Source organism: Moschus berezovskii, chromosome 1 (genome assembly GCF_049115385.1).
Source record: "Moschus berezovskii isolate FMDL1 chromosome 1, NW_MosBer_1.0, whole genome shotgun sequence".
NCBI lineage: Eukaryota > Metazoa > Chordata > Mammalia > Artiodactyla > Moschidae > Moschus > Moschus berezovskii.
The window spans coordinates 150649260-150755066 of record NC_142460.1 but is presented as its reverse complement, the minus strand read 5'-3'; the positions used below and the strand labels follow the sequence as shown (position 1 = coordinate 150755066).

The window sequence follows — 105807 nt, the reverse complement described above, 5'->3', positions numbered from 1 at the left end:
ACTTACAACTCAAAATTGGTGTTTGTTCATCTCCATTTGGTGAAGCAAGACTTGGCCAGACTTGGTGTAAGATGCCTAGTGGCATCCCCCCCAGGAAAGGAGGGGTGAGGCTGGTCTTGAGCTTTGAGAAGCATTCCTTTGCACTCAACGTTCAGACTTTCTAAGAGTGAAGATCCCTAGAGCTGATGGGGCAAAAGAGTTGGTTAAATATTATGCAAGGAGAGAAAGTGGCACAAAAGGAACTTCCTGGGGCTTCTTATTGTCTCCCAGGTTGATGGATTCTAACATGATTGGTCTGGGGTAGGGTCCCAGGTATGGGCATTCTTTTGACCCTCCAGCTGATTCTAACGTGTAGATGACATTGAGAGGCACTGATATAGCCCACATTGAAGACTTAGTTTCTCTAATCATTTTCCTGTTCACCTTCAAAAACTATTTGAAGCCTCCATGGAGTCTGTCATTGGAAAATATTCCTTGACCCTTTTAGTTACAATCTTCATTTGGGATGTTTTTTCTGATCAGATCATGTTTCAGAAACACCTGCAAACAACTGCAAGTCCAGTGCTCAGTGAACCTTCTATATCTAAAGCTGATGAACGTCAGGCCTGCCCAACCCCAGGAAAACCTCCTCTTCCTAAGAAACTCCCAGCTTCCCTGCCTGGTGCAAGGACCTCACCATTTCTCCCCTGAACATTTTGCCTTTTTTTCCACATGGACCCAGTCAGGACAGCCTGATGAGAACAAACAGGAGAGGGGAGCTTCCCAAGAACTCTGGAGGGCAACGAGGGATGGGGAAGGTGGTGGTGGCTGTCTCTGCTCTTTTTCTTATGCCTCCAGTCAGTGCTGGGAGAACACACAGGTGTGGAGACAAAGTTACAACAGCTCCAGTCCCGAGGATCCTGCCGGGAGCTCTTGGCAGCCATTCCTGAACCTCTCTTTGGACCACTAGAGGGTGTGTGTGTGTGTGTTTGTGTGTGTGTGCGCTCAATCCCTCAGTCATGTCTGACTCTTTGCAACCCCATGGACTGTGGCCCACCATGCTCCTCTGTCCACAGGATTTTTTGGGCAAGAATACTAGAGTGGGTTGCCATTTCCTCCTCCAGGGGATCTTCCTGACCCAGGGATCTAACCTGCATCTCCTGCACTTCCTGCATTGATAGGCGGATTCTTTACACTGAGCCACCTGGGAAGCCCTACTAGAGGTGGTAGGGGCTTATAACTTTGGCTTTCAGGCATTCTATTAAAGTCAGCTGACCGAAGATTACCAGGTGCTCACCTGCAGTCAAAGATAAAGATAGTGGATTTACTGGGCTTGCAGGAGAGGATGGGCCCAGAGGCTCAGGAGAGGGAGCTGGGAGGGACTTCTCACGGGACCACACAGTGCTGAGTGATTCTCAGATGGCATGAGGAAGGTGGGGGGCAGTCCCAGCCAGATACTATCAAGAACAGAGCATTTTGGTAATTGGACATCTAATGTTACCTAGAAAACAGGCGGCACTAGACTTGGTTGTAACTGATGAAGAGGTAGCAGTCAGATTTATCAGAGGGGCGGGGGAGGGGCGGTCAGTCACTCTTGTGTTTAGAGAATGGCCTTGCTCAGTCTCCCTCCAAACGTTCTGGAGGGGCTTGCCTGAACATCGCTGCCATGCAGGTGGGAAAACCAACGGTCTGGCTGCCAGCAGGACTGGCTTGGCTTTCACGTTTTTGGTTTAAAACCGCATGTTCTTCTTGAGAACTCAAAGAGATTATGTCATCATTTCTTGCCTCTGCAATCCCTGTTCTCTTCACAACAGTGACTGTGCTTTCAGAGAGGGGTCAACAATAAAACTTCTACATAAAACGATCCCAATCAAAACTGTGAAACCCGCTCACTGCACCCTTTTCTTATCATGTAATTGAATGTCTTCACATTCTCTGAAGATGCATCAATCAAGGAGTTCCTGGTTCCAGAAATCCCCATTCTGCTTGGGGGTAACAGAAATCTGATCAGCTTTGATTAACTAAACCGCAGGTCCCTTTCCTTATGTAATGAGAACCCAGAGGTGGTCAACCTGAATGGGTTCAGTGGCTCCATGATGCTATCAGAGACCTGACTCTTTCCATCCATCTTCTCAGCCATCCAGGCTGCGGTTGATGTCTGGGGGTGATGTACAACAGCAGCTCCACAGTGTATGACTGTATTCTGAGTGAGAAGAAATGGAAGAACAAAAGACAAACACTCATACAACTTGGGTCTGCCTGTTTGAAGAGCTTTCTGGGAAGCCTCATCTATTAACTTCTGTTTCTGTCTTATCCAGCATTGCAATGTCACATGGTTACCCTATATGCAAGTAACACCAGGGATGTTGTTTTCCTAGCCTGGCTTACTAGTTCAGTTCAGTTCAGTCGCTCAGTTGTGTCTGACTCTTTGTGACCCCATGGACTGCAGCACGCCAGGCTTCACTGTCCATCACCAACTCCTAGAGCTTGCTCAAACTCATGTCCATTGAGTCGGTGATGTCATCCAATCATCTCATCCTCTGTCATCCCCTTCTCCTCCTGCCTTCAATCTTTCTGATCTAGAAAGCATCAGGGTCTTTTCCAGTGAAGTCAGTTCTTTGCATCAGGTGACCAAAGTATTGGAGTTTCAGCTTCAGCATCAGTCCTTCCAATGAATATTCAGGACTGATTTCCTTTAGGATGGACTGGTTGGATCTCCTTGCCGTCCAGTGACTCTCAAGAGTCTTCTCCAACACCACAGTTCAAAAGCATCAATTCTTCGGCGATCAGCTTTCTTCACAGTCCAACTCTCACATCCATACATGACCACTGGAAAAACCATAGCCTTGACTAGATGGACCTTTGTTGGTAAAGTAATGTCTCCGCTTTTTAATATGCTGTCTAGGTGTGTCATAGCTTCTCTTCCAAGGAGCAAGTGTGTTTTAAATTCATGGCTACAGTCACCATCTGCAGTGATTTTGGAGTCCAAGAAAATAAAGTCTGTCACTGTTTCCACTGTGTCCCCATCTATTTACTATGAAGTGATGGGACCAGATGCCATAATCTTAGTTTTCTGAATGTTGAGTTTTAAGCCAACTTTTTGACTCTCCTCTTTCACTTTCTTCAAGAGGCTCTTTAGTTTCTCTTCACTTTCTACCATAAGGTTGGTGTCATTTGCATATCTGAGGTTATTGATATATCTCTGGCCAATCTTGACTCCAGCTTATGCTTCATCCAGCCTGGCATTTCACATGATGTACTCTGCATATAAATTAAATAAGCAGGGTGACAATATACAGCCTTTATTACCCCTACCATAGTTTGGCCTCAAGCCAAACAACAGGGAGGGAACACAGCCCCTCCCATCAACAGAAAATTGAATTAAAAATTTACTGAGCATAGCCCCACCCATCAGAACAAGACCCAGTTTCCCCCAAAGTCAGTCTCTCTCATCAGGAAGCTTCCATAAGCCTCTTATCCTTATCCATCAGAGGGCAGATAGAATGAAAACCACAATCACAGAAAACTAACCAAACTGATCACATGGATCACAGCCTTGTCTAACTCAATGAAACTATGAGCCATGGTGTGTTAGGGCCACCCAAGACAGATGAGTCATGGTGGAGAGTTCTGACAAAATGTGGTCCACTGGAGAAGGGAATGGCAAACCACTTCAGTCTTCTTGCCTTGAGAACCCCATGAACAGTATGGAAAGGAAAAAAGACATGACACTGAGAAATGAACTCTCCAGGTTGGTAGGTGCCCAACATGCTACTGGAGAAGCGTGGAGAAATAACTCCAGAAAGAATGACGAGACGGAGCAGTCCAGTTATGGATGTGACTGGTGATGGAAGTAAAGTCCAACACTGTAGAGAACAACATTGCATGGGAACCTGGAATGCTAGGTCCATGAGTCAAGGTAAATTAGAAGTGGTCAAACAGGACATAGCAAGAGTAAACATCAACATTTCAGGAATCAGTGAACTAAAATGGACTGGAATCTGCGAATTTAACTCAGATGACCGTTATATCTACTACTGTGGGCAAGAATCCCTTAGAAAAAATGGAGTAGCCATCATAGTCAACAAGAGTCCAAAATGCAGTTCAGTTCAGTTCAGTTCAGTTGCTTAGTCGTGTCCGACTCTTTGCAACCCCATGAATCACAGCACACCAGGCCTCCCTGTCCATCACCAACTCCCGGAGTTCACTCAAACTCATGTCCATCGAGTTGGCGATGCCATCCAGCCATCTCATTCTCTGCTGTCCCTGTCTCCTCCTACCCCCAATACCTCCTAGCATCAGACTCTTTTCCAGTGAGTCAACTCGTCGCATGAGGTGGCCAAAGTATTGGAGTTTCAGCTTTAGCATCAGTCCCTCCAATGAACACCCAGGATTGATCTCTTTTAGAATGGACTGGTTGGATTTCTTTGCAGTCCAAGGGACTCTCAAGAGTCTTCTCCAGCACCACAGTTCAAAAGCATCAATTCTTCAGCGATCAGCTTTCTTCACAGTCCAACTCTCACATCCATACATGACCACAGGAAAAACCATAGCCTTGACTAGATGGACCTTGGTTGGCAAAGTAATGTCTTTGCTTTTTAATATGCTATCTAGGCTGGTCATAACTTTTCTTCCAAGGAGTAAGCATCTTTTAATTTCATGGCTGCAATCAGCATCCGAAGTGATTTTGGAGCCCAAAAAAATAAAGTCTGACACTGTTTCCACTGTTTCCCCATCTATTTCCCATGAAGCGATGGGACCAGATGCCATGATCTTAGTTTTCTGAATGTTGAGCTTCAAGCCAACCTTTTCACTCTCCTCTTTCACTTTCATCAAAAGGCCTTTGAGTTCCTCTTCACTTTCTGCCATAAGGGTGGTGTCATCTGCATATCTGAGGTTATTGATATTTCTCCCGGCAATCTTGATTCCAGCTTGTGCTTCTTCCAGCCCAGCGTTCCTCATGATGTACTCTGCATATAAGTTAAATAAGCAGGGTGACAATATACAACCTTGACGTATTCCTTTTCCTATTTGGAACCAGTCTGTTGTTCCATGTCCAGTTCTAACTGTTGCTTCCTGACCTGCATACAGGTTTCTCAAGAGGCAGGTCAGGTGATCTGGGATTCCATCTCTTTCAAAATGTTCCACAGTTTATTGTGATCCACACAGTCAAAGGGTTTGGCATAGTCAATGAAGCAGAAATAGATGTTCTTCTGGAACTCTCTTGCTTTCTCCAAAATGCAGTACTTGGGTGCAAATGACAGAATGACCTCTGTTCGTTTCCAAGGCAGACCATTCACTATTACAGTAATCCAAGTCTATGCCCCAACCAAGAATGCTGAAGAAGCTAAAGTTGAATGGTTCTATGATGACCTACAAGACCTTCTAGAACTAACACCAAAAAAAGATGTCCTTTTCACCTGAGGAGACTGGAATGCAAAAGTAGGAAGTCAAGATATACCTGGAATAACAGGCAAATTTGGCCTTGGAGTACAAAATGAAGCAAGTCAAAGGCTAATAGAGTTTTGCCAAGAGAACTCACTGGTCATGGCAAGCACCCTCCTCCAGCAACACAAGAGATGACTCTACACATGGACATCAACAGATGGTCAATACTGAAATCAGATTGTTTATATTCTTTGCAGCCAAAGATGGAGAAGCTCTATACAGTCAGCAAAAATAAGACTGGGAGCTAACTGTGGCTCAGATCATTAACTCCTTATTGCAAAATTCAGACTTAAATTGAAGAAAGTAGGGAAAACCACTAGACCATTCAGATATGACCTAAATCAAGTCCCTTACGATTATACAGTGGAAGTGACAAACAGATTCAAGGGATTAGATCTGATAGAGTGCCTGAAGACATATGGATGGAGATTCATGACATTGTACAGCAGACAGGGATCAAGACCATCCCCAAGAAAAAGAAATGCAAAAAGGCAAAATGGTTGTCTGAGGAGGACTTACAAACAGCTGAGAAAAGAAGAGATGCCTGGCTTACTAACCCCTAGGCCAAAATCGAGTCCATTCAGCAAGGTGGAAGTAGAGAGTGGATGTTCCCCACTCACCAGTGGCTGAGTCACGCACCCTGTAAACCGTCCTTTATTGAGAAGTCCTTAGGTGTGTTAGTTATATATTGGAGGTGGAGGAAATTACTCCAAAATGTAATGGCTTAATACAACAAATGTTTATGATTACATACAGTTTCTGAGAGTTGAGATTCTGGGAGCAGCTTAGCTGGATAGTTCTGGCTCAGAGTTGCTCAAAAGGCTACAGGACTTGAAGGCTTAAATGGGCTTGAAGGATCCACTTTCAGGATATCTCATTCACACAGCCCTAGGTTGGGGGCCTCAATCCCTCACCCCGGGGGCCTTTCCCAGGGCTGCTTGGGTGACCTTCAGTTCAGTTCAGTTCATTTCAGTCACTCAGTCGTGTCCGACTCTTTGCGACCCCATGAATCACAGCACGCCAGGCCTCCCTGTCCATCACCAACTCCCGGAGTGCCCTCAAACTCATGTCCATTGAGTCGGTGATGGCATCCAGCCATCTCATCCTCTGTCGTCCCCTTCTCCTCCTGCCCTCAATCCCTCCCAGCATCAGAGTCTTTTCCAGTGGCCATCCTCTTCGTATGAGGTGGCCAAAGTATTGGAGTTTCAGCTTTAGCATCAGTCCTTCCAATGAACACCCAGGACTGATCTCCTTTAGAGTGGACTGGTTGGATCTCCTTGCAGTCCAAGGGACTCTCAAGAGTCTTCTCCAGCACCACAGTTCAAAAGCATCAGTTCTTTGGTGATCAGCTTTCTTCACAGTCCAACTCTCACATCCATACATGACCATGGGAAAAACCATAGCCTTGACTAGATGGACCTTGGTTGGCAAAGCAATGTCTCTGCTTTTTAATATGCTGTCTAGGTTGGTCATAAATTTCCTTCCAAGGAGTAAGCGTCTTTTAATTTCATGGCTGCAATCACCATCTGCAGTGATTTTGGAGCCCCAAAAGATAAAGTCTGACACTGTTTCCACTGTTTCCCCATCTATTTCCCATGAAGTGATGGGACCAGATGCCATGATCTTCGTTTTCTGAATGTTGAGCTTCAAGCCAACTTTTTCACTGTCCTCTTTCACTTTCATCAAGAGGCTTTTTAGTTCCTCTTCACTTTCTGCCATAAGGGTGGTGTCTTTACCAAGTGGTAACTGGTTTCTCCCAGAGAAGACAAGGAAGAGACAAAGAGGGTGTCATGATGCCTTTTATGACCTGGTCGCACACCATCGCTTCCATCATATTTTATTTGTTAGAAGCCGAGTCACTAACTCGAACTCACACTCAAGGAAAGAGTGATTAGGTTCTACTTTTTGAAGGGAGGAGTAGATATAGTTGTGGAGACATTTATAAACCACTTCCTCTGGGGTGGACTGCCCTGAGCTGCTCTGCCCCCTCTCACCTCACACCGTCCTTTGCGTCTCTCCCTTCCTCTGCTCACTCTCCCGCTTTCTTTCTCCTTTTTCTTTCTTTTTCCATCATCAGGTCGCCTGGGTTTCCTCCTCTATGGCAGAACAGCCTCTCTCCCCAAAAAGCCAAATTCATCTCAAAGCCCTTCTTTGAGCAATCAATGGGGAGCAAAACATGATTATGGGGTGATTATTTTTTGTAGTTTTGGGGAGTTTTAGTATTTATTTTCATTTATTTATTTGGCTGCAGGATCTTTTTTTAGTTGCGGCACATGTGGTCTTTAGTTACAGCATATGGGATCAGTTCCTTGACCAGGGATCGAACCAGGGTCCCCTGCCTTAGGACCACAGAGTCTTAGCTCTTGGGCCACCAGGAAAGTCCCTCAGTGTTGATTCTTAACGTCTGACCAGGGCTCTGAGAATCAAAAAGATCATGAACATCTATGCTCTTCCTATGCATAAATAGAAAACCAAAACATTACACTGCACATGACAGATTAAAAAGTTCAACAAAGTTCTGACTTTTCCCAAAACTATTTTGCTAGGGTTTTTCTTAAAACATGAAATATCAAATTCTGTCCTTGCATTTTCTGTTGTTGTCTCCCAGCTTTGCAGGAGCTCAAAACACATGTTTAGCATGTCCTGTAATTCAGCCCTGGTGAGTCACACCCTAAAATGTTAACAACTGTGAAATGAGCTCTGGGCTGCCCTGACTCACAGATGCTGGATGTACGAGGAATCCATATAATATTCTCAAACTGGTGCCCATCGCACCCACTGCCCCAGCCATCCTTGTGATCCTGGCAGCTAATAGCTGCTGTGACTCAGGTTGCTAGTTATCTCCCAATATCCGTCTTTCCCTTCTTCTGTAAATAACAAAAGTTCTCATTTTTCACTGGGCTCATGTCTGCCTGGAACAAAGACCATCTTTCCCAGCCTCCTTTGCCCTAGGTATGAGCCTGGTGGGCTATGGTCCATAGGGTCGCAAAGAGTCGGACACGACTGAAGCGACTGAACACACCACGGCACATGATCATGTCCATAGGTCTGGCTAGAGGAATAGAAGCAAAGGTATTACACTCAATCTCTGGGAAATGTCCTTAAAGGGAGAGAAAGTGCCCTTCTTTGTCCAGTTTTCCTTCCTTTTATCTGAAATGGGAACAAAATTGGCTGGAGCTCAGCATCCATTTGGGGCCATGTGGTGAAAGTCACACTGAAGATGGCAGAGTAATAAAGTAGAAGGAGCCTGGATTCTTTATGATCTTGGGCCTTCAATAGCAGCTCTGGACTGTTTACCCAATGAGTTTCATTAACATGAAAGGGAAATTAACTTCTATATTTTTCCAACCAGTGTTAATGGGTTTCTGACACTTGCAGGTGATCCTAATCCTAGTGTTACATTTCCCTTACAAACCTGCCCACTGTGCATAGAGACTCCCCATCTCCTCTCTGATGGTCTGTCTAGTTTCTGACTTTGCTCTGTCCTTGTCCTCATGGGCTCTGACCTTCCTGATTATTCTCTGTTTCCTAAGCATCTGCTTTTGAGTCCTGGTGTGTAAAATGTAAGTGCACTCTCTCACCCCACTCCAGACTCCTCCTCTCTCACTGTCCTTCTGGTTACATTGTAGGAAGCCTGGACTAGGGCCAAGTAGGGGAAAGGAAGAGGCTGCACAAAGCAGAAATGACCTAGGGGTGACAACTTTTAGGGGGCAGCTCACTGGACAGTCCAATCTGTCCAAACAGGATCCCTTCCTGCCCTTCTTGACCTTCCCCACAGCTTCAGTTTACTTTGCGCCTACTTAGATCCATTTGGGCTTAAAATATACACTTAAAAAACTATAGTCAGTGTGGAGGAGTTGTGAGACTATTTTCCATTTGCAGTTTACTGTGAATTTGCTTGACCCAATTTATTTTATTATTCATTGTTTCATTAAACACTGAGGGACTGATGCTAAAGCTGAAACTGCAATACTTTGGCCACCTCATGCGACGAGTTGACTCACTGGAAAAGACTGTGATGCTGGGAAAGGTTGGGGGCGGGAGGAGAAGGGGACGACGGAGAATGAGATGGCTGGATGGCATCACCGACTCTGTGGACATGAGTTTGAGTGTACTCCGGGAGTTGGTGATGGACAGGGAGGCCTGGCGTGCTGTGATTCATGGGGTTGCGGAGAGTCGGACACGACTGAGCGACTGAACTGAACTGAACTGAAGAGCCTATGAGACAGTTGGACTGTGAAGAAAGCTGAGCGCCGAAGAACTGATGAACTCGGACTGTGAGGAAATCCAACCAGTCCATTCTAAAGGAGATCAGTCCTGGGTGTTCATTGGAAGGACTGATGCTAAAGCTGAAACTCCAATACTTTGGCCACCTCATGCGATGAGTTGACTCACTGGAAAAGACTCTGATGCTGGGAGGGATTGGGGGCGGGAGGAGAAGGGGACGACAGAGAATGAGATGGCTGGATGGCATCACCGACTCTGTGGACATGAGTTTGAGTGAACTCTGGGAGTTGGTGATGGACAGGGAGGCTTGGCGTGCTGTGATTCATGGGGTTGCAAAGAGTCGGACATGACTGAGTGGCTGAACTGAACTGAACTGAACTGAAGAGCCTATTCTATACCCTACGTGAGAGACACAGATAAACAGAGAGATACAGATAACTTATTATCTGATAGTTCTGGAGTTCAAAGTTCTGGGGGGGTGTCACTGGACTAGAAGTGAGGTGTCAGGACGGTTGAGTTCTTTTATTCGGGTTTGAGATCATCCATTTCCACTTCTGAGCCCCTAGAAACTGCCCACATTCCTTGCCACTCCTTTGCCATCTTTAAAGTCAGCAACAGCCAGTTGAGTGCTTCTCATTACATCTCTCTGGCCTTTCTTTTCATCACTCATCTCTAGCACAGCAGCAAAAGTTTCCCTACTTCAAGTTCTCAGACTTAGATTGGCCCCACCCAGGGAATCAAGGATAGCAGTCCCATCGCAAGGTCTATAACTTTAATCACATCTACAAAGTCCCTTTTGCCATGTAAGGTGCCATATTCATAGGTTTCCAGGATTGGGGCATAGATATCTTTGGGGGCCTTAAATTTGTAAGCCCCAAAGCCACTGCCCACAGCAAGATTTAAAAATCTCTTTTCAGGGACTTTCCTGGCAGTCCAGTGGTTAGGATTCCATGCTTCTACTGCAGAAAGCATGAGATCAATCCCTGGTAGGGGAGGATATCGCAAGTCATACAGCACGACCAAAAAGAAAAAAATAGTAAAAAAAAAAAAAAATCCCTTTTCCTCCCCCAACCACTTTTTCCCAAAGCTCCAGCTGCTTTGCACCTCTGTCCTCCATTTTCCCCAGAAAAACTCCCAGGCCCAGCCCCTGTGAGGCCCCTTTCCTCTTGGGGGTGAGGAGACAAAAAGTCGCAAAAGGAAACTTCTAGTGCGCAGGCGAGTCCTCTCACCTTGGTTTCTGCTTATTGCTGTGGGCTGTAACCACCATTTATAACTCAGTTTCTTTGAAAAACCCAGTTAGGGGCTCCGGTGCGGTCCACAGCTGACATCGCGTGGGCGGGAAACAGGCCGAGGCATCTACTCTTTGGAGACCTCTGCTCCTCGCCCCCAGTGCCCCACTGATAACCGGGGACACGGGTCCCCAGCTCTGTCCCCTCCTAGATCTCGTCCCTTGCAGCGCCATCAGCTGCGAGGACCCAGATCCGCAGCAAGGGCACCTGGAGTTCTCCCGGTCCCGGGCAGAGCCCCCGCGAACCCTGGAACGCAATTTCCTGCTGCTCCTCTTGCCCTCCTCCTGCTGTGCCTCCTCTCCTCTGGCCCCGCGGGTCACCGACTTCCTCGGGCCTCCGCGCCCAGCATCTACCGCCCCCTGGCAGCCGTCTCCATGGATGCGCCCGGGACGCGGGAAGCCACCCGGCGGCGGTGGAGGGAGGCAGGCACCCGGCGCCTGAGTGAGTGCGGGGCGCGGGCCGGGGGCCAGGAGCGTGCGGGGCGAGGGCGAGGTTGCTCCGGCACTCCGAACCGTGATTAGGTGCTCCAGACACGCTGGGACCTGGGCTCTCCGGAGGTCGTGCTTGGTTTGCGCCTCCCCTGCCCCAGGGACACAGGCCTTCCCACACAGACATCCCCAGGGCAGGGATTTCCGGCATCGGTGGGTAGTGGGAATTCTTTCCGGGATCTTTCGAAACTGTTGTATGCATCAGGGGTTTTGAAGAAGGCAGCAAAAGGCAGCCCCTCCAGGCTTCCCATGTAGTCGCCCGTCTGGGAACCAGCCGCTGTTAGACTGGGCGGGCAGGGCACTCAGAACTCAGGGCTCTTCTCCCCTCACCGCTTCTCCAGACAGCAGGACCCTCAGGCCCCTACTCTCACACCCCCATCCCCGCCTTCCATTTCCAAGAGAATCACAACCAGACAAGGTAAGAAAATCTAGTATCCATGGGGTATCCATTCCGGAAACCTCCAAAAAATATTCATTAACTTACCAGTCAATCACCTAGGTAGTTGCTAACCTAAGCCACACACTTATAGAAATGACAGAAGGAAATACTCATGCTAAAATAGTAAGTGAAAAACTCAAGATTTAATAGGGTCTAAATAGAGTGGAAAAGTTGGCTTAAAGCTCAACATTCAGAAAACTAAGATCATGGCATCTGGTCCCATCACTTCACAGGAAATAGATGGGGAAACAGTGAAAACAGTGTCAGATTTTATTTTTTGGGCTCCAAAATCACTGCTGATGGTGATTGCAGCCATGAAATTAAAAAACGCTTACTCCTTGGAAGGAATGTTATGAACAACCTAGATAGCATATTAAAAAGCAGAGATATTACTTTGCCAACAAAGGTCTGTCTAGTCAAGGCTATGGTTTTTCCAGTGGTCATGTATAGATGTGAGAGTTGGACTGTGAAGAAAGCTGATCGCCAAAGAATTGATGCTTTTGAACTGTGGTGCTGGAGAAGACTCTTGAGAGTCCCTCGGACTGCAAGGAGATCCAACCAGTCCATCCCAAAGGAGATCAGTCCTGGCTGTTCATTGGAAGGACTGATGCTGAGGCTGAAATTCCAATACTTTGGCCACCTCATGCGAAGAGTTGACTCATTGGAGAAGACCCTGATGCTGGGAGGGATTGGGGGCAGGAGGAGAAAGGGACGACAGAGGGTGAGATGGCTGGATGGCATCACCAACTTGATGGACATGGGTTTGGGTAAACTCCGGGAGTTGGTGATGGACAGGGAGGCCTGGAGTGCTGCAATTCATGGGGTCGCAAAGAGTCAGACACAACTGAGCGACTGAACTGAACTGAAGTAGAATATTTATAGATATATGTGTATATACCCAGAAGAGGCTCATGAGAAATACTTGATATTGTGAACAGTAATACTGTATAGTGGGGTTCTCATGATAAGTATACTGGAGTGGTTTGCCATTCCCTCCCCTAGTTACAAGCTTGAATCAAGATTGCCTAGAGAAATAAATACAACCTTAGGTAAGAGATGAAACCACTCTAATAGCAGAAGAGAAACTAAAGAGCCTCTTGATGAGGGTGAAAGAGTAGAGTGAAAAAATCAGCTTAAAACTTGATATTAAAAAAAAACTAAGATCATGGCACCCAGTCTCATCACTTCATGACAAATAGAAGGGGAAAAGGTAGAAGCAGTGACAGATTTCCTCATCTTAGGCTCTGAAATCACCGCAGATGGTGACCACAGCCATGAAATTAGAAGATGATTGCTTCTTGGCAGGAAAGCTATAACAAACCTAGACAGTGTGTTAAAAAGCAGACATTACTTTGCCAACAAAATCCGAATAGTCAAGGTTAGTCATGTACAGATGTGAGAGTTGGACCATAAAGACGGCTGAATGCCGAAGAATTGATGCTTTCAAACTGTGGTGCCAGAGAAGACTTTTGAGAGTCCCTTGGCCATCAGGCAGATCAAACCAGTCAATCTTACTGCTGCTGCTGAGTTGCTTCAGTCGTGTCGGACTCTGTGCGACCCCATAGATTGCAGCCCACCAGGCTCCCCTATCCCTGTGATTCTCCAGGTAAAAACACTGGAATGGGTTGCCATTTCTTTCTCCAATGCGTGAAAGTGAAGTCGCTTAGTCACGTCCGACTCGTAGCGACCCCATGGACTGCAGCCTACCAGTCCATGGGATTTTCCAGGCAAGAGTACTGGAGTGGATTGCCACACAGTCAATCTTAAAGGAAATCGATTCTGAATACTCATTGGAAAGACTGATGCTGAAGCTGAAGCTCCAATACTTTGGCCACCTGATGCAAAGAGTGGACTCATTAGAAAAAACCCTGATGCTGAGAAAGATTGAAGACAGAAAGAGAAGAGGGTGACAGAGGATGAGATGGTTGGATGGCATCATCAATTAAATGGACATGAACTTGGCCAAACTCTGGAAATGGTAAGGGCCAGGCAAGCCTGGTGTGCTGCAGTCCATGGGGTCGCAAAGAGTCAGACATGACTTGGCAACTGGACAAACAATATTGTATAGTACCAGCTTAGTCATCTTGGGCTGCCATAATAGAATACCAGCAACAATAGAAATCTGCTTTTCACAGTTCTAGAGGCTGGGAAATCCAAAGTGAAAATACTAGTAAGATAGATTTCATTTTTAAGCCTTTTCTCTTGGTTGTAAGGGAAAGAGAGTTTTAGTTGCTCAATTGTGTCTGACTCTTTGTGACCCCATGGTCACAAGGCTCCTCTGTCCATGGAATTCTCTAGGCAAGAATACTGGAGTGAATAGCCATTCCCTTCTCCAGGGGATCTTCCCAACTGAGGGATCGAACCCAGGTCTTCAGAACTGCAGGAAGATTCTTAACTATCTGAGCCACCAGGGCAGCCCCCCTTGGTTTGTAGGTGATGGCTGATTCAACAGCTTGGGGGTGGATGGGTTGGAGGTGAGCTCTGGTGTCTCTTCTTAATCCCATCATTAGGGTCCCACTGTCATGACCTTCAGTTCAGTTCAGTTCAGTCGCTCAGTCCTGTCCAACTCTTGCGACCCCATGAATCGCAGCACGCCAGGCCTCCCTGTCCATCACCAACTCCCGGAGTTCACTCAAACTCATGTCCATCGAGTCAGTGATGCCATCCAGCCATCTCATTCTCTGTCATCCCCTTCTTCTCCTTCCCCCAATCCCTCCCAGCATCAGAGTCTTTTCCAGTGAGTCAACTCATCGCATGAGGTGGCCAAAGTATTGGAGCTTCAGCTTTAGCATCAGTCCTTCCAATGAACACCCAGGATTGATCTCCTTTAGAATGGACTGGTTGGATCTTCTTGCAGTCCAAGGGACTCTCAAGAGTCTTCTCCAGCACCACAGTTCAAAAGCATCAATTCTTCAGTGATCATCTTTCTTCACAGTCCAACTCTCACATCCATACATGACCACGGGAAAAATCATAGCCTTGACTAGACGGACCTTTGTTGGCAAAGTATTGTCTCTGCTTTTTAATATGCTATCTAGGTTGGTCATAACTTTCCTTCCAGGGAGTAAGCGTCTTTTAATTTCATGGCTGCAAACAGCATCCGCAGTGATTTTGGAGCCCAAAAAAATAAAGTCTGACACTGTTTCCACTGTTTCCCCATCTATTTCCTGTGAAGTGATGGGACCAGATGCCATGATCTTCGTTTTCTGAATGTTGAGCTTCAAGCCAACGTTTTCACTCTCCTCTTTCACTTTCATCAAGAGGCTTTTGAGTTCCTCTTCACTTTCTGCCATAAGGGTGGTGTCATCTGCATATCTGAGGTTATTGATATTTCTTCCTCGGCAATCTTGATTCCAGCTTGTTCTTCTTCCAACCCAGCGTTCCTCATGATGTACTCTGCATATAAGTTAAATAAGCAGGGTGACAATGTACAACCTTGATGTACTCCTTTTCCTATTTGGAACTAGTCTGTTGTCCCATGTCCAGTTCTAACTGTTGCTTCCTGACCTGCATACAGGTTTCTCAAGAGGCAGGTCAGGTGGTCTGGGATTCCCATCTCTTTCAGAATGTTCCACAGTTTATTGTGATCCACACAGTCAAAGGCTTTGGCATAGTCAATGAAGCAGAAATAGATGTTTTTCTGGAACTCTCTTGCTTTCTCCATGATCCAGCGGATGTTGGCAATTTGATCTCTGGTTCCTCTGCCTTTTCTAAAACCTGCTTGAACATCTGGAAGTTCACGGTTCACATATTGCTGAAGCCTGGCTTGGAGAATTTTGAGCATGACTTTACTAGCATGTGAGATGAGTGCAATTGTGCGGTAGTTGAGCATTCTTTGGCATTGCCTTCCTTTGGGATTGGAATGAAGACTGACCTTATCTAACCATAATTACTTTCCAAAGGACCCGTATCATCACTCCAGGGACTCAATATTTGAATTTGGTGGGGAGGGGAGGTGCAAACATTCAATTCATAGCAGTTTCTAACAAATGGTACCTTAGAGTGGTTACAAATTGGGACTGTGGATCTAGATTGTCTAAATTTGAATCCCAACTACACCACTTACCAGTGTCTGCCCTTAGGCAAATCACATAAACTCAGCATGCCTCCAGTTCGCTCCTTAGCATCTACTATGTGTCAGGTTCTGTTCTCGGCATTTGTCATGTACTAACTCATTATTCCTCATAACACTACTTTGTCACCTTCATCTCCATCTTACTGATGGAAAAACTTTCCATTTGTTATCTCATATAATCCTCACAAATGTCAAAGAGTAAATATTCCCACCATGTTTACAGATGAAGAAAATGAGGTTCAAGGAAGTGAAGTTGATTACCCATGATCACCCTGCTAATAATGGACAGAAACAGGATTCAAACCTGTTCTGCTTGACTCAAAACCTGGGCCGCCCCCTCCCCACCCACAGTCTCCCATGGTGCTATGCAGTGTTTGCCAATTGCCTGATGATAAGCAGCACTCGAGATGCTCTCAAAAATGGTCTTAGCAAGGATGGACCTAGAGACTGTCATCCAAAGTGAAGTAAGTCAGAAAGAGAAAAACAAATACCATCTATTTATGTGTGGGGAATTAGAAAAAATTGTTGTAAACATTTTTATTTACAAAACAGAAATAGAGACCCAGAAGTAGAGAAAAATATATAAAACAAAAATTTGTGTTACAAATTAATAACTGATAGAGAAGGTGTGGAGAAAAGGGAACCCTCCTACACTGTTGGTGGTAATGTAACTTAGTGCAGCCACTATGGAGAACAGCATCAGTTCAGTTCAGTTCAGTCGCTCAGTCGTGTCCGACTCTCCACGACCCCATGAATCACAGCACGCCAGGCCTCCCTGTCCATCACCAACTCCCGGAGTTGGTGATGCCATCCAGCCATCTCATTCTCTGTCGTCCCCTTCTCCTCCCGCCCCCAACCTTTCCTAGCATCAGAGTCTTTTCCAGTGAGTCAACTCATTGCACGAGGTGGCCAAAGTATTGCAGTTTCAGCTTTAGCATCAGTCCTTCCAATGAACACCCGGGATTGATCTCCTTTAGAATGGACTGGTTGGATCTCCTTGCAGTCCAAGGGACTCTCAAGAGTCTTCTCCAACACCACAGTTCAAAGGCATCAATTCTTCGGCGATCAGCTTTCTTCACAGTCCAACTCTCACATCCATACATGACCACAGGAAAAATCATAGCCTTGACTAGACGGACCTTTGTTGGCAAAGTAATGTCTCTGCTTTTAAATATGCTATATAGGTTGGTCATAACTTTCCTTCCAAGGAGTAAGCGTCTTTTAATTTCATGGCTGCAATCAGCATCTGCAGTGATTTTAGAGCCCAAAAAAATAAAGTCTGACACTGTTTCCACTGTTTTTCCATCTATTTCCCATGAATTGATGGGACCAGATGCCATGATCTTTGTTTTCTGAATGTTGAGCTTCAAGCCAACCTTTTCACTCTCCTCTTTCACTTTTATCAAGGGGCTTTTGAGTTCCTCTTCACTTTCTGCCATAAGGGTAGTGTCATCTGCAATCTGAGGTTATTGATATTTCTCCCGGCAGTCTTGACTCCAGCTTGTGCTTGTTCCAACCCAGCGTTCCTCATGATGTACTCTGCATATAAGTTAAATAAGCAGGGTGACAATATACAGCCTTGACGCACTCCTTTTCCTATTTGGAACCAGTCTGTTGTTCCATGTCCAGTTCTGACTGTTGCTTCCTGACCTGCATCAGGTTTCTCAAGAGGCAGGTCAGGTGGTCTGGTATTCCCATCTCTTTCAGAATGTTCCACAGTTTATTGTGATCCACACAGTCAAAGGCTTTGGCATAGTCAATGAAGCAGAAATAGATGTTTTCCTGGAACTCTCTTGCTTTCTCCATGATCCAGCGGATGTTGGCAATTTGATCTCTGGTGCCTCTGGCTTTTCTAAAACCTGCTTGAACATCTGGAAGTTCACGGTTCACATATTGCTGAAGCCTGGCTTGGAGAATTTTGAGCATGACTTTACTAGAGTGTGAGATGAGTGCAACTGTGCGGTAGTTTGAGCATTCTTTGATACTGCCTTTCTTTGGGATTGGAATGAAGACTGACCTTTTCCAGTCCTGGGGCCACTGCTGAGTTTTCCAAATTTGCTGGCATATTGAGTGCAGCACTTTCACAGCATCATCTTTCAGGATTTGAAATAGCTCAACTGGAATTCCATCACCTCCACTAGCTTTGTTCGTAGTGATGCTTTCTAAAACCCACTTGACTTCACATTCCAAGATGTCTGGCTCTAGGTCAGTGATCACACCATTGTGATTATCTTGGTTGTGAAGATCTTTTTTGTACAGTTCTTCTGTGTATTCTTGCCACCTCTTCTTAATATCTTCTGCTTCTGTTAGGTCCATACCATTTCTGTCCTTTATCGAGCCCATCTTTGCATGAAATGTTCCCTTGGAATCTCTAATTTTTTTGAAGAGATCTCTTGTTTTTCCTATTCTGTTGTTTTCCTCTATTTCTTTGCATTGATCGCTGAGGAAGGCTTTCTTATCTCTCCTTGCTATTCTTTGGAACTCTGCATTCAGATGTTTATATCTTTCCTTTTCTCCTTTGCTTTTTGCTTCTCTTCTTTTCACAGCTATTTGTAAGGCCTCCTCAGACAGCCATTTTGCTTTTTTGCATTTCTTTTCCATGGGGATGGTCTTGGTCCCTGTCTCCTGTACAATGTCACGAACCTCCATCCAGAGTTCATCAGGCACTCTATCTATCAGATCTAGTCCCTTAAATCTATTTCTCACTTCCACTGTATAATCATAAGGGATTTGATTTAGGTCATATCTGAATGGTCTGGTGGTTTTCCCTACTTTCTTCAATTTCAGTCTGAATTTGGCAATAAGGAGTTCATGATCTGAGCCACAGTCAGCTCCTGGTCTTGTTTTTGCTAACTGTATACAGCTTCTCCATCTTTGGCTGCAAAGAATATAATCAATCTGATTTCGGTGTTGACCATCTGGTGATGTCCATGTGTAGAGTCTTCTCTTGTGTTGTTGGAAGAGGGTGTTTGCTATGACCAGTGCGTTCTCTTGGCAAAACTCTATTAGCCTTTACACTGCTTCATTCTGTGCTCCAAGGCCAAATTTGCCTGTTACTCCAAGTGTTTCTTGACTTCCTACTTTTGCATTCCAGTCCCCTATAATGAAAAGGACATCTTTTCTGGGTGTTAGTTCTAAAAGGTCTTGTAGGTCTTCATAGAACCGTTCAACTTCAGCTTCTTCAGCATTACTGGTTGGGGTATAGGCCTGTATTACTGTAATATTGAATGGTTTGCCTTGGAAACGAACAGAAATCATTCTGTCGTTTTTAAGATTGCATCCAAGTACTGCATTTCGGACTCTTTTGTTGACCATGATGGCTACTGCATTTCTTCTAAAGGATTCCTGCCCACAGTAGTAGATATAATGGTCTGCTGCTGCTGCTGCTGCTAAGTCACTTCAGTCGTGTCCGACTCTGTGTGACCCCATAGAAGGAAGCCCACCAGGCTTCCCCATCCCTGGGATTCTCCAGGCAAGAACACCGGAGTGGGTTGCCATTTCCTTCTCCAATGTGTGAAAGTGAAAAGTGAAAGTGAAGTCATTCAATCATGTCCGACCCCTAGCAACCCCATGGACTGCAGCCTACCAGGCTGCTCCATCCATGGGATTTTCTAGGCAAGAGTACTGGAGTGGCTTGCCATTGCCTTCTCTGAGTTAAATTCACCCATTCCAGTCCATTTTAATTCACTGATTCCTAGAATGTCTACGTTTCCTCTTGCCATCTCCTGTTTGACCACTTCCAATTTGCCTTGATTCATGAACCTAACATTCCAGGTTCCTATGCAATATTGCTCTTTACAGCACCGGACCTTGCTTCTATCACCGGTCACATCCACAACTGGGTATTGGTTTTGCTTTTGCTCCATCCCTTTATTCCTTCTAGAGTTATTTCTCCACTGATCTCCAGTAGCATACTGGGCACCTACCGACCTGGGGAATTCCTCATTCAGTAGCCTATCATTTTGAGGTTCCTTAAAAAACTAAAAGTTCTATATGATCTAGCAATCCCACTGACAAAAATTAGAACTGATTCTTGCATCCAGCAGAATAAAAGTAACATCAGTAATAATAATAACATCAATAATAATTAAAAAGTTTCCTTATCACTACATGCCAGGCATTATGCAGTGCTTTATAAACTCATCTCATTTAACCTTTATGACAACCATAATCCATTTTACAGAGAGGAAAATGGAGGCTTGAAGAGTTTATAATTTCTCTAAGGCCACACAGTAAATCAAGTATTGGAGATAAGACTAAAATCCAAGTCTGCTACCTTCCAAGGCCCACATTCTTAACCACATAATTACTGCTTGGCAGGAATTATGTCTGAAAGAAAATTATGCCACTTTTAAATCAATATGAACTTGGAAGTATTTAGAGCCCACTATTAATATTAACTGTGTTCCTTTATAATTGAATTCCATGAACTTCCCCATTTTAAACAATCTAAAAGAAAGAATCCAGTTCCATGAGTATAGTCCTTGCAAATTGAAATTTTCTGCTCTGATTCTCCACTCTCATTTTAAGATTAGTGAAGTACTTCATGACTGTCAGAGAAGGTGTGCAGCAATATTTGCTCATTTTTTAGTGGAGAAAGTGTGATCTCCTCCATAAAAAGATATCTGTGTGTTGGGTTTCAGGGCAAGTTACAGTTTTCAGAATCTAAGTGGAATCTAGCGCTATGAAACAATGCCAAGAGGAAAGCAAGGAAAACGAAGAACTAAAGGAGCACCCCTGCCCATTGTTTCCACTCTTCAAAAGTTCCTGAAAACATACGAGAAGCATTGTGTACAGACTCAGACATCTATGTGTCCAGCCATCAAAAGGGACTTGAAAGCCAGCATCAACCATGAAAGGATTCTCAGGAAGGTGAGTGTATCCTCTCAAGGAGCCAAGGAACATGGGTCCTCAACCCCTTCAAGCCCAGAATTGGTGGGGTCGCCCGCTCTGCATTCCTGCCTGTATGCCGTCCAGAGCCTGACTCTGGCACCAAGGTCTACTCGGCACTCCTCCTACCTTGCCACTTCTCTCTCCCAGTCTGCCCATCCCTGTCCTTCGTCCTTGAGCAGCTCTGCCTGTTCTCACCCCGCTTCACCTCTGGAATGGCCAGCCTGCCCCTCCTCCCACTCTATGTCTGGAGAGTCCAGGTTGAAAGCATCCCTTATTGTCATCATTGCAGAACCTCCTTTCCCGGCACTCCTGACCCTCCAAAAGAATGTCTCTTTGTCTTGACATCTGATGCGTCCAAGCCATCAGGCCAGACCTGCAAATACCCACACTCTGCATACCCTCCCATCTCACTTGAAGTAAGAAAGCATATCATTTGGATTTCAGGGGAAAAAAAAACCTGATGTCACATCTTTTCCGAGATTAAATGTAGTGGTTGAATGTCAGGAGGGAGGAAGAGAGGCCAGCATAAGTGGTCAGCTCAGGAAGGGACGCCTGAGAGACCAGAAGGGGGAGCTTGGCACCCAAAGACTGTCCAGCTTCACAACTTCTCTATCACCAGCCCAGAAAGACAGTCTGTGTTTTAATAACCACATACCTACTGATTTCATAAAATGCTGAGTGTTAAGCAAGACAGCAAATTAAACAAAATAATTAGATAGAGATGAGTACTTTAAATATCATTACTTAAGACTTTGACACAAATCCATTCCACCCATATTTTCCCTGAATGTTTCTGGGGTTGGGAGAGTGATTACATTACACCCTCCACAGAGAGACCCTCCCACAGTTCCTGTCTAAACCTCTCTCTCTTTCTGAACTCCCATTCTCAGGGCAGCTGCCCGCCCCCACTATGATCCTTCAGGCTTTCACTCCACTTCTCTCCTCTTCCCGACCTGCGCTCCTGCGCATGCTCAGTCGCTTCAGTAGTGTCCGACTCTGCAACTCCATGGACCGTAGCCCACCAGGTTCCTCTGTCCATGGTATTCTCCAGGCAGAAATACTGAAATGGGTTACCATGCCCTCCTCCGGGGGATCTTCCTGACCCAGGGATCGAACCCAAGTCTCCTGTGTCTCCTGCACTGGCCTGATTCATTTTTTCCTGTTGTAGCAGTAGCACTACTTAATCATAATCTTATTCAAATTTATAACCATGTCAGCAATGTTTTCCAAATACTTTTAATTACAATCACCATCAGAAACATAATTAACATTATGACCCAGTATATAAGTACTGGAATCAGTATGATCATGAAAGCTGTTTATGTTGGGTGGGTTGCTTTGGTTGGGTCTCCATTTTGATTTTGAACATCACTAAAATAAAAGTGTCATGAGACAGTTATTCCTTACTGCACAGTATATACTCAGATAATTTCCCTTCTTTTCTGTTTCATTAAAGAAATAAAGAAAAAGTAACAACCCACTAAATTGATTTCCTGACCCAGTTTTGGAAGTAACCTGCTTGAAAAATCTCTGCCTTGTGGTACTTTTCATTAAGCTTAGGTAGGAACTCCCTAAGTTTGTGTTGAACTATCACCCCAATGCGCACTAGATCCAAAGTTAATAAGTAATGTCCTTCTAATGTTGTCTAATGATGATATTCTTTCTCTACATATTTGGATACATGAACCTCCGTTTATGATGCCCACCTGTAGTTTTTTTTTTAACATTCTAGTTTACACTGGTAAGACCTGATGACTCCCTGCCAGGCATCCTACCAATTTCCTTGGAACCTTTGCTCATGACTGTTCAGGATGAGTGTTACATGCTGGGGAGAGAGATCTGCATCTGGGGCTTTCAACTGAGCAACCCAGAGATCGCCAGACTTGTGAGTCATGCATTTTAAAAATAGCTCTCCATTTAACCTTAAAATTGAATGTAAGCATATTATATCATGTGTTCCAGCTGTAGTTTATTTGGTTGTTGACTGATATGCTCCAAAGTACTCTTTTTTTTAAGTATTTTTAGTGAAATATTTCAGACATATAAAAGCGCGAAAAATAATAGAACTGACATCTACGTACTCACCGTCACGTAGTATACTTTTTAAGGAATGGATATTGAAGATATTTACAAACACAAGAGCTAAAGTGCCATCTTTCTTCTTCTCCCCCATCTACTTCCCGGAGGTAACACTAACTTAGAGTTGATGTGTGTCAACCGCATGCATGTTTTTATGCTTTTATTACATATGCCTGTATATTTTTACTTACCTACGTGAATTGTACTTTGTGTGTGATTTTATGACTTCCTCTTTTACTCATATCATGTTGTCAAGATTTCTCCATGTTTATTAATTTTGACTGCTATCGTATAACACATAGCCTTCATTCTTGAATGATGGTTTTGCTGAATACACACTTATAGATTAAATATTATTATATTGAACTTCCTTTATAGTGAGTCATAAGTTATATATAGGGCTTTACTTCTGGCAAGGGCAAATCGGATAATTCAGGTAACTCCTTTCACCGAGGACAAAAAGATAAGCTAAAATACACAGTTTGGGAGATAAAGAAGCTTTATTTCTACTTCACATCATACCCCAGAATCAATTCCAGGTGGATTATATATTATTTAAAGCAAAACAATAAGGTTTCTAGAAGATCATATAGGACAACACCAGAATCATGATTCTGGGATGGAGAAAAACTCAAACAGAACACAAAAAGCACTAATATTTCCAGTTTCTAGCCTTTTTGAAAGTCCTTTATTTCTCTGAATGTTTAAACTTATAATCTGTGTCTAATAATTTCAATAATCTGAATTATTTTGGAGTCTGACATTTCTGACTCTTGCTTCTACTGGTTCTTACTTATGAGGACATTCCTTTGTATGTTTTTGTGATTTCTTTTTTTTTACTGTAAATTCATATTTTGTGGGGACAAAAATAGTTATGACAATTCCTTGAGCTCTGATTTGCAGATAGCTTTCTTGGTCTTCCCTTGTGGCTCAGCAGGTTAAGAATCCACCTGCAATGCGGGAGACCTGGGTTCAATCCCTGGGTTGGGAAAATCCCCTGGAGAAGGGAAAGGCTGCCCACTCCAGTATTCTGGCCTGGAGAATTCCATGGACTGTAAAGTCCATGTGGTCGCAAAAAGTCGGACACGACTGAGTGACTTTCACTTTCACTTCTCCAGAGAAGATTTACAGTTTTTTCTGCCACACACTCAGAGCTGTTAAATTAAATTCTTTTTTTTTTTTCCGGCTGTACCACATGGCATTTGGGATCTTAGTTTCCCAACCAAGGTCCCCTGCAGTGGAAATACAGTCTTAATCGCTATACTGCCAGGGAAGTCCCGAAATTAAGTTCTTGATCTAAGGTTTCTTTGGGGCTTCCCTGGTAGCTCAGATGGTAAAGAATCTGCCTGCAATGCAGGAGACCTGGGTTCAGTCTCTGGGTTGGGAAGATCCCCTGGAGGAAAGAATGACGACCCACTCCAGTATTCTAACCTGGAGAATTCCATGGACAGAGACGCCTGACAGGCTACAGTCCATGGGATGGAAAGAGTCAGACATTACTGAGTGACTAACACTTTCACTTTCAAGTTTCTTTGAACCATTCTGATGATGTTAATTCAAGTTGCAAACCTGTGCTAAGGCTCGTTTTGTGGGTTCTCAGGGGATGTATTTTTTTCCATGTACTCAGTTTGAGATGGGCCATTTTCCCTAGGCTCCTTTGGGGAAGGGAAGAGTTGGGTTTATTGCTAGTTCTTTGTTACCCTAAGGACATATAGCACTACAATCCACTTTATGGTTTGAGCCACACCTCTATTCAGGATTTTCTGTTGGACTATTCATCTTGTCCCCTGGACTGTATGATCCATTAAAATCAAAGTTCAAATCTACTGCTGTCAAAGGGAAAGCTGGTGTCAGTGCCCTGCATACCTTTCTGGGTCATTTTCCTCTCATTCATTGACCTTTGGGTATTCCTCCCTAACCTGCCGGTCAGTCAACACATTTTAAAAAGATATGTTTAAAATTCTTAGAAAAATGCCTAGAGGAAAAGCTTCATAATGTTAGATTTGGCAGTGATTTCTTAGATATACACTAAAAGCACAAGCATCAAACACACATTAAATGAATTGGACCTCATAACAATGAAAGACTTCTGTGCTTCAAAGGACACAGTCAACTGGGTAAAAAGAGAGAAAATAATTGCAAAGCATGTCTGATAAGGGGTTAATATCCAGAATATATAAAGAATTCATATAACTCAACAACAAAAAATAAGCAACCTGATTTTAAAATGGTCAAAGCACTTGAATGGACATTCTCCGAAGAAGATATACAAATGACCAAGAAGCACTTGAAAAGATTTTCAACACCATCAATCATTAGAGAAATGCAAATCAAAACCACCATGAGATACCACCCCATGTCAACTAGGATGGTTGCTATTCAAAAAAGCAGAAAATAAAGTGTTGATGAGGATGTAGAGAAATTGGATGTAGAGAACCCTTGTGCACTATCTTGATGGACATGAGTTTGAGTGAACTCCGGGAGCTGGTGACGGACAGGCAGGCCTGGCTGCTGTGATTCATGGGGTCGCAAAGAGTCGGACAAGACTGAGCGACTGAACTGAGCTGAACTGAACTGTGCACTATTGGTGGAAATGTAAAATGGTGCCACTATGGGAAATAGTATGGTGGCTCCTCCAAAAGTTAGACATAGAACTACTATATCATCCAGCAATTCCACTTCTGAGTACGTACCCAAGAGAATTGAAAGAAGGGTCTCAAAGAGATATTTATACATTCATGTTCATAGCAGCATTTTTCACAATAGTCAAAGATGGAAGCAAACTGAGTATCCACTGACAGACCAAAGGGTAAACAAAACATATACATACAGTGAGATATTATTCAGCCTGAAACAGGAAGGAAATTCTGACACATGCTACAACATGGATGAACCTTGAAGCGAGTGAAGTAAGTTAGAAACAAAAGGATAGTGTATCATTTCATTTATATGAGGTACCTAGAGTAGTCAGATTCATAGAGCAGACAGTAGAATTGGCAGTTGCCAGGGGCTGGGGGCTGGGGACAACGGGAGCTTTTGTTGAATGGGTACAGAGTTTCAGTTTTGACAGATGGAAAATGTTCAGGAGATGAATGGTGATGGGGCTTGCACAACAGTGTGAATACACTTAAAACCACAGAGATGTACACTTAAAAATTATTAAAATGGTAAATTTTATGTGTTTTTGACTGTAATTTTAAAATGAACGTTTAAAAAGATATTTTAAATATATAAACAAAATTTTTAGTTTTTTTTTTATTCAGAGTCTCAGTCAGGTACTCAGTCCATTCAAATTGGAAAGAGAATGCTATTCATGCATGTTAAAAGTGACCCTTAGCTGTTCCTTAAAATGTAGCCCTCTTGGTAATCTATAGGCTTCCCTGGTGGCTCAGACGGTAAAGAATTTGCCTACAGTGCAGGAGATTCCTGAGTTTGATGCCTGAGTGGGGAAGATTCCCTGGAGAAGAGAATGACTACCCACCCCAGTATTCTTGCCTGGAGAATCCCACGGACAGAGGAGCCTGGTGGGCTATAGTCCATGGGGTTGCAAAGAGTCGAACGAAGCTGAGCAACTAACACTTTTACTTTTTCACTTTCTCGGTCATCTGAAGGCTGCTGAGAAATTCTATCAGACGGCCGTGGTCTTGCCCACAGCAGGGCAGGTGACCCTGCAAACCACTGGTTGAGATCTTTAGGACCTGGTCCAGAGTTTATTTTGTACAGACCAACGTTAACATCAGCAGGGATGTGCCACGTGGCCTCCTCTGTCAGAAATACAGCTTGAGAAATCTGATCCAGCACTCAACCTAGACTTTCTCTCATTAAAGAAGCCTCAGGCACCAGCTCTGTAGTTAAGATTGCAAGGGCTTTTTTATTCTCAACCAAGCTGTAATTTGAAATCCTGTCTCTGACCCACATGTCATTACCTCACAAAACCCTACATCCTCCAAACCCTACCAAAGTCACTTTCAGGATGAAATTCTGAACTGAGGGAATCCTCAGGTCGTGGTGATTCTAATTACTAAAAAGGCAGCTTTCATGTTTTTTAAATACTTTTTCCTATCAGATTGGAATTTCTATCCAACTATCTTTGGGATCCTTTGTTACAGCAAGAAATGACCTTAGACTTGTGCTTATATTGTGCTACTGTATATTTTCTCTAATCATAAAACTTGATGTTTCCTGTACAATTCTTCAATGAGTCTTCATTTTATCTTTTATTTTACATTTTTATTTATTTATTTATTTTGCCATGCCAAGTGGCTTGTGGGATCTTAGTCCCCCAACCAGGGATCAAAACCTGGCCCTTGGCAGTGAAAGCATGGAGTCCTAACCACTGGACAGCCAGGGAATTCCTAGTGAGTCTTCATTTTAAAGGGAAATTATTTTGTTTTCATGCCACTTTCTCTTTGGGTAACTAGAAAGTTATCTTAGAGGCCAAAATGTTGAATAATTAACATAAGTGACTTTGAAGTAATTTATAAAAACAGATCATATTCAACTATAGTAGTGTTTAAAAGTTAAATGAAGAATAAACTCGACTATAAAAAAATAAAATAAAACACAGATCATGTTTATTTTCATTGTGTCTGCACTTTCAACCCTGCATTCTCAGGCTTTGCTTCTAGAATCGAAGGGACACACCCCCTGCCCGTTTACCACCCTGGAACTCATTGACTGCAAGATGGATCCATGGTCTCTGGGGAGGCTTGGGCAGGCCTTGCATCTCAGCAGTCTGCATGTTCTTGTCCTCGACTACTGCAAGTAAGGCTGGAATGCAGAGTTCCTTCAAAGTTACCCACGCCTACCCCCGCCCTCGCTGGGAGCTGGGGGAGGCAAAGGGAGGGGAGGAAAATGCCCTAGTTCCTTGTGTCTAATCAAGTCATTGCTGCAAAGGACACCCTAAAACTTCCTTAGAGTTCATGTTCCTAGTAAATGTTAGGGTTCTCAAAAAGAGTCTCTAGTTATTCGTTTATTCTTTCAACAAATGTTTGTCGAAGGCTAGTTTGTACAAGGCATGGTGCTTGTTGCTAAGGAAGGTATAAGTGTACTTAAGGCACTGCCACTGTCCAAGGGAGTCCTCAGTGTACAGGGGGAGGAGACATGCTCTTGATTATGTAAAGCACAAGGCGGAAAGTCTGCATATCACAAAAGGTGTTGATATACATTTTAGCAGTAGTTTGGGTAAGGGAAACTGCAGTTCCATAGAGATGGTCAGTGTTCACTAGGAGAGAAGGTGGGAGGAAAGGTATGGTGCCAGACAAGAGCAGAGCAAGTCCTTCAGCGGGCTGGGCACCGAGTGGTCAGGGGAGGTCAAGGTCAATAATACTAATAATGACAATACCTGCTAATGGTTATTACTGCGTGCCAAGCACAGTACATGGATTTTCTCATTTTTTCTCCCAACAGTAGATATGTATCAATATATACCATTACATAGAGATGTGAGATGTATAATGATAGATATGTACTGTTTCTAACCCTTGACTAGAGGTAAGGAAAAACTCAGGGGGATTAACTGGCTTGTTCAAGGCCATTCTGTTCTTAGGGATGGAGGCTAGATGTGAATTCAAGTGTCTGATTCAGAGTCTACCTTTGATCAATGATACTAGATTGCTGGGGTCTTAATTGACAATCCATAAAAGATTTCAAACTGCTTATGTGATCTGGGGTCGGTCATGCCACCTCTCTGATCTATGAGCTGGTCTCTTCCACTTCCCAAGTCTATGATTCTGTGACTCTTGCCATGGAACCAGGGGGTGCCTTGTACTCAAGAGGCCAGTGGGCTACGAAGTCATGCCTGAGAAGTGGTACCTCAGTGACACAAAGACCCCATTAAAGGACTGGGATCTTATTAGGGCCCTGGTGGTGACAGAGAACAAGTCCATCAGCAAAAGCTGGGGAAAGTCAGTATTCCGTGGAGATTCTCCACATTTCCGAAATGCTGGGAGGAGCCTTGTGCTGTCACTTCAGTCATGTCCGACTCTGCGAACCTACAGACTGTAGCCTGCCAAGGCTTCTCTGTCTGTGGCATTTTCCAGGCAAGAATACTGGAGTGGGTTGCCATGCTCTCCACCGGGGGATCTTCCCAGCCCAGGGATCCAACCCAGGTCTCCCATGTTGCAGGCAGATTCTTAACCATCTGAGCCACCTGGGAAGCCCTGTGCCTCCAGGGAAGTTCTCACTTTAAAGTTCCAGCCTTGACTTTGCAAATTCCCCAAACATGTTGCTGGGCCTCAGTTTCTTGATCTAATCCCTACCTACCCACAGAGGCTGTTGCTGGCATGAATGAGATGATGGGTGTGATTTCACTTTGAAACTCTAGAGGTTGTGTCAGTTCCATTCAGTCCAGTTCAGTCGCTCAGGCGTGTCCGACTCTTTGCAGATTAAGGCAAAAGGCCCTCAGGGCCAAGGAGGGCAGAGAGGTTTAACTTCCCTGAACCTGCTGTGGACATGGCTTAAGAGGATTCTCCTTGCAGAGACCTGGTACCACTGGGTCTTCCCAGACTGCCAGCTGGGCCACCTCTCTCATCTTTAGGATTCACAACTTGCTCTCCATCTGCTCCCTTGAATGGGTACTTCAAACGGTCCTCTGCTCTCTTTGCCCAGGAGGCAGACTCCGGGTCCCCTTTCTTCCACATGCAGGCTGCCCCCCTCAATCATCCCAGGCCACCCCCACAGCCAGTCCTAGCCCTGGAAGCCTAAACTGAGAACCAATAAAAGTGCTGCTCGCTGCCTTGGGAGTACTTAACATTAATAATCCAATGGGTAACATACATTTTAAAGTTCCTATCATTTCTTTTTAAATTTACACATGAAGAAATTGAGAGTATTTTCTCAGGCCTGGAGAACAACCAAAGGCTTCAAAGCCTCAGTCTGCGCTACTGTGGTCTGGGGCCACAGAATGGATCGAGGCTGGGCTCCGTCGTATGCCACAGTGCCATTCGGTGAGCAGGTCCCCTGCTCCCCGCCCCCGTCACATCTTGGCACCGTTGTGTCTTGAGTTATGTAAGCACTTACTTACAGAGCCTGCTAACCTAACCCATGAGTTCTTAGATATTTTATTATGCTTTTCATCATGTTTTCCTCCTCTAGTTATTTTGATTTTCTTTTCTTAATTATAATAGAAAGATCCTTTAGTTATGTTTGAGAATCAAGGGTGTTGTCCTAAATGCATGTTTTGGCCGGCTGATGCGGTTACTAGGTCTATTTTTCGTGACATGGTCTATTATTATTTATTATGAGTATTTATCTATTATTTTGTTACTAGGTCTATTATTTTATGAGGTGAAGACCTCAAATCTAAATTTGACAGAGTGGAAAAAATATCAGATAAACAGTATATTTCGCCCCTTCCCCAGTGAGCTGCACCTCGGTGGCAATTACTTGCAATGTTCTGGAGCTCTGGGTCTCCTCAGACCCCTGGCAGAGTATGCAGAGATGCAGGGGAAAGACCAACTGGCCACTTCCTCACCAGACACCAGGAACCCCCCTCAGCTGCTCCAAGGTAAGCTGTGGGAAACTTGGTCCTAAGCTCATTTGGGGCTGCCTTGTGAGAGTTGGACTGTGAAGAAAGCTGATCGCCGAAGAATCGATGCTTTTGAACTGTGGTGTTGGAGAAGACCCTTGAGAGTCCCTTATACTGCAAGGAGATCTAACCAGTCCATTCTAAAGGAGATCAATCCTGGATGTTCATTGGAGGGACTGATGCTAAAACTGAAACTGCAATACTTTGGCCACCTCATGCGACGAGTTGACTCACTGGAAAAGACTCTGATGCTGGGAAAGGTTGGGGGCTGGAGGAGAAGGGGACGACGGAGAATGAGATGGCTGGATGGCATCACCGACTCTGTGGACATGAGTTTGAGTGTACTCCGGGAGTTGGTGATGGACAGGGAGGCCTGGCGTGCTGTGATTCATGGGGTCGCGGAGAGTCGGACACGACTGAGCGACTGAACTGAACTGAAAAGAAAAAACCTTTGTTTTGCAATTACAGGTGACCTTCCCAGTGATCCATGGAGATTCTTCTTCCTGAGAATGTGTGGGGACAGAATAACAGGTCCCCAGATATGTCTTTGTCCTAATCTTCAGAACCTGTGACTATGTTTGATCACATGGCAAAAAGATCGTTGTAAGAGGGAGGCAGGCAGTTAGAGTCAGAGAGAAGGAAGTGTGACAATGGAAGGAGAGGTTGGAATGACGTGAGGTAGGGTTCATAAGCCATGGTGACCTGTAAGAGCTAGAAGGGACAAGGAAACAAGTTCTTTTCAGAGCCTCCAAAAGGAATGCAGGTCCACTGACACCTTGACTTTTGCCTATAGGAGCCATTTTGGACTCTGATCCCCAGAGCTGTAAAATGATACACATGTACTATTTTAAGCCACGAAGTTTGTGGTCATCTGTTACAACTGCTTTGGTTCCTGATAAAAGCTCTCTTCCTGGCCAGTTGATGACCCCCTCTTGCTTTGTCCTCACAGGGCCTTTCCTAGGTGTGTGAAGGCAGACAGAGCAAGCTCTCTGGTTTCTGATAAGAACACTAATCGTGGGCTCCCCTGGTGGCCCAGTGGTTAAGAATCCACCTGCCAAATGCAGGAGGCACGGAAAGATTCCACATGCTGCAGGGCAACAGCCCACGAGCTGCAACTGATGAAGCCCACGTGCTCTAGAGTCTATGATCCGCAACAAGAGAAGCCACCATGATGAGAAGCCAAAGCATTGCAACTGGAGTGTAGCCCCCCGCTTTCTGCAACTAGAGAAAACCCATGCACAAACCCCATGGATTGTACAGTCCATGGAATTCTCCAGGCCAGAATACTGGAGTGGGTAGCCTTTCCCTTCTCCAGGGGATCTTCCCAACCTAGGGATAGAACGCGGATCTTCCACATTGCAGGCAGATTCTTTACCAGCTGAGCCACAAGGGAAGCCCACTGAAGACCCAGCACAGCCAAAAATAAAGAGAGAGACCCAAGAGTTCCCTTATTCCTTTCACCTTGTAGGATTATAGCAAGAAGACAGCCATCTGTGAACCAGGACGCAGGCTCTCACCAGACACTGAATCTGCTGGTACCTGGATCTTGGACTTCCCAGCCTCTTCCGAACTGTGAAAAATAATTATTGTTTATAAGCCACCTAGTCTATGGTGTTTTGTTATAACAGCCCAAACACATTAAGACAAAGAGTACACACAAACTTCCCAGTAGCAACATTTGTGGGAATGTGGGTGATTTCTTAAAATGTCCAGATTCTCACCTTTCATAATGACCCAGTACCTGTGGTTGGTATCACTGGTCACAATCATCATTCTACTTTGTGAAAGAAAGGCACACCTGTCCCCCATCAAGTATCTGAGCAGAGTATCTCCCCTAGGGTTCAGAAACAAAGAGAGTTAAAAACAAGAGTGTAAGTATTAAAAAAAAAAATGAATGACTCTAAGAGGTCAGCAATAAATCATGTTTTACAGGTCACATGGCTTCCAATTTTTGCTTTTAACCAAATTGAAGGTGGACTTAAGTTATAAACAGACAGATCATTTAAAAATTTTTTTTGGTCAATCACCATATAGTTTTTAGCCCATAACTCAGGAGTTCAAAGGCTTCCCTGATGGCTCAGCAGGTAAAGAATCCCCCTGCAATGCAGAGACACAGGAGATGGGGGTTCCATCCCTTGGTCAAAAAAATCACCTGGAGGAGGAAATGGCAACCCACTCTAGTGTTCATGCCTGAAAAACCCTGTGGACAGAGGAGCCTGATGGGCTACGTCCATGGGGTTGCAAAGAGTCAGAAACGACTGAGTGATTGACACACACACAGGGGTTCAAAGAATTGAATAATATTGCTATAATAAAACTCTTGGGATTTATTTGAATTTTAGATGGAAATAATTAATTATAAGTATGTTCCATGCAATATTTGGGATACACTTAAAATGATTACTCTTTGTTTATCTGACATTTAAATTGAACTGGGTGTCCTGTATTTGGAGGACAAGAGAGAGTAAATCTGGCAATCCTATTATTCCATTCCCATCTATATGAATAAGATTTCTATAGCAATAAAAAAGAGAGAAAGCACTGATGCTGAAGTCTGCTTCATTTTAGCAGTGATATTCTTTAATAAATACATGAATTAATTATAAAAATAAAACAACACCATCCATCTCTTTGAGAGTGGTGGTCAATAAAATTTTATTTTTTATTTAATTAGGATTTATCAAAATATATAAAATATATCATATTCATCAATTGCATACGTCTAAACATTGAGTAGTAACTACAGAAGACTTTTTAATACTTTAGAGGCTTATGATCGCAACAAATTTTTAAAATTTAAATATTTGTACATGAAGCATTATTTTTACAGAGAAATATTATAGGATGACCTATAAATGACTTTCAAATATAAAATTCTATAGCGTTATTAAAATGAAAATACCAGTAAAAACACAGGAAAAAAGGGAATCATGTAAAGTGATTCAGTTACATATACATATATAACTTTTTTTCAGATTTTTTTCCCTTATAGGTCATTACAAAATATTGATTATAGTTTCCTATACTATACAGGAAGTCTTTGTTGGTTATCTATTTTATATATAGTAGTGTGTATATCGGAGAAGGCAATGGCACCCCACTCCAGTACTCTTGCCTGGAAAATCCCATGGACGGAGGAGGAGCCTGGTGGGCTGCAGTCCATGGGGTTGCTGAGGGTCGGACACGACTGAGTGACTTCACTTTCACTTTTCACTTTCATGCATTGGAGAAGGAAGTGGCAACCCACACAGTGTTCTTGCCTGGAGAATCCCAGGGATGGGGGAGCCTGGTGGGCTGCCATCTATGGGGTCGCAGAGAGTCGGACACGACTGGAGCAACTTAGCAGCAGCAGCAGTGTGTATATGTTAATCCCAAACTCCTAATTTATCCCTCTCCTCACCCTAGATTTTATTTTTAAATGTCAATATTTTCTACATGTTAGAAATTTCATCCTTTGAAATTTTAAAACTTACGATGAACAAGTGTAGATTCCAAACTAAAAAGTTACAAGATTGTTTATAACTTTTCCATTTCCGTCTAGGATGTTGTTGAAGGCAAAAATGTCTTGAGGCCAATGCTTCGTAAGGCCCAAATAATTTCCTTTCCTGTTCTGTGGGCTACTCCCAGGGTCCTAGTAACTTTTTGCCAGAGGTGGGCACAGAAGCTTTCTGCTGCTGACCACCAAGGAGGCATGAATGCCTCACTATCCAATGACAAGTTTGATTTCTTAATTACTTGTTATAATGTATAAAATGCAATTTTAGGAATAACGCTCCTTTCTTCCTTCATCATATGTATGTGTGTATATTCACCTGTGTCTTTCCTTACATGCATTAGAGCATAAAACAAAGATCCCTGCCCCTGAGGAGAGGGCTGGGAACACCATGTGCTTGTGTATGTATGTGTGTATGAGGGGTGGGGGGACTCAGACAACTTTGAGAAAGCATAACAAATATATACCAGCTATAGTTTACTATAAGATGATAACTGCTGTGGAAAAAAGGAAAAAACAATCAAGGTAAGTAAGTTTGGGAACCTGGGGAAGGAAAAAATGGTTGGGATGTGATTTTATTTTATTTTTATCCTCAAATGCAAATAGCTTTATAGTTTGCTAACACACACACACACACACACACATTCAGGGGCAAATATAGCAATGCAAAAAATTCTTAGAAGTGGAATTATAGGGCCAAAAGGCATGTGAATTTAGTGACTTTATTTTTATCTTAGCATTTATTTATTTGGCTGTGTTGGGTCTTAGTTGCGAAACTCAGGATCTTTGTTGTGTGATCTTTCATTGTGTCACGTGGGCTTCATTCAGAGTGCATGGGCTCAGTAGTTGTAACGCAGGAGCTTAGGTAACCCCTGGCATGTGGGATCTTAGTTTCCTGACCAGGAATCAAACCTGCATCACCTGTGTTGCAAGGCAGATTCTTAACCCCTGGACCACCAGGGAAGTCCCTAGAGTGACTTTAAATAGACGATTGAGTATAGGCTTCCTTGAAGAGGTGGCATTTGTGAACAGACACGGGGGGGGAGGGAGCGAGCCTGCAGATAAATGAGGAGTGTTCCAGGAACACCCCAAGGCCTGCACACAAGGAGCAGCAGGTGCCTGGGCAGTGTCAGGGGCCAGGAGTCACGTGCCTTCCTTGTTAGCTAGGAAAGCACAGAGGAATCAGGACTGAGTCGGGACTTAGGTTTGAGAAGGACCACTCAATCTGTGTGGCAAACAGACTTGGTGTGGGAGGAGGGCACAGAGACCTTCTGGGAGGCTGTTGTCATTCAGATGAGCGGTGGTGGTGAGAGGTGAGAAGGTTCCACCCAGGTGAGATGAGGCCGGCAGCAGAGGAGGTTCTCTATCTACACTGCTTCCTGGCGGACGGGATGTGGGCTATGAGAGAGAGGGGAAGAAGGGTCCAGAATGACCCTCGTGTGATAATATATCAGAATGTGTACTTCTTTATTTTATAATTTTATCTATTCATTTGTTTTTATTTTTGACTGTGCCGGGTCTCTGCTGCTGCGTGTAGGCTTTCTCTAGCTGCAGCAAGCGGTGGTTACTCTCTAGTTGCAGTGTGAGAGCATCTCATTGCAGTAGCTTCTCGAGAAGTTGTGGAGCTCTAGCGTGCTCAGGCTCAGTAGTTGTAGCACATGGGCTTAGTTTCTCTGCGGCATATGGAAACTTTCTGGACCAGGAATCGGACCTGTGTCCCTGGCTTTGGAAGATGGATTCTTAACCACTGGGCCACTAGGGTTGTTTCCAATATATGCATTTAAATATGCCAAAAATGTGTTCTTCTCTGCTATGTTCTTACTAATTCCCAAGACTGGAGCCACTGGTATAGAGGGCAACTGTGGAACTGAAAGGATTCACACACGGCCCTCAGGTTGGTTCTTCAGGTGCTGCCTGGTTGCATGCTTTCTTCAAGCCTTTGAGGGGAGAAACACGGAAAAGACAAGACTGAAGTGAAGTCAGTGGGCCAGATAATTCTCTTGTATGAGAAATACCTCGCCCAAAGTATACATAAAATGAAGGCAATAAATGATATTCAGTTCAGTTCAGTCGCTCAGTCGTGTCCGACTCTCCGTGACCCCATAAATCACAGCATGCCAGGCCTCCCTGTCCATCACCAACTCCCGGAGTTCACTCAAACTAATGTCCACAGAGTCATCCAGCCATCTCATTCTCTGTCATCCCCTTCTCCTCCCGCCCCCAACCTTTCCCAGCATCAGAGTCTTTAAAGAGTGTCAAAAATCTATGCACGCAACTTTGAATTATTATTTTTTTAATATTTTAATTTTTTTTCATACAGCCAGACAGAGAGGAAGTTCAACTTTGAACCAGATTACAGAGTCATCCACAGCTGTAACAGTGAAATCTACCTCAGGGAAGAAGAGAAAAGAAGGTATTTTTGTGGTTGTTTAAACTATTCCTCTTACTTCCATCATCTTGTAAATCACTTCCTCCTTTCATAGACTGTGTGTACTTACTAAAGTAATTACCCCAAACAGAGAGAAAAACTCAAGTGGAGAAAGAGACTCAGTGTCTGATGGCTTCATATAATCTAGTACTGAACAGCTTAGCCATACCCACTGGAACTATAACCACCAGAGGAATATGACTCTGCCACATTCAACAAGTCCAAAAAAACACAATTATGGGAATACTCTGCAATAAACAGCAGGCCTGATAAATTCAGCTTGGAAACTCTTTTCCTATGCTCATTCCTTAGAGGTAGAAATGGAGCACATACCTTGAGAACACCACAATCCGAAAAGACACATGCACTCCAGTGTTTATTGCAGCACTATTTGCAATAGCCAGAACACGGAAGCAACCTAGATGTCCATCGACAGATGAATGGATAAAGAGGCTGTCGTACATATATACAGTGGAATATTACTCGGCCATAAAAAGGAACAAATTTGAGTCAGTTGTAGTGAGGTGGATGAACCTAGAGCCTGTTATCCAGAGTGAAGTAAGTCAGAAAGAGAAAAACAAATATTGTATATTAACACACACGCACACACATGTATATGGAATCTAGAAAAGCAGTCTGCTGGACAGAGCAGGGGAAGGAGTGGATAGAGCAAACTGAGAGTAGTGTTGGCATATATACACTATCATGTGGAGAGCAGAAAATAGCAGGAAGCTGCTGTGTGACACAGGGGGCCCAGCCTGGCACTGTGACCACCTAGAGGGGTGGGGGGAGGGGGAAGGGGGACTCAAGAGGGAGGGAACATATGTAAAATCATGACTGATTTGCACATCAGAGACCATCGCAACATTGTAAAGCAATTATGCTCCAGGTAAAAAAAGGTAGAAACAGGGTTATTTAGAGGGAATTTTAAGAAGTCACCAGCTCCATAACCTCTGAGCAAGACTAAACTAGGAGAGAAGCTGTCCAGGTATTAAAGGTTTGCACTAAATGGTAGCGAACCAGGATTCCGTTCCCAGTACTCACCCTGATGGTCTCAGCCTCCTGTTTTGCAAATCAAGGACTTGTGCTCACAGCTTCCAATATTCCACTCCAGCTTTAACATTTTGAAGTTACAAAGGGACAGCACAAGATGATTGATCACTGGGTGTGTCATGAGCAGTCTTTGGGAAATTCCTCGTGGAGGCTAACCTAAATTTCTGTTATTCTGTTTTAGACCACTTTGTTTTTGTTTTGTACTTTGTGGTAGTTCAGTTCAGTTCAGTTCAGTTGCTCAGTCGTGTCCGACTCTTAGCAACCCCATGAACCACAGCACGCCAGGCCTCCCTGTCCATCACCAACTCCCGGAGTTCACTCAAACTCATATCCATCAAGTCGGTGATGCCATCCAGCCATCTCATTCTCTGTTGTCCCCGTCTCCTCCTACCCCCAATCGCTCCCAGCATCAGAGTCTTTTCCAGTGAGTCAACTCATCGCATGAGGTGGCCAAAGTATTGGAGTTTCAGCTTTAGCATAAGTCCTTCCAATGAACACTCAGGATTGATCTCCTCTAGAATGGACTGGTTGGATCTCCTTGCAGTAGGCCCTTATAATGAAGCTTTTCACCCTTTGGCTTTCTCTTCCCCAATTTTAATCTGTTCTTGTGTGGTCATTTTTTCTGTCCTTGAATTATCCTTGTTTCTTTTCTGTGAAATCTCACTGAATTTGAAAAAAATATAATTCAGTGATCTAAAAGAGCCAGATGAAAAGGTAAAGTGAGAACATTTATCAGGCCCTGGCTCTGTTGTCTGATGTGATATAGTCTTTCTGCTGAATAGTGACTCAACAGTCCTATCCCCTCAGATGTCATCCAGCCCAGTGTAAGGACTGTCCTCTGTACAGCTTGGACACACTGATCCTCCTCATCCCCAGAGGAACCCCAACCAACTCCTCTGAGAGCATTCTTGGTTGAAAATATTCCCAAATGGCAACTGTCTAAAACAAATGATATCCTAGTATGGTGCTCCTCCTCCTCCTCTTCCTCCTTCCTCTTTCCCCCTTTAGTAGATTTTCCAAAATCCACTAGCACTATTTTTAAAATTTTTTTAAATTAAAAAACAATACAGGACTTCCCTGGCAGCTCACAGGGGTAAAGAATCCACCTGCCAATGCAGGAGACATGGGTTCAATCCCTGATCCGGTAAGATCCCAAACTCGGAGAATGAACTAAACCTGTGCACCACAGCTACTGGGCCTGTGCTTTAGAGCCCGGGAACCACACCTGAAGCCCTCATGTTCTGTGGCCCGTGCGCTGCAACAAGAAAAGCCATGGCAATGAGAAGCCCACACGCCGAAACTAGGGAGTAGCCCCCGCTTACCACAACTAGAAAAAAGCCCATACAGCAATGATGAAGACTCAGCACAGACATAAATAAATAAATTAAAAAAAAAAAAAGCAATGCAAGCCACAAGCCTATAATCTTAGCTGGAACAAGATTACACAGGAGGGTAGGCATGGCAAGAGGGGTAGGTCACAGTAAGGAGGATTGCATGCCAGGCCAAGAGTTTGGACTTAATCCAATAGACAATGGGAGCCATTAAAGTCTTTTGTCTCCCAAGGAATTCTGTGCCTGGGATCAATAGAAACCACTTTATGTCTAATATTTATTTACTTTCTAGCCTCTTGTCAAAGTAGAGTATATTCATGCTATCCAGACTTCACAAAGCAAATTAAACAACAGCTTCCTATACTGGATATACTTTCACAGTCATAAGGTGTTTATTTGTCTGAGGATGAGTTTGGTCTTTGGTAGAAGAGTTCTACGTGTTTCAAAATAAGAGTCAGATTGAGCTGATTTACATCAGCCTCTTGGGTGAGGAGTCCAGATGGTTTCCATTTGGTCCCAATTGGAAACAGCCAAACTATTTTTATGCTCACCCCTTTGTGGACAAGAGGCTTTTGGTCTGCTGCTTAGAAAGTTGAACTCAATACTGTATGAGTCAAAACCCCCATTCAGAAGCCTGACACCCTTTCTAGTCCTTCCAAATGAATGATTACGGGAACTTGACAACAGCAGCACTCACGTGGGTGAGGTCTGGCTTGGCCTACCCTAGTCACACGCTTGTCAGGGCCATAAGGAGCCAGAGGATGGCTGAACACTGAAAATCACTGAGAGGTCATCAGAAATATTCATCTGCAGATAAGACAGCTCCCCTGTGCCCCATTCAGCTTGACTTGTCATGTCATCTCAAGGCCCTCAAAGTTCTCAGAAGACCCAGCAAGGACTTAGGAGTGCTCTGTCCCCTGGAACTGCTCTATTTCCCAGCCCAAGCCCCACACCATAGTTTCCAGGATTGTCTTAACTCTCAAGGATTTAGGACTGGGAGCCCCAGCATATGGCTTAGATGTGTTCAGGGAGCAAAATCTGACACATGCTCAGTCCCCAAGCTTGCATGTGCATTCAGTTGTATCCGATTCTTTGCACCCCCGTGGACTGTAGCCCACCAGGCTCCTCTAGCCATTAAATTTTCCAGGCAAGAATACTGGAGTAGGTTGCCATTTTCTATTCCAGACAGACCTTTTCTACAGTACTAAAGCCACTCAGGTGGCAAATTCACTTCCCCAAATAAACTATTAGTGTTTATATCATTGCCACAGACCATAGGAATGCTAGTGGCTTTAAGGAATGCAAGGGTCAAGTTCAAAAGTCAACATGTAATCTTCAAAACAGCTTTATTAGTTCCAAGTCAGGAAATTACTGGTTATAATCCAGAAATTGTTTTACTTAAGATTTTATCCTGAGTGATAGCTAGACAATGGAATCTTTGTGGACAGGTTCCAAGGTCCAAAGTGTGAATCACCCAACAGTAATTACACTTTGCTTCCTTAAGTCCAAATCAATAGGATTTATATTCTGGCTGATAAACCTCTGGTAATCACACAGAAAATCTCATATGCTCCTTATTGATGGAAAGAAGCTGTTTTAATGAGTTAAAAAAAAAACAACAGCCAACTTCAAGAAGAAAGTCCTACTGGGACCTGGCATCCACAGATGAATATTGAGTAATTGTTCGCGTTCTGATGCCCACCAGAATGTGTGATACCCATCTGTTGGTCTCAGAAGAGGCTAGATGGGAATTTCTGGCTCCATGAAAATTTACACTTGATCTTTGGTTGTGGGCTCATATAGGAAACAGAGCTCTCTCTGGAAGGAATGGGGCTTCCCAGGTGGCGCTAGTGGTAAAGAATCTGCCCGCCAGTGCAGAAGAAAGAGACACAGGTTTGATCCCTGGGTGGGGAAGATGTCCTGGAGGAGGGCAGGGAAGCCCTCTCTAGTATTCTTGCCTGGAGAATTCCACGGACAGAGGAGCCTGGAAGGCTAAAGTCCACAGGGTCACAAAGAATCGGACACAGCTGAAGCGACTTAGCACAGCACAGCACAGCACAGCAGCTGGAAGGAATAAGAGGTTCATCAGCTGTGAAAGAGCATTCTAGGCAAAGGGAACCAGGTGAGAAAAGGCTCAGGGGGTGAAAGTGCCTGGAGTGTTCAGCATCTGGAAAGTGTGACATTCACTGCAGAGTGGTCATGGGGAGAGGGCTGGAGGCCAGTGGACACATATGGCCAAAAGCCACGGATGTTGTTAAGGAACAGGACTTTCTTCTGTGTGCAGAGGGGGAGCCATGATGCATTTGAAGCAAGACAGTGACATAATAAGAGCTGGATTTTTAAAAAGAACCTCCAGCAGCTTTGCAGCACTTGCTTTAGAGATGGACATCGGGACAATGGGAGACTAGTTTGGAGGCTTTTACAGTAGATCGGGCAAAAGAAGATAGACAGCAGAATTGAGACTGCAGTGATGGAAATAGAGAATCTAGATATATTTAGAAGGGAGAACTGACAGGACCTAGTGAGGGCGGAAAGAAAGGTTCTGAAATCAGGAACAGCTGGGGCATCTCAGAGATTCATTGAAGAGAAAATGGGAGGAAGCTCAAGGTAGGGCAAGTCTACATTGGATCTGTGGTATGGCTCCCTGGTGAGGCATGCAGTTGTCAGAAGCATGTATCTGATCCTCAGGGAGACACTGGCAGAAGTGGGGACATTTTATACCTGGAGGTTCTCCATCAGGTTGTACCCACCCCAGGATTTCAATGACACACAGTCCAGAAATGAAGCTGGAAAGTTAGGCAGTAATATTTGTTGTGCAATGTGACTCTACAATCATTATTCCACCATGCTTCCCAGTCAGTCTTCACAGTGCATTTAGGATATGAGTGCACGTGTGTTCTAAGTCGCTTCAGTTGTGTCTCTTTGCAACCCCATGGACTGTAGCCTGCCAGGCTCCTCTGTCCATGGGATTCTCCAGGAAGAATACTGGAGTGGGTTGCCATGCCCTTCTCTAAGGGATCCTCCCGACCCAGGGATCGAACCTGCGTCTCTATATCTCCTGCATTGGCAGGCAGGTTCTTTACCACTAGTGCCAACTGGGAAGCCGAGGATATGAGTATTATGATCTATATGTCAGCAATGGGGACATTTAGGCTCAGAGAAGTTAAGTGACTTTCTGGGGAGTCACACAGCATTTTTCAGAGAGGTTTCAAACCTGGAGATTCTTCTCATTTCGGCACACCACTGTGTTGCAGGCGCAGCAGGCATTGCTATTCCACTACTAAGATCTCTGAGACAAAGGAGGGTTAATTAAAGTGGTCATTGATGGTGAGCTTGTTTTTATTTAAAGAAGTGTAAGATTAGGTACGGAGAAGGCAATGGCAAGCCACTCCAGTACTATTGCCTGGAAAATCCCATGGATGGAGGAGCCTGGTAGGCTGCAGTCCGTGGGGTCGCTAAGGGTTGGACACGACTGAGCGACTTCACTGTCATTTTTCACTTTCACACGTTGGAGAAGGAAATGGCAACCCACTCCAGTGTTCTTGCCTGGAGAATCCCAGGGACGGGGGAGCCTGGTAGGCTTCCATCTATGGGGTCACACAGAGTCGGACACGACTGAAGTGACTCAGCAGCAGCAAGATTAGGTAAAACTAGGTTGGAGTGAATACAGCTGGGGTGGATCAAGTATTACCAGGAGCTAAGCATGGACTCACTCTTATTCCAAGGAATTTGTTTCCCATTCAAAGAAAAGAATTTGGTTCTGCTTGAAATTTAGTTAGGGTCTTGGAGCAGGAAATCCCTGCTAAGGCAGCATTAGCCTTCCTACCCTCTAACAGGGCATGTGGGACTCCCTAGAGGTCTGAATTCTGGAGAGTGCCTTGGACTAGCATTTTCTAAACTGGTTATTTTTCATGGGCCCAGATGACATTATTACCATTCTTACCACCAGTTGGGGTGAGATTTGGATTGTTTTACCCACGGGGATGCAAGCTGGACCAGGACAATCACAAGCTTGGGAGCCTCCTTCCTCTCCAACTGCACACATTTATGCCACCCTGGCTAGGTGCAGGGTGATGACTGGCTGAGACCATTTTGTTTCTTTCCTTGCAAAGCTGAGCAGCTGCACAGGAATTTGGCCTTTGACCTTGGCCCCCTTGGCCTCATGCTTCATCACTGCTGCTTTCTGGCATGCCAGGAGGGGGCAAACAGAAATGAGTGCCACCTGCAATCAGTATCCACATTGTTAATCATTCTGGGTAGCCAACTTCTCAAAGGCATTTATATTTGTGAAGAGATGTCAAAAATAGAAAAATCATTCTTTGTTTATGTTCATGAGTTGTCTCAAGGCATTAGTAACTACACCAGGCTTGGAAATACAGTGAATGGAGAGATAGAACTTTCTACAATATGATTACACTTATTCATTGATTCACTTATTTATTCAAGAAACAGTTATTAAATACCTATGGTGTGCCAGATGCTGTGCTAGGACATTGGCACCGTTATATTATTCATAATGGCTGTCATTAGCTATCATTCTCATACCCTGAATGTAAGGACGAATGAGGTGTGGACCAGTTAGGCTTATCTTCAGTAAAACTAAAGGATAGGCTAGTTGTCATCCCTCCAACTATGGTTTGAAGGAAAATAAATCCTATTTCCTTTAGTAACTCAGCAGATTACATTTGTATCCAAATAAACCAATTGAATCTTTTTTAAGCATGCTTTTATTTTTAAATTGGCAAGCTAGAATGATCCAATGTCCAAATTTGTCATGTTTCCCTAAAAAGTCAGTTATCTTTCATGACTTGAAAACATACCCTGAGTTATCATCCACTCTCTTCTCTTCCTTGCTCTTCCCACACACTAGGTAATGTACTGCCCCAGCTTCATGAAGGCAGGAGATTCTGTCTCTTTTACTCCCTGTTAAATTCCCAGCAGCTAGAACTGTGGCTGGCACATAATAGGAGCTCAAAAATATTTGTTGAATGCTGAATGAATTTAAGAACAGAGAGTCCCATCCAGCCCTGGGGTTAGATTCTCAAGTCAGTATGTCAGGCAAAATTAGTATGTAGCTAGATGAGCTTTTGTTTTTTGATGTGGGATCTTAGTTCCTGACTAGGAATTGAACCCCAGGCCATGGCAATGAAAACACTGAGTCCTAACCACTAGAGTGCCAGGAAATTCCTTAAATAAGCCTTTAAAAGCTCCCTTTTCATTTCTTCATTCATTCTTTTTTTTTTTTTTGGTCAGGTGGCATGTGGGAATCTTAGTTTCCCCACCAGGGATCCAACCCACACCCCCTGCTTTGGAAACACAGAGTCTTAACCACCGGACCACCAGGAAAGTCCCTAAATAAGCCTTTATAATCCTTTGAACTGCCAACACTAGACAATATATAGATATATGTTATCTCTAAGTTCCATGCATTTTCTTTCCTGACTTTGGAACAGGTCATTGGTTTGCAGTCAAGTCTCTTGTGAAGTAGTTGGGTGGGATTCCCAGGGACACAGTGCACACAAAGCGTTTACCTACAAACTCTTGGAGGCCCCAGGGAAAGTGATCAGCTTCCTAACTGGAGATTCAGCTCTTACAAGTGGATAAACCAGCATTATATCCGTAACTCGTTTTTTCCTTTCTCCATCCCCTTCCTGTATTTTTTTCCTTTGCCAAATTCCTAAACTTATAAATCAAATGTGAATATGATATGGTGAATCAACTGCACTCCAATAAAAATTAAATATTCCCCCAAAATGTGAATTTTGTAAAAGCTATAAAACGAAGGTGAACCAGGGTCCAGGAGCACTGAACTCAGGCAGGATTCTTCTTCCTCCAAATTTGTCCTTCTAGAACTCGAAAAATGTGATAACTTTGCAGGCTCTTTTAGAGGGCTGAATCCTTGTATTAAGTTGGTGCAAAAGTAATTGCAGTTTTGCATTGTTGAAATTTGCCGTTTCATTTTGGAATACATTCTTAAATAAATGTGGTTATGTAATACGTCATTTTAATGTATATTTCTTTCTTTTTATTTGCCAATGACTTATTACTAGCTATTCATTTTATATTTATTTTAGACTATGAAAATTATCTTAGACAAAAAGCAAATTTGAACAATTTTCTTATTCGAGTTCAAAATGAGCCATAAAGTAGCAGAGATAGGTCACAACATCAACAACACATTTGGCTCAGGAACTGCTAACATACAGTATTCAAGAATTTTGCAAAAGAGACAAGAGCCTTGAAGATGAGGGACATAGTGGCTGGCCATCGGAAATTGACAGCGACCAGCTGAGAGGACCGTTGAAGCTGATCCTCTTACAGCTATGTGAGAAACTGTCAAAGAACTCAGCATCAACCATTCTACAGTCATTCAGCATTTGAAGCAAATTTGGAAGGTGAAAAAGCTTGATAAGTTGGTGCCTCATGAGCTGACCACAAATCAAAAAGTCATCGTTTTGGAGTCATCTCTTATTCTACACAACAACAATGAACCATTTCTCAATGGGATTGTGATGTGTGAAAAAAAGTGGATTGTATACAACAATCAGCAATGAGTACTTCAGTAGTTGGACCAAGAAGAAGCTCCAAAGCACTTGCCAAAACCAAACTTGCACCCAAAAAACGGTCATGGTCACTGTTTGGTGGTCCGCTGCCTGTCTGATCCACTACAGCTCTCTGAATCCCATCTGAGAAGTATGCTCAGCAAATCACTGAGATACACCAAAATCTGCAACACTTACAAAACGGCCCTGGTCAACAGAAAGGGCCCAGTTCTCCTCCACGAAAATGCCCAACAAAATGTTGCACAACCAATGCTTCAAAAGTTGAACGAATTAGGCTATGAAGTTTTGCTTCATCCTCCATATTCACCTGACCTCTCGCCAACCGACTACCACTTCTTCAAGTATCTAGACAACTTTTTGCAGGGAAAATGCTTCCACAACCAGCCGGAGATAGAAGATGCTTTCCAAGAAAGAATTCATCAAATCCTGAAGCACAGATTTTTATGCTACAGGAATAAGCAATCTTATTTCTTTTTGGCAAAAATGTGTTGATTTTATAATGGTTCCTATTTTGTTAATAAAGATGTGTTTGAGCCTAGTTATAATGATTTAAAATTTATGGTCCAAAACTGCAGTTATGTTTTTATCAACCTGACAAAAGGGCTACCATTTCTCCAGAATCAACAGACAACACCTTCTGCTGAGAAATTTCCAGAGACGTTGATTTTCTCTTTAGCCAAAGTAAAGGCAACAATTTAAATCTTAAATGAGATTTTTCGTTCATAGAGAGCTTGCTATTATAAAGAAAAAGGATATTCTGAGTATTTTTTAAAGGACTTAAGTTATATGCATTTCCTTGACTATGTTGCTAAATGCAACTACTCACACAAGTCAGATCAGTATAATCTTAAAAATTAAAATCAATTAAGGTGATGAAATGGGAGAACTATTGTCTAAAAATAATCAAATATTCTTATCTTTCTACATGAATCAAGAAAAAAATGAAAGATTTGATTGAAACTGGTCCTTGGTTAGTGAAGTTGTATTTGGCAGATAATGGCATAGATGGAAAGGGAAAAGAAGGAGAAAATAACTTGTTGGAATTCACTCAGATATTAACATGGTGAGTAGAAAACTAAAATGCTTTCTTTGTTCACCTTCCAAAACGAGGTGCTTGGGTTAAACCATGGGGACAATCATTTAATTGCAGCTTGTTAGTGGTGCCACGTGAGATTTTCAGCTGAGAGGAAAGCAATGATCTGTCTTGTCTTTGGTACCTGATCTGTGGGAAGGCCTGAAATCATAAAAATGGCATGGCAGATAGTAGTATGTTAGCCCACAAATGGGTCTTGAAGACCTCATTAGAAGCCCCATTTTAAAAAAATTGACAGCTAAGGCAAGGCAAGAGGTATGACTTCCAGATTTTTCTTCCCTATGGTCAGGATATAGTGTAAATCTAAGCAATGTGACATGAGGAAGAAAGGCAGCCTACTCAAAAGTGAACACTCCTTTGTGTTTGATTACAAAGTTGTCCCAACCTCCTTAAAAGGAGAAAGAGCTATTCTCAGAAGCTTCTAGAAAACAGAATATTTCCTTGCCCCTTTTATCTTCCCACTCTTGATTGTCTCCTTGTCCACTCTCCTGAAAATGCATACCCAGTAGGCCAAGCCATAAGTGAGCATGTGTAGCCCTGTGAGAAAGCTTTCTGGATTGGCTCTAGGCTACACCATCTTAGGATATCAGTACTTATAGCATCTTGGGGCAATCAAGGGCAATAGAGCATAGCCAAGATCTGGGGCTTGAGGGCTTGATTGAAGGCTATTTTTAAAAAAATAATTATTTGTATATTTATCTATTTTTATCTGCACTCCTTCCTTGCTGTGCTCGGGCTTCAGAAGTTGTGATTTGCAGGCTCTAGAGCTCAGCCTCTGGAGAAGGCAATGGCACCCCACTCCAGTACTCTTGCCTGGCAAATCCCATTTACAGAGTAGCCTGGTAGGCTGCAGTCCATGGAGTCGCTAAGAGTCGGACACGACTGAACAACTTCACTTTCACTCTTCACTTTCATGCATTGGAGAAGGAAATGGCAACCCACTCCAGTTTTGCCTGTAGAATCCCAGGGACGGGGGAACCTGGTGGGCTGCCGTCTATGGGGTCGCACAGAGTCTGACATGACTCAAGCGACTTAGCAGCAACAGCAGCAGCAGCAGAGCTCAGCCTCGGTAGTTGTGGTGCAGGGGTTTAGTTGCCCCATGGGATATTGGTTCCCAGACGAAGGATCCAACCCACATCTGCTGTGTTGGTAGGCTAATTCTTAACCACTGAACCACCAGGGAAGTCCCTATTTATAAAGTAATAAATTCCTTTTCTAGTGTATTTCCTTATTCAGGAAGGATGAAAAGATTTACAACTTGGATAGCTTTGCTGGTATTTTTTATAGTAAATATATTAATAATCTTAGTTTTGTTAACCCATAGTACAACACTAGATTTGCTATATTGCTAATGTGTTATCCTTTTAGTATATTGCTAACATTTTGTTAAGCATTTTTGCACTGGACTTCCCTGGCGGTCCAGTGGTTAAGAATCTGCCTGCCAAAGCAGGAGACAACAGATTCAATCCCTGGTCTGGGAAGAGTCCATGTGCTATGGGGCAGCTAAGCCCATTTGCCGCAACCACTGAACCCACACTCTAGAGCACGTGCTCTGCAAAAAGAGAAGCCACCATGATGAAAAGCCCTTATGCTGCAGCAAAGACTAGCCCCTGCTCACTGCAACTAGAGAAAAGCCCATGCACAGCAATGAAAACCCAGTGCAGCCAAAAAATATTTTTTAATTAAAAAAAGAAAATAACTTTTGTATCTATGTTCATGAAGGATGTTAGTCTATACTTTTCTTGTAATGTCTTCAGCTGGTATTGAGGATCAGGGTAATTCTGGCCTCACAGAATGAGTTAGGAAGTGTTTCCTCCTCTTCTACTTAATGAAATAAGTTGTGTAGAATTGGCATTATTTCATCTCTAAATATTTGTTAGAGCTCAATGATGAAGATATCTAGACATAGAGTTTTCTTTATGGAAAGATATTTAAACTACAACTTCAATTTTTTAATCGACAGATGGCTGTTCTGCCTTTTTTTTTTTTGAGTAAAACTGTGTGTCTTTTCAAGAAATTTGTTCATGTCATTTAAGTTTTCAAATTTATTGGCATCAAGTTATTCATATATTTTCTTATAATCTTTTTCATGTGGGATCTGTAGTGATATCTCTTCTTCCATGTTTGAAATTGTTGATTTGGGCAGACGCGAGAGACGCCCGGCTCCCGGCGGCGCAGACGCGAGAGACGCCCGGCTCCCGGCGGCGCAGACGCGAGAGACGCCCGGCTCCCGGCGGCGCAGACGCGAGAGACGCCCGGCTCCCGGCGGCGCAGACGCGAGAGACGCCCGGCTCCCGGCGGCGCAGACGCGAGAGACGCCCGGCTCCCGGCGGCGCAGACGCGAGAGACGCCCGGCTCCCGGCGGCGCAGACGCGAGAGACGCCCGGCTCCCGGCGGCGCAGACGCGAGAGACGCCCGGCTCCCGGCGGCGCAGACGCGAGAGACGCCCGGCTCCCGGCGGCGCAGACGCGAGAGACGCCCGGCTCCCGGCGGCGCAGACGCGAGAGACGCCCGGCTCCCGGCGGCGCAGACGCGAGAGACGCCCGGCTCCCGGCGGCGCAGACGCGAGAGACGCCCGGCTCCCGGCGGCGCAGACGCGAGAGACGCCCGGCTCCCGGCGCAACCGACCACGTGCAGAATCGTGGCTGAGAGGAGCTGCCCCGCACCCAGGGTTAGGGTGGTGGCCGAGAGGAGCTGTACCACGTCCAGGAGGCGGTGGCTGCTTGGGCACCGGAGGGCCGGGAGGAGCTGATCCACATTCAAAGCAGGAGGGGCAGCCTTGAGGAGATACCCCTCGTCCGAGGTAAGGTACAGCGGCTGCGCCTTGCTGGAGCAGCTGGGAAGAGGTACTCCACGACCAAGTGGAATATAAGAATCCAGTGTTCTGGGGAGGAAGGAACAAGATGGCGGAGGGATAAGTCAGCAAGACCACTTTCTCCTCCACAAATTCATCAAAAGAACATTTGAATGCGGAGTAAAGTCCACAAAACAACTTCTGAATACTGGCAGAGGACATCAGGCTCCCAGAAAAGCAGCCATTGTCTTCTAAAGGAAAGAGAAGAAATCAAGCTCCACCCACCAGAACACTGACACATGCCTCCCTAACCAGGGAACCCGGACAAGTCTACCCGTCCAACCCCACACACAGCGAAGAAACTACATAATAAAGAGAACTCCACAAACTGCAAGAAGAGGGAAAGGCCACCCCAAGCAAAGCAATATAAGCAAGATGAAGAGGCAGAGAAATACCCAGCAAGTAAAGGAACAAGATAATTGCCCACCAACACAAACAAAAGAAGAAGATATAGGGACTCTACCTGATAAAGAATTTCAAATTTTGATGGTAAAAATGATTCAAAATCTTGAAAGCAAAATGGAGTTACAGATAAATAACCTGGAGAAAAGGATTGAGAAGATGGAAGAAAGATTTAATAAGGACTTAGAAGAAATAAAAAAGAGTCAATATACAATGAATAATGCAATAGTTGAGATCAGAAACACTCTGGAGGGAACAAACAATAGAATAACAGAGGCAGAAGACAGGATTAGCGAACTAGAAGATAAAATTGTAGAAATAAATGAAACACAGAGGAAAAAAGAAAAACAAATTAAAAGAAATGAGGACAATATTAGAGACCTCTGGGACAATGTTAAACACTCCAACATTCGAATCATAGGAGTCCCAGAAGAAGAAGACAAAAAGAAAGACCATGAGAGAATACTTGAGGAGATAATAGTTGAAAACTTCCCTAAAATAGGGAAAGAAATAATCACCCAAGTCCAAGAAACCCAGAGAGTCCCCAACAGGATAAACCCAAGGCGAAATACTCCAAGACACATATTAATCAAATTAACAAAGATCAAACACAAAGAACAAATATTAAAAGCAGCAAGGGAAAAGCAGCAAATAACACATAAGGGGATTCCCATAAGGATAACAGCTGATCTTTCAACAGAAACTCTTCAGGCCAGAAGGGAGTGGCAAGACATACTTAAAGTGATGAAAGAAAATACCCTACAGCCCAGATTACTATACCCAGCAAGGATCTCATTCAAATATGAAGGAGAAATCAAAAGCTTTACAGACAAGCAAAAGCTGAGGGAATTCAGCATCACCAAACCAGCTCTCCAACAAATGCTAAAGGATCTTCTCTAGACAGGATACACAGAAAGAGTGTATAAACTTGAACCCAAAGTAATAAAGAAAATGGCTACGGGATCGTACTTATCAATAATTACCTTAAACGTAAATGGGTTGAAATTTTCAAAAAGGCTAGGAAACAATTCTCATAGCCATCAATAGTTCAGTGTTGAGTTCATGAATAGTTTTTAAAGTTTGGGACAAACTGTAGTATTTGCTATTTGAAGTACTATTTGTAATTGGCATATTACGATGTAACATTGGTCTTCATTTCCAACTTAAAACGCCTAAAAATGCCTAACATTTTTAGATTTGTGAATTTTAGTTGAAATGTATTTTACGATGTTACTAAACCTGCAGAAATATTGAAATATTTCAGAGAACTTATTCACTGTACATTTAATTTATTTTATTTATAAAAGTTATGAACTGTAGAAAGTTTTACTTGTTGGGTCAAATGCTTGTTGCTTCAAATGCTTGTTGCATTTGAAGTGCTAGTTACAAGAAAATCAAATACCTTCAATGTATAAATGCTATTAAGTTTTTAAAGGACTCTGGAGTATAAGTAAGTTTGTTTAAAGAAATTTAGTCTATTCAACCTGAATCAGCTCTGTCAAACATTAATTAAAAGCCTCATTTTAAATAAATAAATAAATAATGGTGGTGGGAGGGAGGGTTGGGAAGCTGGCTGGAGGTGGAGGTGGTGAAGTTTATAAATCTAATTAAAAATGAAGTTGCATTTCCATTTTCCAAATCCACCCATCCACCAGCGTACTGTGTCACTAGACATTATGTACGATTTTACTTTGCGACAGAAACCATTACATTTAAAAATTCATTACAGCAAGGTGAGTTAGACACATGATGGATGCAGCTTTAATTCTGCCATATATTATTACAGTTAAAATGTAAATGATGAAAAATATTTTGTGCTTATCAGCATTTATGTGGAAATGTGTTTTACAGTGATATATGATGTTATATTTCTATTATTGTGATGAAAAAAAAAGCAATACAAAAAGACGAAGTGTTTATTAAAACATGAAAAAAAAAAAAGAAATAAATGGTTTTGCAGCACTGAAGAAATTATAGAAAGTAAATAAGCTAGATCAGACCTGTTTTATGTAGTAATTTTATAGTTTATTTTAATTATTTCAGTTGTAAAATATTGTTATACTGTTAATTAGTTCTGATTGTTCATATTAAACTATTGTAATGCAAAAAAATAAATAAATAAAAATTAAAAAAAAAATAAAAAAATAAAAAAAAATAAAAGATCAGGGACTTCTGGTGGTCCAATAGTTAAAGACTCTGCAGTTCAAATGCAGGGTGTATGAGTTCAATCCTTGGATGGGGAACTAAGATTCCATGTGCCACGTGATGTGGCCAAAAATAGAAATATCACTAATTGCTAAAAAAAAAAATAAAGGTACAACTCAAGTTTTTACATCACATGACCAGCCAAAAGTATTTCACTTCTCAAGGTCTAGAAGTAGGATATATAAAGCATTTTCTGACTTTCACCTTAAAAATAACAATAACTATCACATGGAATGACTAAGAATGGATTAGAAAGTTCTGTAGAACTTTTTGGTGCTGAACTATGACATAAGCCTTATAAGTTGTAAAATAGTTGGAACTGATGTACAGAACGTTTTTATACTTTATTTGCTGCTGAATTCTGTGAAGTTTCAATTATCAAAAATAAACTTAAATATGAAATGTAAAAAAAAAAAAAAATTAAGTGCTTTAAATAAATATCTTCTTGCTACATTTTTAAAAAAAAAAAAAAGAAATTGTTGATTTGTTTTCTCCTTTCCAATTAATCTGATTGGAAATTTGTCAGTTTTATTGATCTTTACAAAAAAAATAACTTCTGGCTTTTTCTAATGTTAATCTTTATTCAATTTCCTTGATTTATTCTTTTTTATTATTTCTTTTATCCTGCTTACCTTGGGTATAATATGCTCTCCTCTCTAGTTTATTAAGGTAGAAGTTTAAGTTATTGACTTTAAACCTTTTTAATTCAAATATAAATATTTATATTAATGCTAAGTATACTCAATATGCCAGCAAATTTGGAAACCTCAGCAGTGGCCATAGGACTGGAAAAGGTCAGTTTGCATTCTAATCCCAAAGAAAGGCAAGCCAAAGAATGCTCAAACTACTGCACAATTGCACTCATCTCACATGCTAGCAAAGTAATGCTCAAAATTCTCCAAGCCAGGCTTTAGCAATACGTGAACCATGAACTTCCAGATGTTCAAGCTAGATTTAGAAAAGGCAGAGGAACCAGAGATCAAATTGCCAACATCTGCTGGATCACTGTAAAAGCAAGAGAGTTCTAGAAAAACATCTATTTCTGCTTTATTGACTATGCCAAAGCCTTTGACTGTGTGGATCACAATAAACTGTGGAAAATTCTGAAAGAGATGGGAATACCAGACCACCTGACCTGCCTCTTAAGAAATCTGTGTGCAGGTCAGGAAGCAACAGTTAGAACTGGGAATGGAACAATAGATTGGTTCCAAATTGGGAAAGGAGTATGTCAAGGCTGTATATTGTCACCCTGCTTATTTAACTGATATTCAGAGTACATCATGAGGAATGCTGGGTTGGAAGAAGCACAAGCTGGAATCAAGCTTGCTGGGAGAAATATCAATAACCTCAGATATGCAGATGACACCACCCTTATGGCAGAAAGTGAAGAAGAACTAAAGAGCCTCTTAATGAAAGCGAAAGAGGAGAGTGAAAAAGTTTGCTTAAAGCTCAGCATTCAGAAAACTAAGATCATGGCATCTGGTCCCATCACTTCATGGGAAATAGATGGGGAAACAGTGGAAACAGTGGCTGACTTTATTTTTTGGGGCTCAAAAATCACTTCTAATGGTGACTGCAGCCACGAAATTAAAAGACGCTTACTCCTTGGAAGGAAAGTTATGACCAACCTAGACAGCATATTAAAAAGCAGACATTACTTAGCCAACAAAGATTTGTCTAGTCAAGGCTATGGTTTTTCCAATAGTCACGTGTGAATGTGAGAGTTGGACTATAAAGAAAGCTGAGCGCCAAAGAATTGATGCTTTTGAACTGAGGTATTGGAGAAGACTCTTGAGAATCCCTTGGACTGCAAGGAGATCCAACCAGTCCATTCTAAAGGAGATCAGTCCTGGGTGTTCATTGGAAGGACTGATGTTGAAGCTGAAACTCCAATACTTTGGCCACCTGATGCAAAGAGCTGACTCATTTGAAAAGACCTTGATGCTGGGAAAGATTGAGGGCAGGAGGATAAGGGGACGATAGAGGATGAGATGGTTGGATGGCATTACCAACTCAATAGACATGAGTTTGTGTAAACTCTGGGAGTTGGTGATGTATAGGGAGGCCTGGTGTGCTGCAGTCCATGGGGTCGCAAAGAGTCGGACAAGACTGAGCGACTGAACTGAACTGAAGTATTCTTTTGTTGCATCCTACAAATTTTGATATATTGTATCTTTATTGTCATTTAACTCAAGCTAGTTTCTAATTGCCCTCTTGATTTCTCTTTGACCTATGGGTTATTTAGAAGAGTGTTGTTTAGTTTTCACATATTTGTTAAATTTTCATATATTTTTCTTTGGTTGATTTCTAAGTAAATTCTGCCATGGGTGGAAAACATACCAGTTTTATGGCCCAATTGATCACAATTTATGATCACTTTTGGTAAATCTTCCATGTGCACTGGAAAAGAATGTGTATTCTGTTATTATTGGAGGAAAATATTCCATAAATGTCAGTTAGGTCAAGCTGATCAGCAGTGTTGCTCAAGTGTTGTAACGTCTGCTATATCTTTACAAATTTTCTGTTAACTTGCTCTATCAATTATTGAGATAGAGATAATTGTGATTTTTAAAATATCAATATATCAGCAAATTTGGAAAGCTCGGCAGTGGCCACAGGACTGAAAAAGGTCAGTTTTCATTCCAATCCCAAAGAAGGACAATGTCAAAGAATGTTCACACTACCATACAATTGTTCGCATTTCATATGCTAGCAAGGTTGTGCTCAAAATCCTTCAAGCTAGCTTTGAGCAGTGTGTGTACCAAGAATTTCCAGATGTACAAGCTGGGTTTCAAAGTGGCAGAGGAATCAGAGATCAAATTGCCAACATTCCTTGGATCATTAAGAAAGCAAGGAAGTTCCAGAAAAACATCTACTCCTGCCTCATTGATTATGATAAACCTTTGACTGTGTGGATCACAACAAACTGGAGAATTCTTAAAGACATGCGAGTACCTGACCACCTTATCTGTCTTGTGAGAAACCTATATGTGGGTCAAGAAGGAACAGTTAGAACTGGACATGAAACAACTGACCAGTTGAAAATGGGAAAGTAGTACCACAAGGTTGTATATTGTTACCTTGTTCATTTAACTTATTTGCAGAGAACATCATGCAAAATACCAGGCTGGATAAATCACAAGGTGGAATCAAGATTGCTGGAAGAAATATCAACCATGTTAGATATGCAGATGATACACTTTAATGGTAGAAAGTGAAGAGGAACTAAAGAGCCTCTTGATGAGGCTGAAAGAGGACGGTGAAAAAGATGGCTTGAAACTCAACATTAATAAAAGCTAAGATCTGGGCATCTGGTCCCATCACTTTGTGGCACACAAGGGGAGAAAAGTAGAAACAGTGACAGATTTTTTTCTCTTGGGCTCCAAAAGCACTGCAGACATGACTGCAGCCACAAAATTAAAAGACACTTGTTCCTTGGAAGGAAAGCTGTGACAAACCTAGACAGTGTATTAAAAAGCAGAGACATCACTTTGCCAACAAAGGTCCATATAGTTAAAGCTATGCTTTTTCCAGTAGCTATGTACAAATGTGAGAGCTGGATCATAAAGAAGGCTGAGCGCCAAAGAATCGATGCTTTTGAATTGTGGTGCTGGAGGACTTTTAAGAGTCCCTTGGAGTTTCAAGGAGGTCAGACCAGTCAATCCTCTAGGAAATCAACCCTGAATATTCATTGGAAAGACTGATACTGAAGCTCCAGTACTTTGGCTACCTGATACAAAGAGCTGATTCATTGGAAAAGCCCCTGATGCTGGGAAACATTGAAGGCAAAAGGAGAATAGAACAGCAGAGGATGAGATGGTTAGATAGCATCACCGACTCAATGAACATGAATTTGAGCAAACTCCAGAAGATAGTGGAGGACAGAGGAGCCTGGCATGCTGCAGTCTATGAGATTGCAAAGAGTTGGACATGACTTAGAGACTGAACAACAACAACAAATATCTCCTTGCAGTTTAATCAATTTTACTTCATGTATTTTGAAGCGCTGTTATTAGGGGCATGAGCTTTTAGGGTTCTTAAGTCTCTTGCAGAATTGACCCTCATTATCATTATGAAATTTCTAGTAATATTTTTCTCTTATCTCTGGTCTTATTCCCGTCTCTGAAATCTAGCTTGACTAATATTAATATATCCACTCCAATCTTCTTTTCATTGATATTAGCATGATATATCTGTCTCTGTTATTTTACTTTTAGCCTATCTATATTTTTTATCTAAATTCTTATAAACAGCATATAGTTGAGATCTTATTTTTAAAAAACAATTTGGATAATCTGTCTTTTAACTGTTGTTTATCTGTTCTGTTCTGTTCAGTCGCTCAGTCGTGTCCGACTCTTTGCAACCCCATGAATCACAGCACGCCAGGCCTCCCTGTCCATCACCAACTCCTGGAGTTCACTCAAACTCATGTCCATCAAGTCGGTGATGCCATCCAGCCATCTCATTCTCTGTCATCCCCGTCTCCTCCCACCCCCAATTCTTCCTAGCATCAGACTCTTTTCCAGTGAGTGAACTTGACGCATGAGGTGGCTATCTAGACAGTTATGTTTAATATGATTATCACTATGACTGGATTTTAACATACCACCTTTTTATTTGTTTTCTTTGTCTCATGTGGTTTTTTGTCCAATTTAAACTATGTTTCTGCCTGTTTTTTGATTAATATTTATAATTCGATTTTTATTTCTTTTATTGTTCCATTAGCTATACTTTTTTTTAAAGTGGTTACTCTAATGTTAACACTATTCATTTTAGTTTGTCACAATTTACTTTCGAATAATATACTAGTTCACTTATAGTTTAAGAATCTTCAGTTCAGTTCAGTTCAGTCGCTCAGTCGTGTCCGACTCTCCGCGACCCCATGAATCACAGCACGCCAGGCCTCCCTGTCCATCACCAACTCCCGGAGTTCACTCAAACTCATGTCAGTACATTTCCATTCCCTCTCATTCTTTGTTTTACTGTTATATATTTTACTATTATAAATGTTATAAATCCCCAAACATATTATCATTATATTTGTTTTAAGCAATTAATATTTTCTTAAAAAGAAGGGAAAGTCTTTTATATCTATTCACGTATTTACCATCTCTAGTCTTCTTCATCCCTTTGGATGTATCCAGATTTCTCTCTAGTATCATTTCCCCCTTTTTTTTTTAACATTTTATGTATTTGTGCCTCATCTATGTTCAGGGGCCATGCTAATCTCTATTGTTCCGATTTTAGTATGTGTTGCCAAAGACAACACTAGTATCATTTGTCTTTTATCTGAAGGACTTTCTTTATAGATTTCTTATAGTCCTGACCTACTTGTGATGACTTCTCTGAGTTTTAGTATGTTTAGTGTGTTTGCCTTCCTTTTTCAAGATTTTTTTTCCTGGATATAGAATACTTGGCTGACAGTTAATACTTTCAAGATGTTGCTCCACTGTCTTCTGCTTGCATTGTTTCTGAAAAGAAGTCTGCAGTTACTTTTATCTTCTTTTGAACATAATTTGTCTTTTCCTTTACCTGCTTTTAAGACTTTCTCTTTACTACTCTAGTGACCTACAACATAAACTCATAAAGACAGCTTAACCCAAATTTAATACCCATGGCCTTTGTATCATTCATCTTCTCTGGGGCTTTTTAGCCTCACTCTATCTCATGGGTTATTTTCTGGTATGACTTCTGAAATGAGCTGCGTTTTCACCTCAAGGATAGCTCCCCTCCATATTTCTACATCTGCAGGTCTAACACTCATTTTCCTTCTTCACCTCTATGAGTACTGACAGGCTGGTGCCCTGGAAGTAGAAGCATCATCTTCACAACCCTCCACCCCGCACTCTGGCAAGTCCAATTCTGGGCCAGCTATAGAGCAAGTTGGAAGATGAGCAAACAGGCTCCAGGAGCACTTTGGAGAACAGATTTATGGATTCTCACCTTTTATCATTGAATGTCCTGAGGATTTACAAAGGTGGAGCTCAGTGGATGAATGAGGAGGCAAGGGACTTGGGAGGGGGCCTGCTAGCAAAATCAGCCCCCTGGGTCTGCTTAATTGAATGTTTACTTGGGGTGGCTTATACACATGCATTTATGTTGGGATAGGACTTTGTGATGGAGATCATGGGACACTAACCAACTGCCTGCCTACTGGCACTATGCACCCTTGGTAGCACCTGGGTCTAGCCTCACCTTCAGATGAACTGATCTGGGGTCAAGAGATATCATGCCTTTTGTGTGTCATGAGTCTTTACCTAGCTCTGCTGCTTGAGCCTACCCCAAAGGGCAGTATCAGAGGATTTGACTTCAAGGCAGAAACTCAAATGCTGGTTTGGGTGCAGGAGGAACCCTGCTGGTTTCCCATCTCATGCACCTCCCTCTGACCAGGATTCTGCTAACAGTGGTCTATAGGGCTGACAGAATGATACAATTACTTAAAGCTGACTGTCAGATTTTACTTTCTGCTCTCACCACACCAAACATGACAAGAGGAACTGACTACAGAATTTGCAGGGACCCAGTGCAAATGGAGACTCATGGGCCCTTGTTCAAATATTATGAAGAATTTCAAGAGGATGACAGAGCACTAAACCAAGTGAGGAGCCCTTCTGAGCACAGGGTCCTGTGCAGCTGCTGGCCATGTGTGACAGGGCTATAAATACAGCTTAACAGTGTGCACCTGGACCCAGAATTCCTTTGTGTGCGTTTTTTTGGTTCTGACACTAAATACTTAGATCTCTTTGTTCTCTTTTTTAAACTGTAAATATTAAGAACTACTGAAAATTAAAACATTTTCTTGGTATATTTGAATCATACTCCATGGTTATTTTCAAGCAAGCTGCCTACTTTCACATCCCTGTGTCACAATTTAATCTCAAGCAAGTTAAATAACTTCTCTGTATTTCAGCCCCTCATTTGTAAAATCAGGGATAATACAATGTCTAACTAAAGAGATTGTTGTAGGGTAGATGAGATCATATATGAGGTGCTAAATATAGTGCCTAAGGCTCCAACTAGCACCTCTATATGAGTTAGAAAAGAGCCCCTTTGGGTAGAGGAATTAAAAGGCACTTCCTCTCACGTATGAGTCAGAGGAAGTTATCCCTTCCAGGTTTATGCTTCATGCCCAGGACTTGGCAAACAGACCTTGGCTGGCTTTCAGCCCCACTCATACCCTTGGAAGGCCCCTTTGTGCCAAGCACAGTACTTAAACATGTGGGTGGTCATGATCACATCTGATGCACAGTGAATGCTCCGTAAAACCAAAGCTCTTGTGAGGCCTGTGTAGCATAGTGGTTAAATCCATGGCCTCCGAAACCAGACTTAGATATAGAATTGTTGAGTTATAAAGTCTGTCTTCAACACCTTCCTTTCTCCTTTGGTGCTTCTCTTTCTCTGTTTCCTCCTTGAAGCATCCCAGTTCTCCCTCATCTTCTCTGAAGGAATTGGACACAGTCAGGCAGTTCAGGAAGCCAAAACTTGTCAAGTCCTGATTAGGCAGATTGTTTCCTTGGGAGTGAGATCTTCGAGAGGCAGAGTCTGGCAGGACCATTCAGCCCCTGCTTTGAATTCTGGCTCCTCAATCAATAGAAAATGTGTACAGGAAGCAAGAGAATGGCCTTGTATTCACTACTGACCCTAACTGAAATTTCATATCCCCAGCACATGGTAAAGGCTTAAAATTGTTTTATTGATAGTTATGATAATTTCTTTCAGAGCACAAGCCATGGGTTGTTATTTTATTTATTAACTTATTTATTTATTTTTGGCTGCCCTGGTTCTTCCTTTCTGCTTTCTCTAGTTACAGCAAGTGGGAACTACTCTCTGGTTGCAGCGTGCGGGCTTCTAACCATGGTGGCTTCTATTGTTGCAGAGCACAGGCTCAGTAGTTGTGGCACACGGGCTTAGTTGCTCCATGGTGTGTGGAATCTTCCTGGACCAGGGGTCAAACCTGTGTCCCCTGCATTGGCAGCTGAAGGGGATTCCTAATCACCAGAACACCAGGGAAGTCCCAAGACTGTGTGTTAAATTGCTTTTAGTCCCTGCAATATCAGGTACTTAATGTGCACTTAACTATGCACCCAGAATTAATAGCATCATTGGTATTGCATTTTGCAAGATGCTTTCATAAAAACGGCTTCATTCTGCTTTTCCACAACCTTGTGAAATAGGCAAACTCACCCTTTTGAGGCCAAATTTACAGATGAGGAAGATAAGACTCAAGACGGCATGTGGCCTGCCCACGATCACAGGGTTGACAAAAGGTAAAAGCTGATCCAGAGCCTAGGACTTCAGAACCGAGGACCTCACCCAGATTCCATGCCTACTTACAATGCCAGAGATTCCCTAAGTCCACTTGGCAGGCCCAGGCCAGGAAATGAGTGAAGTTTCAATGATCCTCAAAGAGACTAGAAAAATAAAGATAGGTAGAGTGTTCGTTTTTCATAAAGCTAAACTTACTTCATTTAAAAAGCTAACCTTGGGGGCTTCCCTGGTGGTCCAGTGGTTAGGAATCCACCTTGCAATGCTGGGGATATAGGTTCAGGCCCTGGTGAGGGAGCTAAGATCCCACATGCTACACAGCAGCTAAACCCACGCGCTGCAACTACTGAACCCACACACCACAACCAGAGAGTCTGTGCACCTCAACGGAAGACCCCGCATGCTGCAACTAAGACCCAACACAACCGAATAAATAAACGTTTTTAAAAGCTCAATTTAAAAATAAAATATAGTTTATTTTGAGACTGTACTCTTCCTACTTTTATATAAAAATATATGTTCTTCTATAGTGTTACTAGGTGAAAGTTATTAGACATACCCAAAGTTGCTAAAGTGATGCTTGTCTGTCCCCCCAGCCCCCAGTTATCTGACATTTTACTGGTGTGTAAAATTGAAAAGACTGAGAAGCACTGTGCAATAACATGCCATATCTTTTGAATGAATAAATGCATGGAATATTTAAGGCAACTAAAATCCTTATCGTACTAGCTTACTTAGGAGAGGCACCCAAACTTGAGAGATTAAATTAGGGGGAAAAAACTGTATTCAGGATGTCTTCAGTTTCAAATTGGGTCAGTGTCGCATCTTTGTGAGGGAGGGGAGGGAGCGGTGGAGAGGACCTTAAAAAAAAGAAAAAAGAGCATGCTCTAAAATAACTGGATTGCATTTCTTTGCATAACCATGCTTGGTACAACACCTTGTTGTTTTGTCACTTTCTCTGGTCAGCCTGATCAAATACTCTGCCCATTTAAAGGAGATTGACCTTGGAAACAATGTCCTGGGAGAAAAGGCTGCTGTTGACCTACTTGAAGCACTGAGAGCCAGAAAGACAGGTAGGGGTTTTCAGTTTGTGTTCCCCTTCACCTGTCCACATCCACTCCTTCTCAAATGCTTCACTACTCACAACTTGCTCCACTTTGTCCACTGAATAACTGGCTGGAGCTAAGTGATGACCAGGATCACTGTCACAGGCCGGCCACCATCGTGTGGCCTGTGATTTGCATTAAGTTCAAGTGCTCTTAGGATGTGATATGTAGTCTTTGATCTAGGTGATAAATGTTGTTGAAACGCAATTTTCGCTATTGCTCTTTCTTTTCTCCTGTGCTCTTGTAAAGTGAAAGTGTTAGTCACTCAGTTGTGTCTGACTCTTTGCGAGCCCATGTACTGTAGCCCACCAGGCTCCTCTGTCCATGAATTCTCCAAACAAGAATATCAAAGTGGGTTGCCATTTCCTCCTCCAGGGGATCTTCCCCAGGGATCGAACCTGGGTCTCCCGCATTGCAGACAGATTCTTTACCATCTGAGTCACCAGGGAAGCCCTGTACTCTTATCCTCACCTCTTCTCTGAGGACTTGTCTCCTGTTCTCTATTCTTTCTCCCAACCTGAACTGAACAGATTTCTCCAAGATTGAGAAACAAGTATGACAGAGCTGTCTGCTGTCACCCTGTTTATTTAACCTATATGCTGAGCACATCATGGGAAATGCCGGGCTGGATGAGTTACAAGCTGGTATCAAGATAGACAGGAGAAACATCAACAACTTCAGATATGCAGATGATACCACTCTAATGGCAGAAAGCGAGGAGGGACTAAAGAGCCCTTGATGAGGGTGAAGGTGGAAAGTGAAAAAGCCAGCTTAAAACTAAATATTAAAAAAAACTAAGATCATGGCATCCAGCCCCATTACTTCATGGCAAATAGAAGGGGAAAAGGTGGAAGTAGTGACAGATATCCTCTTCTTAGGCTCTAAAATCACTGCAGATGGTGACTGCAGCCATGAAATTAGAAGACGTTTGCTTCCTGGCAGGATAGCTATGAAAAACCTAGACAGTATATTGAAAAGCAGAGGCATTACTCTGCCGACAAAGGTCTGTATAGTCAAGGCTATGGTCTTCCCAGTGGTCATGTACAGTTGTGAGAACTGGATCATAGAGAAGGCAGAATGCCAAGGAACTGATGCCTTTGAACTATGGTGCTGGAGAAGACTCCTGAGGGCTCCTTGGACAGCAAGGAGATCAAACCAGTCAGTCTTAAGGGAAATCAACTCTGAATACTCATTGGAAGAACTGATGCTGAAGCTGAAACTCCAATATTTTGGTCATCTGCTGCAAACAGCTGATTCATTGGAAAAGTCCCTGATGCTGGGAAAGATTAAGGGCAAAAGGAGAAGAGGGCTTCAGAGGATGAGATGGCTGGATGGCATCACCAATGCAATGTACATGAACTTAGGCAAACTTCAGGAGACAGTGAGGGACAGGGAGGCCTGGTGGGCTGCAGTCCATAGAGTCACAAAGAGTTGGACATGACTGGGCCACTGAGCAACAACCAAAATCCTTTGAAAGTGAGAGGATCACATATGGAACCAGCCGTTTAGTATTGGCCACACCTGTCCTCTCCTTCACAATACACATGTCCAGAATTAATGATAGCCACTCTTACTGCTGGTGGAAAAATGAGGAAAGGTCATTTTATTTATTTGTTTATTTATTTTGTAACACCAAAACATTTTGTACTGGGGTATAGCCTATTAGCAATGCTGTGATAGTTTCAGATGAACAGTGAAGGGACTCAGCCATACATCTATATGTGTCCATTCTCCCCCAAATCCCCCTCCCATCCAGGCTGGCACCTAACATTGAGCAGAGTTCCATGTGCTATACAGTAGGTTTTTATTGGTTATCCATTTTAAAAATAGCAGTATGTACAAAGAAAGGTCATTTTCAATAAAGCTCAATGAAAGATAGCATAGACACATTTAAAACTCCAAACTCAATGTTAATAAAACACGGGACACATCTTGGTACACTATCTGGTAGATTATGTGGAGAGAATGAAATGATCTAAGCATCCAGTCTTCTGTCATTTCTACAATAAAAATCTTATTAGAGACATGACATAATTTCACACCGCAGGTTTTTTTTTTTTTAATGCTGGCAGCTTTAGAGAGAATTATAATATTACTGTTTACTTCACTGTCACTTTTTTCCCCCACTATCATTTTTAAACTGAAATTACTGCATTGCCATTTAACAGTCAATCAAATGATTCCAGGATTTTAAGATCATCCCTTTATTTTTAGAGAAACAGAGCATCTACTTCTTAGTCCATTTAAGTTAAATATTTAAACTAAACAGATTTATTCTGTTAATCTAATTAATCTGCTAATCTAAATTAATTTAAATTTAACTTTAATTTAGGCTCAATCAACAGAAGGCAGGTTAATGATTTCATTTGGTTTTTCTTGGCCCTGTAGCAACTTTCTCATTACACACTGCACCAGAAGACATTATAAGGCTGCGGTGGGTACTAATGATGGGTGGTCTCAAATGGTTTGATGGAAAATAATTATCACTGAGTACATATTGGGAGCTGCAAAACATAGTGCTTGCTTGGTAAATGATTCAATTTGCATAAGTAGGAAGATGATCATGAAATACCTGCCTGAAAATATTCATTTAAAAAGCATTAAAATGTCCTTTCTAGTTCAAGAAATCAGCTTTTCCCAAATGTGGTAGTACATATGAATAGTTTTAATGCATTAATATTTTGAACCAAATAATTATGAGATGTTTCTGCTGGAGCAGTTCAATCAGATTTGTTAGTTTGAATTCCAGAAAAGACTCTTCAAACCAAGGTTACTTGGTTGGATTCTACAGGGAAAATATTTTGCCATTTAGCCCTAATATGACATCATTTTAAACATTAAAAGCAATTAGTAATACGACTGGTTAGAGAACTAATGTTCTTCTGATTGCTTCTGTGTTCTTATCATTAATAAGCTATTAAGCTAATTTTTAATTCTAATTCTCCTTCTCTCATGAAATCCAAATTAACAGCCTAAGGCTATTTATTTGCCAGCCAAGGAGTTCTTAATGACCTGTTTTAACGATGGAATACACACAATAATGATGTTTCCTCAGAAACATCAACTTCATGTGTTTAAACAAAAAATTTAACAGAAAGACAAGTCTCTGTCCACATCTTACAGCACTGTTTTTTGAGTAATTTTTTTTTAAAGAACCAGAATACTTCAGGATTACTTTATTCATAATTATTTCTTTCACATACATTTATTAAATGCCTTTTGTGTGCCAGGCCCTATTCTAAATGCTGGTAATTGAGCAATGAATTCCTGCCTTCACGGGGCTTACTTCCTAGTGGAGAATGACAGACATTAAATCAGCTACTTCAAAAAGAAGGAAAATATATATGATTGTGTATCATATGGAGATTATACTTCAAGGAAAAATAAAGCAAGAAAAGGAAATAGTGTGTATATGTCAGGGGCTGGAGGCTGCCAGGGAAAAGGGACATTTGAATAAAGACCCAAAGGAGGAAGGGAGCAAGCCATGTAAATATCTGTGAGATGCACAATCCAGGTAAATGAACAGCAGGAACAGTGGTCATAAAGCAGGAGCCTACCTGGTGTGTTCCAGTGCCAGAAAGGCAGCCAGCAGGGCTGGAATGTGGTGAGAGAGAACAGGAAGGTAATAAGGTAAAAATTCCAAGAAGTACGTGTGGAAGGTGGGGGGCCTTCTAGACAATTACGAGAACTTTAGTTTTTAACTCTATTGAGACGGAAAAGCACCTGAGAATTTTAAGCTGAGTTGTGACCTGATCTGACCCACATTTTAACAGGATCATTCCAGCTCTAAATTGAAACAGATTCGGGGGGAGGCAAAAGTAGAAGCAGAGATAACACTTAGGGAGTTTTCTCTGGAAAAATGAAACAGCCTTTCAGCAGACCCAGGACACCCAGCAACGAGCTTGAGGTGAGAAGCTAGAAATAGGAGGAGTAAGGAAAATTCTACACACTGAATATCTGGGATTCAGCCTTTCTCTTTACCCAAGCTATCTTGGTCTGCCTTGCTTCCAGAAGGCTGGTAGTCATGTAGAAGACTGGGGTATTCTTTGAAAAACTGAACAGCCCCAGAGAAAGGAACTCCAGATGCTGACAGCTGGCCACTCCCTCACCATTCAAAGAAGCCCTGCACATACACAGGAGCTTCCCATCAGCCTTTGTATGCCTCTTACTTCACTGTGAACAAAAATCTCAGAATCTCCAGAGACATGAAGCAATTCTCCAACACAGGAAACCGTGCCTGAAACAAAGAGAATAAAAGAGCCCTGAAGATATAGAGACTATGTGAAAAACTTTAAAAATAAATAAGTTATAACACTCTCAGTGAAACAGAAAATCATGCATCTATAAAACAAGAACAGGATGCTATGAAAAAAGATTAGAAAAAAAATTAGGTTCTTAGAAAGTGAAAATAAAAACTTCAAACAAATGTTGAAAAATGAAGTCAGGAAAGTCTTCAGAAGTAGAGCAAAAGAGAGGGAGATGAAAAATTGGTGAGAAAATATGAGCAAGAGGATCAGTCTAAGAGCCAGTATCTAACTCATAATTTCAGAAAGAAAAGAAAGAAGTGAGGGAAGGGAATTATCAAAGGAATAAACAAGAACTTTCTCAGAACCAAGGGACATAAATCTGCATATTGAAAGAGCCCACTGAGTACTCAGCACAGTGCATGACAATCATGGCTTTCAGAATGCTAGGAATAAAAGGTAGATCCTAACAACATACAAGGCTTCCCTCCTAGCTCAAATGGTAAAGAATCTGCCTGCCGTGTAGGAGACCCAGGTTCAATCCCTGGGTCGGGAAGATCCCCTGGATAAGGGAATGGCAATCCACTTCAGTATCCTTGCCTAGAGAACTCCATGGACAGACCATGGGGTCGCAAAGAGTTGGACACGACTGAGTGACTAGTACACACAATGGTATATAAAGAGAGAAAGATTGCACACAAAGGACTGGGAGTCAGGAAGATCAGAGACTTTGTAACTGAAAACTAGAGGCAAAGGAGCTCTGCCATGACAACTCTGAGAATTCTACACATTCCTAACTCCTAACCAAGTGTGAGTGGAAACTAGAGACGTGTGTAGCTTGAAAGGACTCAGACTCTGTACCTCCTCTGTATCCATTCTCAGAAAGCTTCCAGAGAATATACTTGAGCAGAGTGAGGGAATAAATCACATAGACAAAGAATACAGAATCCAGAAATCAGAAGAATTGTAGAAAAGGGAGTCCCGGATGATGGTTGAGGTCAGAAAAATGGAGTACTTTAAAAAGGGGGAATATTACATTAAAAACTGAATTCATAGGGGATTGGAAATGCTTAAGTATTTTGAAAGAAATAATGATAGCTATGTTAGAAATAAAAGAAATTAAGGGGACTATTTCAAATAGGTATTTAATTGTTTAGTTATATGCATTATTTTGATTGAAATATTTTTAGAGAATTGAATAGGGCATAGCTTTCTCACCATGCCAGTCACCATTAAATAATTCCATCTCAGGATCTAATACTATCTTAAGTCATCTCAGCTTCTGCTAAGGACTTGGAGCATTGAAGAATGGGTACAACTTTACAAGGAGAAGAAACTGATGACAGAAAGTATGTTCTGGGAACATGACAGTCTTTTGTGGGTTTGGATGCTGCACCAACACTCTGAGGCTTCAGGCTGGCCCCCAAACCGTACTGCTGGCCCCATTTCAAATGGTCTCCAACCACCGAAACTCCTTTCAGCCAGAGCCATGAATCCCACACTCTTCCTGCCTTTCTCAGTGATCAAGACTTTGGACCTTGTTTTCCTATTGAAGACCTTGTGTTCCTCTACTTTGGACCTATCCTATTTCTTTCTTTTAAACTCTGAGCTTTGTTTCTCTCTGTGACTATGATTCACACCTATTGAGATGATGCTTGACTGTGTGGAAAAGAACCAGCTACAGTGGTTTAATAAGGTAGAGGAAGACTGGGGAGGTAAGAGACACTCCACCATGTCATTCACATCCCAGGTTCCCTTTCTCTTTCTTCATCATTAACCTCAGCAAGGTTATCCTCATGGTTTATCCTCAAGGTTTATTCTCATGGTTACAAAGTGGCTGCTTCACCAGTAGCCTCCCATTTCTTTCCACACCAGAAGGAAGGGACAAGGAGAAATTGTGGACACCTCTATGAGGAAAATCTCTGAAATTCCCAGAATAGTTCTGCTTATGTCTAGTTGGTGAGAAGTATGTCACATGCCCACCCTTAATGCCAAGGAGGACTGGAAAATAGATTTTTTTTATAGCTGGGTACATTGTTACACTTAAAAAATAAAAGTTCTTTTAGAAGAGGAGAAAAGAGATCAAGCAGGGAGGTGTCTGTCTTTGCCTCAAACTCTTTTAGATTGCTATAGACCAGTCAGCCAGTCCTTTGTCAAAGGCCCTTGAAGTGAGCGACCCCTTCAGAGTGGCCCAAGAGAGAAACCAGGCTCTTTATTAGACATCCGGCATGGCCCCTTGAGTCAACTAGCAGACTTGCATCTGTATAACCTGCTGCTCTATGAGGGAACGTAGAAGACACACATCTGGGCCAAAAGTGGACCCAAGAAGGGACTTTCCTGGTGGTCCCATGGTTAAGAATCTACCTTCCAATACAGGGGACTCAGGTTGGATCCCTGGTTGGGGAACTATGATCCCACGTGCCACGGTGCAACTAAGACCCCACACCACAACTAGAGGGTCTGTGCACCGCAATGAAAGAGCCCACCTGGCACAAGGAAGACCCCGCAAGCCACAACTAAGACTCAACACAGCAAAATTAATTAATCTTTCAATAATTAAATTTTAAATTGACCTTCAATTTTTAGATTACTCGGTTTTAAATTTTTAATTAATTAAATCAATTAATTAAAAAATAGACCTAGGAAATACAAGCGGCTACTGCATGCCCCTGGAAGATGATTACCTTAAGATTTTGTCCTGGACAAACCCCACTGTGGAGCATCAGAGCAGACCCCCCACCACATTAACACACACCCCTGATTTTCCGTATGAGCCATGATGAAACGACCCCCTAGCACACCAAGTACCGATAACCATCGATCACCAAGGGAAATCATCCAGCTAGGATACTGACTCCTTTCTCTCCCAGGCACATTTTTACCACCCAGACCCTCAGTGACCCAGGTTCTGGCCCTTTCCAAGTCCTGAAATTTTAAACCATATTATCTTACAGCTCCAAGCCCCTCGCCCTCCACCACCCTTTACTGTACCCAGCCTGACCTCAACCCACACTTCTACAGCCATCTTCAAGTTTCAACCTCAGTTCAAATCCAGGTGGTTACTTGGGTGCCATGCTGCCGTGCTAAGTCACTTCAGTTGTGTCCAACTCTTTGTGACCCTGTGGACTGTAGCCTGCCAGGCTCCTCTGTCCATGGGGATTCTCCAGGCAAGAATACTGGAGTGGGTTGCCGTGTCCTCCTCCAGGGGATCGTCCCGACCCAAGGATAGAACCCTTGTCTCTCATGTCTCCTGCATTGGCAGGCGGGTTCTTTACCACTAGTGCCACCTGGGAAGCCCCTTGTTACTTGTACTTCTGACCAACTGACTATAAATCAGAGTCTCTCACGAGCCCCTCCTTAGGTTCAATTAGGATACAGGAAACCAGTTTACTCACTAATTGTTAGTTTATTGCAAAGGATATTAAAGGCTATGAATCGACAGCCAGCTGAAGATGTACACAGGGTGAGGTTCCAAAGGAGCTTCTGTCCTCCTGGAGTCTGGGGCCCAGCACAGTGACACATGGAAGCATTCTGTTTCCCCAACTTAGACACTCCCTGAACCTCATCCTTTTGGTTCTTACGAAGGCTTCATCACATAGGCTGCTGCTGTTGCTGCTGCTGCTAAGTCGCTTCAGTCATGTCCAACTCTTCGCGACCCCATGGACTGCAGCCTACCAGGCTCCTCCACCCATGGGAGTTTCCAGGCAAGAGTACTGGAGTGGGTTGCCATTGCCTTCTCCGGATCACATAGGCACGGTTGGTTGAATCGTTGACCACTTGTGGCCATTAACCAATGGCCAGTTGTTGGCCATTAACCGCCAGCCTCCCTTCCCTGGAAATCAGAGACTGAAAGTTCCAAACCTCCATTCCAGGTTGGTTCCCTTGGCAAGCAGTCCCACTCTTTAGGGAATTTCTGAAAGTCCCAGCCCGTGGTAAGAAGGGGCTTGTTATGAATAAAAAGACACTAATTTCACCTTGATGGCTTTGAAGGGTTTTCAGGACTTGAGACCAAATATAATACAAGCTCTCATCTCTCAGGAAATTCCAAGGGTTGTGGGGGCTGTGAGCCAGGAACCATGGAAAAATACCACAAGAAATGTATATTTCTCATATATATTTGGTCACCTGAATGACCAAATATATTTCTTATAAATCATAATGTGTGCATGCTAAGTCACTTCAGTCATGTCAGACTCTGCGACCCTATGGATTGCAGCCTGCCAGGGTCCTCTGTCCATGGGATTCTCTAGGCAAAAATACTTGAGTGGGTTTCCATGCCCTCCTCCAGGGGATCTTTCTGACCCAGGGACTAAACCCACATCTCTTAAGTCTACCTGCATTGGCAGGAGGGTTCTTTACCACTAGTGCCACCAATACCACAGGTCTATATAGGAAAATCAGTGAGAAATCTTGGTTTTTAGTTATATGAAATCAAACTGATTTCACTACAAAAAAATTTTATTGGCTCATATAATGGAAAGTCCAATGTTGGTTCTAGGTACAGTTTCCCTTAGAGTCAGGGATTCAAATGATGCCATCTACTCCCACCTCCTGGAAGTCCCGCTTCTAGGCTGACTTTATTCTTAATGCAGATTCTTTCTGCACAGTGGCAAGTAGGGAAGCACTAGCCAGGAGTTTACACTTTGCCTGTTTAATCTTAAGATCCTTTCTCTTTACATTCATTGGACCACCACAAGTTACATGTACACCCATTGACCAGTCACTGCCAGGGAGAAGAAATGCAAGAACCGGCCAGGTCTGAGTTATATACCCACCCTGGAGGGCAGGGGAGTGGAACCCCAAAGGAAACCCAATGTTCTGTTCCACCAAGAAGCCACAGTGGAGGCTTGGCCAGCACAAATAAGAGATATCTGCTAGAGATGGAGAGTCAATAATGTTATCAGAGCTGATGAACTAAAAGATCAGAATTTTGCTTTTGGATGATTAATCTGGAACCTGAGTCCAGGATGGACTTGGGATTGTGGAAGTGTGAGGTTAGGAGGACTAATGAGAAGGCAATAGAATGATCCAGGTAAAGGATATGACAGTGGAATAGAAAAAGAAAGGACTAGTACAAGAAGTTATTACAGAAATCACTACAATCACTCACATCAAGGAGATGTAAGGAAAAGGTATTAGATAAAAGGAAAGTTGCCCAGTTAATAAAATGTGGGAGAATGCCCTGCTCAGAATGCTAAGACCCAGTCCATCCAATGGAATTGTGAGATAGCCTGCCCATCGCTACTATGTTCTTCCTCCTCTCAGGTAAACTGCCAGTTTTAAAAATTACAGTCACTCCCCAGATCTCTTCAGACACCTTCAGATCTATTTGGAAAAACAGCAAGAAATCTAGTATTACTCATAAAAAGAAGACAAAGGTATGCTCTTGGCTATCTATACATGTGAGTAGCAGCCACCAGGGGGCACTGTATGGAGCCTGGGTACTCCGTTGGGGTAGATGGTGCCATGAGTAGCACATGGGCTTGATGAGAGCATGAGCATTTGAGTTCGAAGTCACACTCCCCTAAACCATCATTCCATTCAGATGGATGATGACTGTACCAAGGGATAAGCAGGAAGAGGACAGCACAGTTCTCTCAAAGATTAGTGCAAACTCTGCCGCCTCTCTTTGAACTTCCCCCACCAACCCCAACACACACACACACACACACATTCTGGTTCCTGTTAGCCTACTGTGAGTCTGAAACAGTGAACTGATCTAAATTCTTTATGAAGCTGTGCTGTGTTGCCTCTTTTAGTTATTGATCGGTCAGTAAGTTGTGTCTGACTCTTTGTGACCCCATGGACTGCAGCACGCCAGGCTTCCCTGTCCTTCACCGTCTCCCGGAGCTTGCTCAGACTCATGCCCAGCCATCCAGCCATCTCATCCTCTGTCACCCCCTCTCCTCCTGCCTTCAGTCTTTCCCAACATCAGGATCTTTTCCAGTGAGTAGGCTCTTCATATCAGATGGCCAAAGTATTGGGGCTTCAGCTTCAACATCAGTCCTTCCAACAAATATTCAGGGTTATTTTCTTTAGGATTGACTGGTTTGATTACCTTGCTGTCCAAGGGACTCTCCAGAGTCTTCTCCAGCACCACAGTTCAAAAGCACCAATTCTCCAGTGTTCAGCATTCTGCCTCTTAGGGCGGGTAATGATTTACATATGCTTCCTTTCTACTGTATGAAGTTGAACTTCCTTTTTTTTTTTTTCTGTTTATGATTTCCTGTTCATTTTTTCACAGGCTAAAAACTGAATATGAATGCCATATATCCATATGGATTCTATTTCCATGGACAACTAGATGTGCCTGGAAAAATATTGCTTGTACTATAATAATATTTTTCACTGTAACCAAGCCCCTTTCAAGTTCTAAAATTTGATAAGACTCTTTTATGAAAGTTCAGAATAGTGTTAGTCTTATCATGCTTGTCATTTTCTAAAATGTCGGTTTCACAAACAGGTCTTAGTAAAAATAAATGGAATTCTTCTCTGGGGCTCTTGTGCATGTGAAGTTTATAATTTGAAGGAAGTCATGATCTTTATCTAGAAAAGAAAAAATCTTCTTTCATAAATATATCTATGGTTGGGAACAACAGGAATTTGGGAAATAATAACCACTTTCTGAAAGACAACATCTCTAAAAATAGGGATCTTACCTCAAATGAGGAAACCTCTGCTTACTGCAACCTGTACCCGCATTAAAGTTTCACACAGTTCCATGGGAAATGGAAGAGGTGTCATGGGTCAATATATTGATGACAAATTGGGTTTGTTAAATTGTACATGTTGCAGGGATAAAGAGCATAGATTGGGCAATTAAAATGAAACCAGAACTCTCCGTGGAAACCTGCTGCTTTTCAGGTGACCTTGGGCAGGTCAGTTAACCTCACTGTGACTCAGTTTCTCCTGACATAAGATACAGTTAAGAGGAGCACACATTCATTTGGTGAGCATTGAATGAGGTGACACATGTCGAGTATTTTAAGATAATACCTGTTTCATTGTACATTTTCAAAAATTAATATTAATGACTGGTATTATTGCTGATGTTAGAATTGAGTGATTCCAGTTATTTTACTTACAACAGCTACACAAGAAAAATAGGGGGAAAAAAAGGCTTAAGATCTCTTCATTTAGCACTTAGAAACTGCCATTGATTCTCTGTATAATATAACAATGTTCCTGGCAAAAATCTAATTGTGGAGGTGAGGATGATTATGGTAAATTATGTCCTCTCTTGAGGATCTTAGCACCTAGCAAGGAAGTCAAGATCCTCATACATTAAAAATAAACATTAGGGCATGATTTGAAACAGTCAGGGTAAGCAAGCCTATGGAATAGTGACAGCAACTTAACAAATCTCCAGAACTTATATATCCAATGTGTAAGATGTATGAGGCTTCCTGATAAATTGTTTCTGCTAAAAAAAAATAGAACTTTTTAAAGATTTGCCACTGACATCCACTGGATGGGAGTGTAAAATCTGTGTGTTCATTTAGGTGTATTTTGACAATGTCTATCAAAATGAAAAAAAAAAAAAAAACCATAGCCTTGACTCAGGCATGCATACATTTAGGGGTCTTTTGACAATGTCTATCAAAATTAAAAAAAAAAAAACATAGACTTGACTTAGGCATGCATACATATTTCCCTGCACATGTCTGGGAGTATATCTATCTATCAGTTCAGTTCAGTTCATTTCAGTTCAGTCGCTCAGTTGTGTCCGACTCTCCACAACCCCATGAATCACAGCACGCCAGGCCTACCTGTCCATCACCAACTCCCGGAGTTCACTCAAACTCATGTCCACAGAGTCGGTGATGCCATCCAGCCATCTCATTCTCGGTCGTCCCCTTCTCCTTCCGCCCCCAACCCTTCCCAGCATCAGAGTCTTTTCCAGTGAGTCAACTCGTTGCATGAGGTGGCCAAAGTATTGCAGTTTCAGCTTTAGCATCAGTCCTTCCAATGAACACCCAGGATCGATCTCCCTTAGAATGGACTGGTTGGATCTCCTTGCGGTACAAGGGACTCTCAAGAGTCTTCTCCAACACCACAGTTCAAAGGCATCAATTCTTCTGCGATCAGCTTTCTTCACAGTCCAACTCTCACATCCATACATGACCACGGGAAAAACCATAGCCTTGACTAGACGGACCTTTGTTGGCAAAGTAATGTCTCTGCTTTTTAATATATTATCAAGGTTGATATTTCTACATACATATTTCTATACATATATAGATATATATATACATATTTATGTATATATATATCTATATATGTATAGAAATATGTATGTAGAAATATCTAAGGAAATATGTATTAAGATGTTCACAGCAGCACTATTAAATATACATTCCGTTCCGTTCAGTCGCTTAGTCGTGTCCGACTCTTTGCGACCCCGTGGACTGTAGCCTACCAGGCTTCTCCGTCCATGGGATTCTCCAGGCAAGAATACTGGAGTGGGTTACCGTTTCCTTCTCCAGGGGATCTTCCCAACCCAGGGATCGAACCCGGGTCTCCCGCATTGGAGGCAGACGCTTTAACCTCTGAGCCACACTAAATGTCTCCCAACTGGTTCTCAGAGACATAAATCACAGGAAATGTATACAGTGGAATACTGTGCAGTCAATAGGAAGAAGAACGTGGATATGGAAGTGCTTATGTGGAGAGATGCGCTAGTCATAGTGTTAGAAAGAGCAGTCTGGAGAATAGTGAATGTGCAAATTTCACATTAAAATGAACTGGCATAATATGAGTTGGCAATTTCATCTCTGGGTTTATATATCCAAAAAAATTGAAAGCAAGATCACGAAGAGATAATTGTACACCTATGTTCATAAAGTGTTACTCATGATAATTAAATGATAGAAGCAAGCTATGTATTCACTGATGGATGAATATATAAGCAAAATGTGGTAAACACATACAATGGAATAGCATTCAGTTTTAAAAAGGAAGGAAATGCTGACACATGCTACAGCATGGATGAACCTGGAGGACTTTATGCTGTGTACACCAGTTACAAAAAGACAAACACTGTATAATTCCAATTATGTGAAATACCTAGGTTACTCAAACTCAGAAACAAAAAGGAAAATGGTGGGTGCCAGAGGGACAAGTGCGAAATGCAGAGTTGTTTAATGGCTATGGAATACAGTTTCAGTTTGGGAAGATGAAAAAGTTCTAGAGATTGGTTGATAACCATGTGAATGTACTTAATGCTACTGAGCTATATACACTTAAAAATGGTTAGGATGGGGGTTTTCCCTGGTGGCTCAGGGGAAAAAGAATCCACCCGCCAATGAAAGAGACAATGGTTCAATCCCTGATCCAGGAAGATCCCACATGCCGTGGTGCAACTAAGCCCATGCACCACAACTCCTGAACCTATGTTCTAGAGTCCAGGACAACTACTGAAGTCCTTGCGCCCGAGAGTCTGTGCTACACAGCAAGAGAAGCCACTGCAACGAAAAGCCTATGCACTGCAACTAGAATAGCCCCTGCCTGCAATGAGGACCCAGCACAGCCAAAAATAAATAAATAAATTTTAAATCTTCAGGATGGTAAACTCTACATTATATATATTTTACCACAATTTAAGTTTTTAAATGAGTTGATGTGTTACATGTCTGCTAGTATATATGTAGCAATTTCTGAAGAGTCTATTAACATTACTTGCTTTTTTCCCATTGGATACTTCATTTACTATTTTAAGGTTTTTATCATTTATGAGCTGTCAATTAAAAAGCAAAACACCTTACAACTGTTTGATGAACATCAGTAACTTTTGGGTTGTTACATGACCTGGTGCCAAAAGAGAGGAAGAAACACAATAAGTGCCACATGTCATGATTTCTCTGGCAGGAATGAATAATGGCAAAGAATGGTCACTAAGGACAACAAGATGAGTGAGTTTTTCCTCAGTGCAGAAGCAATGTAGCTGGAGCAGGTAGAAATTCTGACCAATTTCAGAAATGTTAAAATGTGAGGGGGCGGAAAAGACAGTCCTCGATGTGTTTGGATGCCTGAGCTAACTAATCTGATGAGGGTCTCAGTGAGGAGTGCTTAGGAAATGACACTGGAAAAGTGGATTGGTGCTATATTGTGGCAGGATTTAAGGGACCAACTGGTACATTTAGATTTTGCTGTAATGATAATGCAGAGCCGTGGAACATTTTGAGCAGGAGAGTGCTGGGTGGAAAAGGAGTATAGGAAAATTAAACAGGCACTTCAGATCGAATGCTAGAGTGGGGAGCAGAGATAGGAAGGAAGTCAGGACACAATAATCCAGGTACAAGTAGGTGAGGTTCAGACAACACCAACAGGTACCACTCCTTCTTAATCATCCTCTGGACTTTCATCTAAGGTGCCTGTTTTTCTTTTTCAAACTGCCCAGTTCCCACCAACTGGGGCATTTTTATCCTCTTCTGGTTCCAATCTTTTTTTTTTTTTTTTTAATTATCTAGCATTTGTAGTCATTTATAGTCAGATATGCGGTAGCTTAATGTGAATGAAACATGTTCTGGATGGTTCATCTGGGTTTACAGACATTTTTGTCTGGCTCATGAAGTTTCTGTGGTCAGATTTATATCTGCTACCACTACTACTGCTCTGTCCGTTTGCTTTCTCCATTTACTTCCTGGCCTCCAAGGCCTCCCATCTCCCCTCCAGTTCAAACTTGACCTCTTCTATGAGGCTTTCCCTCACTCCATCTGTCTTGGGGAAGGTTTCTGTCTCTTACAGCACTTAATGCACCACTAAACAAACAGCACATATTACCATCTGGCCAAATGTGACCCTGCGTCCATGGCCCAATAAAAAGAGGTGGCAAGCTCTGAGTCTAACCCGGACACAGCAGGTGTCCACCACTAGGTGGCAGTGGTGACCAAGCATCTTCCGGTCTGAGTGCCTCAGCTTCGGTATCTTTTAAATGAAGATGTTATCTTGCTTTGCTTGGGAAAACATAATAACATGACCCTGGGCTAGTAATAGAAGAACCCTAGTTTCCACTGTCACCTTCTCAGAATAGCAGAATTACTTTTCTGAATTACTATAAATTACTTTTATAAATATAGCAGAATTACTATAAATTACTTTTTGGGACTTCATTATTCCTACATATAAAAAGTTAAACTAGATTTAAGTTTCTTTAGAGTGTGGTCTCCAGGGTTCCTGGAATCCTTTCAGGGGACCAACAAGGTCAAAACTATTTACATATTTACATAACAGTACACATTAGCTATGAGCTTCCCCGATAGCTCAGCTGGTAAACAATCCGCCTGCAATGCTGGAGACCCCGGTTCAATTCCTGGGTTGGGAAGATCCCCTGGAGAAGGGAATGGCTACCCACTCCAGTATTCTTGCCTGGAGAATTCTATGGACAGAGAAGCCTGGCGGGCTACAGTCCATGGGATCTGCAAAGAGTCGGACACGACTGAGAGACTAATCACAGCACAGCAGTCACAGCTATTTCTCTTCATTTTCTCTTGTGAGTGTACAATATTGGTATTCTAAGGATAACTTGTAATGGATTTCTTACTGTTTTGAAATGAATTAATATATTAAAATTTTCCCCCTGTTTTCTTAAAAAGGAAATACATATGTATAAGCGTGTATATGTACACATCCATCCTACACAAACAAAAGTTCTTAAATGTCCTTAAGTAATTTTTAAGTGTAAAGGGGTCCCCAGACCAAAAAATTTGAGAACCGTTGAACCAGATTCCTAGCTTGTCATTCATTCACTCAACAAATAACTGTCCCTCCCGAGGCTGCATTTCTTAACGAAGGCGATGATCAAGAAACAGTCCCCGCTCCCAGGGCGTTTACATTTGAGAAGGACGAATATATCAACAAGCTTCTAAAAGCGGTGTCATGAAGAGATAAAGCAGAACACGTGTTTCCACCGCGCAGGGTGGCCCGGGGTCCCTCAGCCCGCTGAGTGGGCCGGGCGCTGGGGACGCCAGTACCGGGAACCAGGACACCGGGAAGCCGCTGGCGCCGGCGTAGGTGACGTCACCGGGCCGCGCCAGCCAATCGCGGGCGCCCCCCGGTCCTAGACCCCCGCGGCGGCGCGCGACCGGCGGGAGGCGCTGTGGCCCGTCGGGCGGCCCCGCGGAGCCGCCATAGCCGCCCGCCTCCCACGGCCCAACGTCTCCGTCGCCGGCTCCGCGCCGCCGCTATGGCCGACGTGGAAGACGGTGAGGAACCCTGCGCCCTGTCCTCTCACTCGGGAAGCGCAGGATCCAAATCGGGCGGCGACAAAATGTTCTCTCTCAAGAAGTGGAACGCGGTGGCCATGTGGAGCTGGGACGTGGAGTGCGATACGTGCGCCATCTGCAGGGTCCAGGTGATGGGTAAGCGCAGCACGCGAGGCCCCGGCTGCGCTGCGGCCTCCGCAGGCCCGGCTGCGGGCGTTGGGGGAAGGACCTTGCCTCGGAGAGACCGTTCCGGGAGGAGTGGGGGCGGGATCGCCCTGCCCCGGCGCCGGGAGACCGCGGGCCACGCCCGAGCTGCCGCTGATCCGAGCGCTGCGGCCGCTGCCAGGGGCCGAGGGGTCGTTCAGCAGGCGACTTGTGCCGGGGACGGGTATTCTGGGGGAAAAAAGGGGTAGCAGGCAGGACAGTTAAACAAGGTCATTTCCAGCAGTGATCGGGGTGATCACGACAGTTAAAGTAGGTGATTTAATGGGAGCTGGGAGGAACCACCTCGGTTTGTGTGGCCGGCGACGGCAGCCTTTTCTGAAAGCAAACCACACAGAGGTCAAGGTTAAGGCCATGAGTCAGCCGGTCAATCTGATGGTTCTGGTCACACACCAAAGTGATGCTCTGGAGTCATCTTCCACAAAAAACGACCACTAGTCGTGCTCTGGAGAGGCGCAGAGAAGAAGAGTGTTCTTAGCCGTCCCCTTTCTGGATTGGCTACTATTCTGCTGGCTTTTAAACCTGGATGATTCAAGATTGGTTAGATAGCTCTCGGTTGGCTTGAACTAGAAGAATGTAAACTCTTTTATTCAGAAACTTGAAGCTTCATCTCTTTAATGGCCACTCCCTATCCTAGCATGCCATTTCTTGGAGAAGGGTAGTGCGCTCAACTCTGGCCTTTATGGAAAGCCCTCTTTTGCAAACTTGTTACTTATATGATATTTTTAATAAAAATATTGGGCCACGTGAAGCCTTTCAGAACAGCTTCATCTCGTTGTGTTTTATATGGTGTCTGTTTTAAGATCTTAGTCTACCTTAAAAAAGAGTTGCTGTTTAAATGCACGTTATATTTTTAAATAGGGCATTTAAAACTACAGCATTTAAGAGCGTCTTAAATGTCATTTCTTGAAGGTAGTTGGAGAAAACTGAGGCTTCTGTAGTTTGAAAACTTTGTGTCTTGCACTGAAAAATGAGACAGTTGGAGAAAATAGCTTAAAAGTTGCTTTCCCTTCTTGAGCATTGAAAATTCAGATCTACCAGAAACAAAGAGATTTCACAATTTACTGTCTCTGTGGTATGCGCTTATGTTTTTTATTCGTAGGAATTTGTTTTAAAGAGAATTTGCAACTGTGGGATTCAAATATTTTTTCACTTTTTAAAAGAAGTTCTAGATTTCAGATGTGATCCACTTATTTTGTGTATCGGGTTTTCAGGTACTTAGTTTATGGGCCTGCAATACAGCCCCCTTGCCCTAACCCTTTCTTGAAAGCTAGAATCATAACTTCCAGTTTGAGGGATTTTTGTTCTTTTTTAGTTTAAAATAATTTTCCTAAAAGAGCATTTTATTTTTCTCCCCAAAGAAAAATTTTAGATTAGTAGGTAGAAATGCAAAATATAAAATAATGGTTGAAAGTTTGCAAGAAATAAACTTTACTGGGATATTTAAGGTAAGTCAAAATATGGGCTATAAATGACTCACTTCTCACATTAACTTTCTAATTATAGCAAGTATTTGGCTACTGTGGATTAATGTTGCAGATTTACAACAGCTGTACTTTGGGTTCAGGAAAGTATTCTGGGCTAGACCTCTGTATTTTGTTTATGAGGTGTTAAAATCCATTTAGTGGTGAGGTGACAGCAGAAGGAAGTTTGTTTTCTGGCATCATTCTAAAAAGTGTTACTGTATTCCTTAGAAATGCGCTGTTTTAGATATTAAGAACATCATCAAAAGAAAATGTTTTCTTTTATCTGAAACTTTAGGAATTTTTATCCGTTCAGCTCAGTTGTTGATAGTGAATCTAAATCAAAGCTGTAGGCATAATTCAGAGACTTCTAGATTCTATCAAAAGCCCACTTAATCCCATGTCCTTGATATTTGAATTCATCTCATATACCTAAATGATTTGTTATAACTTCTTGATCTAAGAGTTGCCAGTCAGCCCATTCTAATGTAGTTAACACACTCTCTTGGTTTCCACTCTGCCTACTTTATTGTGAAAGGAGCAGCTAGCAAGCACTGTTGAGGAAGAGGGGACTAGGTTTGCTTGTACTGTCAAGGGATCAAGAGCCAGAGTAACCTTCCCCAGCTATCCGGGGAGCCTTGTTTTCCTAACTTGTAAAAGAGACAGTTGGGATCATGAACTCTAATTCTGTGACGGCACAGAACCAGAGGCATGTCTTCCCCCTTATATCATGATCCTTGCGGTGTTTACTTATCCACTTTCCCATTTACTGGTGAGACCAGGGACCCAGACTCCGTCATTTTGGTGGCCCCTGAGCATTACTCTGCATAGGGTAGGTACTCAGTAACTTTGAAACTGAAGAAAGCCTCAGAAGGCAGTGGTTGTTTTTAATCCACACTGAAGAGGCCAGGGTGGTGTGTTTTTTTAAGGGTAAGAGCATGCAGAGAGGAGCAAACAAATGCCTGAGCATAATCCAGTGTAAGAAAAGAAGCAGGCTTCAACTCTATCCTGTTTCTATTTTTATAGAATTTTTCTCTAATTTAAATTAAAATCTATTTTTTTTCCTGTTAGTTTGAACTTCCTTTCACCCAACTTTGACTGCTTTCAGCTAGTGAATGAGTCCATTTCTTTGGTTCCTAAAATATTCTATATTACCTTCTTCATCAAGCAAATGGTAGTACAGACTGAATTTTGAAAACTTCTAGTAGATCCTTTTGGTTCCCATTCCTCATGTTTACTCCCAGGTAATTTATTAAAATACTTTACTGTTGTTGGGTAAATGCTTTGGGCTCAGATTATTTGTAAAGGGAGCATTTCCTTAAAAAGAAAAAAAGAGAGAACCTAATATTTGGGATTTTTTAAATTTAATTTTTATGTAGGTTATACAGTCACAACTTAAAAACTTGAGAAAGTATGCAGTGAAAAACCCCTTCCCATTACATCGCCTCCCAGGTGAACTTTATTATTAGTTTCTTGAATATCCTTCTAGAGTTTCTACACATATGTAAGCAAATACCAATATATATGTGTGGCTTATTTTAAAGGATGTCTTGAAAATAAACTGTGCGTAAAATTGATGTGTGTGCATGTGCCCAGTGAGTAATATAGTGGAATATAGCATATTTTTCTCTAGTGGTTACATCCACTGTCAGGACATCTTTTCATCAGTGCTTGTAAAAATAGAGGGTCAGCAACCCTTGTGAAATTGCTCCTGGTCATAAGTAAATTAGTAGAGTGCTTTGTACTTTATTCATCTTTAAGCAGTTATGTTCAGATGAGAAATTAATAGTATGAGTCTTTTAATCTACATCTCTAACCCTTTGGGCCTTTTATTTGACTTTGATGTGTATGTAGGTTTTAAAAATTGCATTCTGAGCATCAGAATGAGAATTGCTATTTGTTTACTTTTAGATGCCTGTCTTAGATGTCAAGCTGAAAACAAACAAGAGGATTGTGTTGGTATGTTATAATTTTGTTCTCCTGCTTTTTCAACTGAAGGTTTTCTCTCAGTGGGATGTTTGAATTTGCAGTTAAGATTGGCTTTATCAATACACAAAAATAAACTGTAAAGCAGTGATTCATTATTAATAAAATGTGTTGGTTCTCAAAGGGTCTTAATGGGATTATCTGTAAGTCCTTAAATTGCTTGTAATTCAGAAGAATTGATTATATACTATAGACATGGGCATGGTAAATGTTTTAATAATCAAAAAAGAAATATATTTTCTTCTATTAAGAAAAATATAAAATAAGGAATTTGCCAAAACAACCTTTAAATTTTGAGTATGTTACAGGTTAGTTTTGGTCAGTCAGGATTTTATTCTAACAAAGCATTTCAGTTTTCAGTACTAACTTTTCTACTAAGGTGAAAACAATTCTAAACCTCCAGATTCCTTTGGATGTAGTTTATAGATAGAAATCTGTTAAATTTTACTTACATGTGGTACTACAATAGTTGTCTTAGGGAAAAAAGAAAGTTGTCTTAGGTTAAATATTATATATGTGGTACTACAATAGTTGTCTTAGGGAAGAAAAAAAAAAGTTGTCTTAGGTTAAATATTGTAAGCAACTCAGATTTTTATGCCCTAGCTCTTGAGGTTATCACTTCTAAGACTGCTGTATAAAAGTATATAAAGATTTTCCTGGAATGAAAAGTTAACTTTGTACTTTTGTTTGTGTGGTTTACATACAGCTTCTGAATGATTCATGTTCAGTTCAGTTCAGTTCAGTCGCTCAGTCATGTAGTTTTAATCAAATCCTGTTTCTTTCTTCTGAAAGACTTAAAATGAGTCCCCCTAGCTTCCAACCCCTACAACCAATTTTTCATTAAAACGTTTTTTTTTCTTCTTTCATTGTTCTGTTATATAGCTAAGTTGGTCAAGCAAGGGACAAATGAAGCCTATGTTTGAAGTTATGTTCCGTATTATGGGTGATTTCCCTTGATTTAAATTTTTTCTTTGATGCTGTTTTAAAAATATTAATTTGAGAATTGTGAGGGGTAGGCCAGCTTTCTTTGATCATAGAGAGGCCCTTCTTTTCTTGAAATAGACCTCTCTTTCAAAGCCATCCACTTTGAAAATTCCATTCTGTTTGTCACATGAGGAACTGCACTGCCTGTGAATGACTTAACACAGATCATCACCACTTCCAGAAAACAGTTCAGAGGTACCACTAATAATGTTTTTTAGAAGCATGCCACCTATTTATAATAGTTTGCTATGAGCTGAAAACATTTAAAACTCATATATCTTGGTAGATAAAACTCAGGAGGGTCTTCCCTGGTGGCTCAGTGGTAAGAAATCCCCGTGCCAGTGCAGAAGACAGTGTTTGATCCCTGGTCCGGCAGGATCCCACATGCCGTGGAGCATCTAAGCCCATGTGCCACAACTACTGAGCCTGTGCTCTGGAGCTCAGGAACTGCAGATACTGAAGCCCGAACACCTAGAGCCTGTGCTTTGTAACAGAAACCATGGCAATGAGAAGCCCATGCATCGTAACTAGAGAGTAGCCTTTGCTTGACACAGTTAGAGAAAAAGCCCAAGCAGCAACAAAGACCCAGCACAACCAACAATAAATAAAGAAAGAAAATTTAAAAATCAGGAGGACATTTTTCAACAAACTAACTTAAAGGCCCAAAAGGTCTCCAAGGTCAATGCATGAGTGGAGTGGTTTGGGATCTAAGAAAGATTCGTCTTTTAGGGCTTCCCTGGTGGTGCTAGTAAAGAACCTGCCTGCCAGTGCGGGAGGCACAAGAAATGTGGGTTCCATCCCTGAGTCTGAAAGATCCCTTGGATAAGGGCCTGGAAATCCACTCCAACATTCTTGCCTGGAGAATCCCATAGACAGAGGAGCCTGGCAGGCTACAGTCCATAGGGTTGCAAGGAGTCAAATACAAGTGAACCGACTTAGTACACACACACAGGTCTTTTAATCTCCCAACGTGAGAAAGACTAACAGCATGTGGAGCTCTGTAGGAGTGGGAAGCCACCACAGCATCCTCAAGATTCCAACAGTGATGCAGGTTTCAAGCATTGTGCCTTACCTCATTTTTTTTTTTTCATTTGGCTGCACTGGGTCTTAGTTGTGGCATACAGAATCTAGTTCCCTGACCAGGGATTGAACCCCGGGCCCCCTACGTTGGGAGCGCTGAGTCTTAGCCACTGGACCACCAGGGAAGTCCCCTTACCTCATTTTTAATGTAATTTCTACACGTAAAGTTCTTTTTCTTTATGACTAAAAAAAATTATTTTGGCCAGTTAACCATCTTTAAGATTATGAAACATAATTATTACATAACAAAATAGAATTTTGAGTTCAGTAAGTTAAGTTGAAATAGGTAATGTCAGATATTCCTTTTTTTTTTTTTTCCCAGTGGTCTGGGGAGAATGTAATCATTCCTTCCACAACTGCTGCATGTCCTTGTGGGTGAAACAGAACAATCGCTGCCCTCTCTGCCAGCAGGACTGGGTGGTCCAGAGAATCGGGAAGTGAGAGCAACCGAAGGCATTCTTCATGCAGTCAGTCGTTCGGAGCCCTGGTGGATCTTGTTATTAAGTGCCCTCCAGAGGCTAGAGCTCTCCAGGGGACTAATTCTTCGAATAGGAGATGGATCTGTGGTCTTTTGGGACTCATCAAAGACATGGTTTAGCCTTTTTCAGTTTTATTTTCAGAAATTCTCTACAATTAGAAAGATAATTTATTAAGGATGGTCTTTCCTACCTCTGCGCTATGCGTCTCACACACTGCTTAGAAGTGCTATAAAGGAGAGGACTATAAATTGAACAACCTTCATAATTTACTTACCGATATCCAGCGAGTTATTGAAGCTGTTCCGTTCAGAAGAGAATTTTTTGCATGCTTATGGTTGATCAGTTTTTTAAAAAGACAATGTTATAGTAACAAATAAAGTACAGTTAAAAAACCCAGTTCTTATCCTTAATGTGTTCCTAATATTTATTTTTGGCAGGGGGGAGGATAATTAATGAAATTTTTATTTAATATAATTTTAAGTTTGGACCAGGGAACAGGGTAAATCAAATTTAACCTTTGGGTATATGGGATTTCAAGTGTCTTTATAATCTCTCTCTCGACTCATCAAGAAAACCTAGATCTGCACTCACCTAGTGAGTGGTAAAGGACAGAAGTCTTTTCAGCTTCTGGTTGTATTGTGTTTTAATTTAACTGTGTTTTAGATGGAATGTTAGCAAGGGGAAAATGTTTACCATTGTCACATTGGGTCAAAAAGTTAATTTTACCACATGATGTTTTAATAAATGGTTTATTCTGTTTACCTCATTTGAATTGTCATTATTGCAAATTTATGCTCAACTTTCAACTTAAACTAATTTGGCAAATGAATGCTTTTGTTTAATTTCAAAAAATATTCATTTTCTCTTTCTTTGGTATAATAAAATTATTAGTAACTTTATTACCTGCAAACATAAGTGTAAGAAAATACTTAAATTTTATCAAGTCAATGCACATTCAATGGAACTATCTTAGGACAATTTAGGAACCACAAGTTCATTTTGAATTTTTTCATAACATAGGCTATTGCTATGCATTTAGAAAACTAAAATCTTGAAATCTTAACCATTCACTTCTGCAGTTGTGGAGTTTGCCAGTCTGAATCTTTTTGAATCTAAGGAATGTGGATACATAAAAGAATATTAAAAGTATAATAATTAAAATAAAAATTAGAATTCTGTATACTTTCAACTTACCTGCTATGTATTAATTAGATTTCTTGTAAATTTTGCTTTATTTTTTTTTTCACAATTAGCTACTGAAAGAATTAATTACAGTATACAACTATGTTTGGACTTTTTAAATGTTTGGACCGTTTGAATGTGTTTCTTGTTGTGTAATCTATTTTAGCCTCTCTTTGACCTTCTTAAAAGGTGGTGTCGATAAAATGTGAACCAAATATTTGGCTCTGCAATGAAGAGAAAAATAGTAAGAATGTTGAGTTATTTCAGTCTGTATGACAGTATGTAAATGAAATCTGGAGAATGGTGGTAATAAGTTGATTTTCCACCCAGGAAAACCTCAGGCCCACCTCCTAACAAAGCTCTGTTTGTATTACACATCAGCATCTGAGGGCAGGAGAGGGGGAGGGACGGGGACAATACAGCCCTGATCCTCCCCATCTGGGGTGATACCAGCTCGTCTGCATAGCCGTCTGAGAGTTGAATATACGTTGTTTCATCAGAAAGGACACACTGTGAAATGAGTTCCAGTGCAAAAGTTAAGCATTGAACAGGTTTTTCTTTCCATTTGGTTAAACAATGTTGAATTTTACCTCACTAGTGTATTAGAAACACATCCGTGATCTTGGACTATTTAATTTTCTATCTCCGCAAGTTGTATTCTTGTATTACAGCTAACATCTAAGTAGATATCGTCCTACCAAGCCCGTTACTTGCTTTTTAATAAAATATGTCCTCTTTACTCTCCTGCAGTAAAATAACGTAAATGTCTCCACACATAATTAAAATGCATATAGTAATAATTGAATTGTAATATAAAATAGAAATGAAAGTATAATTCATTTCTTTTTCAGTATGTAAATTCTTAGACACAATTTGGTGTGTGTGTAATCACTGCAGGAAGACAGCAACAGTGTAGACTGCTGTGAGTCAGAAAGGTGAGGAGCTTTTCCGTTGATGAGACATTTTCCTCCCAAAATGGTGGAGTGTGCTAGTAAAGTTATGAACAAAACAAATGTACAATCTTGATTTACATTTTCATTGCATATTTGGTAACTTCAATGGATTTTAAAGCTAGGCAGAACTGTGCTTTGTGTTTACATGCAGAAAGAAATTAGGTTCTAGCCACAGATAATCATAGATTTTTCAACTACATGAGTGGACATTTAAGTCATGTAGGATGTTGAACTATGTTTCTTCCTGTGAGACTCTACACATCACAAGATGTCACACTTCCCTGGCCTCCACTCACCAAACACCAGTGGTGCCATCCTTGTGCCATCCAAAGAAACATTTCCAAAACATCCTCTTTAGAGGTAGCATTGGCTGTTTGGGGGGACACTGGTTTCAGTGCTTGTACCGGCAATTGCAATGTATACTTTGGTGCCACTATTTTGGAGAAACATGCTAATACGACACAGAAAATACATTGTTTTAAATACATAGGGTTCAGAATCTTGAATAGCGGCTATTCTAAAAAGTTCATAGAGCCAAATCTTACTGATCCATGCCCTCTTCTCTAAAGGTGTGAACCACTATTAAGTTAGTGTGCAATACCCAGGATACATGTGATGGTGAGTATTCACTTAAGGCTTAAAGAATAAGCCTTAAATTATTTGATTTAAATGAAGCTAATATAGAAAGCTTTTAGAATCAGAAAAAAGTGTTTTAAGTGTTCGAAGTTTAGTAGACATCTGATAAGAAAGGAAATATTAAAACAATGCTTTGTTGCTTTTTTAGAATATTGCCAAGGGCTATCTTTGAGTAATGCTCTGAAAAGAAAGAAAAATTGCATGTTTACTTCAGTGAGTCCTTATTTTTAAAAATTTTACTGATTTGGACGTAAGGAAAATTAGAATTAAATACAAATAAGTTATTTCTTTTTTTCAGTATTTTTTATTATCTTTAATATAAATGTATTTATTTTAATTGGAGGAATGTAAGTTATTTCTATATGGGATGTTTGAATGGTGTAACAAAATACATGAGAAATGCTTACATAATGGTTCCTCTTTAGCTATCTTTATGTCATTCCGTTTCCACCATGGTCAGATTTTGTTCAACAAAATATGTCTTACAGGAAAAGTATTTTCTCTCCATTTTGATATTGAGTTTAAAGCCTGAGAGCTGAAACTCTAGTGCCAGAATACCTGGATTTGCATCCCAGTGCCAGCATTTTCTTGTGTGACCTTGAACAAGTTACTTCTCCCTTTACCTAAGTTTCCTCACGTATAATGTAGATAGCAATCACAATGCCTCCCTCACCAGATCGTTTTGAGGACTGAAGACCAAATGTATTAATACAAATGTAAAACTGAAAACAGCTTCTAGTGCATGGTAAGTGCTACTGTTACTTCATTGTAGTGATTTCTGGAAGATGCTTTAACAGAAGTGGAACTTTAAAATATAACATGCTTTTAGTTATGTAGTAAAACATTCCTAACCATTCTGAATAAAAGTATTGTGAGGAAAAATTATTATAAACAGATTTCTTGTAGCACTGTGAGCTTTTGTAGAGGCTGGTAATGAGACCTTCATGACTTGCCTGTTACATTTTTTTCTAATCATTCACGTCAACAGGATTTCTAGATTTCATATTAAGGAAAAGTTTTGTAAATGTTGAACTCTCTTTAATTTTAGGTTTCCCATGTTAGTAAAAATATTTCATTAGACCTTGCAGTTATGAATATAGCAGTACATTTAAAATTTTTTATTGAAGTACAGTTGAATTACAGTGTTGTGTTAACTTCTGCTGTACAGCAAAGTGATTCAGTTTTGTGTATGAAAATAGTAGTCACTCAGTTGTGTCGGACCTGCAACCCCATGGACTATAGCCCACCAGGCACCACGGTCCTTGGAATTCTCCAGGCAAAAATAATGGAGTGGGTACATTCCCTTCTCCAGGGGTTATTTCCAACCTAGGGATCAAACTCAGGTCTCCTGCATTGCAGGCAGATTCTTTCCCACCAGGGAAACCCATATGAAGTTCCCTGTGATACATAGGACCTTGTTTATCCATTCTATGTTTAATAGTTTTCATCTGCTAATCCCAAACTCCTAATTCATCCCTCCCTCCCCATACCTTCCCCCTTGGCAACCACAAATCTGTTCTGTGTTATCAAGCAGTACATTTTTCAGCTACTTGATTTGGGGCGTAATACTCCACTGTCTATATGTACCACAACTTTCTTATCCATTCGTCTGCAGATGGCCATCTAGGTTGCTTCCATGTCCTCGCTACTATAAATAGTGCTGTGATGAACATTGGAGTGTATGTGTCTCTTTCAATTCTGATTTCCTCGGTGTGTATGCCCAGGAGTGCGATTGCTGGGTCGTATGGTGATTTACTGTGTTGTGATAATTTCTACTATTATAGCAAATTGATTCAGTCATATTCAGTCATATACATATATATGTGTATATATATACACACGCATGTAAGACCCTGGTGGCTCAAGACGGTAAAGAGTCTGCCTACAGTGCAGGAGACCTGGGTTCGATCCCTGGGTCAGGAAGAGCCCTGGGAGAAGGAAATGGCAACCCACTCCAGGATTCTTGCCTGGAAAATTCCATGGACAGAGGAGCATGGCAGGCTACAGTTCACGGAGTAGCAAAGAGTTGGACATGACTGAGTGACTAAGATGTTATGCCTGTATACTTTTCCATTATGGTTTATCACGTAAATCATATGTATTTTATATGCACTGTAGGACCTTGTTGTTTATCCATTCTATATAGTCTGTATCTGCCAATGCCAAACTCCCACTCCATTCCTTCCCCACCCTACCTACCCTTGGCAAGCACAAGTCTGTTCTCTATGTCTGGGAGTCCGTTTCTGTTTCACAGATACATTCATTTGTGTTGTATTTTAGATTCTATTAACACATATAAGTAATATCGTATAGTATTTGCTTTTTTCTTTCTGATTGACTTAACATGATAATCTCTAGGTCCATCCATGTTGCTGTAAATGGCATGATTTCATTCTTTTTATGGTTCAGCAATAGTCCATTATATATATATATTTTATGTTGCCAAATTGCTTCAGTCATCTCTGACTCTTCGCGACTAAAGGGCTATAGCCCACCAGGCTCCTCTGTCCATGGGATTCTTTAGGCAAGAACGCTGGAGTGGGTTGCCATGCCCTCCTCCAGAGGATCTTCCTGACCCAGGGATCAGACCCACATCTCTTACATCTCCTTCATTGGCAGGCAGGTTTTTTACCACTTGCACCACATGGGAAGCCCCATATAGTTGTCATGTGATCCTGCAATCCTATTCCTGATCATATATATATAACTGTAAATTCAAGTACCTGCGCCTATGTCCTTGATAGATTTTTATAGCAATAGGACATTTGGCAATGTCCAGAGACATTTGCGGTTGTCACGGCTAGTATCAGGGGTGCTACTGGGATCTAGTGGGTAGAAGCCAGGGATGCTGCTAAACACTCAGCAGAGCACAGGACAGTCCCTTACAACAAAGGATTATGGGGCCCCATAGCACTGGGGTTGAGAAATCCTGGTTAATGCTAATTTATATACATTTTGATAATTTTTTGAGACGGTAGAATTCCCTATTAGAAGCCTGCTGAAACATGATCAGTAACCATGATAAACCTTGTATAACACTATGTGCCAAATTCTCTTCTAAGAGCTTTACATGTATTAACTCGTTTAATCCTAACAAAACCCTTCTCTGTTATCATTAACTTTTTTTTTTAGAAGCTGAGGAAACATAGACACAAGAGGCTAAGTATTGCTATGGACTAAATTGTATTCCCCCCAAATTAATTTATATGTTCTATCCTATGGAAATGATGGACTTTTAAGAAGGGAAAGACATCTCTCTCTCCCCTACTCTGTGTGTGTGTGTGTGTGTGTGTGTGTGTGTGTGTGTGTGTGTGTCTCCTCCTACTCTGGCACTCCTATATGCACTGAGAAAAGGCCATGTGAGGACACAGTATCTGTAGTCATCTGCAACCCAAGCCCTCACCAGACACTGACGCTGATGTCTTAGTTTCCAGCCTTCAGAACTGTAGAAATACATTTCTGAGATACTGAGAAAATACATTCCTGTTGTTTAAGCTACCCAATCTATGGTATTTTGTTAAGGCAGCCTGAGCTAAGACACCTGCCCAACTTTAAAACACCAGGGAATGAAAAGCAGGATGAAAATCCAGGCAGACTGGTTCCAGAATCTGTGTTTTTATCACTAGCTCATATTGTCCCAGTGGGCTTCCCTGGTGGCTCAGTGGTAAAGAATCCACCTACCAATGCTGGAGAAGTGGGTTCAATCCCTGGGTCGGGAAGATTTCCTGGAGAAGGAAATGGCAACTGCAGTATTCTTGCCAGGAAAATTCTATGGACAGAGGAACCTGGCAGGCTATGGACCATGGGGTCGCAAGGAGCTGGACATGAATTAGTGACTAACACTTTTCACTTTATATTATCCTAATAGAATGCCTTATTTCTCCAAAATTGCTTTTCTAAAGTTTGTTCACACATTTCTGTTTTCAATTCTGTGAAGCCATATGCATACTTCTTGATTTGTAACTGTGTTTTAGAGCGGTATATTCTGTGGTATGTTAGCCAAGCCATTTCATTGTGTTCTATACCATTTTATTGTGTCCTGCATCATTTTATTGTGCCCTAGCATACTGCTGTCATATCTGACCTAAATTAAAACACTCAAAAGAGGTACAAATTACTATGTATAAAATAAACCCAAAGATATATTGTACAACACAAGGAATATAGCCAATATTTTATAGTAACTGGAACTGGAGTATAAAGCCCTTAAAAACTGTGAATCACTATATCGTACACCTGTAACATATAATATGGTATATCAACCATACTTCAATAAAAGTGAAAAAAATAAATTCAAAAGTTCATATGCTGAAAAGGGAGTTTATGTTTGCTTAAAAAGAGTAGGTGCTTATGACAAAATCTTTGGCTTAAAAAATGTAATATATTAAAGTGGTACATTTTTCATAAATGCTCAAATAATGCTGAAGCAGGTTATTATTAATAGTAGATTTATCAGTGTTTTAAAATTTGGTTTGTTGTTTAGTCACAACCCCATGGACTGTAGCCCACTAGGCTTCTCTGTTCATGGGATTTCCCAGGCAAGAATACTGGAATGGGTTGCCATTTCCTTCTCCAGGGGATCTTCCCAACCCAGGGATTGAACCCTTGTCTCCTGCGTTGGCAGGCAAATTCTTAACCACTGAGCCACAGGGAAGCCCAAAATTTTATTTTGTTGTTGTTCAGTCACTAAGTCGTGTCCGACTCTGCCACCCATGAAGTGATGGGACCGGATATCATGATATTTTTTGAACGCTGAGTTGTAAGTCAGCAGCACACCAGTTTTCCCTGTCCTTCACCATCTCCTGGAGTTTGCTCAAACTCATGTCCATTGAGTCAGTGATGCCATCCAACCATCTTACCCTCTGTCGTCCCCTTCTCCTGCCTTCAATCTTTCCCAGCATCCTAGGCTTTTCCAATGAGTCAGCACTTTGCATCAGGTGGCCAAAGTACTGGAGCTTTAGCTTCAGCATCAGTTCTTCTAATGAACTTTCAGGGTTGATTTCCTTTAGGATTGACTGGTTTGATCTCCTTGCAGTCCAAGAGACTCTCAAGAGTCTTCTCCAGCACCACAGTTCGAAAGCATCAATTCTTTGGCATTCAGCCTTCTTTATGGTTCAACTCTCATGTCCGTACATGACCACTGGAAAAGCCATAGCTTTAACTATATGGGCCTTTGTCAGCAAAGTAATGTCTCTGCTTTTTAATATGCTGTCTAGGTTTGTCATAGCTCCTTCTTCCAAGGAGCAAATGTCTTTTAATTTCATGGCTGCAGTCACCATACACAGTGATTTTGGAGACCAAGAAAATAAAGTCTGTCACTTTCCATTGTTTCCCCATCTATTTACCATGAAGTGATGGGACCGGATACCATTATCTTCATTTTTTGAATTCCGCGTTATAAGCCAGCTTTTTCACCCTCCTGTTGCACCTTCACCAAGAGTCTGTTTAGTTCCTGTTTGCTTTCTGCCATAAGGGTGGTATCATTTACATATCCGAGATTATTGACATTTCTCCTGGCAATCTTGATTCCAACTTGTACTTTATCCAGCCCGGCATTTTGCATGATGAACTCTAAGTTAAATAAGCAGGGTGACAAAATACAGCCTTGTACTTCTTTCCCGATTTGGAACCAATCTGTTGTTCCATGTCCGGTTCTAACTGTTGCTTCTTGACCTGCATACAGGTTTCTCAGGAGGCAGACCTGGTGGTCTGGTATTCTCATCTCTTTAAGAATTTTCCACAGTTTGTTGTGATCCACACAGTCAAAGGTTTTAGGATAGTCAATGAAGCAGTTTTGTTTTTTTTTTAATTCTTTTGCTTTTTCTATGATCCAGTAGATGTTGGCAATTTGATCTCTGGCTTCTCTGCCTTTTCTAAATCCAGCTTGTACATCTGGAAGTTCTGGGGCAAATAGTATGCTGAAAAATGTTAAGCCCATCTTCCCATGTAAAAGTATGTCTCAAGACTTGGAGTTCCTGGAAAACCCAGTTATATCCTTAATAAGTCAGGTTTAATAAATAGATAATGGTGGATAATGTAGAGTTAACTTCATGTTTGTTCTGGTATCTTTTAAACACTAGTAAACCAGCTGGCAATACATTTGGCAGAAAATGTCAGAAAACCTGAGCACATTAGCTTTAAAAGACGGCGGGGGTGGGGGTAGGTAATTGTCTCACAATGAGAAGCCCGGGGTAGGAAGCTGGGCTAGTGCAGTGGTCCGTGGTGCTATCAGGAGCCAGACTTTTCCTTTCTGCCCTTGATATCTTCATCTTAAAATCTCATTTTCACGCCCTCTCCCCCGTGGTCCCAGGATTGCTGCTGTTTTGCATGCCTCATATTCACATTCTTGGGGAAAAGTGAGGGGGTGTGGGGGAAGGAATATTTTTCCTTAAGGAGACTTTGACTTTTACCTGGGAAGGGTCGCCCTTCCCGCTGTCTTTAGTCTATTACGCATTGGCCAGAATTTTGTCACACAGCCCCTTCTATAGCAAAGGGAAAGGGAGATAAAGTTTGACTTTCCAATTTTTACAGTAGAGGAATAAAAAAGGAAAAGTTTATTGGGAACAGGTGTTGGATGAATCAACCTATATCATCTGCCACAGTTCATGTTAGCAAGTAACTTAACAATTGTTTATACTTGGGGAGTTGTTGCTTCATGTGAAACCATGCCCCATGGTCCACAAAAGCTGGTGACTAACAGAAATTCTTGAGCTTGTCTTATGAAACAATAAATAAGGGAACAACTTGTTAAAACCCCTCTGCTTGTAACCTGCCCTTACTGGCTAAGTTTGCTTTCAGTTCAGTTCAGTTGCTCAGTTGTGTCCGACACTTTGCAACCCCATGGACTGCAGCACACCAGGTTTCCCTGTCCATCACCAATTCCCAGAGCTTACTCATACTCACGTCCATCAAGTCGGTGATGCCATCCAACCATCTCATCTTCTGTCGTCCCCTTGTTCTCCTGCCTTCAATCTTTCCCAGCATCAGGGTCTTTTCCAGTGAGTCAGTTCCTTGCATCAGGTGGCCAAAGTAAAGCTTGCTTTAGTTTTTTTTTTTTTCCTTAATTGCCTACCTCCAAGCTTCACATAGTCTAGGTGATCTATCACAAGAGTCATAAACCACCTTTACAGATAACACCTCTGACCTATGACTTGCTAGTAACTAGAGCATAAGTTGTTTTTTAGGAAATTAGAGTCAGCTCTTGTCCTGTTCGAGCCAGCTAAGACTGGTTGGGACCACTGATCTTATAACTGGGCCTGGGACTTTTCCTTGTGGTCAAGTGGCTAGGGCTCTGAGCTCCCAACGCAGGGAGCCTGGGTTCAATCCCTGGTCAGGGAGCTAGATTCTACATGCTGCAACTGAAAAAAACAAAACGGCCTGTATAGGTGTCCATGAATGACTTTTTTTTGATGTCAGAGGGTCAAAAACTCCACCTTTGGATCATGCTAAGCATCTCTATTTTTGACCATGCTTCTCACGAGAAGCACGATACACCTGTACAGAACACCGATTACCTCACTCTTTCCCTACCTCCAATCACCTTTTTCCACTCCTGAGACCACTCTGCTCATTTATCCCATAAATGTCTCAGGTCCCTCGCCTCTAGGAAGGCAGATCAGAGACTTGTTCTCCCATTTTCTCACTTGGCTGCCTTGTCAATAAACTTTCTCTGCTGCAAACCCTTGGCATCTCAGGGTTTGGCAAACCAGCCTGGTTTTGTAACACATGTACTTTCTTTTCATAGACTCCTAGATTTGGAAAGGATCTTAGAGCTCATTTTCTCTCTGAAATGACAGCTTTGTGTTTGTATTTTTTAATATGCTGACTTGGAAAGCAAAAAACTCTAATGAGCCTGAGTACATGTTCCTTATGACACGAATTTGGATAGTTCTTGAATAAAATTATATGCCTCAAAAATATAACTATAAAAATCATGTCATCCAGTCTATAATACTACTTTTAGATATTTTTCCTGACTCTAATTTTATGCAGAGATTATAGAGTAATTAGTCTTTATATTTTGAAACTTTGAACTGAAATAGTGCATGAAATCTTTCACAGATAAAACTGATTGCTTCTACAATTGTCCTGAGAAATGTAAACTGTTTAGAAAGATAAAAGCCTAAAGCTCTTATCTAACTATCTTATTGCTGCCTTCACTGCCTCAAGGTCTACAAAACATTCAGCCTCTCTACTAAAGAACGTGGTCAGTCAACAGAATACTGCCTGATGAGGCCATATTGTCAACAAAAGCTTAACTAAAGAATTAGATATTGGGCAAAAGAATTTAAAAGTTACTTCACAAAAGCAGATATACAAATAGACAGTCAGCATATGAAAATATGCCTAATATTCCCCATCAGAAATGTCAGTTAAAATTGCCATGAAATGCCTCTATGCACCCCAGAGAATGGCTCCAGTTTAAAAGACTGATAACACCAAGTCTTGGTGAAGATGCAGAGGCTCTGGAATTCTCCTTCTTTGCTGGTGGGAATAAATGAAAATGAAACAGCCATTTTTGAAAATAAAAGGCAGTATCATAAAAAGTTAAATATGCATCTACCCAATGATTCAGCAATTCTATTCCTGGGTATTTGCACAAGAAAAATGAAAACACTTGCCCACAAAAAAAGTCGATGAATCTTTAAAGGCACTTTTCATACTTACACTAACCCCAAACTGGAAACAACCCAAATGTCCATCAATAGAAGAATAACATTCTATTCATAGAATGGAATGAATAGAATAGCAGTTTAAAAAAATAAGAGGAAAAAATGATACATGGTGCAACATGAATGAATCTCAAAACGTTTTGTTGAGCAAAAGCGTCCAGGCATAAAAGAGTATTTAATTGTATGATTCTGTTTCTACAAAGTTCAATAAAAAGCAGAGTTAAACTATAGCGATAAAAATCAGAAGAATGGTAGCCTCTCAGAGGTGCTATTGACTGGAAAAGACACAAGAAAGCTTTCAGTGATGAAAAAAAAGTTCTATAAATTGACTTGGGTAATGGCTACATGAGTTTATACACTTGTCAAAATTCTTAGACTGTTGCACTTAAGAGCTATACATTTTAATATATATAAAATCAACCTGCATTTAAAAACAGAAATGGACATTATTATTTAAGATCATAACCAACACCTTTTTACCTTTGCTACTAAGTGGAAAATAGAAGAAAATTCACTACTGGTTGTTCCAGTGTCTTATTGTTCAACTCTTCAAGAAAGCACTCAAATCAAAATAATTGTGTTTCTCATCTTGTTCTGGTCCCCTGTGGAGGTAATTTGAGAAAGCTCCTTGGAGTTCATTAGAAGGGCTACATTTTAAGAAGTTTATCAAAATACAGAAGAAATAAGTAAAGGAAGAAGTGACTTTTTAAAAGAGCAGACGTTTTATTCATTCCAACTCTCTTCTAGTATGTTTTTCAGGGTTTTAAACGTACAAAATCTTGCAGCTTCCCCCATTTATAAAATGGAGATTTTAGGGTAGCCTGAAATTTTTCAATGAACTCTAAAGTGAACACACTAACACTGAATTTTTATAACAGGCTTAAAATCTTCTTAAGGACAAATATATGGATATGTATCTTTTCCAGACCTTGTGCTTAAAATAGTCCTCAACAGCCCTGAGGCTGGTAGTGTTGAGTTTCTGTCTGACTGATGGTCCAAAATTAGAGTTTTATGCGTGCATACAGATACCTACTAAAGCTTAGGAGTGCTGAAGTCCCTCCAGTTCCTCTACAGCCCTGCCATTTGGTCCTTAAGGCAGATGCAAAGTCAAGGAGTTACTCTTCAAGCCCTTATGAGGGCTCACATGCAGCTCTCAAGCCCATCATCTAAACATGTGAATACACCAGGTTCTCCCAGCTTCAGTTCAGTTCAGTTCAGTGGCTCAGTCGTGTCCGACTCTCCGCAACCCCATGAATCACAGCACGCCAGGCCTCCCTGTCCATCACCAACTCCCGAAGTTCACTCAACCTCATGTCCACAGAGTCGGTGATGCCATTCAGCCATCTCATTCTCTGTCGTCCCCTTCTCCTCCCACCCGCAACCTTTCCCAGCATCAGAGTCTTTTCCAGTGAGTCACCTCGTTGCATGAGGTGGCCAAAGTATTGGAGTTTCAGCTTCAGCATCAGTCCTTCCAATGAACACCCAGGATTGATCTCCTTTAGAATGGACTGGTTGGATCTCCTTGCAGTCCAAGGGACTCTCAAGAGTCTTCTCCAGCACCACAGTTCAAAAGCATCAATTCTTCGGCGATCAGCTTTCTTCACAGTCCAACTCTCACATCCATACATGACCACGGGAAAATCCATAGCCTTGACTAGATGGACCTTTGTTGGCAAAGTAATGTCTCTGCTTTTTAATATACTATCTAGGTTGGTCATAACTTTCCTTCCAAGGAGTAAGCGTCTTTTAATTTCATGGCTGCAATCAGCATCTGCAGTGATTTTGGAGCCCCCCAAAATAAAGTCTGACACTGTTTCCATTGTTTTTCCATCTATTTCCCATGAAGTGATGGGACCAGATGCCACGATCTTTGTTTTCTGAATGTTGAGCTTCAAGCCAACCTTTTCACTCTCCTCTTTCACTTTCATCAAGAGGCTTTTGAGTTCCTCTTCACTTTCTGCCATAAGGGTGGTGTCATCTGCATATCTGAGGTTATTGATATTTCTCCTGGCAATCTTGATTCCAGCTTGTGCTTCTTCCAGCCTAGCGTTCCTCATGATGTACTCTGCATATAAGTTAAATAAGCAAGGTGACAGTATACAGCCTTGATGTACTCCTTTTCCTATTTGGAACCAGTCTGTTGTTCCATGTCCAGTTCTGACTGTTGCTTCCTGACCTGCATACAGGTTTCTCAAGAGGCAGGTCAGGTGGTCTGGTATTCCCATCTCTTTCAGAATGTTCCACAATTTATTGTGATCCACACAGTCAAAGGCTTTGGCATAGTCAATGAAGCAGAAATAGATGTTTTTCTGGAACTCTCTTGCTTTCTCCATGATCCAGCGAATGTTGGCAATTTGATCTCTGGTGCCTCTGCCTTTTCTAAAACCTGCTTGAACACCTGGGAGTTCATGGTTCACATATTGCTGAAGCCTGGCTTGGAGAATTTTGAGCATGACTTTACTAGAGTGTGAGATGAGTGCAATTGTGTGGTAGTTTGAGCATTCTTTGTCATTGCCTTTCTTTGGGATTGGAATGAAGACTGACCTTTTCCAGTCCTGTGGCCACTGCTGAGTTTTCCAAATTTGCTGGCATATTGAGTGCAGCACTTTCACAGCATCAGGATTTGAAATAGCTCAACTGGAATTCCATCACCTCCACTAGCTTTGTTCGTAGTGATGCTCTCTAAGGCCCACTTGACTTCACATTCCAAGATGTCTGGCTCTAGGTCAGTGATCACGTTATCGTGACTATCTTGGTCGTGGAGATCTTTTTTGTACAGTTCTTCTGTGTATTCTTGCCACCTCTTCTTAATATCTTCTGCTTCTGTTAGGTCCATACCATTTCTGGCCTTTATCGAGCCCATCTTTGCATGAAATGTTCCCTTGGAATCTCGAATTTTCTTGAAGAGATTTCTTGTTTTTCCTATTCTGTTGTTTTCCTCTATTTCTTTGCATTGATCACTGAGGAAGGCTTTCTTATCTCTCCTTGCTCTTCTTTGGAACTCTGCATTCAGATGCTTATATCTTTCCTTTTCTCCTTTGGTTTTCACTTCTCTTCTTTTCACAGCTATTTGTAAGGCCTCCTCAGACAGCCATTTTGCTTTTTTGCATTTCTTTTCCATGGGGATGGTCTTGGTTCCTGTCTCCTGTACAATGTCAGAGTTCAGAGTTCATCAGGCACTCTATCTATCAGATCTAGTCCCTTAAATCTATTTCTCACTTTCACATAATCATAAGGGATTTGATTTAGGTCATATCTGAATGGTCTAGTGGTTTTCCCTACTTTCTTCAATTTCAGTCTGAATTTGGCAATAAGGAGTTCATGATCTGAGCCACAGTCAGCTCCTGGTCTTGTTTTTGCTAACTGTATACAGCTTCTCCATCTTTGGCTGCAAAGAATATAATCAATCTGATTTCAGTGTTGACCATCTGGTGATGTCCATGTGTAGAGTCTTTTCTTGTGTTGTTGGAAGAGGGTGTTTGCTATGACCAGTGCGTTCTCTTGGCAAAACTCTATTAGCCTTTGCCCTGCTTCATTCCGTGCTCCAAGGCCAAATTTGCCTGTTACTCCAGGTGTTTCTTGACTTCCTACTTTTGCATTCCCGTCCCCTATAATGAAAATCTTTTTTGGGTGTTAGTTCTAAAAGGTCTTGTAGGTCTTCATAGAACCGTTCAACTTCAGCTTCTTCAGCATTACTGGTTGGGGCATAGGCCTGGATTACTGTAATATTGAATGGTTTGCCTTGGAAACGAACAGAAATCATTCTGTCGTTTTTAAGATTGCATCCAAGTACTGCTTTTCGGACTCTTTTGTTGACCATGATGGCTACTCCATTTCTTTTAAGGGATTCCTGCCCACAGTAGTAGATATAATGGTCATCTAAGTTAAATTCACCCATTCTTAGGTCAGACCAAACCTCTGCGAGCTCTGCCTACATAGACCAGGTGGAAGGGGCCCAAGTGCTCCACAGAAGACCTCCCCCGACTCCAGCCATGGTGGTCCAGTGGGAGCTCCAGCACTGTGTGCACCCCTCCCTGCCTGGAAAACTCAGGGTCTGGGTTTGCTCTGCTTTGAGATCACCCTGCCCTTGGAAAAACCCAGGCTTTCCAACTTACCTCCCATTCTCTTAAATCTAATCCCAAGTAGTCCTTTACATTCCCTTTTATTCCCTTGTCTCCCACTCCTGGGGCTTCCCTGGTAGCTCAGACAGTAAAGAATCCTCCTGCAATTCAGGAGACCTGGCTTCAATCCCTGGGTCAGGAAGATTCCCTGGAGAAAGAAATGCCAATCCACTCTTTGGCCTGGAGAATTCCACCTACAGAGGAGCTTGGCTGGATCCAGTCCATGGCGTCGCAAAGAGTCAGACACGACTGAGCAATTAAACACACACACAGTCCCACTCCTCCTCAATTCCTGAAACTCTTCCTTTGTGACCTCTGATAGTCACACTAACAAAACATCTTGTGTCTTGGAACTTCCCTGGTAGTCCAGTGGCTAAGACTCCAAGCTCCCAATATATGGGGCCTAGGTTCCATCCCTCAGTTCAGTCGCTCAGTCATGTCCAACTCTTTGTGACCCCACGGACTGCAGCACACCAGGCCTCCCTGTCCATCACCAACTCCTGGAGTTTACCCAAACTCATGTCCATTGAGTCGATGATGCCATCCAACCATCTCATCCTCTGTCATCCCCTTCTCCTCCTGCTCTCAATCTTTCCCAGCATAAGGGTCTTTTCCAATAAGTCAGCTCTTAGTATCAGATGGCCAAAGTATCGGAGTCTCAGCTTCAACATCAGTCCTTCCAATGAATATTCAGGACTGTTATCCTTTCGGATGGACTGGTTGGATCTCCTTGCAGTCCAAGGGACTCTCAAGAGTCTTCTCCAACACCGCATTTCAAAAGCATCAATTCTTCGACACTCAGCTTTCTTTGTAGTCTGACTGTCACATCCATACATGACTACTGGAAAAACCATAGCCTCGACTAGACAGACCTTTGTTGGCAAAGTAATGTCTCTGCTTTTTAATATGCTGTCTATGTTGGTCATAACTTTTCTTCCAAGGAGTAAGTGTCCATCCCTTGTTGGGGAACTAGATCTCACATGCCACAACTAAAGATCCTGCAACCCAAAACGAAGACTGACGATCCTGCATGCCCTAACTGTAAGCCCCAGTACAACTAAAAAAATAAAATAAAACTAAATTTATTTTTAAAAGATTCCTCCATCTTCATCCTTCTCCAGAAGCCCATTTCACTTCTTCTCTCTCAAGCCTGCTTCTCCCCTGAGAAGACTGCTTCCTCTCAACCCTTCTGCTCACTCATATGGATGGGCTTGGTGATATGTGGGATGTCTTCATTTCTCTCTATTGCTGCTTCCCTCCCTAAAACCACCCAGCTTTGATGCTTCTGTCATTAGACTCCACCTCTCAGTAATGGCCTCATAATCATTCCCCTTTGTTGGATGAAGACTCTAGCTCCTGGCTCTCTGTGTATCTCTTCATCACTACTCTGGGTCACTCTTGGTGACTTCAACATTCACATGAATGATGCTACGAATACCCTGGTTTCCCAGCCCCCTGACCTCTTCTCCAGTGATCGTGTGCTCTCCACCCCTACCTTGGACACTCACTCCAGTGGTCACAACCAAGAGCAAAACTCCTTAAAAGAAAAGCTTGCACTGGGCTTACTTGGTGGCTCAGTGGTAAAGAATCTGACTGCCAATGCAAGAGACCTGAGTCTGATCCCTGGTCTGGCAAGATCCCACGTGCTGTGGAGCAGCTAAGCCAGTGCGCCACAACTATTGAGCCTTGGCTCTAGAGCCTGGGAGCCAAAACTACTGAGCCCACGTGCCACAACTACTGAAGCCTGAACACCCTGGAGCTTGAAATAAGAGACAATACGGCAATGAGAGGCCCATGTACCTCAACTAGACAGTAGCCCCCATCGCCATAACTAGAGAAAAGCCTGAGCAGCAACGAAGACCCAGTCCAACCATAAATAAATAAATAATTTTTTAAAAAAGAGAGAAGCTTATACTGCCTGGTTCCAACTTATCTCTTTCCATTCCCTATTAACTGAGTCTAATAAGTGTTTCCTCACATCACTCCATTGAAACCGCTCTTGCGAAGCTCCCCAGTGAACTTTAAACTGCAAATTTTTTGTTTCAGTATCTTATTAAAATAGCATACTTTATCACTGTTCATCAAAACTATATGAACTTTGTCTTGCCTGCCACTGCCCTACCCTGCCAAAATAGGCAGCATGACAAAGTAGTGATGTCGATACCCTTGATCACGGTGACCAACAGAAATAGTTTAAAGTCAAGTTTGCTATTAAAAACACCTTGGAAAAATTCTGAATTAAAAGTGTAAAAACAGAGTTCATTTATCTGCCCAAATAGTAAATGCTGGTGTGCCACTCATCTGAAAATACTACAACGTTGGTTGGTTGGCTTTCCTTTATACATAGCATAACCTCTCATTTATTAGTACCCACTTTTATAAGTAAAATTAGCATTTTTTCATCCCATTTGATATTCCTTTTCAGCTTCACAAGGAAGCCAATAAAACTGTCAACGACGATCAGTTCTTTGATCCTTATCCTGCTTGGTCTATCAGCAGCATCTGCCATCACTCTCTTCCTGGACATCCTTTCTAGGTTAGCATCCTCTGCCCTTCTCCCCTCTCTGACCTCTAGGGCTCAGTCCTTAACCATCTCTGCTCTCACCCCACTGTGTCGCAATCCTGTCCTACAGCTTTAAATGCCATTTATATGCTTGGTGACAGTGAACATGCCCAGTCCAGGCCTCTGCCCTGTACTCCAGACCCACAGACCCAGCAGATGAATTAAGATATCCATTCAGTTGCCCCACAGGCAATTCAGATGTAACGGGTGCAAGACAGAGTTCTTTATTTTCCCTGAAACCTACCCCTCTGGAGGATTTCCAGCTGCATTTACAGGAAGTTCATCCACCCAGTTACTCAGGCCGCAAACCCCAGAGTTGACCTTGTCCCTTTTTTCCTGCTGCACCCCACATTCAACTCAGGAGCAAACCCTCTCACCTCCTCCACTGACCTCTCGTCAGAGTTACTGCTACAGATCCAAACTGATTTTGTTTCTACCCTTGGCCCCTTCAGCTTGTGCTCCTGTTAAAATGTCCATCCACGCAGAGCATTCTTCTGCTAAAAACTTCCAGTGGCTTCCAGATGTCCCAGCCGAGCTCAGCCATCTGCCAACCCACCAGTTGAATGAGGCCACTAAGTGAAACTTGAAGAGAGTTGCCCAGTGAAACACCGAATCCTGAGAAGTTATAAGTCATTATTTTAGGCCATGACGTGTTGGGGTAGTTTGTAATGCCACCATTTAATGCACTATATGTTTTACTTATTTTGTTTATAAATGTAATCTCCATAAAGACAGGGATTTTTTTCTCTTTGTTTACTGTTGCAAACCTGGTGCCTAGAACAATATTTGACATAATATGTTTTATCTATTTTTTTTCAATTTGTTTTTGATTTACTTGGTAGCACTGGGTCTTCGCTGAGGTGCTCAGGCCTTCCCTCTAGTTGCAGTGTGTGGACTCAGTAGTTGCCGTGTGCCAGCTTATTTGCCCTGCGTCTCATGGGATTTTAGTTCCCCTACAGGACTCATGGGGTCGCGGAGAGTCGGACACGACTGAGCTACTGAACTGAACTGAACAGGGATCAAACCCTTGTCCCCTGCAAGGAAGGCAGATTCTTAACCACTGAACCACCAGAGAAGTCTCTTGTCTGTCTGTCTCTCTCTCTCTACCAGTGGGATGAATGAATACACAGAACAAATGAAAAGATGTCAGGAGAATTATATAAGGATTTTAGTTGATATACATGACAGTCCTCAGTTCCACCTTTACTAATCCCCTTTTTTTACATCAAGGTCATTATTGCAATGGAATATCAGATTTGAGATGCTTAAGTCTCACCAGCTGAATCATGTTGCATTGTCTTTAGGCTACCCCATGCCAGAGTCCAGCCTTCTATTATGGCCCCTACTATATATGGAAGTCTTCCCAGGTAGCTCAGTGGTAAGGAATCTTCCTGCCAATGTAGGAGCCAGAGGAGACTTGGGTTCAATCCCTGGGTTGGGAAGATCCCCTGGATGAGGAAATGGCAGCCCACTCCAGTTTTCTTGCCTGGAGAATCCCCATGAACAGAGAAGCCTGGCTGGCTACAGTCCATGGGGTCGCAAAGAGTTTGACAAAACTAAGCATGCATGCACTGTATATGGAAATAAAACTTTCATCTTGTTTGCTATTACCAAATGACCCCAGTGTTACCACTGTTTATCAAACTTGACAGTATTTATATACTTGAAAATATTTTTAATATAACCTCCCCTCCCCACCAGATGACCCTGAGCTGGGATCTAATGCTTAGCTGGTTCACTTCTCCTTACAATTCTCTTATTTTCTCAACTCACAATTATTAATATTTTATTCTTTACTGAATATGAAAAAAGAAAATATTTTAGAAGCAGACTTACCAAGATTTGTGACAAACACTACACTTCTCCAATCCATTCCACAATATAGTCTTTCTTTTAAACTGGGACTCACTACAACTGATTTTTTTAATTGAAGTATAGTAGATATACAATATTATAAAAGTTACAGGTGTATAATACAGTGAAGCACAATTTTTTAAAGTTATGCTCTATTTATAGTCATTATAAAATATTGGCCATATTCCCTGTGTTGTACAATATATTTATTGTTGTTTGGTTGCTAAATTGTGTCTGACTCTTGACCCCATGGAGCCCATCAGTCTCCTCTGTCCATGGAATTTCCCAGGCAAGAATACTGGAGTGGGCTGACATTTCCTTCTCCAGGGGATCTTCTCAATCCAGGGATTGAACCCATGTCTCCTGAATTGGCAGGCAGATTCTTTACCACTGAGCCACCAGGGAAGCCCTATGTCTGATATATCTTTGTAGCTTATCTTCAACCTGATAGTTTATACTTCCACAATAGTCTTTTATGTTCTACCAAAACCTTTATTCCCTGGTTTTACTCTTCATCATAACCACAAGAAATTTTTCTTGCTGTTCTAACATTTCCCCCATATATCAAATATATAGTAATATTTAGTAGACTTTATTTTGCTTTTTCTTTGTTAACATTATATTGTTTGGTCTTCTCTAATAATCTCTTAGCCTTCTTTAACAAAATATCTTACTCCCTGGAGAATTGTTTATAAATGTTTAAAGTGTCATTGTGCAAACACATACACAGTTCATTTTCTTTTGTGCATCTGTCATGATCCATTTTCAAACTGAACCTCTAACAGGAAGTATTTTCTATTTCCTTCAAATATACCAATTACTTAATTTTCTCTTTCAGCTCTTATGACTCCTTGTTTAAGAAGAATATCTTCTGTTATGTGCGTGTAGTCATTATTAGAACAATCAGAGTCTTATTTAGAGAGGAAGATGTTTATATGATACCAGATTATGGCTCTTAAGAATCAATATATATGAATTTAAACAATGTCTACAGATTCTTTGGGTCGTTGCAACCTCTTTTAGTCTTGTTCAGTTGCTCAGTCATGTTTGACTCTTTGCAACTCCATGGACTGCAGTACGCCAGGCTTCCCTGTCCTTCACCATCTCCTGGAGCTTGCTCAAACTCAGGTCCATTGAGTCGGTGATGCAATCCAACCATCTCGTCTTCTGTTGCCCCCTTCTCTTCCTGACTTCTATTTTTCCCAGCATCAAGGTCTTTTCCAGTGAATCTTCTAGTCTAAGTAACCTCAAAAACAAAATTTCTTGGTATGGCTTTTATTTTATTTTTTTGCCACACTGCATAGTATGTGGAACTTCCTCAGTCAGGGATTGAACCCATGCTCCCTGCAGTGGAAACATGGAGTCTCAATCCATTGGACCACCAAGGAAGTCTGTTATAGTTTTAAAGAAGGTCAAGATTCCTGCCAATGAAAGGATTTTTCCTTCAGATGCACAGTGACTGTTTCATTATCAATTGCAATAGAGCTGAATGAAATTCTTGGTGCTATACCATAATACCATAGAAGCCTGACAACTAGAAAGTCTGCCATTTTGATAGGAAACAAAATGTCCAAATCTCAACACTTAACACATATAGGTTTATTCTAAATGTGAGATTATATTAGGGAATTGTTGGTAACAGTGATTGGGGGATAATGGCATGATGCTTATGCTGACTATCGATCTCCTTATTCTCAGATATGTCCTCTAACTGCCCTTCTCTGATCTACATCTCAGAGGACTCACCTCTCAGCCTCCCTTGCTGTATCAACCTGCTAGGGCTGCTGAAAAATTCTATAGCCTAAAGTGGCTTAAGCAACTGAAATTAATTCTCTCACAGCTCAGGAGACCAGAGGTCCAAGATCAAGCTGTCAGCAGAGTTGGTTCTTTCTGAAGCCTCTGAGTAAGAACATGTTCTATGCTTATC

General features: G+C 42.1%; 2 protein-coding genes and 1 pseudogene across 3 annotated transcripts; 2 read left to right on the top strand and 1 right to left on the bottom strand.

Moving 5' to 3' along the window:
• Window positions 1–11327: 11327 nt before the first annotated feature.
• On the top strand, window positions 11328–77544 carry LOC129551263 (uncharacterized). The gene is made up of 12 exons (XM_088834284.1): window positions 11328–11384; window positions 20589–20817; window positions 22571–22723; window positions 27533–27678; window positions 29721–29864; window positions 30279–30424; window positions 36259–36359; window positions 46249–46376; window positions 61099–61205; window positions 70748–70860; window positions 71242–71251; window positions 77399–77544. Exons 2-12 carry the CDS (start codon window positions 20638–20640, stop codon window positions 77542–77544), a joined length of 1374 nt encoding a protein of 457 aa, XP_088690410.1. The 5' UTR covers window positions 11328–11384; window positions 20589–20637.
• On the bottom strand, window positions 57037–57134 carry LOC129553607 (U6 spliceosomal RNA; annotated as a pseudogene).
• Window positions 77308–84665, top strand: RNF7 (ring finger protein 7). 2 transcript variants are annotated; one of them, XM_055412618.2, is made up of 3 exons: window positions 77308–77834; window positions 81282–81329; window positions 83743–84665. In XM_055412618.2, the coding sequence occupies exons 1-3, from the start codon at window positions 77667–77669 to the stop codon at window positions 83797–83799; spliced, it is 273 nt and encodes a 90-aa protein (XP_055268593.1). In that variant the 5' UTR covers window positions 77308–77666; the 3' UTR covers window positions 83800–84665. The 2 variants fall into 2 exon arrangements, with proteins under 2 accessions (XP_055268593.1, XP_055268585.1); XM_055412610.2 differs by having other exon boundaries at window positions 77556–77841.
• Window positions 84666–105807: the final 21142 nt, after the last annotated feature.

Excerpts from the sequence above, each read along its gene's own strand:
- LOC129551263 (XM_088834284.1), top strand. The coding sequence starts at position 20,638 with ATGCCAAGAGGAAAGCAAGGAAAACGAAGAACTAAAGGAGCACCCCTG. Across the intron at positions 20,818-22,570 it reads ATGAAAGGATTCTCAGGAAG|TTTACACTGGTAAGACCTGA; the intron begins GTGAGTGTATCC and ends TTAACATTCTAG. Across the intron at positions 36,360-46,248 it reads AGAGAAAAGAAGGTATTTTT|AAAAAAATGAAAGATTTGAT; the intron begins GTGGTTGTTTAA and ends ACATGAATCAAG.
- RNF7 (XM_055412610.2), top strand. The coding sequence starts at position 77,667 with ATGGCCGACGTGGAAGACGGTGAGGAACCCTGCGCCCTGTCCTCTCAC. Across the intron at positions 77,842-81,281 it reads CTGCAGGGTCCAGGTGATGG|ATGCCTGTCTTAGATGTCAA; the intron begins GTAAGCGCAGCA and ends GTTTACTTTTAG. Across the intron at positions 81,330-83,742 it reads CAAACAAGAGGATTGTGTTG|TGGTCTGGGGAGAATGTAAT; the intron begins GTATGTTATAAT and ends TTTTTTTCCCAG.